We start from the raw sequence: 144,179 nt of genomic DNA on the forward strand, positions 1-144,179 counted from the left end.
GAACGCGGCTGCGCGAGTGATCGTGGGTGCACCTCGGTTCACCCACATAACACCTATCCTCCGCGAGCTGCGCTGGCTACCTGTCGATCTCCGGGTGCGCTTCAAGGTGCTACTAGTCACCCATAAAGCCCTCCATGGTAGTGGATCTGCGTACTTGAGAGACCGCCTTCTGCCAATTACCTCCCTGCGACCAATTAGATCTCATAGATTGGGCCTCCTCCGAATTCCATCTGCCAGCCAGTGCCGGCTGGCAACTACAAGGAGGAGGGCCTTTTCAGTAGTAGCTCCGACCCTTTGGAACGAGCTCCCCGTGGAGATTCGTACTCTCACCACCGTCCAGCCCTTTCGCATAGCCCTTAAGACCTGGCTAGCCCGTCAGGCCTGGGGACAAAGATAGCCGCCCCTCCCGAATGATGAATGAATGTTGCCCATTATTTTTACTTATGTGTGTCTACGTCATTGTTTGTATCCTGATTTTATGTGAGCCGCCCTGAGTCCCCTCAGGGAAAAGGGCGGCCTATAAATGTTAATAAACTCAAACTCAAACTCAAACTTAGGCTATTTAAAAAAAGATTCTATCCAAAATGCAAAATACCAGCTGCAGTTATTCACTTAAGAACTGTGGCAAGAAAGGTGGTATAATGGGCTTAGTGACCAAAGTTACAATGGCATTGAAAAAAGTGACTGATGACCATTTTCACACTTAGTGACCATTTTCACACTTAGCGACCGTTGCAGCATCCTTATGGTCAGGTGATCAAAATTTTGATGTTTGGCAACAGTTACAATTTATATTTGTAAATTGTAGTTATGTTGAAATAAAAAAAAATTACAATACTATTTTTCCGTTATATGAAAATTTTTGTTGCTCCGTATAAAATTTTTAATCAAGCCTCCCCCCCCCGGTCAAAGGTGTCCCTCTTTACCAATCTGAAAATCTGGTCACCTTAAACTTCACAGCTTTAAGACTTGTGGACTTCAACTCCCAGAATTCCTCCTCTCGCTCTTCATCTTGATGATGTGCAGACAGGCGGGGGGAGAGAGCTAGAACTGGTTCTAAACGGCACTGTAGATTTGTGGAACCTCTTCTATAGAAGAGGTTAGAATTGGCAGAAACCCACCCCTGCCTAAGGGGCACATGAAGCCATGTCACCCAGCACGCATGGCCTTGCCTGTTTGTCTTCCAGGTTTCTGGTCCACATGCATGCATGATGATCAGCTGTTCTTCACGTGCGCAGCAGTGCTGAAAACCAGTATGCGAATGCACGCCAGCTAGCTGATTGTCGGGTGCGCATGCACACCGGAATCTGGAAGTTCGGTTTTTCTGGAGTGTGATCCCTTTGTGCGTGTGGCACTGCCAAAACCGGCCTGCACATGCACACCAGCCAGCTGATTGTCAGGTACATATGCGCACTAGAACTAGGAAGTTTGGCCTTTCTAGGACGTGGCCCCGCCGAGCGCATCCATGCACATGCAACATTTCTGTGCAATGTTTTTGGCACTTGGTGACGAAAAGGTTCACCACCACTGCTCTAGGGAAAATGGATAAAAAGGCTTTGGGTCTGTTAATGAGCTTGCAGGAAGTTAAAACCCACCCCACTCCTAGAAAAAAAATGAAATATTTTAGGAAATATTAAAAGGGCAGAATATCTCTCCTAAAAGGGAAGCAGAAACTCAGCCCCCCTACCTTTGTTAATGAGCCATTAAGACCTGGGCCAATCTGTTCTACATAACAAAGATCTACCTCCTTCAGGCAGAGCCATTTAATTGTCCTTCATTGCATCACCCAGCAATATACAATATACAATAGCAGAGTTGGAAGGGACCTTGGAGGTCTTCTAGTCCAACCCCCTGCCTAGGCAGGAAACCTTATACTGTTTCAGACAAATGGCTATCCAACGTCTTCTTAAAGACTTCCAGTGTTGCGGCATTCACAACTTCTGGAGGCAAGCTGTTCCACTGATTAATTGATCTAACTGTCAGGAAATTTCTTCTCAGTTCTAAGTTGCTTCTCTCCTTGATTAGTTTCCACCCATTGCTTCTTGTTCTGCCTTCAGGTGCCTTGGAGAATAGTTTGACTCCCTCTTCTTTGTGGCAACCCCTGAGATATTGGAACAAGGCTATCATGTTTCGCCTAGTCCTTCTTTCTCTTAAACTAGATATACCCAATTCCTGCAACCTTTCTTCATATGTTTTAGTCTCCAGTCCCCCAATCATCTTTGTTGCTCTTCTCTGCACTCTTTCTAGAGTCTCCACATCTTTTCTACATCGTGGCGACCAAAACTGAATGCAGTATTCCAAGTGTGGCCTTACCAAGGCATTATAAAGTGGTATTAACACTTCACCTGATCTTGATTCTATCCCTCCGTTTATGCAGCCTAGAACTGTGTTGGCTTTTTTGGCAGCTGCTGCACACTGTTGGCTCATATTTAAATGGTTGTCCACTAGGACTCCAAGATCCAGCCGCGCGAGCGATCGTGGGTGCACCCAGGTACACCCACGTTACATCTATCCTCCGCGAGCTGCACTGGCTACCCATTAGTCTCCGGACTCGCTTCAAGGTGCTAGTTGTTACTTATAAAGCCCTGCATGGCATCGGACCTGGGTACCTGAGAGACCGCCTCCTGCCAATTACCTCCCATAGACCGATCAGATCGCACAAACTAGGCCTCCTCCAGATCCCATCTCCCAGCCAATGTCGGCTGGTGACTCCCCGGGGGAGAGCCTTCTCTGTTGCAGCTCCAGCCCTCTGGAACAAGCTCCCCGCGGAGATCCGGACCCTTACTACTCTTCCTTACGGCCTTCCGCAAAGCCACTAAGATCTGGCTGCTCCGGCAGGCTGGGGGGCTGTTGAAATAACCAGCCCCACGGTAACTATGAATGTTGTGTATTTTAAATTGTTGTTTTTGTCTATTTGTCTATTTACCCCCTTCCCTTGTTTATTGTAAGCCGCCCGGAGTCCTTCGGGAGTGGGCGGCATACAAGACCAATAAAATACAAATACAAATAAATCCCTCTCACAGTTACTACTATTGAGCAAGGTACCACCTATACTGTACCTGTGCAAGATTCAACCAAGATTCAACCGGTTCCACCACAAAACCGCGGTCGACTAAAGCGCGCTCAATGAAACCGCGTATCTGACGTCATCACAGCGCGACGAAAAAAACACGCTGTGAGCGTTAAAACTAAAATTAACGCGTAAACCTAAACCTAACCCCCCCAAACCTAACCCTAAACCTAACCCTTAACCTAACCCTAAACCTAACCTAAACCTAACCCTTAACCTAACGCTAAATCTAATGCTAACCCTTAACCTAACCCTAAACCTAACCCTAACGCTTAATGTAACCCTAAACCTAACCCTAACCCTTAACCTAATCCTAATCCTAACCCTAAACCTAACCCTTACCTTTACGTGAATCGGCTTGCTTTAAAAGCGCTTTTTAAAGCACCCTTTTTTCTCCGCGGTCGTTTTTGTCACGCTGCTGACGTCAGCGACGCGCTTTAATCGGGCGCGCTTTAGTGGACCGCGGTTTTGTCGTGCCATGGATTCAACCAACGTAGTTTGGTTTCAAGAAATGTTTCCATGTGATGGGAACTGGATTATTTGGTTATTTTATGCAATTGTTAAGGAAACAGCAGCAATGTTACCACACTATTGAGCAAGTCAAATGGTTAAAAATGCTTTCCAGATAAAAGAAGCAATAATGAAAAAAAAAAAAAAACCACCAACACTGTTTCTAAGAATTGCATAATGCAATATTGTTACAAAAAAGGTTTGCAAAACTACAGCTTAAAAACATTACTGAATAATAATGTTAGTAAAGGTTTTCATTAAAATCATCTCAAGTGCTAAAGATTAAATGATAGGAACATGATACACTAGGGAAAAGAGTCTGTCTGCTGCTTCACAGCCCAATCTTTCATACATGCATGATCTTTTTCTGACTTGGGTTGCTTTGGATCTGAGATAACTTTAGCATTTCTCTAGAAAAATCCAAAAACAAAACAAAACCTTTTTTTAAAAAATCAGAGCAAGTCAACTGCATTATAGATCCAACCAATTTTAATTCTAACATTTTCATTAATGTCATACGAAATAAGAAGTTTAATGCTTGGGATGTTGCTAGTGAAAATGCTGGGGCTCTGTTTCTTTTTTTAAGGTTTTGAAATGTTCTCTAACATGTATTATCTAGCACAGGGGTTGGGGAACCATGGCCCTTTTATGACTTGTGGACTCCATCTCCCAGAATTCCTGAGCCAGCTGAGATGAAGTCCACAAGTCATAAAAGAGCTGTAGGAAGTTAGCATCCACCCCTCTCCTAGAAGAATGAAATATCCTAGGAAATATTGAAAAGGCAGAGTATTATATTTCCCTGGATAAGAAATGGAGAAACATGTTTTTAGGCAGGAAACAGACTCACTCTTGATAGCCCCCAACCTTTGTAATGGGCCATTACAATGCCTGAGCCAGTCTATTCTACATAACAAAGATATCCCCTTCAGCCCAGGGTGATGTGATTAAGTCATGATAGTATTAGTCCTTTACCTATCTCACCACAGGGCACCTGGGAAGAAGTAATACTCAACCAAACTTGGACTCAAAACGCAGCCTAGAGAGTTGCCCCTGCCTGGCCCCATGGGAGTCTGACAACCAATCAGAATACATTTCTTACACAGGAACAGGAAACAGAGGGGTGGAGCCAAACTGAGAGTATAAAAAGAAACCCAGGAACTCTCAGCAAGCCCTTCTTCTTTCTTCTTCACTCAACATCTTGAAACATGTGATCATCTTTTTCCCTAGGACCTCAAACCATGCGGTCCTGTCCACCTTTAAAATCATCTTTCCAAGCAGCCTCCATGTTTCCAGTGTCTTTTTCTCCACTTGGAACTGAACCCAGAAGGACATTTCCTCCAACAGGGCCATAGCATCCCATACGTGATCTAGCAGTAATTCGTTTTTGGTTTTCCTTTTGGTTTACAGATATAATTTGTCATACTTAAAAAAATACTAGTAAATTTAGAGTTAAATATTTAAAGACAGAGAGAATTAGAATGTTGTACAAACTTGGCAGATAAGATACTTGTTTTGCAATAAGGAAGGAATTACCATAAATATGGACCCTTGAGAATATGCAATCATACAATATTTGCTTAGTTTCATGCTAAAACAACACAAAGAAAAGATTGAGGAATTATTTACTAATGAGTGTTTGCATATGCTCAAATATTAGTCACATTTGATATCTTCCTGGATACAATGAAATATATATTAGGAAATATTTTTTATTTAATCCTTTTCTGAAGGATTAATTATGTCATACTTTTGTTAAAGACATGCCCGTCACCGTCTACTTTGAAATTTGAACAAACATTTCATTCTTTTGTATTATGTTTCCCTTCAGTATATACATGATGGCAAACCCATTTCTCCTTGCAACATCAGTTCCAATGCAATACATGCATACACCTAAACTGTCACATCCTAGCCCACGCACATTCAGTAGGCTGAAATGCAAGCATGGATACCGATGTATAATGGCAATTTCTTAATCCTAAACATGGAGTGGGGATGTGGTGGCTCAGTGGCTAAAATGCTGAGCTTGTCGATCAGAAAGGTCGACAGTTCAATGGTTCGAATCCCTAGCGCAGTGTAACGGAATGAGCTTCCAGTACTTGTCCCAGCTTCTGCCAACCTAGCAGTTCGAAAACTTGTAAAAATGCAAGTAAAAAAATAGGGACCACCTTTGGTGGGAAAGTAACAGTGTTCCCTGCGCCTTGCCATTTAGTCATGCCAGCCACATGACCCCGGAGGTGTCTTTGGACAGCGCTGGCTCTTCAAATTTGAAATTGAGATGAGCACCGCCCCCTAGAGTTGGGAACAACTAGCACATATGTCTGAGGGGAACCTTTATCTTTTAAACATGGAGTAGCATAAAATGGAATACATTTCTTTGAAAAATATGATGTGTGATTTTAAACATGAGTTTTATTATATACACTAAGTATCTATTACTGCAATTTTTGACATCTCAGAATGTCGGTTGGAAACATTGTATGATGAAAGTTGGCCATCTCTGGCCCATATTATCTTTTATATTCTCTCTCTCCCTCCTTTAGGAATGAGCTAAGACTACAAATGGACAAGGGATTGATGTGAAATTCAGAAATACTTCAATTTAATCCAATTTATTCTAGAAACAATCCAGCTTGACAATTCCTGGTTTCACAGCAAGACATGGAAAACCAGAGTTCCAAAGGCAAAAAGCTTTTATTTTTCACTAAACCTTAATTGAATTTTCAGGCAAGGGATTGAATCATACTGAACTTCGCAGAAATTAAACAAAGATGTTCCATATCAGATTATATAGTTGTTTGGGAACAGAATGTGATTAAAATATGCTTTAAAACATTCAGTTTCTCCACCATCTTAAGAAGTACATTTTTAAAAATTCAAACTCTTATGGTTCCAACGACTCCAGTGACTGTTTTTTGTCCATCCTATCTATTTTCTCCATCCTTTGAGTGCTTGATTACGTTGTAAGATGAATTATTAAGATTTTTTAATGATAGGTGGTAATGAAGTAATGAATCCATGAAAAACATTAATACCAAAGATTTAGCAGGCCAGGCCTAGTTAGTACTTGGACGACCGGACCCGTATTCCTTGCCCTCTCCATTTACAGCCACTTTGCACACCATTGACTTTGGACCTGTGGCCTTGGAAGTTTCTCTGGGACACAGAGGAGGGGAGAAGAGCGGAGCAGCTCACCCTCCATCTGTACATCATTGTCTTACATCGCACTAGCGCAGTGCTCCGCAAATTTTTTAGGAATGTAGTGTGAATGGTATGTTTGGCTGATGTTTGTACCCACCTTTTTAACCTCATATTGTTGTATTTTTTGCGTTTAACTAATACTCATGGGGAATGCATGGGTGAGTGGCTGTGTGTGTATGAGAGGATTGAGAATACAGTATGGTGCCCCTCCACTGAGTGCTATTGCAGAAGTGGTAGGGGGCCCAGGCCTACCTCCCGTCCCAGAATGAGTGATAAGAATAGCCTGCTGGATGGTGCGGAGGCTGTGGGAGGGGTTATGGGGTCTATGGTAGCGGGGGTGGGTCGGAGCATTATGGTCACTATGGGGAGGGGCAGGTATGACGGGAACTTCAGGGCTAGCCATTACCGGGGAAGGAGGGTTCGCTACATCACAGAGATCCCTCCTTCCAGCTCTGCTAGTTCCACTCCAGGGCCAGGTGGCGAGAACTGTCAGGGCCCTGGTCTCAGGCTGTTGTTGCTAAATGCCAGGTCTGTGGTTCACAAAGCTCCCCTTGTCCGGGACCTAATTTTAGACAAGGGGGCAGACCTGGCATGTATTACTGAAACCTGGCTGGGCCCAGAGGGAGGAGTCCCCCTCACTGAAATGTGCCCAGAGGGATTTCAGGTGCTTCATCAGCCGCGACCCCAGAGAAGTGGGGGAGGAGTGGCTGTCATCGCCCGAAGGTCTTTAGTTCCTTGTAGGATCCCTGCTCCGGAGCTTGTCGGGTGTGAGTCTCTGTTGATGAAGTTGGACCTTGGTGGTCAAGTGGGTTTGTTGCTAACGTACCTACCTCCCAACAGCGTTGCAACAGCCCTCCCCTCGCTCCTCGAGTCAGTAGCCGAGTTGGCGGTAGAGTTCCCCAGGCTCATGGTTCTGATGGATTTCAACCTGCCTACACTTGGTGAACGCTCTGATGGGGCACAGGAGTTCATGGCTTCCATGACAGCCATGGACTTGACCCAAGTAATTCGGCGTTTGACTCATTCAGCTGGTCACACACTTGACCTCGTATTTCTTTCGGAGCAGTGGAGATGTGATCTAGAGTTGAAGGGCATTAAAATCTTGCCCTTGTCATGGTCTGATCACTTCCTACTGAGGCTTGACTTTCAGAAGCCAATCCCCCACTGTAGGGAGGGGGAACTGATTAGGTGGTTCCACCCCAGGCGCCTGATGGACCATATGGGATTTCAGACGGCGCTTGGAGAAATACCTGACACTATCATCCACAATCCGGTGGAGTCCTTAGTCGCTGCTTGGAATACAGCGGCGGCGGGGGCTCTAAACCGGATTGCGCCTTTGCGACCTCTCCGAGGCAGCGGATCCAGGAGGGCTCCCTGGTTTACCGAGGAACTCTGGGAGATGAAGCGTCAAAAGAGATGACTAGAGCACCACTGGAGGGCCAGTAAATCTGAGTCAGAACGAGCACTGATGAGAGCCTTTATCGTGGCAATACGGGCGGCGAAATGTTCACATTTTGCCGCCCTCATTGCATCCGCTGAATCGCGCCCAGCCACCTTGTTTAGAATAACCCGCTCCCTCTTGAAAGGAACCCGCTCCCTCTTTACAAGGAAGAGCTGAGGAATTTGTTCAGTATTTAATGGATAAAGCCGCTCGGATTCGGACAGAGCTGGACTCCAATTGCACGATACCAGCAGAGGTACCTGGGGAAGGTCTTGAGCATACTTTATGGATTGAGTTTCAACGTGCTTCTCCTGAGGAAGTGGACAAGGCCATGGGAGCGGTGAGTGCTTCCACCTGTATACTGGACCCATGTCCCTCCTGGCTGGTCTCAACCAGCAGGGAGGTGACACACGGCTGGATCCGGACGATTGTTAACACCTCTCTCCAGGAGGGAATCTTCCCACCCTCCTAAAGGATGCGGTGGTGAGACCCCTCCTGAAGAAACCGTCTCTGGACCCAGCCATTTTGAGCAACTATCTCCCAGTCTCCAACCTTCCCTTTGTTGGGAAGGTTGTTGAGAAAGTGGTGGCCTCTCAACTCCGACGGTCCTTGGATGAAGCCGATTACCTGGACTCCTTTCAGTTGGGTTTCAGGCCTGGCTACAGCATGGAAACTGCTTTGGTCGCGCTGATCGATGATCTCTGGCGGGCCAGGGATAAGGGTCACCCCTCTATCCTTGTGCTCCTTGACCTCTCAGCAGCCTTCGATACCATTGACCATGGTATCCTTCTGCGACGGTTGCGAGAGGTGGGAGTGGGAGGCACCGTTCTTCGGTGGTTCTCCTCCTACCTCTCGGACAGGTCGCAGTCGGTGTTGGTCGGAGGGCAGAGATCGACCCCAAGGCCCCTCAACTACGGGGTGCCGCAGGGTTCGGTCCTGTCCCCCCTCCTATTTAACATCTACATGAAGCCGCTGGGTGAGATCATACGCCGGCACGGGATTAAGTACCACCAATATGCGGACGATACGCAGTTGCCCCATGCCAACTCTGTCTGCCCCATGCCAACTCAGTGAAGCAGTAGAAGTGATGTGCCAGTGCCTGGAGGCTGTTAGAGTCTGGATGGGAGCAAACAAGTTGGCACTCAATCCAGACAAGACCGAGTGGCTTCTGATGTTCCCTCCCAAAGATTGGCCAATTATTCCATCTCTCAGGCTGGGGGGTGAAATTATATGTCCCTCAGAGAGGGTTCGCAATTTGGGAGTCCTCCTGGATCCCCAGCTGACTTTAGAACACCACTTGTCGGCTGTGACCAGGGGGACCTTTGCCCAGGTTCGCCTGGTGCACCAATTGCGACCCTACCTGGATCGGGAGGCCCTTCAGACAGTCACTCACGCCCTTGTGACCTCAAGACTGGATTATTGTAATGCGCTCTACATGGGGCTGCCCTTGAAGAGTGTTCGAAGACTCCAGTTAGTCTAGAATGCAGCCGCGCGAGCGATTGTGGGTGCACCCAGGTACACCCATGTCACATCTATCCTCCGCAAGCTGCACTGGCTACCCATTAGTCTCCGAATCCGCTTCAAGGTGCTGGTTGCTACCTATAAAGCCCTACATGGCATCGGACCTGGGTACCTGAGAGACCGCCTCCTGCCGATTACCTCCCTCAGACCGATTAGATCTCACAGGTTAGGCCTCTCCGGATTCCATCTGCCAGCCAATGTCGGCTGGCGACCCCCCAGGGGAGAGCCTTCTCTGTTGCAGCTCCAGCCCTCTGGAATGATCTCCCTATCGAGATCCGGACCCTTACTACCCTCCCGGCCTTCCGCAAAGCCACCAAGTCCTGGCTGCTCCAGCAGGCTGGGGGGCCTGTGAAACATGCAGCTCCACGGAAATTGTGAATGTTGCGGTTTTGTTTTAAAGTGTTGCCTTTGTCTAGTTTTCCCCCTTCCCTTGTCTATTGTGAGCTGCCCGGAGTCCTTCGGGAGTGGGTGGCATACAAGACAAATAAATACAAATACAAGTACAAATATGAGAGACTATTAGCCCAAAATATTTTGAATAAGACTATGACAGACCGGTTGTTACCAATATGGGCATTTAGTGTTATAAAATGAGAATTTAAATAACTAAGAAAAAGAGCTATTTATTTATCTATTTTTCACATTTTGAACCACTCATCTCCCTCAGAGGGGGAGACCATTGACAATATAATAGGTAGTTGTAGAAAAATTATTCAGGCAGATTATAAAACAAGACAAGATCCAATAGGGAAAAAATACATTGGAAAGTATGGATTTCATGTGCAAAAGTATTGGTATGATCATGTGTTGAAAAAAGGGTCCAGAACACCATGTAAAAAATTAATGGAACATCTAGAATGCAACATGCCAAACATCACAGTATTTAAAAGCACATATAGTATACATGTAGCAATACCAAGTGACAAAGCATCTAAAAAGAAACTGGAAAATTATAATCTCAGGATTTAACAATTGGCAATATAAATTATAGAATATAATCTCCAGTGTCTGGAACATTCAACAAAGTGACAGAGCATTCACTATGAATTAACAATTAAATTAAAAAAGAATGGGACTTTTAGGTTTTATAGAGACCCAATAGCAGAAATTACTGAAAGAAATTGTGTTTCAAGATATCTTTGAGTTGGATGCCATATATAAATGATAGTCGATAGATATCAATCAATCCTTCAACATGAAACTTTGGCAATAACTTTGGTAACAGAATCAAGGTTCATCAGACCATATGTAGCCTAAAGCTATATTTGCAAAACCTGTTAAAATGTTAATTATCAACATTAACTATTTTCTCATCCAGATCTACTATTTATTCCCATAACAGTAAACAAACAAACAAACAAACAAAGAATTGCAAAGGACCACAATCGAAGTCAGGAAAAAGGAAGGCAGTTCAGACATATAATACATTCGGTGAAAACTTTAAGCAATCAAGTGAGAATTCATACTCCCAAACTTCATAGCTTTTCTTCATGCAATTCTTTTTCTTGCAGTATGATTCATGCATTTTAAATTGCAAGCTTCAGGGCAGGAGCGGTATAATTATGGAGGTTTGTATGCTGCTTACAGGAGCCTCTTTGGCAGAAGTACTGGACATGCTTAGAGAAATGTTGGTATATTGCCTTACTTTTAAGTCTTCAAGAAGAAAACACCGGCACATTTGTAATAATAATTAAAAAAGATTTCCAGAACTGCTGTAAATTGACACTAGCTAAAATCAGTTCACAACTTCTTTGTTCCATTTCTCTGTGACATTTTCAGACAACTGTGTGTAAATCAGGCATATTCCCAAATGCAGCCTGATACTTTTGACCTTTGTTGACTGAAGTAAAAAACAGACATATGATATCTTTTTTAAAGCCAAATTGTTCTTGTCTATTTGCCCAAAGTTAGTATTCATGGCTTCTGGAAATAAAATCTGAGTTTCACTTACTTCTGGAAATCAAAGCTGTAGTTTGAAGGGCTCAATATACAATTGTAGCATTGAATATTAGCTGTCATTGCCAATAATGCTCTCTACTTATTTAAGTCAAGATTAGGGTTAATAATTGGTCTAGTGGTTAAGACACCAGACTAAAAACCAGGAGACTGTGAGTTCTAGTAGTGCCTTATGCATGAAAGCCAACTGGCTGCCTTTGGACAGTCACATTCTCTCAGCCCACAATGTCAGGCTTGGGTGAGAAGATTATCAGTAAATTGTTGTAGCAATCAATGGATCAACATTTGGTTAATACAAAACAAGTGGACCCTGCACTTGCCGGAAAAATGCTAGGAAAATATGCATGCATCGCAGAACACAAGAACGCAGTCAGAAAAAAAGAAAAAACTTCCTCCCTTTTCTAGCACCTTAAAGCAACAGGACATGAAATTGATTTTGAAGGAACCAAATTAATCTCCAAAACTGAACACTTCAACAAGAGAATAATTATGGAAGCCATCGAAATAGAAAAACACGCCCACAACATGAATAAACATGACAATACCTCCCACCTACCAGACATCTGGAAACCAGCCCTAGTCAACAAACGAGCCACACCTACCACCTAGGTTGTTACAACAAAAAAGAACAACGGACACACAGCCAGCACCTCAGCCACACAGGATGATACGAAACAGCCGAACAATCTAGAAACATCAACTCCATCTACCAATCAGGATGCAACTACACAGCTAATCAACCCACTTACAGCAACAAAGCCAGCACTCCACACACCCCCACACGAAGATTTATAGAGAGACGGCAGCTCCGACCACTCTTTACTCACACAAGCACGAAACCGAAAACACCAGCCTGAAGATGGCAGAAGGACCTACCAGTGAGCATAAGAGGATAAGATCAGGAATAAACCAAGGATACCAGTGCTAGCTGAAGGAAAATGATTGCACTGAGGAGACTGGAAGTTGGATGAGCTGGTGCAGGGATGGGTTGCTGCCAGCGTTGCTGCCGATTTGCTGCATGCACATGCACAGTTGACCGTAAACTGTTCTGTGCATGTGCAGAACATGAAAAAATAGTAAAAACATGCCAGCAACGGCATCGCTGACTGGGGAACTGTGGTCAGCCTGGATAGCTGGCGGTTTGGGTGACCAAGGCCAAAATATCACTACTGGTTCGCCCGAACCAGTACAAACTGGTAGCAACCCACCTCTGAGCTGGTGGGATATGCTATGCTGACAACTGATAAAAGCTGATATACTCAAGCTTTATCCAAATAAAAATGACTCTGACATTCCTTCAGTTTGCCTCACTCAAACTGATAATGTTTATTTATCATCTCAACGATACTTCATTCCAAAAAAAAACCCCTGTACTTAGACACAATGAGATGGCTACTCCAGGTATTTCCAATTTGTCAACCTTCATGACACTGACTGCTTCATTTGCCCAACTAGCTAGTTTGATCTTAGTAGTTGTATTAAATTATTTGGGTCAAAAATATTGCCTATCCTTTCTGTAAGTGGAAATTCCAGCACTGAATTTATAACTAGTACATTTGCCATTCGAATGGCTGGCTAACTATTTGTCTATTAGTGTCATCTTAGTTCAATAAATCTTAATTAAATACACCACACTATTGGTAGTTTTAAAATCCTATTAATAATTTTACTATTGTCCATATGTTGTAAGTCATACTTGATGCCTTCAGTTTCATATTTGATTTTTAAAAATCCAATGCATGTACTGTAAAAATGACAGAAAATGTATTAGATGCACATTGACTATATCTAACTAGCAAAATAATTATCAGATAAATACGTAAGCTATTGCAATTGTCTGTCCTATATGTATTAATAACAAATTTTGTCCCCTTTTTCCAAGTTCAGGTGAAACTATAATTACTGTAAGAGGATTTGAGAAAAATCAATGACATAATATACCATATTCAGTTTTCAATAGTTATTATGGATGGAATAACTTGGTAGTCTGACAGCTTTGTCCTGTTACAATATTAACTGTAATTAATTCAAATGCATAATATGTTTATGAGAATGGGCTGGACTAGTAAACTGACTATTTCCTTTATGCATGAAGTAGTCACTTGAAACCACTCCAGGATCTATGGTGGTTTGGCTGAGATAGCAGGCAAAATAACTTCTTTGCACCATGTTCAAAACAGCAAGTTCATGCTAAAGAATGACTGTCAGAAACAAGCAATTCAGCTCCACAAGGAACTATCAATTGGTCACTGAATAAACAAGTTATGAACCATTACTTACAAATCACAGAGACTGTGGTGCCAAGCCAAAATTAAGCAAACCATACTAAACCTGGCCAAATATAATGTCGAAGAGTATTGTTGGATAAATAAATTTCTGATAAAATTTGAGATGTTTTCACTATTTAGAGCAATCCTGTTCTTTCCTTTAAACCCCACAATGGCAGAATGCTTGTCTGTCTTGTATGCCGTGGGTTGCCATTCTGGATTGTTCTGATAGTCTATTTCCAGTTTAGAAACTGGGCAAAAATAAATAACACTCCTCTTTTGTTCTACCACTTTTCCCCCATGACTGTTTTCCAGATACATTTGCCTAGGATTAAATAGTTAACCATGTATGAAAAAATATCAGGAAAACTGTCACTTATGAACACCCATAGTTAAGTATAAAAGAATGGAAAAGCACGGCTTTATTTATCTTTTTTTAAACAGCAGATGAAGCAGAAGTTTTGTATTAGAGAGATGTAAATTGTATAAATTCAATCCTGTAATACAGCAAAAACTTGTCCTGTAAGTAGATGACTTCTTGACATCGCTTCTGGAATGTCCCAAGGGTTTCATAAGAACTTGAAGGACTCGATGAAAAATTGAAAGGAAAAGAAACAAAACACCAGAGAAACGCAGCCAATTTTCTATCACTTTGCCTCTTAATTTAAGATTCTGGGAAATTGTTAACTAACTGGTTCCACAGGCTGAAGTTTGAAACCTCGCTGGTTTGGATGACAAAAAACTTTTTTTTACTGAGCATTAACAGAATGAACAATTGTAACTCGAAAGGTTACATGGCTGTTTCACGTCTTTAGCTTTATTCTCCACTTTTACATCCATGACATTTGACACTTGCATGCTTACAGGCCTGATTGTGTTTATCATTTTGAAACTGGGTTGTCCTTACCTTGAACCTGGTCAACAGGTTCAAGTCTTCCATGAAGTCTTAGGTGTATTTATTTTATGGGAGCAACTGAAATCCGCCCAATCCATTTGATAGAAATGGGAGATTAAAAGCATATTGTACTCGTTCCAAACGACGATCCGGTCCTGCTTTGACAAGTTTCTCTAAAGTGACATCTGGGAGGGGCAGATTTTTTGAGGCGGGTCACAAGCTCGGGCATCACTGCCTCCGTCCTCCAGCCTCTCCGCTTCCGAGCGCTCCAGATCTCCGCCGACCGCGCGGCTTCTCCCCCGAACTATCCTCCCTCGCGGGGCGGGGAGTCGGGCTGAGATAATTGCGGGGGCGGATCTTTGTTCGCGGTTCTCCGCCTGAGGCGAGACGGGGAAAAGTGGCTGCCTGGGGTAGCCTAGGTTGAAGAGGCTCGTCCTGCTTGCGCGCTGGAGTCCGGGTAAGGCCGGGAAGATGGCGGGGCAGTTAGGATGTATTTTGGGGGGCGGCGAGCGGGTCTCCGTTTTGCGCGCCAACGGATCATTTGGCTGAGGTGTTTGGGGGGGGAAAGCGCGGAGCAATAGCGGTCCCGAAGACCTTTCTTCAGCTCGAAGGAAGAGAAGGACTCGCGGCGGAGAATCCGCCCCCCCCCCGAAAGGGAGTGACTCGCCTCGTGGATGCCGGCACTTCTCCCCTTCTCTCGCCCGGGCCTGTCAGCCACCGGCTGGAGGGACTTGCCTTCTCAACCTCTTGCTTTTTGCTTCTCCGCCAAAGGCTCCTTCGTCGCATTCCTGTTAAACCTTGACAGGCAGGGGCACCTGGCGTGCTCAACAGGGCACATTTCCAGTTCCACCTCTGGCTCTTCGAAAGAGGATTCGATGCATCTAAACCACATTTTAAAAAGTGTAGAATGACTGTTTTATTTATTTATTTATTTATTTATTTTTTCGTCAAGCATGTATTGGATAACATATATAGGTATAAACATGATTTTGAATGCATGAAATGGATACGAATAAAAGAGAACATTAGGACAGGGACGGTAGACATCTTGGTCCGCTTATGCGCGCCCCTTAAAGACCTCTGAGAATGGGGTGAGGTCGACAGTAGACAGTGTAAGGCAATGGTTCCCGACCATTTTTGGGCCACTCCCCCCCCCTTTACATATAATTCTTACTTTACTCAAAAAGTGAACTCTACTCAAGTGGAGGAAGCCTAAAAGACATTAACTTGGTTTAAACAAGGTTCAAATTGTCACCATTAAAAATAAAACTGCCCCCCCTGCGGGGTGTGGACCCCAAGTTGGGAACCACTAGCCTAAGGTTAAAGTTTTGGGGGTTTGGGGGAAGAAACCACAGTGTCAGGTAGTGCATTCCAGGCATTGACCACTCTGTTGCTGAAGTATTTTTTGAAGCAGTTTACCTTAGGTTTGTATCTATTGTGTGTTTGGGAATTGTTGTGGTTGAAGCTGAAGTAGAATAACTGTTTTACTCTTGGTTGTATTTATTACCGGACCCTGGCCGTTGATGTTATTTTCTTGACTCATTGATTTCTTGATTTCGTGGTTAAAATCTGTTGGCTGCAGCTTTGATTTGGCATGAGTGTAAATGGGGCTTGTTGATTTTGCTTTTACAGAGTACTTCCAGACGGTCAAAGAGTAATTTCTCCCTTACTAAAAGTCACACCCTGACAAATCCTGGGTATTTTCCTTTAATTGTTTCTCTCTGGTCAAAAAGTGGGAAAGGGGAATGCGAGGTTCTGACTAATTCTACCTCATGATACAGAGTCCGTGTAAAGTTGGCCAAGGTATTTGTAGAATCATTTACAGGTTTATTTTTCCAATATGACATGTGGCTTGTGGTTTTATTTATTCTTTGAGTTCAAATTTGCAATCTGGAGTTATATAAAAATGTTGAAATGTTTGGCATGCTGAAAAGGAGAAATTATTTCTCATTTGCCTGGTAAAAGGCAAATGGAGTGAGAAAAAATAACTGAAGATGGAAGAAACTATTCTTAGTTGGAAATGTTGTATCCTAGAAAAGCCAAGGATTGCATTATTAATAGATGATTTTTAGAAATACAGTATTACCAGTATGCCCCATAGAAAGTGAAACTCAAATCTATTATTACAATAGTCCTAGTAAAGCCAATAAATTCCATGTCTCCAGGCTGAGATTATGATAGTTTATTGACTGATATTTAATGTTTATTCTTATGTCAACAATGAAATACTTGACTAATCAAATATATTGATCAATAATTGAAAGGTGTATAGACAACATAATTGGATTTTAATAAGTGGTACCTAATACTACTGGTTTTTAAACCCTTGCCTTGGGAAGGGTTTTTTTTTCCTTTTATTTATTTTTTGTATATGGCTATCATGGTACAATAATCAACATAGGGTAGGTTATTTAAGTTTTTTCTCAGTTTTAAAACTATGTTTATCTTCTTCAAATTCAGCTTCCCATAATATATATTCAGCATATAGATTGAATAAAGATGGGAAAAACATTCAACATTGTCACACTCCTTTGCCAATATAGACCCAATGTGTTTCACTGTATTATGTCTGTACTATAGCTTCCTGAATTTATATAATTTTCTTACAAGCATAATAAATTGTGCTGGGAATTCCATTTTTCTGAAAATATTCCACAACTTGCCATGAGCAACACAATTAAAGTCCTTTCTATAATAATTGTAACATATAGTGACTTTTTTTTAGTATTCATTCGTGTTCTCAATGATGCATCTTATATCAGCAATATTTTATATTCTTTAGTCTTTTCTAAAACCAGTTGGAGCATATTATGTCTCTTTTTCCATGTAGGGCATTAATCTCTGTTGGATTACCTTAAGCACTATTTTGTTAGCATGTATAATTAAGGATATTGCACAATAGTTTGTATACTCTGTTACCTTTCTTTTTATGGTATTGAAATACCATATTTAACTCTTTCAGTTGGTCGGTTGGTTAGAAATTTTATGGATCCTTCTTCTGTTGCTTGCTATATTTCAGTGAGTATTGCATCAACTCCTTAGCCTTTTGACTTTGTAATGACCAGTGTGCTGATCTAACATCTAGTACTAGAAGTTTTTGTAAATAGGGAATAGATTCTAAGATATCTTGGATCTTGACATCTCTGCTGTACAATATCTCCTCCTCCTCCTCTCCAACAGTTCATGATCTGTTCCACAATCAGCACCTAGCCATGCCTCCGGTGCTGCAATTGAGTACCTATACCTTTTTTTTTTAGCAATAATACAGCAAACTCCATCTGGTGATGTTCATGTATAGAGGCATCATTTTGTTTACTTGAAGGAAGTTGACTTAAGATAATGTAAATGTTTAATAAGATTTAATTATTAGTATTTCTCCTAGTTCTGCTTATTTTGCAGAATTCCCCTTCAGCATATTATTAAAGGCCAAGTACATCAGGCCAAGAGAATTTTTGCATTCCAATTTTGAAATTTTAAGGCTATAATTGTACCGTGTGAGTAGACTGCAGCTGCAATATAACAACTCCCCACTGGAATCTTACCTATCACCAATATTTCTTTCTGATTAGAACCCAAGAGTTGCTTTGATAATGTCAGTAAAACATTTTTTACTATAAACCGGCCATATTCACACCAAACACATATCTAAACATTCTCAAACACACTTATTGGCCGTTCTGAGATGTTATATCCAAGGAGTTAATTTTTTAAGATTCAGTTATGCTTCCCTTTCTGCCTAACTTTTGGAGTTATTTATCATCTTGCTTCCATCTGAATGTTTGCATTGTGTTTGTAGTATATTCAGATTATAAAGTTGAAGATAGATTGTAAACAATCATTAAGTTATTTTCCTAGGGGCTACAGTAGTTCACATGGTTGGGACATTGAGTCAGAAGACCATTGAGGGGTTGGCAATTTGGTACTTTGAAAACCATGAATGCAAGCCGCATAACCAAATGAACTCCCATCAGTTTGTCCCAGCTCCTGCCATCCTAGCAGTTCAAAAGCATACAAGTGCAAGTAGATAAATATGTATCACCTTGATGGGGAAAAATAACAAGAACATGAAAGGAACCCCCTCAGGTATCTTCTGGGAAATGGTGATTTCACCAGCTAACCCTTAGAACCCAGAAATGCCTTGGTAAGTGCTTCCGACACAAGTGTAGTAGTAGTTATTTTCTTGTCACTTCTTGTTGAAAAATGCAGTCATTCCGTTAATTGGTCAACAAGACCAGTTATTCAAAGTTAACAAATTTACAATTAATTAATAAGACCAACAATTTACAGAAAATATCCTGATCTTGCCTGAAGAATATCATGTATAGAATTATTGAAAACCGGAAGAGTGACCAGAAAGTACATATACTTAAAACAAATACGGGTTGCTTTTATCTCTGCCTATGCAAATCTTGAGGAATAATATAAACTATTATCTACATATGATCTACAGTGTTTTAGCTTAGTTTGCTGTGCTACCATCATGGTAAGTGTACGTCTTAGTATAAGGTGACCAGATTTTCAGATTGGTAAAGAGGGACACCTTTGACCGGGGGGGGGGGGGGAGGGGTTGATTAAAAATTTTATACGGAGCAACAAAACTTTTCATACAAGGCAAAAATAGTATTGTAATATTTTTTTATTTCAACATAACTACAATTTACAAATATAAATTGTAACTGTTGCCAAACATCAAAATTTTGATCACGTGACCATGAAGATGCTGCAACGGTCGTTAAGTGTGAAAATGGTTGCTAAATGTAAAAAATGGTCATCAGTCACTTTTTTCAATGCCATTGTAACTTTGGTCACTCTACCACCTTTCTTGCCACAGTTCTTAAGTGAATAACTGCAGCTGATAAGTTAGTAACATAAGTGAATCTGGTTTCCCCATTTGACTTTGTCAAAAGGTCACACAAGGCGATTACATAACCCCAGGACACTGAAACCATCATAAATATGAATCTGTTGCCAAACATCAAAATTTTGATCGCGTGACCATGAGGATGCTGCAACGGTCGCTAAGTGTGAAAATGGTCACTAAGTGTGAAAAATGGTCATCAGTCACTTTTTTCAATGCCATTGTAACTTTGGTCACTAAGCCCATTATACCACCTTCTTGCCACAGTTCTTAAGTTAATAACTGCAGCTGGTATTTTGTATTTTGGATAGAATCTTTTTTTAAATAGTCTAAGACAATTTAAAAAAAGAATCCACACAGAATAAGACTATTTAAAAAAATCCTATGTATAATAAATAAAATATTATTTTAAAATACATTAAAAAAATAAAAGAAAAAAACCCAGCTCACTTACCAGCAGGCAGACACTCCAAGTCAATCCAGAATGATGTAGATGTTAATACAAAGAACTGAGCAAATTAAAATGGTCAGGGAAATATTTTTCAAAGAAACTTTGCCACTATTTTTTCCACACGAGCCGACCTCCAACCTCCGTGCCCCTCCCCTCCGGAAAATCCAGGAAGGAACACTCGCGACCTCTCTAGCCAAGTATTTCCTGCAGCTCTATGGTGCTGGGTCATTTTTTCTTATAAAATGAGGTAAAAGGGGCGGGGGAGGGGTCTGTTTTTTTGCTTTAACATTTTAATATCTTCAATGAGACAGAGAGAGAGGTAGTTAGACAGAGTGTCTTTTGTCTTGCCCCGGTTAGGATTTCTTAAGCAAATCCACTGGGCTTTCAACATGAAGCCAGAAAATCAGGACTTTTTAAAAATGCCCCGGGACACGAAAAATTGTTAGAAATCGTGACTGTCCCGCCGAAATCGGGACATCTGGTCACCTTATCTTAGTAGCACATTTTCTGAATTTAGCCTATTGTGATTTAATATCAAAAGTAGGGCTTAAGAGATTTTTGAATGCAACCTAAATTAAATTAAACCTTTGTTTGCTTGCATGCATTGAACAAGGCAAATTTAAATTGATCTTCTTTATACAAATCTACTGTTGTGTGACTCTTTTGTACTGAGTGCTTGTGCGCCTTATTGGCTTTTAATATTATATAATGAGTCATGAGTCAATGTTTTCAAACTCCGAATTTGTAATAGAACACAAAAATGAATAAATAATATATGGTGAACATGAAACAGTTTATTGTATCTTTTAAATCTTCTAGATGAGAATCTACAGAAGGTATTCAGCTTGATGAAAAATTACAAATACAGAATTAATAATGGTAGAAAAAAGAAAACAAATCAACAAACTGTGACTTCTAGTTCTGCCTTAGGCATGGAAGCTGGCTGGGTAACAGTTACTCTCTTCACCCAACTCACTGTATTTATTTATTTATTGGTCTTGTATGCCATTCACTCCCGAAGGACTCCGGGCGGCTTACAATAAACAGAGGAAGGGGATAAATAGACAGAGAGACAAACAACAGTTTAAAATACACAAAATTCATAGATACAGTGGGGCTGGCTATTTCAACAGCCCCCCAGCCTGCCGGAGCAGCCAGATCTTAGTGGCTTTGCGGAAGGCCGGGGGAGTAGTAAGGGTCCGGATCTCCACAAGGAGCTCGTTCCAGAAGGCTGGAGCTGCAACAGAGAAGGCTCTCCCCTGGGGAGTTGCCAGCCGGCATTGGCTGGCAGATGGAATCCGGAGGAGGCCTAGTCTGTGCGATCTGATCGGTCTATGGGAGGTAATTGGCAGGAGGCGGTCTCTCAGGTACCCAGGTCCGATGCCATGTAGGGCTTTATAAGTAACGACTAGCATCTTGAAGCGAGTCCGGAGACTAATGGGTAGCCAGTGCAACTTGCGGAGGATAGGTGTAATGTGGGTGTACTTGGGTGCACCCACGATCAAGAGCCAAGGTGGCGCAGTGGTTAAATGCAGCACTGCAGGCTACTGCTAGATCAGCAGGTCAGCGGTTCAAATCTCACCGGCTCAGGGTTGACTCAGCCTTCCATCCTTCCGAGGTGGGTAAAATGAGGACCCAGATTGTTGGGGGCAATATGCTGACTCTCTGTAAACCGCTTAGAGAGGCCTGAAAGGCCTATGAAGCGGTATATAAGTCTACTGCTATTGCTATTGCTGCATTCTGTACTAGCTGAAGTCTTCGAACACTCTTCAAGGGCAGCCCCATGTAGAGCGCGTTACAGTAATCCAGTCTTGAGGTCACAAGGGCGTGAGTGACTGTCTGAAGGGCCTCCTGATCCAGGTAGGGTCGCAATTGGTGCACCAGGCGAACCTGGGCAAAGGTCCCCCTGGTCACAGTCGACAAATGGTGTTCTAAAGTCAGCTGGGGATCCAGGAGGACTCCCAAATTGCGAACCCTCTCTGAGGGGCGTATAATTTCATCCTCCAGCCTGAGAGATGGAATACTTGGCCAATCTTTGGGAGGGAACATCAGTAGCCACTCGGTCTTGTCTGGATTGAGTGCCAACTTGTTTACTCCCATCCAGACCCTAACAGCCTCCAGGCACTGGCACATCACTTCTACTACTTCGCTGAGTTGGCACGGGGCGGACAGATACAACTCCGTATCGTCCGCATATTGGTGGTACTTAATCCCATGCCGGCGTATGGTCTCACCCAGCGGCTTCATGTAGATGTTAAATAGGAGGGGGGACAGGACCGAACCCTGCAGCACCCCATAATTGAGGGCCTAGGGGTCGACCTCTGCCCTCCGACCAACACCGACTGCGACCTGTCCAAGAGGTAGGAGGAGAACCACCGAAGGACGGTGCCTCCCACTCCCACCTCTCGCAACAGTTACTCTCTTCACCCAACTCACTGTATAGGGATATGAGGAAATAGAAGGAGCTATGCTGCTGCTTTATTTATACAAATAATATAGAGGGGAGGAAAAAAAATCTAAAATACAAACATGGAAAAGAAATAGTTACTATAACTGTACTCATATGCAAGACTCAAATAGTATCATAGTGAAAGAGATTATGAAAGAGAGGAAAATATTTAAAAAGTAGGTAGTAATTATTTTTTAGTTTTATTGTATATAGGAAAACTTTGGAAAAATGAAACACTTCATTAAAAAAGAGAATCAGCATGAACCTTCTGAAACAAATACAATTTGGGCTATTTTCTGGACTTGTTCCTGTATATTTTAGCTGAATTTTTTAATCATTTCATTTTTAAATTATAGATGATTAAAGATTGATCTTCATTTTCAGTTTCTTTACTATAATAAATCTCACATCTAATTTTCTCCAAAGATTTAAGTGCACTGCAGTAATTATTCTTGGTTAGATAATAACTTTTGCACCATACCATAACTACTTACTGTATCTTTGTAGTGACCAACTGTCCTTCTTTTCTGATAACTATGAGGGTAATTAAATTTTTCCATTGTTACAACACTTTCTGATGCCTTCCCAGATTTTTTAATCATTTTGAAATAACCCTTTTGTTTTAGCTAAGGAATTGGATTTCACCGACATTCTTTCACAGAGGAGTGTGTTCCTGTTAATCTATGTCTGTGCCATGTATCCTTTCTTGAATTCTCTATGGATTTTTTTTTTTTTTTGGTAAAAAAAATATTCTGTTATTTTTAAAATATATCGAACCATGTCTAGTATACAAAAATTGACAAATATTAAGTTGTTTTGTAGCAATTCTGTCTTGGACTAAAATGCTGCTGCTTTTGCAGAAGCTCAAGGCAAAACTGAGTATATCTTTTCTCTAACGGTCTTTTCTCTGTTATATTTACATATTTGTGTTTTGCCACCACTGTTGAACAGCTGGTATAATATATCCAATATTTAGTATTAGCATATTTAAAAACGTTCTTTCAATATTCTGGCACCATGTCTAGAGTTCCACATTATTTCTGTGTCTTCTTCCTTTATTTTTTCCTATTACCTCATTACTTTTTTTGTACAGATACTTCAGTTTTTGTTGTTATTTTACACATCTGTTTCTGCTTTCAGTTGTACTTTTATTGACCCTTATTTTAGTATCTTATACATATCTGGAGAGCCTTTCCTCATTAGCTTCTCCCATCTTATAATTCTGCATATTACTATACTGAATTCATTAACACACTTTCTTAAATTCCCAGATAAGCATTCAAACACACAATGTTTTAATTTGTATTTATATTGAAAATTTCAAGGTTACATATTCACTTTCCCCTAATCTTTTCTGAATAAGAAACTTATTATCAAAAAAAGTCAGAAATTTCCTTAAAGGTCTACCTTTACTTTTGCAAATGGCTATTTATCTAGTTTGGTTACATTTTGTTCTTAGTCCTGTAAAGTAGGTTAGGCTATGATATGAAAAGTAGTTATTTTGTTTGAACATTTCCATTACTGGGACACCTTCATTTAGTATAGATACAATCTTTAAAGCCCTAAACACCCTAGGGCCAGCTAACCTGTAGTATTACTTTCTCTTATGAATGTGCAAATAAATCTATGGTACTCTTATTTTGTTGCATGTGCCAAATATGATGCCGTTGTTAATTGGAAGCAATGCTTTTTCAAATATTAAATTGGAAAGTCTCCTTTTTACTAATTTGATAGATAGAAATTGCAGGGAATTGAAGCTATGGACAATTAGTGAGTGATGTAAAACAGATGGAACATGGAATGTAATATTGCATTGACTAAAACCTTCTTGGACTTCTGAGGGATTAGTTTTTTCTTCTGTTTCAAAACTATAATAAACCTATTTTAGGATCTTCACCATAGAGATGAGGGGCTTCCTTTCTCAAAATGATACTAAGCTATCCCACCAAAATTCATTAGTACAATTGTTTATGGAGATTTTCAGTCATTCAGGTCAGTCATGGTTTATTTATTTATTTTATTTATTTTATTTGTTGAATTTATATTGCCGCCTACTCATCCATGGTGACTCCAGGTGGCTTACAGAATATAAAACCAGATTTAAAACAATAAAAACTAACAAAAAGAATTAAATTAATATTTATTACTGCACTCTAACCACTGCGGTGGCACAGTGGTTAGAGTGCAGTACTGGAGGCTACTTCTGCTGATTACTGGCTGCCAGCAGTTTGGCAGATAGAATCTCACCAGGCTTAATATTGACTCATCCCTCCATCCTTCCGAGGTCGGTAAAATAAGGACCCAGATTGTTGGGGGCAATATGCTGACTCTGTAAACCACTTAGAGAGGACTGTACAGCACTATGAAGCGGTAGATAAGTCTAAGTGCTACTGCTATTGCTATAGTATGATATAACAAAATCAAACTTCCAGTTTGAACAAAACGAACTTCCGGTTTGTCCGTCAGGCCGTTATCCTGCTTCCCAGGCTTCAGGAAAGCCTCCGGAGCCTGGGAAGGGTGAGAAACAACCCAATGGCCCAACCATTGCCTGGGGAGGGCAAAAACGGCGTCCCCTGGCCCTCCAGAAGGCCGAAAATCATCTGGCGCGCCGGAGCTAAAGGCTGCCATGCCACCAAATCTGGTTTTGCATGCCACCTGTGGCACACGTGCTCTAGGTTCGCCATCACTGGACTAGGGCATGAGTGACTGTGAGTAGGGATTGTTGGACCAAGAAAGGATGTAACTGGCCCACAACGCACAGTTGCATAAAGGCCCTCCTGACCATGAATGCTACCTCCTCTTCGAGCAGGATAATAGTCCAGGAAATGGACTATTTCCTGAATGAGTCCAGGAAAACCCCTAGATTACGCACAGGGTCACTGGTTGCTCCAGAAGTGCTTTTTCAAAAGGCAACTGGACTTTATTTTTCCTTGAAGATGTTTCACTAGTCATCCAAGAAGCTTCCTCAGTTCATTACTACAGTCAGCAGATTTGAGGGGCTGGGAAAAGCAGAGGCAAGTTTTATATCCTTAGAATTTGTGCTTAACTAATTTCATAACTTTAAATTTCAGATTAGGTTTTTTTTTTTTTTTTGGTATTAAGTTGTGGACTCCAAAGAGTTTTTTATGTTTTATGTTTGGGTATTAATTAAAAGCATTAAACCAATAGCATATAAAATAATAGAATGTTTCTGCCTATATCATTTTCAAGTGATAAAGCAGCATGGCTAGTGGTCATATAGGAGGTGAGCATGTTAGTTACTGATAGAAGAGAATATTTGTAGCTCAGGGATGCAGTGTGGAGTCCTTGATGCTCTCTGAGCTTGGTATATATGATATATACTGCTGCTGTGTTACACTGCTGTGACAGGACAACACAGCCATTCATCAGCTGTTCGCCCATGAGGCTGTGCACACGCTTCCAGCCATGCTTCCCAGGATCTGCACCATGCCGTTGGCCCAGCCATGCTGCTGCGACTAAATGTCCCATCACTGCTTCCGCCTTCCTGTTCTTCACACCGGCCATGCACCTTGTTGCCTGCCGGTGTCGCTTGTGGCCAGACCTGGGCAGGAGAGCAGCCTGCTGATGAGCAGCTGGCTGGCACTGCCCAGACAGGTCCTGCTGCTGCCTCTTGGAGCAGGACTCTGCAAGGCTTGTTGTGCCATTGCACGCATGAACTGCAACACCACCATGAGCTTCATCATACCAGCACAGCTGGCATCCTGCCACACTTTTTGCGGCGGCCATTAGCATGACCGAAGGGGCATGATGGCTAGGGTTGCAGGAGCAGCTGTTAGGTAAGGGCGTATGGGGTACGTGGGGCATGTTCCCCATCCCTTCCCCCCACACCCCGGCCTCGCCTACTCATCTGGTGTTGTTTGTGTGGCAAGCAACCAGAGGAAATGGCAGGGACCAGCTGTGCATGCATTTAAATATTTTGGGGGAGGGCTTATTTTCAGGGAAACAACATGTGTGTGTGTGTGTGTGTGTGTGTGTGTGTGTGTGTGTGTACAGGCACACACACAGAAATAAAATATGTCAACACACATTTAAATGTATTTTCATTTCTTTAGGAGATGTTTTCTGCATTGTGGCTTACTACTTGGATTTATCTCATTCATTCCCATTTCAGCTGTTGTAAGTATACTATATTTCTTTCTGTCTTATAGCACAGTGAGTGTCACATAATAACATTTGAGTTTTTCCCAACAGTTAACTAGACTCCTATATGGCTTGTTTATTTTCACTTGCATATGCACACCCACCATTCATGTCTCATGAAGTGTGGTTCTTCTGGCAATATAGGAAAAGAGTACAATTGAAAATCAGTGCATATGAGAGGAAGTTTAGAGCTCCATGTCTCATTTTGAGTTTCTTCTGTATTTAAAATAAGATGCAGGTTTGTTTTTCCTGTAATAATCCTTCTCACAATTCTGTAATATAAAGTGAACTCATTATTTAAAAAAGTAGAAAAGATTAAGAAGATGATCTTATAGTAATTAATTGTTAAAATACATTTATTCTTTAAATACTTTGAATACATTTTAACCATTTGAATAAGAACTATATTTTTGTTCTTGCTGGTATAATGGCCCATTTTTCATAGGTATTTAATTTATATCCATTTTCTCCAATAATTTCCATTCAAAGGGTAATTAAAATAACAATAAATTAAAAACAAAAACATTTGAATCAGGCAGATAGCATCATGTGTGTAGGCATAACCTAAATAAAAATGTTTTGCCGGTGGTTAAGATGGAAGGGCTAGTTTTATCATCTTCTTGCTTCTTTGGCAGGGAATTCTGACTGAGAGATTCAGATATGCTGATAAAGATGATGGGGCTGAAAGAATGCCCTGCTCTTAAATTTTCATTGTTGTTATGCCATGATAACATACATTTTCAAATGGTCATTGGCATGTAGAATTAAGGAATTGATGGGGATCTTAGAAGTCGTCCAGTCACTGTAGGATGTCTCCTTCTCCAATGAAGGAGAACTTACTGCTTTAATAACCGCCATCTTTTCTGTAAACTATATATAATCACTTCCTATTCTATGTTTTCTGTCAATTATATGATGTTACTTCAACTGCTTCATACTTTAAAATTAGGGAGTTCTTTTGGCTGTGATTAAAGGAAAACCCCAAATGTCATCAAGGAAACATTTCAAAAATTTGGACTAAAGTTAATCAACATTTTCTTCCTCCACAGTCCTGCATCTCAGTAAATCTAAATGTCACCAAGTAGTGATTTGTGGCAGCTGAACTATAAACTGTTCAGATTGATATAATCTCCCTGTTGAGATTGATATACTGTAATCTCTTCAATTTGACTTTTGGTCAATGAATGAAGTAATTTGAACTGATTCAAGGTTGCTGTGGTAGCCATACTGCCAACGAAGTAGCCAGTATGGATGTGCAAAAGGAAATTTCAGTATCATTTAAGATACCTTCCTGATTATTCAGAGATTGAGTTTATTGGGCAGAGGGACAGATAATACATCAAACAAAGCCTGTAGGTTGTCTTGGTGTTTATTATTTCGATTGGAAGGCTGTAAGATAGGTTGCCTACTCTAGAGAATAAGATCATCATAGGCCACTCCTAATTTCTTCTCACTGCCTACATAATCTGCTTTTTCCTGCTGCTTCATGGAAAATGAATGTAGGAAAAGGTTTATGTCTATGGAGATTCTCCAGTGCGCTGCTTGGAGAGTCCAAGTGTGGGTTAACACAGCCTATCTGCCCTTGGACTGAGTAATGTTTTTCTTGACCACGCCTCCCTTTGCCTCCCTATGTTCAGTTTAAAAACTCTGTCTGCCCATTAGGACTGCTTTGGGGGTTCTCCAGTCCAAGGACAGATAGACTGGGGTTCCCAACACCAAATTGACCACTAGTTCTTCTCAAGACCTGTCTACAAGACTCATTTCAAGCGTTTGGTCTGAATCTGCTGAGAGGAATCCCGGGGCAGTTCCTGTCTTCCGCTGGTCGCAAGCGGCACAGGGCGAGTGAGTCGCTTGACCGGCTCCTGCTGGCGGGCGAGGGGGGAAGGGACCGCACCGGTGTCCCGTTCTCGGGGTTCCCAACCGCTACTATCCCAGGGCCTTGCGGGCGTTAGCCGCTGGCTGTGGCTCTATTCTGCCTGGCAACAGCGGCGACCGTTTCTGCCACTTCACACGCGTTTGCTTGAGTGACAGCAAATTTTGCGGGTGGAGGCTGCGCGCTCACCAGCCGCCATTTTGGTCACTCCAAAGAAGCCTGCTGCTGCGTGCGGACGCTCAGGAGCTCCGGAGAACGAGGACCGAAAAAGCAGGCCAGGAACAGCAGATTAAGCTTCCTCTCAGCCGCAGAGTGCCGCCGGGGGTGTGAGGCTAGTCTGGGGCGCCAGCTAGCCTTACACTCCTCAGCTAAGTCTCGGGGATCCGAGGACGGTAGGGGGAAGGAATCCATCCAGCAGGCGGCCCTTTCTTCCAGGAGCATCTGCGGATGCGCTTGAGCCAGCTGGCCAGCGTCGGTGCCCTTTCACTGTGCGATAGTTTCCAGCCAGGCCTTAACTTGTGCCCTGCTGCAGCATGGCTGAGGAATGCAGGGAGGCACAGGAACAGCAGGCAAGGCCTCCAGCAAGCACAGTAGACTGGATTCCTTACCCAAGGGAGGAAAAGGGAGTAGGGGCGCCAGCAGGAAGTCCTCCCCGGGACCTTCAGTGCCTCCAGAAAAGGCCAAAGAGCTCTCGTTCCCATAAGGCGGTGGAGCCTAAAGTCCTTCATCACCACAAGGAATGTTCTCCCTCAGACCATGGGGATCGCTCTCCCATGGGTCCCTCTCTTAGGGGCGAGGAGGCTGAGTCTCCTTCTTTCAGGGGCAGTAGATATCCCTCTGTAGAGGACTATAGGTCCAGAGATCCCTCACCAGAGACTTCCTGGGGCTATCCTGATTCACCCAGTTCCTCTATCAGGGAGGAAAGGGAATCCTTCCAGAGCATCTTGCCCGAACAGGAGGACTCCAGCTCGGGCAAGGCTAGGCGCCATAGGCACACCAGCAAACATCACGTGAGGGAGGGCAAGAGCCCAGCATTGTCAGCTGAAATGAGGGAAGTGATCTCTCTGGCCATCTCCCAGGGCATTGCGGAGGGCATTAAACAGAGAGATTCCTGAAAATCCAGGGCTCCCAAGGCCAAACATCAGACCAAGACCTCCACCTCTAAGGAGCCGAATTCCCCTCCTATGTCATCAGCCTCTGAATCCTCTAGCTCGGAGGAAGAAGGGGCTGAGGGATTCGTGCTTTCAGAGGACAAAGACCTGCCCCCTGAAAAGCTGGCCTTTACTGGCCTTTTTAAGCCATCCTTGTTTACGTCTATACTTCACAAGGCCATGGCGGCAACCGAGCTAGGCTCCATCCCCAAACCAAATCCTGATCAGACTACTGCGTCCTCCAAGGACCATAAACATGGACTGTTCAAGGAAACGGTTCCTACCCAGGAGCTTATCCCTGTACCCGACCTCTTCATGGATGTCGTTCAGCGTCAATGGGTCCAGCCCGGCACCCTGACCAACCCCAGTGGAGGGGATAAGTCCCTTTATTCTGTAGCGGGGAATATGGAAGACATCCTGAAATTTCCTGGAGTAGATGCTCCAGTAGTGTCCTTGACATCCAATTCTAACCTACCTGCTGACCTTCCAGAAGGTCTAAAGGCTGAAGATAAGAGGTCGGAGAAGGCATGCCACAAAACACACATGGCGGCTGCCTGGGCCATTAAGGCGTCCACCTCTGCTTCTTTCTTCACCAGAGCTTCCTTGTTCTGGCTGAGACAACTCAGATCCAAACCTCCTTCCAGAAGGTCTAGGTGGTGCCATGAGCTTACCAAAATTATTATGGCCATTGAATACTCGGCTGATGCTTCGCTGAATGCAGCGAAGTTTGCCTCCAGGGCCCTAGCTTCCAATATTACATCTCGCCGCCTCCTATGGCTCCGGAACTGGCAGGCTGAGATGAAGGCTAAATGGAAGTTGGCTTCCGCTCCCTTCAAGGGAGGGCAGTTGTTCAGGGAGGCCCTGGACAAGTTTGTCATAGAAACCAAGGACAAACGGAAGGTCCTCCCAGCCACTTTGAAAAGGAACGAACATAAGGGCTCCAGTCCCTTTCGTAAGCAGTCCTTTTGAAACCAGGAGGCAACAATCTTCCTTTCGGAAGCCATTTCGGGAGGGACGGGGCTTCTATTCCATCCTGTTCCCGGTCCCGAAGAGCTCAGGGGGGTGGAGGGCCATCTTGGACCTGAAAAGCCTGAATCAGCATCTGGCTTACAAGAGGTTCAAGATGCAGTCCCTCCACTCCTTCCTTGAGGAAAGGGGATCTATTGACATCGATAGATCTGAAAGAGGCCTACCTGCATGTCCCCATCCATATGCTGCCCACAGGAGGTTCCTGAGGTTCTGTTCCGAAGGGAAGCACTACCAGTACAAGGCACTCCCCTTAGGGCTTTCGTCAGCACCCAGAACATTTACCAAGATCCTGGTGGTGGTAATGGCTCATCTCCGCAACCATTCCGTCCGTCTGGAATGTTATTTGGATGACATAATCATTCATTCTGTCACACCAGAGCAGGCTCGACACGATGTCATGCTGACCGTTCGGACATTGCAACAACATGGATTCTCTGTCAACATGGAGAAGAGCCAGTTCTGTCCAGCCACGCACATACAGCATCTGGGCGCCATCATCGATTCCAACTCCTGCCAGGTATTTCTGTCCTCAGACCAGAGGAACAGAGTGAACTACTGCCGTCAATCCAGGTCGGTGCCGATCATCCAGCTGTCCCAGCTTTTGGGGATCACGATCTCCTGTCTGAAGGTGGTCCCCTGGGCCCGACTGCATGCCAGGGAACTGCAATGGTTTCTCCTTCCAATGCAGAGAGCGAAAACCAGCAACTCCCACAGGTGCATGCGCGGAAGGTGACCAGATCCCTGGCCTGGTGGAGGTCCAAGGCGGTCGTGAAGGGCTGTCTGTTCAAGGAGCCAGAAAGGGTCGTTGTGACCACAGATGCCAGCCTTCTGGGGTGGGGCGCCCACTGTCAGAGTCAACTTGCCTAGGGCCAGTGGTCTCAGAGAGAGGCTGCCCACAGCATCAACTGGCTAGAGCTGAGGGCAGCCCGACTCGCGCTATGCCATTTTGCATGCCTGATAAAGGGGAGTCATGTACTGTTAATGACAGACAATGTGGCAACAAAAGCCCACATAAACAGGCAGGGTGGTACCCATTCAAGGGGGCTCATGCTCGAGGCAGAGGCTCTGGGCAGGTGGGCAGAGCGACATCTGGCTTCTCTCAGAGCAGATCACATCTCCGGAACTAGCAACCGGGAGGCAGACTGGCTGAGCCGACAGCGCATCGATCACTCGGATTGGCGCCTGTACCCGGACCTGTTCCAACAAATCGTGAGGAGATTCAGCAAACCACAAGTAGACCTCTTTGCCACACATTCCAACACACAACTGCCACGATTCTTCAGCTGTTACCAATCACCGTTGGCGGAGGGGACGAATGCACTGAGGTGCGAGTGGCCCCAGGAACTCTTATATGCACTCCCTCCCTCCTCTGCCCCTCATTCCTCAGGTGGTGGCCAAACTCCTGACTGAACAGGCAGAAGTTCTTCTGGTGGCACCGTTCTGGCCCAGGAGGTCCTGGTACGCAGACCTTGTCAGTCTCTCCATTCAGAGACCGTGGTGAATTCCTCAGGACCAAGTCTCCCTCAGCCAGGGGGTCATCAGTCATCCAGACCCCCAGTGGCTACAACTAGCCATCTGGCACTTGAAGGGGACCTCCTGAGGAAGCAGAACATCTTTGACAAGGTCATACGAACAATACAAGCGTCCAGGAGACCCTCCACTACCAGAATATACAATGCGACCTGGGCTGCCTTTTCATCGTGGTGCAAGGCTAGAGACATTGTTGACTTTTCTGCCTCAGTCCCTCAGACCCTGGACTTCCTACAGGAGGGTCTGGATAAGGGTCTGGCACCCAGTACGCTCAGGCGTCAGGTTGCAGCGCTATCGACCATCCTGGCCAGGGTTTCATCTCGTTCTCTGAGCCAGCACCCTCAGATTAAGAGCTTTCTGAAGGGCGCAGCAAACATCAGCCCACTGACGGTCCACTGATACCTGTCCTGGGACCTCCCATTAGTCTTAAAGACTCTGATGGGTCCCCCATTTGAGCCTCTGCGTACGTCTAGTCTATGCCACCTAACCATCAAGACTGCCTTTCTGGTGACTATCACTTCTGCACACAGGGTGTCCGAACTGGCGGCTCACTCAGTCAGGGAGGACTTGTGCGTGGTCCACACCGACAGGGCTATATTAAGACTCGATCCTCCAATCAGCGCACTGGAGAAAGACCGTTGGCTTACCTGAACGGTCGTTCTCAGGGCGCTGTGAGGAGAGCCCAAACCCACCCAGGGGATTTTTCTCTTCAAAATATATGACTGTGTATTGACTGTGAATTTGATCATACGACTATTCTTTCGTTTTTAAACTGAAATAGGGAGGCAAAGTGAGGCATGGTCAAGAAAAACATTACTCAGTCCGAGGGCAGATAGGCTGTGTTAACCCATAACTCTCCTCGCAGGGCCCTGAGAACGACCGTTCAGGTAAGCCAACGGTCTTTCTCAGTCATCCAGATCATGGTTGTCTGAAAGGTGCTGTTTCAAGATTCAACTGGACTTTCTGGTTTTTCTTTGAAGATGTTTCACTTCTCATCCAAGAGGCTTCTTCAGCTCTGACTGGATGGTGGGGAATGTAAGGATTTATACTCCTCGCAGACAGCTGGTCATTTGCATTCTTTTAGAGAGTCATTGAGGCCATCTGGGGGTTTATCTGTGTCATCATATATGAGAATCAGCTGTTTTAAAAACCTAGAACACGAGTTCTGACCACTTCCCCTACTGACTCAGTTTGGTACATAATAAATATGTCCACATTGAGCTTTTTTGTATTATTAATATGATTTTATCCATTATTCTACAATATATTTTTATAGCATTATTATAAATTATTTTCCATCTTAATATGTATTATATATTATATCACAGTTACAGTGCTAACTAATCTTTGCAGAACTCTTCTGCTTTAGCCTAAATGCTCATATTATTATACATTGCAGAAATATTTAAAATTATGCAAGAAACAGTAGAAGAGAATGTTGCATAGCAATTCAATGACTGTTCTTTAAAAAGACTTACTTGTTTAATTGTGTAGTTTAATGTTGCTTTGGTAAACAAATTATTCTCTTTGTAACAAAATGAATAACCCAAATCTGGAATATTTGAGAAATATTTGTAGATCTGTAGAAATAATTGTAGATCTGCTTACACATTTCAAATAGATAGATAATCTTTATATATGTGGCAATTATACTATTATAATCACTATTATACAAATACCTATATATATATATTTATTATAATCACTATTATACAAATACCAATGTATATTTATAGTTACACAAATAGTAATATTTATTTATTTATTTATTTATTTATTTATTTATTTATTTATTTATTTATTTATTTATTAGGTGATGGGATTGTTAGCTTTTCCCCTAAAGGAGAGCCAGGAACTGTCTCTTGTCTACAAGGTAGACAATCTAAACATGTGACTTGGTATAGAAATGATATTGAGATGCCTATAACTACAGATAACAGCTCCCGGGTTTATCAGCAGGCAAATTTGCTTTGGTTTTATCCTGCAAAACTAGAAGATTCTGGAATGTATCACTGCATTCAGTAAGTCAGTTTATTTATTCATTATTTATTCATTGCCTTTGCAAGTAGTTCCAACTTACAATAATTAATTTAGTGACCATTCAAAGTTACAATGGCGCTGAAAAAGTAACTTTATGACTATATTTCACACTTTTGACCATTATAGCAGTCCCATGATCATATGTTCAAAATTTGATTGCTTGGCAACCGGCATTATTTATGATGGTTGCAGTGTCCTGGGCCATGGGTTACCTTTTGTGATTTTCTGACAAGCAAAGTCAATGGGGAAGCCAGATTCAATAATTGTGTTACTAACTTAACAATTGAGTGATTCACTGAACAAGAAGGTCATAAAATGGAACCATTGGGCTCAATTGTGGTCATAAGTCAAGGACTACCTGTATATCTCACATTTTCTGTGGGAGATCAAGGATGTACACCATAAGAACAATTCTAAACCAGAGATTGATCCAAGTAAGAAACCGTGACTTTCTTTAAAATTTCCCATGAACTCTACCAACGAGCAGGGACATAACTTGACTGCGCTCCAACATTATAATTACAGTAGTACTTGACATTAGATTTAGCATTTGGAAAATGGAAAGGATAATGAGAAGAAAATATAAAATTAATATATTGATCTTGTTTATTGATACTAATGTTTAGCTTTAATTGTGTAGAATTTGAGTTCAAACAATACTTGGTAGAAGATTAAAATGACCATGCTTCTTTAATAGTTTAACGCTTAGATGAGAGTAAACACTTCTGAATGATTGGAGTCTTATTTCTAGCTAAATTTTTTATAACAACAGAACTTTATTGGTTTTATGTATTCCTGAAACCAGTAAATTAAATATAAGAAATTGAATTGGTACAAAAAGTTGTTAACCTATGCTTTAATGTATCTTGGTCCAAGATCTGCTCGTATTTTTAGAAGTGTATCCAACTCTTAATTGATATAATTGTTTTTTTCCTAAATATTAAATAATTTGATGCCAATCACTCTCATTTTTATTTCAGTAATTCCACGACATTTAACAGATCCCTAATAGTGTTTGAGAATAGTGTTGGACTATGTTTTAATGAAGGAATGGTTTTTGAACAGAGTCTTATATTAGAATACAATGGGAAGCTGACTTGTCCAGATCTTCAAAATTTCAGAAATGATGAAAATGCTCCTTTTGCTTTACAATGGTATAAGGTAAGTCCTTTTCCATAAAGACAGAAGCAAAACAATTAAGCAGTTTACCGTATCTTTTCCATTTTGAACATCATTAACTTGTCATATTCTACAACCTTTGGACTAGCTGTTTACTTGAATTTCCCCTTACTCCATGCATAACCAAATAACCTTTTTTTGTTAACTAGTGTTCACTGCACATCTTGGATCATTCTGAGTTTTAGCTTTCCAAACTCACACACTGATACACATACATTGATTATTCTATGATATTTTTTTCTTTTACTATAAGGCTCTCCTTAAGTTTTTCTAAAGACTTGTCCCTTTTGTTTATCAGTTCTTTTTTCATGTATATATTTATTATGTTTTATCATAATGGGATTAAAATACAAAACAAAAAAAGAAAAAAATATATGCATCCAACAGTAACAATAACAAAAAAAATATGTACAAAAGTGGGTCTGTAAATAGCTATAAAAGTTCTCATCCTTATTTAACAAGAAAAATATATAAACAAATATTTCAGATGAGGAAGTCTCTATCTAATAGTTCCTTGTTTTCATTGGGTGCTTTTCCTTTTTCTTCTCTGATAGTGTGTCTGTGTGTTTGGATGCTTGATTGTTGTCTCATATTTCAGAATTTTTCAACTTCAGAATTTTTTTTACAATTTTTACAATTCAGGATTTCTATCCATAGAATCTTTCCAATGCTTTCCCTCAGCCTATTGGAATAAGTTCTTTTGAACTCAAAACTCAGAAATAGCCTTCCGAAAGGCTATTAAATCCTGGCTATTCCGGCAGGCCTCGGGCTGTTGACCTCATGACTGAGGTCCAGCCCCAATTAGATTGGGTGTTATGTGGTTTTTTTTTAATCTGTGTCTCCTCGTTTTTTAACTTTTTACTTTTTAAAATGTATTTGTTGTAAGCCGCCCGGAGTCCTTCGGGATTGGGCGGCCTATACATTCATTAAATAATAATAATAATAATAATAATAATAATAATAATAATAATAACAACAAAAATGAAGCCTACAAATACTTAGGCATTCTGCAGTTGGATAACATCAAGCATGGAGGAGTAAAAACTATTGTCAGGCGAGAATACACCAACAGAGTTAGGAAAATTTTGAAATCTAAATTGAATGGTGGAAATACAATCAAGGCCATAAATACCTGGGCAATACCAGTTATAAGATAAACAGCTGGTATAGTTAACTGGACACAAGCTGATTTGGACATTTTGGATCGAAAAACCAGGAAACTAATGACAATGCACTACAGTTTACATCCATGTGGTGATACTGATAGACTATATACCTGCCCCGAAAATCAGGTGGCAGAGGATTATTACAAGTGAAGCAAACAGTTGAAGAAGAAAAACATGCACTGGCTGATTATTTAAAAGAAAGTCAAGAACATCTATTAATCGAAGTAAAGAACAAAAATCTACTGAAGGCCCAACAGATGAAACAAGAATACAGAAAAGATGTGATAAAATCAAGAATGGAGAGTTGGCAGAACAAAACACTGCATGGCCAATTTCTGGAAAAAATAAAAGATAAAGTGGACAGTGAACAAACTTGGTTATGGTTAACAACAGGTACATTAAAGAAAGAAACAGAGTCACTAATCCTGGCTGCGCAAGAACAAGCTATCCGCACAAATGCCATTAAGGCCAAAATCGAAAAATCCTCTGATGATGCCAAATGCAGACTTTGCAAAGAAGCTGATGAAACTGTTGATCACATACTCAGCTGCTGTAAAAAAATCGCACAGACTGATTATAAATTGCGGCACAATTCAGTAGCACAAATGATCCATTGGAATTTGTGCAAAAATTATAATATTAAAACAGCAACAAACTGGTGGGAACATCAGCCTGAAAAAGTCACCGAAAATCAGATGGTCAAGATCTTGTGGGATTTTCGCATACAAACAGACAAAATACTGGCACATAATACACCAGACATCACACTGGTTGAGAAAAATAAGGTCACAATCATAGACATCGCAATACCAGGTGATAGCAGGGTAGCTGAGAAGGAACATGAAAAAATTGCAAAATACCAGGACTTAAAAATTGAAATTCAATGACTATGGCACAAACCAGCAGTGATAATTCCAGTGGTAATTGGCACACTGGGTGCTATTCCAAAAGCACTGGAATTACATTTAAAACAGTTAAAAATTGACAAAATCACCATGAGTCAAATGCAAAAAGCCGCACTGCTTGGATCTGCACGCATATTACGAAAATACGTTACGACGTCCTAGGCCCCTGGGTGGGGCCCGACTAGTAACCAATGCCAAATCCGGCGAAACAACTGGCCGCTGTGATACAATTGTATAATAATAATAATAATAATAATAACAACAACAACAACAACAACAACAACAACTGATCTCATTGTCTTCATTTTGCTCTGCTTATGGTATGATAATAGAGTAGGTAAATTCCAAGATCACATGAACATTCTCTCAGAAAAGGTCCTTGCAACTTCCATTTCGGAAATATTTTCCCCCATGAGTAGGTATTAAGTCCACTGTACCAATTACCTAATTTCCTCCTCCACTTTTATATGATGAAGCTGTCTTCAAGTCATGTCAACAATCTGTTGGCCCTCCTGTGGCCTTTTATCATATTGCCACTTCATCTTTGATGTATTTTTTTAGGCAAAATTGTATTGATTGCAGTTCTAAACTTTGTTTCTGTTATAAAATGAGAATCTTTAATATTGTTTAGGAGCCAGATTGTTTCTTTATTGGCTTCATTTAACAGTTTTTGAGAGGAGTTCCAACATGAACCTCAAATATGCTTTCAAGTTTTGCAATGCTGATATAAAGACTTTGATTTTTTTTTTTCATTTTATTCTTTGGCCAAGATTACAAATGTTTCATTTTCTTTAGTTTTCACTTCTTTCCCGGTATCCTTCTTTTTCTTCCATATGTTATCCATATTTCTATAATTAGTTTGTGTCTTCAGGTAAGTAATAGGAGGAGGAAGGTGTGCTGGTTATGTTCACCACCTTGAGTTATTTGTAAAAATAAACTTGGGATATAAATAAATAAATTTAAATCTGTTTTGTTGTGGGGTCCTTGGTGCTCTCTGAGCTTACCTGCTTTCTTTCAGACATTTCATTACACAACGAGGTAACATTGCCAGTGGTATAGTTTTAATGTTTTAGCTGCTGCTATTCCTTTGGAATATTTATTGGGTTGTTATTGCCTTTTGGAACAAATATTTTATCCATTCAACTTCATTTTTAGCTATAAGTTATTATGGTTAACATCATCTCACTGCCTACCTTTCTCAGCTATTGTCTCTCCAGTTTTCAAATTAATAGATATATACCAAAAGCTGGTCTTAACTATTCTCCATGCTACAATCACGGTCTGAGAACAGGCTGGTATGAATTGTAAATATAAATTGTTTCCAACTTTATCTCAAATATGCTACCTGTTACATTCCTCTTTCTCCATCATAATAGAATATAGAACATAGAATCACAGGGCTGGAAATTATAGCCATTAATTAAGGTAACATAATTTACATGTATGAACTTTTTATTACTTGCAGCTCACTAGTCCTGTTGATAAATTATCTTTAGCTTGTAGATCTGGACTGATTTAATTTTTCTTTTTTGGTTATACAGTATGTGTTTCATAAAAAAAGTTTAGCTTGGTATTAACTATTCTTATAATATTTGCTTATTTTTGTTTCAGGAATGTCATTTGCCTTTATATGGAGATTGGAAATTTAGGCCTTTTAGAGAACATCTTACCATTATAAATATAACTAAGGAAGATGAAGGAATTTATATATGCAGAGCTAAACATATATATATGGGAAAAGAATATAATATTTCACGGGCCATCAAACTAATTACTTTTGGTATGTATTTTTCATCTTGGAGTTATTGGCATATCACAGAATAGAATTTATTTTATAAAATAAATTGATTTTTAAAAAATCTATGGAAACTGCAACCTAAATTTGCAATATAGCCTTGTTACATTATTTCCTCTGTCTGAGATACTATAGTGGTGGGATTCAAACAATTTAACAACCAGTTCTCTGTCCTGATGACCAGTTGGGTAAGTGTGGCTGGGTGGTCATGTGATTGGGTGGGCGTGGCAAATTTGACATCATTCATGTTGAGGGGCAATTCGCCTTGCCCGGCTTCTGATGACCATGAGGATGTTGCAACAGTCATAAGTGTGAAAAATGATCATAAGCCACTTTTTTTCAGTGCCATTGTAACTGAATGGCCACTAAATGAACTGTTGTAAGTCGAGGATTACCTGTACAAAAATACAAAAAGCTTCTTTGCTTGAAAAAAGCTACCCTAAATACCAATCATTAGATTAGAAATGGGATAATATACACTGAAGATCAATGATAGCCACAGCCACCATGGAAACCTAAACCATTCTGTCTGAATACCTTCCTTTTCATCAGCAATACCTGCAACCTGAAGTTACAAATCAGGCAGGGTGCTAGAGCACCTTGAGGATTTAAGATAGTTAAAATGCAATGATAACTATCAGCAGCCAACTCTTGCTCATAAGGTGAAGCCTTTTAGGAGAGATGTCATTTAAGCTCTCCAGAAAGTGGGTGGGCACACTTGGGCTACAAAATGCTGAGCTAAAGAGACAAATTAACAAAGTATATAGGGACCCAGGTTCAAGTGTCTGCCCTCCCACGCTTGTGAATCACAACAAAATTAGTACATGCTCCCGATATCTAAATAAACTTCACACCTGGTGCCATGTTACTAAGCCTTATTATCATGAGAGAAAACTAAAACAGATTGAAGGATCCACACCCCTACCTCCCTTTTAAAAAATCTTACTATCAGTGAGCAATCATGTGCCTTGGCCACGCTGAAGCAATGAAAGAGACTCCTGTCCCAAAGGTGCTTTTTCAAGAGGCAACTGGACTTTCTGGAAAACCAAGGAAGCCAGCATCTAGGATTAATTACATTTGTTAAACAAGATTAAAAAATCCAACTCCTTGCTGGCCTTCGAGAGACAAACTAATTAAAATCAAATAACAAAATACACAAAACAAGCTTGTAAATTATAAAATGCTGTAGAACAAACTGTATAAAAATCCCTGCAGTCATCAAACCAATGAATATTTCTTCCAACACTCTTGAAAAAAGCACCTTTGGGACAACCATGACCTGGATCACTGGAAAATCCCCATACGCAAGAGACTCCTGTGCTCAGTGAACTGACAAATCACCCTTTCACACTCAGGAGAAGCAATCCTTAGATCCATTTGCACCACTTAAAAATAGCAGCTGGTCTCATTCACCTCACAAGATATCCTAAGGAAATCATCCAAAGGACTCAGGGTGGCGTACAACATTAAAAAAAACCCACATATTACAAAAGTTAAAAAGGAAATTAAATAAAGTATCCAAAAGCAAACCCAATTAATATTAACAATACAATTTTAAAAATTAGATTAAAATTAACAATTAAATTAATCATTTATTTTATTCTGTTCAGGCCAGGCCGGCTTGCTGGAAAAGCCAACTTTTTAGGGCGCGTTGGAAGGACCGGAGGTCAGGGATTATATGAAGCTCCGGGGGCAGCTCATTCCAGAGGGAAGGTGCTCCCACAGAGAAGGCTCTCCCCCTGGGGATCGCTAGCCGACACTGTCTGGCCGACGGCACCCTGAGGAGGCCAATTCTGTGGGATCGCACTGGGTGGTGGGAAGCTACTGGTGGCAGAAGGTGGTCTCGCAGGTACCCTGGGCCTAAGCCATGGAGCGCTTTAGAGGTCATGAATCGCACCCGGAAAACAACTGGCAACCAGTGCAGGCCACTAAAAGGAGTGTAACATGGGAGCACCTAGGTACCCCCATGATAACCCGCGCAGCCGCATTCTGGACCAGCTGAAGCCTCCGGGTGCTCTTCAAGGGCAGCCCCATGTAGAGTGCATTGCAGTGGTCCAGGCGAGAAAGGACGAGGGCATGAGTGACTGTGCATAGAGCATCCCGATCCAGAAAGGGGTGCAATTGACGTACCAGGCGAACCTGGTAAAAGGCCCCCCTGGTCACGGCTGTCAGATGTTTTTCTAAACTAAGCTGCGTATCCAGGAGGACTCCCAGATTGCGGGCTCTCTCTGAGGGGGCTAAAATTTCTCCCCCTATCATCAAAGATGGAACAAGATGCACAAATTGGGAAGAAGGAAACCACAGCCACTCAGTCTTGGAGGGATTGAGCTTGAGCCTGTTCCTTCCCATCCAGATCCACACAGCCTCCAGGCATCGGGACATCACGTCGAGGGCATTGTTTGGGTGGCTTGGAGTAGAGATGAAAAGTTGGGTATCATCAGCATATTGATGATACCGTACCCCAAAACCACGGATGATCTCGCCCAGTGGTTTCATATATATGTTGAACAGAATTAGCCCCATAAAGTGAAAAGAAAAAAAAAGGCTGTTGCAAGGAGATTTCTTTCAACAACCAGTTCGCCAAACTGCTGGGAAAGTTCATTTCTAAAAATTAAAATAGCATTGCAATAGATTTTATAGTTACTTATTTTCAGTATTTTTTATTGTTTTAGGAATATCAAAGAAAAATATTCCAGATATAATTTATCCAAATAACAACTCAATTGAAGTAAAACCAGGTAATTACTTCATTTGAAAAAGAAACCTTTTTTTAATAATCTTAGGCAAACTCTAAGTTATGGTTATTCACCCACTATAATTATTTATGAATTGTAGGTTCCAGATTTGACCTGGTATGTAATGTCTCAGCAGATCCTCTGGATGAAGAAGTAATTGTAACCTGGATATTCAATAATGAGGTGTTAAATGCAGATGAGAAGGATAAGTATGTACAACATGTCGTTTTTCCAGGGGCTTCCAAATTATTACATTTTCACTCTGTGCTGTGGGGTTAGATATTTACATAAATATGAAACAAGCCTCACTGTGAAATAAATTCATTTATCTGCAATAGCTTGTTGATTTAGTAATAGTGTGCCAATCTACAATACTAATAGGAATTCCTAAAATGTACTTCTTAATGCTTTCCAGACATTTTATAGTAAAATGGAGCTACCTATCTTGAGGGTCTTGGCATTTTTTCCAGCAAATAACAAGAAGTTTTTGTATTTTTAAACTCTGTATCTGGCATGTTCCTTCAATTGAAATCTGAATATGTTCTGTGAATTTCCAGTATTTATCATGTTATTTAGTTTTAGGCAATAGGTGCACTGTTGTCACATGAGTAGATAGTATTAAACAGATATATTTAATAAAAATATTTCACGTTTCTTGTATTACATTATCCTGATATTCTTATGCCACAGTAAATCTTGATAACCAGGTGCTGTATGTAAGTGAAACAAAAACTGAGGCTTTGCTTACTGGGCAAATGACAAGATCTAAATTTCTATTATGAATACATATAACTTAATTTAAATGTGTTCAAATTAAGATGCTGAGCATGACCCAATTTATATAAATCAATATAATTATCATTAATTCTTTTCTTCTTTTGTTTTTCCATTTATATTTTATTTTGGTGTTGTAAGGGTTGTTTCTGGAAAACGAATAATAGACGTAAAGTTAAATATTTCCAAAATGAAAGACAGAGATTATGGGAAATATCTGTGTGAAGTATGGTCTAAACATGAGATGCAAGTAGCATATGTAGTGCTAAACTATCCAGGTAACTTTATGTATAAGTCTATATAGTTATGTATATCTTTTACCTATCTAATATAGAGAAAAGGTGCTTTGCTTGTTTATAAAGACAAACATCCATGAGAATTTTGCTAGTTTTTATGTATTCTGTTATGAAACACATTTTTTTTCCTTTTTGAGGAGGCTGGAATTCTGAAGTTTCACATAATATTAGATCATGTTCTGGGATGGGCGCTGTAGACTTTTACTTATTCTAATCTAGAAACAGTCATTAACCCCAAATGGTAAAAGGGAGTTGCAAACGATAGCCGCATAACCACTTAAAGTAATGAATTATAAGTTATTACATTATTACTACGGAATTGTATATAAATAAAAAAACATTGTTTGGAAAAATATTGCTGAGATATTTTCATCTTGTAAAGCTCTGCTTAGTCCCATAGTCTAATGGGGGGAAAACATCACTATCTCAAAAAGAGAGAGGGGGGGAGAGGGAGAGAGAGAGGGGAGAGAGAGAGAGAGAGAGAGAGAGAGAGAGAGAGAGAGAGAGAGAGAGAGAGAGAGGAGGAGGAGGAGGAGGAGGAGAGAAGAAGAAGAAGAAGAAGAAGAAGAAGAAGAAGAAGAAGAAGAAGAAGAAGAAGAAGAAGAAGAAGAAGAAGAAGAAGAAGAAGAAGCAGCAGCAAGTGTTGACACTTGTTCTATCTAGAAATACTTGGGGTAGATTAGGAAAGCTAGGTAAATCAGAGTTGGATAATGTGGCTAGAGGTTTTTGCTAGAGCTTTCCACCAGTGACATTCTGTTGGCTTTCTCGGCGGACCTTCTCTTCTGTAAGAACATAATGCCCATGAAAATGCCCAGAGGACAGATTAAATGAAGAAGTTGGCTGCGTATGCCTTTTTGAACCACTGCTCCACCCCTGGAAAGCTTTTTGGAGTTTGATGATATCAGGGTTTCCTTCCTATAGAAAGCAATTGATACAACTGCTAATACAAATATTTTTATTTATTAAAAATAAACTGAAAGCTTTATTTTTCTATTGACTTTGAAGTGGTATTATGCTTTTGTTATTTTATTTTTGTATCATTTATAAATCTTTTTGAGACTGAATGACACATTATTTACTAGAATAAATAAACTTCAAAGTTATGATGAAAAGTAATGCCAAGCATCATCAGCTTAATCATCTTCTCTTTGGCAATAAAAGGTGTTAACTTGGATAATTTTCAGACATTAGAAGCCCCTTTTCAAATGAATGAAATATTTTATGAGAATTTGCTTAGAAAAATGAAAGTAAAATAGAAATTGTATAAATCTTATGGCACTTAGTAAGAATGTTCTCTCTTCTCTTCAATTCTCTTCCCTTCTCCTCCCCTCCCTTTCTCTTCTGTTTTCCCTTTTTTTTTGCCAATACAGCTCCAAACGTTCAGATTTATGTGATTGGAGGATTGATTTCACCATTGTTTATTATAGCAGCATCACTGCTTATTTACAAATTTTTCAAAGTTGACATTATCCTTTGGTACCGGGATTCTTGCCAACATCTCAGCAAAGGAAGTAAGTTCGGCTTCAGTGATTTGATGCCCTCTGATAAAGAATAAGGATTTTGATGCTTTCTAAACAGTTTGCAACTTTTCTTTGACTGTTAATCTTACTATTTCTGCTCCAAGAGACGATTACAATGTATTGTTAATAGAAAGAACATACTTTAGTGTTTTGGAATTGCATCAAAGGTGGGTTGCTCCTGGTTCGGCCCGGATCAGGCAAACTGGTAGTAGCGGCAATGGGAGGCTCCTGGACACATTTGGAACTTCAAACTTCCAGAAGGAAAAGATGAAGAAAAGAACCAAGGAAGTCCAGTTGCCTTTTGGAAAAGCATTTTGGGTTAAATTCTTGAGATAAACTACCATACTTTTGAGAATAGTCAGTCAGACAGTAGGGTGCAATATTACTATTTTGACTTATTCTATGAGTTGCAGACAAATACAATAGTTACTGAGAGAGAGAGAAGTCTTTTTGTCATATAAAAAGCCTGTGTTTTTGAATGAATGATAAATTTGTGAACAATGAACCCAATCTTGGAAGATTTTTTATTACAGATTTCTTATTACACATACACACACACACACACACACACATATGTGAGTGTGTATACATACATACATACATACATACATACATACATACATACATAATCTCAAAATTATTCTTCCAAATATTAGTTTGTTTAAAAAAAGGAACTTTTTTTTTTCATTCGTAGTAAAGCTATAGCGTTTTGGTGTAAAATATTTGGGGAAATTAGTAACATCAATAAACAATGGATTAAAATGTTAGGCCTGCTGCATTTATTTACAGGAATTGAACTTAAAAACCAAGGATTTATCTATTTCATTCGTAATTCAATAAAAGCAGTGGGGAAAAAGAAACCAAAGTGAATGACAAAACTGAAATTCTTTGATTGTTTTATCTACTGATTTTGTTTCCAAGTAGAATTTTTGAATTGTAATTTTGAACTTACAAATATTTCTGTGCTTCAAATGACACTAAGTGACATTAGTATTATGTCAGGTATGAAAGGAATGGAAAAATGATTTGAATAGTAATACTTTGCTTAAGGTGTAGTTTGAAAAATTAGATACTGTATTGGATTTTCACTAGTGTCTTGGCTTTCCTGTAAAGAATTTTAGCTCTAACATACATACATGCATACAGCTTTGCTACCTGTATTAGCTTTCTAACAACCCCGTAGACTAACCCAAGATAGTGTTAATACTAGATTATTCAGGAAGCTTTAGTAAGTGTCAAATTTTGAAACGCTGCAGGCCTGATATTTTAATTCTGCTGTTCTAATTGCTAGGTCTTAACCCAAGTCCAACCTAAATTAACTTCCAAAATATATTCAATCATTGATCTAATATTAATCTTCATAAGTTAGATGTTAAGTCATAAAAATGACAGGGAATATTCGGTTAATAAGCTTACATTGTGGCATTTTTTTCACACCATAACATTTAACCTGAAGTTAAATAAGCGCCATCTGTTTAATTAGTGATATTAAAGTATTGTTTGATCTATGCTGATGTCTTTTTATGTCTTAGCTGGATGTATTATTGCCTTAACTAATAATTCAGGGACATGAAATGTTAATTTCTATAATAAATTATTCCTATAAATGTTCTAGTTAACACAGAGTTGGTTTTTCCCCCTTTCCTTCTAGTTTCAGATGAAAAAGTCTATGATGCATATGTATTATATCCTCACAATGTATCAGGCTGTGTATATTTGACAGAAACCTTTGTCTTCAAATTATTACCTGAAATCCTAGAAAAACAGTGTGGCTACAAGCTCTTTATTCTTGGAAGGGATGATGTGCCAGGGCAAGGTATGTATCTTTAATATATGCACTTAGAATTTTTAAACTGTTCCTTAAAAGGCAACTCTTAGGTAAATATTTGAAATGTTGATCTGGTGATAATAACGCTTATAGCATTCCTGAGTGAGGTTTAAAACATGCACTACTTTAAGAACAAATACAGTTGTGTCCCTTGAAGAATATATGGGTAAGGATAAAAGGATTCCTGTTATCACAGCTAGAACTTCATATACATTCAAGGATTAGGGCATAATTATTGGTGGAAAATGACTTCTGTGGAAATGGATAGATTCCCAAGATTGTATTTGACAGAATAGAATTGACTTTAGTGAGACTACCCAGGTCAGTGCAACTTACAAGCTACATTAGGACTTATAGTCTTCCTGTCTTTGAATTAAAAATATTTGGACAATAAGAAGTTAAATTGTTGCACAAAGAATTTCAGCTGTAAAAGTTCAAACTGATACAATTACTTTCAGTAAGGCTGGTATGCTGAATGAGCTCCTACAGGTATAATTTAAAATGAAAAAAATATTAAATTCCAAAATATCTTAGGAGGATGTACAAGATTTGAGCAGCTAGATACAATGGTAAAATATGGAATTTATAATTGAGTCCCCACCATGAACATACATGTATTTGCGGCATATCAGGGACTGATGATATATTGTATAGCCTAGAGAGAGATCATTATGCTGAACCATATATTTATAAGACAAAAAGCTGATTGGAACCCATATCTTAGAACAGCATGTTTTATGTGCAGTTAGAATATAAATGTTACCTGTAAACTGGCCTCCTTATTGAATAAAATAATGCAATTCAGAGAAGTATGTATTATACAGATATGAGTGAGGTAAATTGTAAAGATGATGAGATGACTTCATGTTATCACATTACAAAAAAAATGTGACAAAATTTAACAAAATAATATGACCTTACAGCTAATTAATAAAGTGTTAGTTTATTATATTGTGTAGCATTCATGACATCACCTGGTAAGGCTGGAACAGAAACCATCTCAAACTCTGAAGTTCCAGTGGCATCCCAAATATTGTCCTTAGATGGAACAGGAGACTAAGCTAGAACAGATGTATTTGTTTAAATGTTGAGGGAAACAGTTTAAGATATTGTCTTTTCCTGGATGAAGGTGGAATTGTCTTATTAGTTTCCAGGCCTCACTCTTGGTATTTCATTGCATCTCATCTTCTAAGGATAATTCTGAATAATCTCTCCCTTGGCTTTTTTCTCCTTATGACTTCACTGTTTGGAGTCATGTATGGCTTGAGCATTTATCTGATCACTAAAAAAGTATTTTGTCCTTAGTACTTCCCTTCTGGAATTCACTTCCTTAGGAAAGTCCCTTTCCTTTTATTTACTATTAGCCCCAAGATACAGACCAGACCAAGAAAACAATTTCATATTAAGACTATAAACTTTTATTCAAATTGGCTATAGTAAACAGAAGCTTACAAGTCTCCTTGTGGTTTACCCTCCCCCTCCTATATTACTATGAATTTGGGATATTTCTGTTTGAGATGTTTCAAGTTCCTCCTTCATGGCTTGGATTAAGCAATATTTTCCTTCTTACTACTGTGTTGTTCTTTATTTGCTTCTCTTCACCAAGATCATCACTTCTTTATTCTCCACATTTGTTTTTTACCTTTTGGATTTTCAGTTCTTTATATCCCTTGAATCTAGTGCTGTTTCCGTATCCTGCTGTCATTCTTCTCTTTCTTTTATTGTACTTATTTTTCAATGGCAATATTAGAATCATTTTCCAACAATAAAATGTTTAAAAGTCTATATCTGTTGACTCATTCAAAAATCCTTGCAATATTATTTGGTTGGAATTCTATGAAAATTTGCCAATATGGTTTATCCAGGTGTCTCCCTGATCTCTTCCCTCAAAGTCCTAGTTTGGATTTTGTTTTTCTATATCTTCACCCTGCTTCAGTTCTTACTGCAACCTGCTATGTATAAACTTATTTAACAAACAAAATGGTTAATATTGGAAGTGCTCAATGTATTTTATAGCCATATTGTCACCACCAGAACAGCCTGATTCATCTTGCATTCTTAAAAGGTAGGGTTTGCCCTCATTGAAGCTAGATTATGAGTTTGCTCTCCATAAGTAATGTGGAAGAAGCACCAATGCATAATCAGGACTGTAACATTTCTATTAAAATTCAATGAAATATACAGGAAAGTTAGCAGCTTATGAGTAATGTTTGTTAATCTTGTATTTATCTGCAGTGGTGATTTCCTAGGTAGATTTTCTTTGGACAGAATGACAATTTGCATATATAACCATTTTCAAAACTTTAATTAATCTTGGTTGATTCATACTGGCTAAGCAACCTCCCTATCTTCAATCTCTTGAGAAATTTGCCTAATGCTAGTTAGGAAGGCCTAAAGTTGAAAAAGGAATATTGATTATGAGGCCAACATTGCATTATTTAGAACTTTATATAGTAAAAGACAAAGTGATTAATGATGTGCAAGAGCGTAAAGAATTAAGGAACCACACTGCTCTGGCTGTGTACCTTTCTTTTCCACACTATCGTTTAATTGTTTAAACATGTCTACCTGGAGAAATGTCTCCTAATGTCTCTTGGTAGTTTTGAAAAACTGTCATTAAAATGACTACCTTTTTTCCTTAGAGATATCTGCATTGTCTTTGTATTTGGGTTCTTTGTATGTTCTATCTGCTATGATATTTTGGGCAGAAAAGAGAGGTGTGATGCATAATAATAATAATAATAATAATAACAACAACAACAACAATAATAACAACAACAACAACAACAAATGACAAAATCACCATCAGTCAAATGCAAAAAGCTGCACTGCTTGGATCTGCACGCATATTACGAAAATACATTACGATGTCCAAGGCCCCTGGGTGGGGCCCGACTAGTAACCAATGCCAAATCCGGCGAAACAACTGTGATACAATTGTATAATAATAATAATAATAACAACAACAACAACAACTCCGCCGTTGCTGGTCCCAAGCCCGGATGAGAAAGGAGGAGGGTTGGGGTCAGGTTGGCAACTGGCCCCATAAAAAAAACCCCGCCAACCCATACAATATGGTGAAAGAAACAAATAAAAATTTTATACCACATCGGTCGTCACGCGGGTTAACAAGGGCCGCGGCGGATGTTGAGGTCCCTGGACATCCGTCGACAAGTGGGCTACAAGTGGACCAGCCAACAAAATGACAAAAATATAGTGCAGATGAAAACCGTGCCATAATGGCCTGTTACTACAACTCAGAGCCAGGAAAAAGAGGTTATTTAAAGCGAATGTATGAATTATGGAAACAACAATATCCAGATTCAAATGTTAGTGAACAACGACTAGCAGATCAAAGGCGATTTATTATACGGAATAAAGTGTTTAGTGAAGTTGAATTGTATAATAATAATGATAATAATAATAATAATAATAATATATTATTTTATTAATGTATTATTATTATACAATTGTATCACAGCGGTCAGTTGTTTCGCTGGATTTGGCATTGGTTACTAGTCGGGCCCCACCCTGGGGCCTAGGACGTCATAACGTATTTTCGTAATTTGCGTGCAGATCCAAGCAGTGCGGCTTTTTGCATTTGACTGATGGCGATTTTGTCAATTTTTAACTGTTTTAAATGTAATTCCAGTGCTTTTGGAATAGCACCCAGTGTGCCAATTACCACTGGAATTACCACTGCTGTTTTGTGCCATAGTCGTTGAATTTCGATTTTTAAGTCCTGGTATTTTGCAATTTTCTCATGTTCCTTCTCGGCGACCCTGCTATCACCTGGTATTGCGATGTCTATGATTGTGACCTTATTTTTCTCAACCAGTGTGATGTCTGGTGTATTATGTGCCAGTATTTTGTCGGTTTGTATACAGAAATCCCACAAGATCTTGACCATCTGATTTTCGGTGACTTTTTCAGGCTGATGTTTCCACCAGTTTGTTGCTGTTTTAATATTATAATTTTTGCACAAATTCCAATGGATCATTTGTGCTACTGAATTGTGCCGCAATTTATAATCAGTCTGCGAGATTTTTTTACAGCAGCTGAGTATGTGATCAACAGTTTCATCAGCTTCTTTGCAAAGTCTGCATTTGGCATCATCAGAGGATTTTTCGATTTTGGCCTTAATGGCATTTGTCCGGATAGCTTGTTCTTGCGCAGCCAGGATTACTGACTCTGTTTCTTTCTTTAATGTACCTGTTGTTAACCATAACTAAGTTTGTTCACTGTCCACTTTATCTTTTATTTTTTCCAGAAATTGGCCATGCAGTGCTTTGTTCTGCCAACTCTCCATTCTTGATTTTATCACATCTTTTCTGTATTCTTGTTTCGTCTGTTGGGCTTTCAGTAGATTTTTGTTCTTTACTTCAATTAATAGATGTTCTTGACTTTCTTTTAAATAATCAGCCAGTGCATGTTTTTCTTCTTCAACTGTTTGCTTCACTTGTAATAATCCTCTGCCACCCGATTTTCGGGGCAGATATAGTCTATCAGTATCACCACGTGGATGTAAACTGTAGTGCATTGTGATTAGTTTCCTGGTTTTTCGGTCCAAAATGTCCAAATCAGCTTGTGTCCAGTTAACTATACCAGCTGTGTATCTTATAACTGGTATTGCCCAGGTATTTATGGCCTTGATTGTATTTCCACCATTCAATTTAGATTTCAAAATTTTCCTAACTCTGTTGGTATACTCTCGCCTGACAATAGTTTTTACTTCTCCATGCTTGATGTTATACAACTGCAGAATGCCTAAGTATTTGTAGGCTTCATTTTCATTGCATTTAATTAGTTGGCCATTGGGCATTTCAATTCCCTCACATGCAGTGATTTTGCCCCTTTTTATGGATACAGTGGCGCATTTTTCCATGCCAAACTGCATTGAAATATCGGTGCTGAATACTCGGACTGTGTTTGTCAATGATTGGATTTCTATTTCTGACTTTCCATAGAGTTTCAAATCATCCATATATAGTAAATGCGAAATTTTTTCAGCTTCTTTGGCAGTTTGGTAGCCTAATTTCATTTTTTTAAAGATTACTGATAGTGGGATCATTGCGATGATGAAGAGAAGAGGTGAAAGTGAATCACCCTGGAAAATTCCTCGCTTGATATTAACCATTCCGTAGATCTCATTCCCTACTGCCATTCCCTTCTCCATTGTTTCATCGCCTTTTCAGTAAAGGATGTAATATTTTTGCTAATGCCAGTTGTTTCTAAGCATTTTATGATCCAACTATGTGGCAGTAATCAATCCAGACCATATTCAAGTTCGTTTTTCTGTTCTTACAATTTTCTAATATCATTTTATCAATTAGGAGCTGATCTTTTGTGCCCCTGCTCTTTCTTTTCTTGCCTTTTTGCTCTACTGGTAAGATGTTGTTTGTTTCCAAATAATCCATCATGTTATCTTCAATAATGCCTGTGAGTAATTTGAAGGTTGTTGGCAAGCATGTTATTGGTCTGTAGTTTTCAGGTGTTGTTCCTTTAGTTGCATCTTTCTGAATCAAGTATGTTTTTCCAGTTGTCAACCATTCATCAATTTGGCCCTTTTGTAAAATTTCATTCAGTTGCCTGGCCAATATTGCATGTAAACTGGTCAGATATTTGAGCCAGAAACCATGTAATTGGTCCTTTCCAGGTGATGTCCAAATCTTTACCTTTTTTACTCGATTTTTGACCATCTCAGTTGTTATTTCTAATACTTGCATTTGTTTGTTGCCAATGCATTTCTCAAAGTCATGTATCCACTTTGCCTCCTTATTGTAGTTCTTTGCATTTTCCCACAATTCTTTCCAGAATTCAACTGTGGCCTGCTTTTCTGGTTTTTCACTTTTGGTGTCACCATTCACATTAAGACTTTGATAAAAACGCCGTTGGTCTGATCGAAATTGCTGATATTGTTTATATTGGATGATTTGTGCCTCATAGCTTTCAATTTTTCTAGCTGTTGCTGTTATCTGCTGTTTTACAGTCTCTACAGCTTCATTGATGTTTCTTGTATCCAATCTATATCTTCTGATTAGCCGATCTATGATTTTCTTGTTTTTAAGCCGTTGCTCATGCATGTTCTTTAAGTTACTAGCATCTGCCCTTAATTTTTTGATTTTTTGTTCTAATTGGATTTTCCACTTTGGCTTTGATGCTTTTTCTGTTGTGTGACTAGGTACTTTGATTTTAATGCCTAGTTCATTAGTGACTATTACAGCTGCGCTGTACATTAACTGGTTCGTTTCCAAGATGGATCCTGATTCAATTGTTGAAAACACTGCATTAACCATTTTCATGATAGGGGCCAAATTTTCTTAGGCAGAGTTTTTAGTGATGGTAAACGTTGCCTTTCCTCATTAAGTAGAAAATGCTCCATGATCTTATCCTTCAATTCTTTTTATTTTTGAGTTAGTTCATCAGTTGGTTCAGTGATAACTGGTTCTAGTGGTGGTGATGTTATTTCCTCCCCGAGAGCTTCTTCTGGGAGTTCTACTCTAATGTCTTTAGTTGTGTCTTGAATATCAGTTATTTCCGCTTGTGATATTGTTTTTTTGGTTTTGCAATTTGCCTGAATTTCCTGAAGTTCAACTTCACTAAACACTTTATTCCGTATAATAAATCGCCTTTGATCTGCTAGTCGTTGTTCACTAACATTTGAATCTGGATATTGTTGTTTCCATAATTCATACATTCTCTTTAAATAACCTCTTTTTTCTGGCTCTGAGTTGTAGTAACAGGCCATTATGGCACGGTTTTCATCTGCACTATATTTTTGTCGTTTTGTTGGCTGGTCCACTTGTAGCCCACTTGTCGATGGATGTCCAGGGACCCCAACATCCGCCACGGCCCTTGTTAACCCACGCGATGACCGATGCGGTATAAAATTTTTATTTGTTTCTTTCACCATATTGTATGGGTTGGCGGGGTTTTTTTAAGGGGCCAGTTGCCAACCTGACCCCAACCCTCCTCCTTTCTCATCCGGGCTTGGGACCGGCAACGGCGGAGTTGTTGTTGTTGTTATTATTATTATTATTACTGGTGCATAATACACCAGACATCACACTGGTTTAGAAAAACAAGGTTATGATCATAGACATTGCAATACCAGGTGCTAGCAGGGTAGAGGATTCATTATTATTATTATTATTATTATTAGTAGTAGTAGTAGTAGTAGTATTATTACACAATTGTATCAAAGCGGCCAGTTGTTTCGCCGGATTTGGCATTGGTTACTAGTCGGGCTCCACCCAGGGGCCCAGGATGTCGTAACGTATTTTCGTAATATGCGTGCAGATCCAAGCAGTGCGGCTTTTTGCATTTGACTGATGGTGATTTTGTCAATTTTTAACTGTTTTAAATGTAATTCCAGTGCTTTTGGTATAGCACCCAGTGTGCCAATTACCACTGGAATTATCACTGCTGGTTTGTGCCATAGTTGTTGAATTTCGATTTTTAAGTCCTGGTATCTTGCGATTTTTTCATGTTCTTTCTCGGCGACCCTGCTATCACCTGGTATTGCGATGTCTATGATTGTGACCTTATTTTTCTCAACCAGTGTGATGTCTGGTGTATTATGCGCCAGTATTTTGTCGGTTTGTATACGGAAATCCCACAAGATCTTGACCATCTGATTTTCGGTGACTTTTTCAGGCTGATGTTCCCACCAGTTTGTTGCTGTTTTAATATTATAATTTTTGCACAAATTCCAATGGATCATTTGTGCTACTGAATTGTGCCGCAATTTTTAATCAGTCTGCGCGATTTTTTTACAGCAGCTGAGTATGTGATCAACAGTTTCATCAGCTTCTTTGCAAAGTCTGCATTTGGCATCATCAGAGGATTTTTCGATTTTGGCCTTAATGCCATTTGTGCGGATAGCTTGTTCTTGCGCAGCCAGGATTAGTGACTCTGTTTCTTTCTTTAATGTACCTGTTGTTAACCATAACCAAGTTTGTTCACTGTCCACTTTATCTTTTATTTTTTCCAGAAATTGGCCATGCAGTGTTTTGTTCTGCCAACTCTCCATTCTTGATTCTATCACATCTTTTCTGTATTCTTGTTTCGTCTGTTGGGCCTTCAGTAGATTTTTGTTCTTTACTTCGATTAATAGATGTTCTTGACTTTCTTTTAAATAATCAATTATTATTATTATTATTATTATTATTATTATTATTATTATTATTATTATTATTAAGTACTCATTTGTCTGTGTAACTAGACTAGACAATAGGGGAAATGAAGTTTTTTCAGAAGAAGGCAATTGCAAACCATTTCCCTGTTTTTACTAAGAAAACTAGGGAGAGGTTTCCATGAAGTCATTAGGAATTGAGATTATTCAATTCAATTCAGTTCACTTCTTTAGATTCAAGAAACACTATTCATAATGTCTAAAATTAAGCAATGTTTATAAAAATGTATGCCTTACCTGGCCCATATTGATTCAGGGTTTTTTTTTTTAATTCACAGCTGTCATTACTATTGTGGATAAAATGATCAAGCTAAGCAGAAGAGTGATCATTATTTTAATGCCAGATCTATATTGTGGTGGCATGCAGAGTTTGTTGTCTGAACAGGAACTTGCAATCTACAGTGCTCTTATCCAGGAGGAAACCAAAGTTATACTTATTCAGCTAGACAAAATAAAAGATTTCAATAGTATGCCAGAATCCCTCAGATATCTTAAGCAAAAGCATGGCATACTCACATGGAGGGGAACTTTTACAGAAACCACTGAAATAGCAACTACAAGGTTTTGGAAGAATGTGAGATACCAGATGCCAGCCAGCCCAAGCTCACTTTCCCAAGACTTGCATTTTTTGCCAATAACTTTTCACTTGTCTCAGATATCAGACAGATGATGTCAAAGCAACACTTGCAGTGTTTACTTGAAATCTATTCCAGTGGATCCTTATAGATTCACAAACACGTGCACCTGCTAGTGACTGTTCCAAATCTGGGATCAACAGAAACACAATTCAGAACTGTATTTTCTGAAAGGGTATTCACCCATAGACTGTGAGGTGCATGAGCTACTTGGGCAAGTGGCAAAATAATGTGAATGCTGCACAAGGAAGAAGTCAAAATTATTTTTGCATACTATTATTTTACATGCAAAATAAGTGAGTATATAAGGAGCTATTCTATAAGAAAACTTTATATGAAAAAGAGTTTAAATCTAAACCCTAAGGGTTTGAACAAAATGGTAAATACTGATCTAGCACTGATGTTTATTATAACTATCAGCAAGGATTTAATTCTTGAATTTCAAGCCTTTTAAGGGTGAACTCTAGTCCTTCCTTTAACTGGTATCGTTCCTAGAAATTCTATTGAAAAACAGCCTGTATGGCTTTAAGTTGATAAGATGGGCATATTTCTGTCCTTTGAACAACAGTGTCTATACAATACACCTTTGCTTGTACTGCCTTAATTAAATAGAAGATTCAGGATAGTTGTGAAAAATATGTTGGCATGTACTTACTCTCTGTATAGAGTTACTATATATTCCAAATACACTACATATGGAATCTGGTACAATCCATATACTATGGGTGTTACTATAGTATCTCCAAAGGAGAAAAATAGAAATGACATATTTAAATAAATTGCCTTACCAGGAAGCAAGGGTAAAACGTGGTTTTTAATTTTAGTTTGACTTTTTAATTTTTTTAACTTTTGTTATTAAATGAATTATTTTGAATTGAGTGATTTGTCACTAGTCCAGGAACAATTGTTATATTTCAAATCACTAAATATATGCAATGCAAGCATTTCACCTTATTTTCAGAAATTGTATTTTGTAGTATGGGAGCCCAGATTTAATAATTTGATTATATAGCTAATTTTTGTATAATTAGGGTACAATTGTACAAATTATTCCTGTACTTGTCATGTCCAATTTTCAGACACTGCCTGGATAAGTTCCTGAAGTTTTCTTGCAAGATTTTTGATGTGGGTTATCATTGCCTCAGGTTGAGAGAAAGTGTCTGGCCCAAGATTTGCTTGATTGGCTTTGTGCTTAAGATGAGACTAGAACTCACAATCTCCTGATTTCTAGCCTGATGTCTTAACAAATATACGACACTGGCTCGCATACTATTTTTAATAATAAAAATGATAAAGGGGGTCAAAACATGGTTCTGAGGCCTTGTGTAACCCATACAGCCATGGGGTTGATTGGTGCAATGGGAGCCCTTGCCTTTGTCAACTACTGTACAACAGGGTTTAATTATTCTTGCCTGCTTATTTTTTAAAATAATTTGTAACTTTAACATTTCAATATTTATATACTGTTTTATATTTTGATATGTTATTGTACATTGCTCAGAATCTCTCCTTGCGAGAGATAACTAGTTCAGAAATGTGAAATATAAATATAAACAAACAAATAAATCTTATAAACCACAAAATAAAGCTATTTGTATGAAATCTTTGTGTCTTTGTTATGTAATGTGCTGCAACACTCACCTGAGTTCTGAGAAAGGCACCTGAAGAATGAAATTAAATGGGAAAGATTAAAAAAATTAAAACCACTGTATCAAAGGCTTTAGAAAACCTGAATGGGAAAATACTGACATGAAATGTTCAATAATAATATTTTATGTATCCATCTGAAAAGACCAACAAAATTTTGGACATAACAGACCAGTCAGCTGCAGCCTTTGTCATGATTAATGCTCATCACAATACCTTATTTAAATAAAAGCTACTGCATGCTTTATGTGAACTTGATTCAGAAAATTCTTCGGTTATAAAGAATGTGGGGGAGATAGGACAGTTTTTCCAGTGATATTGTTAAAGCTGTGGAATTGTCTTAGAAAATGAGTAGAAGTGATCTGATATAATCATTTTCAGCCATTTGTATCTTAACCCTCATACATAACTTTGTCCAAAACCCTGAGTCCCTAACACTTAGAGCACTTAGACTTACATGCTTCACATGCTTTACAGCCCTCTCTAGCGGGTGGTTAGAATGCAGTATTGCAGGCTAACTCTGCTGACTGCCAGCAGTTCGATCCTGACCGGCTCAAGGTTAACACAGCTTTCCATCCTTCCGAGGTCGGTAAAATGAGGACCCAGATTGTTGGGGGCAATATGCTAACTCTGTAAACCATTTAAAGAGGGCTGTAAAGCACTGTGAAGTGGTTTATAAGTCTAAGTGCTATATCACAATATTTGGGCAACTGTTTATAATGATTTTACCTTAAGGAGAGAATATCAGAAAAATGTAAAAAGAAAAAAGCAACTGAAACAAATCAACCTTTACTGAAGAATAATCAGGAACTATAAAATTCACAGGAATTATGCTGTGGACATTCTAGCAGCCTCTAGCTAATCCTGGCAGATCTCCAAAAGTTAAGCAGGCTCAACTTGGAAATCTTAAAAATATTTTGGAAAAAGGCAGAAACTGCCCGCATTTATGTAGCTGCCAATAAAATTGAATAGTTAATAGTTTAATAAACGTTAGATTAATTATTCAAATCAAATTGACTGCAAATGTAATTGAAAGCAGAGACAATGTACACAGTGCGTTTGGAAAATTAATTTTTGTAAAACAGCTTGTGACACTTGGAAGATTCAGCCATCCTAAACATCAAGGTAGCTTGGTGAAAACAGTCAGACCAATGCTTAAAGGGATCTTTGATTATTTTGTACTATTTTGTACTAAGCATCAGAGGTGATATTCATCTGGTTCTGACAGGTTCTGCAAAACCAATAGCAGAAATTTTGAGTAGTTCAGAGAACTGTCAAATAGGCTGCCCCCCACCCCAATTGCCTCCCAGCTGATCTTCTTTTGTTGCCCTGAACAAGAGCTGGAAAGCAGATTAGTGGGTGGGAATGGAATGGGGATTTTGCAGTAACCTTCCCCTGCCACGCCCACAAAGCCCCACCCACAAAGTCGCCCACAGAACTGGTAGTAAAATGTTTTGAATTCCACCACTGCTAAGCATATTTCCCATCAGTCAGCAAGCACTGGAGATACTATATCTACAATAACAGTGAATCTGTCTATAGAGCCCAGGAAGGTATTTTGGAATCTTGAGAGCATCACAATATGCTCTCAAAAGCATGGCGTTAATTTTTCTCATTAATTTTTAGGCAATACCTAGGCTTCTGCTCTAGAACTGACTGCATCCTCTACTTCATCAGGACACACAAGCTTGGACCCAAAGCAACAGAATGGAAGCCATCTGGACATAATGTTGGAAAAATCGATTCAATGGCTCCAACAGGGCTCCAGAAATTCCTCAGCAGCCTTGCAGAGGGCTTCATTTTCCAGAAGGCCGAAGCACAAACAAGTGGATCGCTCTCCCGGATCTGACAGCGCAAAGGGGGAAGAAGAGGATCCAATTGAAAGGGAAGGAAGAAAACAGTTCGCAAGCCTGGACAGCTCAGTCAAGCAGGGGATTCAACAGGAACGTTCAGAGTGCAGCATGATTGTGAACTTCTGGCTAGGCTCCATTTTCTTTATCAAGGGAGGTGCGGAATAGCTAGCATGGAACGAAGCAGCTTACAATATTTCGGAATTACTATACGCGATCTTTAAGCGAAATAGTCCGATAACGGTCCTGCGATATTATCGACGGAGGGACTTTCCTCTAAATTCCGCCTGGGGTTCAGTGAAATTTTACCCTCTTTCCCCCTTTTTTGCGCGCGTTGGCGTACTGGGCGCCAACTAACAGTCTTGCCCTGGTTCGCGAGGAAGGCGAGGCTTCCGAGCGGAGTCGATTTGTTTGTTCCCGCCAATGCCGTGACTGGCGGGCCTCCTTTCGTTGCCACTTCTGCAACCGTGCTCTTGGCCGGGCGGAGGCGGAGAAAGGCCCCTGGAAAGAGAAGCCGCGGAAGCTCTTCGACTTTGGAGTGTCCGAGGTTGCAACAGCAATTGCTATATGCGCACTATGACACAATTTCCTACCGAAGAAGTCGGTGCGCCAGAAAAACTTCCTCCGCAACATTAGGTTCTCACGACAATCCTCCCACCCATCCCAAATATTGAGCCAAACGACCTGTTGCTTTCTTACTGCTATTTCTAGGTGCTCTCAAGTGTCCCGGTTCCGGCATTGAAAGCGAGGCTGAGATTCCACTTCATTCCTGCCTTTCACTCCGGCCCGGCCCACTTTCCAGTCCTCCTGGAGTTGGACTGGAGTTAACAGCTTCCAGAGAGAGGGCTGGGGTGGGTGGAAGGTAGCAGGGTTATCTGTTGCGCCAAAAGGTGCTCGTTACATAAAAAACACCCACACAACACGTTTTACGGCTCCCCTCTTGGTGCGTTAGTCGTCTTGCAAGTCTAGCCACTTCCTAGCCAAGCGCTCGCGTTTATAACGCTCGAGGAGCCGCACTCGGCTGGCTGCTCCAAGCCAAGGAGGTCGCAATTACTGTTTGGATGAGAACTCACCCGAAGATCACCCAGTGGAAGTCGAGAAAACACCCCAAAAGGAGGCAATGGCGAACCCCTTCCTTTGTGTTACCTGAAAATCAGCTAAGCTAATCACCTTATCTATTTTTCCATCTTCATGGGGCCTTAAGATTGTTCTTGTTCAGGTCAGATGACTATACTTTGTGTGTCTGAAATACTTGGGGCTGGGAATCGAGGGGTGGTAGGTGGGGTCCTTTAAACCATTGTTTGTTTGTTTAAATTTATACGCGGCTCATCTCACGTTTTGGCACTGATATGGTATTAAACTTCCCATCTGCTGCAAACATATTGAGGGCGACTTCAAGAGATAGATAGAAGAGCCCTAGATCTTCTATCAGATGGATAGATAGACAGACGGGCGGACAATACAGAGATAGAGACATTTTTTAGCGGGAAGCTTTCTTCCTTTTTCCGCAACACTGAATTTGCCCTGTATTCCGCAACATTGAATTTGTCTGTGCACTGAGTTCAGATGGCTTCTTCACCAAGAAGCTGGTGGAACCGGTTTAATAGGCAAAGAAGCAGCTGTTCCGTGATTCCTCGTCTAATTTTTTTTATTTCTTTCCTGACGGATGGTGATGGCTTTGAGAGCTTCCTTCCGGAGGGAGAATTTGCCAGCAGAAACTCTGAGGTTTCTGCGTTGCCGAAAAGCTCTTTTTACAGAGATTATGCAAATCAGTCAAATTTTCCGGCCAAGGTTAAGCGAAAGGCAGTTCACTTCCTTTAAAAGTATTACTTGCCACCTTGAATTTCCAATTGGAAGTTTTACGTCCAGTTATCTTCACAGGAAAAGCATTTCCGGGGAAAAGAAAAGACTACGGGTTTCACCATAAATTGCTACGAAATTTTTAAAACCTATTTAATAGCTTCCTTTTTTCTGAGGTGAGTAGATTTTATTTAATATTATTACAAAACGGTAGCATAATAAGCTACAGTTTTTAGAAAATAGCTATTTTCTAAATAAATCACGTGAACATAATAGGGTTATGTTCACGTGATTTATTTAGAAAATAGCTATTTTATAGAATTATATTATTCTATATAAATCACGTTGAACATAATAGGGTTACTTCTTGAAACATAAATAGATTTTCTTATACAGTAATGGGATTGCCTATTTTGCCAAAATAATTGCATAATTAAATATATTGGTATATTTTAAATTTCATAGGTTTTTTATTTAAACGGACTTTATGCTAATTTTTGTTTTTAATTGCTATCTGAAGATGGACATAATATTCCAGTTTTCTAAATAATTTGCACAATGTTGTAGAAAAGTATCCAATTTATTTTGGGATTATTATACATTTTACCACTAGTAATGTATATTTTAGGAGTACATAAACATTGTTTATGAACTCTCTGTGACTAATAACTTTCAGCAAGTAGACAATATTTCAGTTTTAAATGAAACTAGAAGCTAATAAAGAACACTGATTTGTTATATTACTTGAATATAAAGTAAGTAACATTTTAGTTAATTACCAGAGAGAGTAAATATTTTGAATTGATTTACTTTTGAGCAGATAGTAAAGATATTGGCGTTGGGCAGCTAGTACATTGAAATAAAAAAAAAGCTGTAACTGTCCTTAATCATTAACCAAATTATAACAGTAGTTGAATTAAGATTCCATGTACTTTCATAAGATACAGTTTTGCCTAGGAAGATCTTGATCTTGATGGCTATTTTGGGGACAGATAACTAATGGCTGATTCCAAGATTCTTTCATTTTATTTCTTTTAGATAATGTTTTAGTGTGATGGCTTTTCTTTGGCATGGATTTCATGTTGATAGTTCAACAATAAAGTTATATTTAAATTATTTATATCTTTTACTAATTAATAGTAAGATACTGTTAGAAATAACTTTTGTGTAAACTAATGATTACTAATACACATGCACAGGCATACTCGTACATATTCAATATATTTACTATTGGCAATGTTAATTCTGATTTTTAAATTTGAGGGGGTGTTTTTTTTTCTTCCTATAATTTAGTTCTGTATAATTTTATTTTTCATGTATCGGTCTTTAATTTGCATCTCTTTTTGTTTATCTTTTTTATTTCTCTTTATTTTTTGTAATCTTCAATAAATGAAAAAAAAATACTAAAAAACCTTTGTTGCCTAACAAAGTAAATTATCCAGAGACGTTTTATTTAATTCTCTTTTACTGTACAGTACCATACTGACATTTTTTTTTGGGGGGGGGGGGGTTTGTATGTGTGGGAGGACTGGAGGGAAAAATGAAGAAACAGCAAGGTTTCTTGTAAATGATAATAATTGAAAACGGAAAAGTATCAAATATTTACAGCTTGAATGTATTGAGTCTTTTGCTTCTTTCCTTTTTGTAGAGTAAAACATGAAACCTGCTTTAGCTGATTACTGTATTCTAGTCCTCTCATTTATCTGTGTACTCAAATCAGGTGAGTTCCTTGTAAACAACTTTCTCAAATACTCGGTGAGAGTTTAAAAATGGAGCAATTGTATTTATGCTAATTACACTGGTTATTAGATGTAAACTTTTACTTTTCTTTTAAAATTCAGCAGGCAATTTTTCTGTGCAATATGGACAAAAGTGTTTCATACTGTGGAATGCATGCTGACCTAGGTTGAATTACAGACTCTGGTACAGTAGTATGAAAGAAGTGTAAAGTGAGCTATGCTATTTTTTAAGTGGGTAATTATAATGACAATTTATAATACATAAACTTAACTGCTAAAAGCCAGTGTGATAATTGAATTGTACACATTTTAAAGTTGCCAAGTTTGAGAAACACAGGTCTAGCTAATAGAATCAATTCCAAAGTGGATTTCTGAGATGCTATTTCATGAAAAGAAAGGTAACTTTAGATTTGTATTTAGATCGCTATTGCAGTTAGCTTTGTAATGCTGATTTTATCTCTTCTTTTTGCGCTGTTCTAATTTATACCATGGTTCATAAAGGAGTCATAAAAGTGAATTAAATATTTCAGTGCAGAGGTTCAGTGTGGTTTTGTAGCAGGATTATGATTATGATTATAGGTAGTGCTTGGCTTATGACCTCAATTGAGCTCAACATTTCTGTTAAGTGACATATTTCTTAGGTGAATTTTGATTTCTTTTATGACATTTCTTTCCACAGTTATTAAGTGAATCGTTGCATTTGTTAAGTTAGTAACATGGTTGTTAAGTGAATCTGGCTTCCCCATTGATTTTGCTTTGTCAGAAGGCCGCAAAAGGGGATCACGTGACCCCAGGATACTGCCACGGTCATAAATATGAGTCAGTTGCCAAGCATCTGAATTTTGATTGCATGACTATGAGGATGCCGCAATGGCTATAGATATGAAAAATGCTTCTAAGTCACTTTTTTCCATGCCATTTGAACACTCACTAAATGAACTGCTGTAAATCAAGAACTACCTATGTAAGCACATTCATTGTAGCACTTTTTTCCATATTTGAGATATCGAAGTGCTTATTAAGTTTTTTGAGGTAAATGGAAATGGATCCCAGGCAAATTAAATTGGGGATGTTTCCTTTTGTAAAGGCCCTGATCTTTTCTTCTCTGAAAACCGGATAATCCCTGCTGCTCCAACACCCTAAATGTTGGAGAAGCAAAGGTGACTGTGTAGAGATAAGGGGATAAATAAGAAAGTTTTCCTCATTTCTTAATTTATATTGTAAGCCATAAATGATGGAAACTGCAAGCTGCTGTCATAAACAAAATAAGATGAAGACGACGGTCCTATCAAAAACTGTCTGAGAAAAAGCGCCATTGAATGAACTGAGATTTGCTTTTGAGTAAGGTAAAGGTAAAGGTTCTCCTACACATGTGTGCTAGTTGTTTCCTGCTCTAGGGGCGGTGCTCATCTCCGTTTCTAAGCCGAAGAGCCAGTGCTCTCCGAAGACATCTCAGTGGTCATATGGCCGGCATGACTAAATAGCAAAGGCGCACGAAACGCTGTTACCTTCCCACCAAAGTGGTCCCTATTTTTCTACTTGCATATTTTACCTGCTTTAGAACTGTTAGGTTGGCAGAAGCTTGGACAAATAATGGGAGCTCACGCAGTTATGCGGCGCTAGGGATTCGAACTGCTGAACTGGCGACCTTCTGATTGACAAGCTCAGCATCTTAGCCACTGAGCCACTGCGTTTCTTTGCTATTGGGTAGCCATAGCTAAACTTGCATGTCAATATTTTTCAAAACAGAGTACTACAAAAGCATTCCCCAAAATGTATCTGCAATGTAAATTCTTGGAAAATTAAGTATGAGTTTGTTTAGCTCAAGGGCTGCAACAGTGTTACAAACATGCTTAGGATCTCCCCCCCAAATGATCACAGCCACAATCCAAATTGGGTGGATTTTGATAGAGAGTTTTTTTTAAACAATGGACTTATTGTTGGAATGTATTGTTTAAAACACAATGATTTCCTCCCCTTCATGTAGAGAAATGTTTCCAGAAATATGAAAGGGAGAAGATATTTGAAGAAAACAATCCTTTTAGGCTTGACTGCCCAATTTCACACTATCAACGTACAAACTTTACCCTGAACTGGTACATGAATGGAAATGACACACCTTTGATTACACCGCCTTTTTCAAGAGTATTCCAACAGAATACCAGCCTCTGGTTTATCCCTACAATAGCTCAAGATTCAGGATTGTATCACTGTAGGTAAGGAATTGCATTTATTGATTCTGGGAGTGGAGGGGGTTGTATTTTGATACATCATTGGGAATTTAAATTGTTGTTGGGGTTATCTAAGTTTAGCGAAATCTATACCAAAGTAGATAACTAGGGTTTTTCTGCAAAAGTGCCACATTACATCCTGGGAAGCCTTCCTTGGAGCAAGGGTTGAGAAGTCGGTATCACTTTGCAACATTTATAATTGTGTGGAATTTGAATTTTGTGGGATTGGTTTCATGATTGAAGTCTTCTTGGGCATTATCAGGTGGTTGGAAATGGTGGCAGCTCTATTTTAATTGGTCTGCCTTAGTCTGCAGTGCATGGTTTGAATCAGGCATTTGATTGTGTGGTAGATCATAACTAATTCTATCTATCTGCTGATGGCTCTTTTATTAGAGCGCCAACATTAGGCAAGTAATTGTCTACATAAACAACAGAAAATCCATAGCTTTCCTATAGGTAGAAGCTGTTTTGGTATAGGATTTTTTTCCAGCAGTCCCAGCATTTTCTAGAGGACAATGATGTTTCATATCATTTTGTTGTTAGATATAAAGCCCTCAGGATTGTTGACAGCAGTTTATACAGGGGACAGAAGCCTAGCATTAGCACTCAGACTTATATACTGCTTCATAGTACTTTACAATCCTCTCTTAAGCAGTTTACAGAGTCAGCATATTGCCTCCAACAATCTGGGTCCTCATTTTACTGACCTTGGAAGAATGGAAGGCTGAGTCAACCTTAAGGCTGTCAGGATTTAGCTTCTGGCAGAATTAGCCTGCATTACTGTATTCTAACCACTGCACCACTATGACTGTTAGTTTATTGAGAATATGAAGTACACCTTTGTCAGATGTTTCTTTAGCACTATAGCACTATAATGTCATGCTGAGAAGTTTTTGAGAGATGACATTTGGGATAACAAGGCTACTATCAAACCTACTTTAAAACCACATGACCACACTTCTAAATCTATGCTGACTAAATAAATTTGCATTGCAACTTCTTGGTGGGGGGACCCACAGCATTCTTAGTTCTTTTTAGAGGTTGATGTGTTTTGTGTGTGAGAACTTGAGAAGTGGAAGGAAGTGATCCAGAAATAGCAATCTATTAAACAACTGCAAACAAAGTTATTGACAAAGAGGGAGTAAATCCTTAACTTTCTTCCTACATTCTACTTCCCTCTTGTGGTCTGTAGCTGATGAGATGGGAAGAATCAATTTCTCAACATTCATACTCCCAAGAGTCTTCAGATGTAGTTGAGGTTCTTGAGTAATACTGTTTAATACAGATAGTCCTCAACTTATAACCACAATTGAGCCCAAACTTTCCATTGCTAAAGCAAGACAGTTGTTAAGTCAGTTTGCCCTATTTTATGACCTTTGTTAACCAAATCATTGCAGTTGTTAAATTAATCGTACGGTCATTAAGAAAATCTGACTTTTTCCATTGACTTTGTTTGTTGGAAGCCAACTGGGGAGGTTACAAATGGAGGTCACATGACCATTCAACAGTGCAACTATCATAAATATATGCCAGTTGCCAAGCACCCAAATTTTAGTCATGTGACTATGGGGATGCTGCAATGGTTGTAAGTGTGAAAAACAGTCGTAAGTCACTTTCTGCAGTGCTGTTACAAGTTTGAATGGTCATCAAACAAATGATTGTAAGTTGAAGACCACCTGCATGCCTAAGAGCTACTACTGTAGAAGACATACTAGGAACAAAATGAGCCACACATATAAGCTCTTTCTATTAAGTAGTACAGTGGAGCTGTTAACTTATTTAAATCTCGATAATACAGAGAATACTCTGTCATCACCATTACTGGGTGATTTCTTTCTTTCCTTCCCTTCCTCCCTCCCTCCCTCCCTCCCTCCCTCCTTTCTTTCTTTCTTTCTTTCTTTCTTTCTTTCTTTCTTTCTTTCTTTCTTATCAGATTTGTGTAGCCACTCATCTCACATCATTCTGGGCAGCATTAAATAACTGAACAACAACAAATATAAAAGTGAGAAATATAAAACAAATATCAACTGATTATATAACCATGTCTATGGGGATTTCCAGAATGTCAAAAGGGATGGAGCTAATCTAATTTTTGGGGTGTGTCTGTAGGAAGAGATTTTTCCATAAAATGGGCGTGTACTGGTTGTGCTCTTACTTGATCATAGCCTGTTCCCCAGCAGAATGTAGAACTGCCCCACCCCCAACTTCACTGATGAACTACCTCAGACATTAGTAGCACTGAGGGCAATACCCTGTTTTAACATCCAGGTCTGCTGCTGCAGCCTTCTAATAGCTTTCTAATATTTCGGGGAAGTTAAAATGGTTATCTTGTACTCATCTTGTAAATGAGGAACTTACGGTTAAAGAAAACAGGAAAAGAACTATGCCTCTGTCCCCTGAATCACAAGATCTTCAAACTGCAGATAAGCTTCCATTCTCAGGCAAAAATAAGCAAGCTATACTTAGAGAATGAACTTTAAAGATAATGCAAAATTCAAGCATAGCCCATGCCTATGTTGGGATAGACAGTATGCCAACTCAAATAATGCTTCTTATTAAAAGTATTAGTATGAATCAGGGAAGGTGGTTCATTAAAAAATACACTTTACATAGCCCACCTGCTCTCTGCCTCCATCCATGGTATGTAAGGTAGTGAATTTGGTAGTGATTGGACTTAAAGTAATTTTATTTAAAATTTACATTCTTCCTCAACAATGAGGATTTTCCTCCAACAGCATTTGAGATACCCCTGAATAATGTTTTTATCTATTTGCTTTTATTGTTTGTTATATTTAAAGTCTTCCCAATTCCAGACAAACCTGGTACAGCTTATGTTTTAAAGGACAAAAAATAACAATAAAAAGAAAAAAAGCATGTGTATTTTGCATCTATTTTTATAGATATTGATCTAAATGGTGAATGATTTTAACCTCAGACTTGGACTAAGGGATGATTTACTGATTGCCCAGTTAAATAGTTTTGGACATGGTGGCAATAATGTATAAGAAAATAAAATACAAAGGTTTGGTAAAATATTCAGGCAGAAAATAGAATTGTTCTGTATAAAAAATAATAATTTTAATATTTTAATGTTTAGTTATAGGAATTCAACAGTATGTTATAAGTACAGCATCCAAATTGCAGCTCTCAATAATAGCGCTGGTCTTTGTTTTAATGAAAATTACCACCTTGAGCAAACCTTGTTTCCAAAAGGATCATCCCGGATTGTGTGTCATCAAGTGAATTACTTTGGACAGGAAGTAGATTATTCTTCCATTCAGTGGTATAAGGTACAAATGTTTTAAAATTCCTCCTTCTGTTTTTTTTTTTTTTTAGTGGATATTAAATGAGCCTGTCTCTTGCTTTTCCTTTGTAATATTAGCACAGTAGCAGGGGAGACACTTTGAAGAAGCAGGTGAAATTATAATTCATTGCCCACTGAATTTAGAGACTAATTCCTTGAATTGCCTCCGCTGCAGTGGTGAAATTCATTTTTTTTTACTACCAGTTCTGTGGATGTGGCTTGGTGGGCGTGACAGGGAAGGATACTGCAAAATCTCCATTCTCTCCCCACTCCTGGGGGGAGGATATTGAAAAATCTCCATTCCCACCCCTCTGGGGCCAGCCAGAGGTGGTATTTGCCGGTTCTCCAAAGTATTCAAAATTTCCACTACCGGTTCTCTAGAACATGTCAGTACCTGCTGAATTTCACCCCTGCTCGGCTGTGATCTCTCAAGGTCTGTGGACCACTTATATTCTGTATAATCCAGTTCAAAGCGTTGCTAGGAGGAAAGCTAAAAACAAAAGTTCACACAGAAACACAAACATTGAGAATAATAAAAATAATAAGAAAAGAAAATTACATGCCTCTTTGTTCAAAATCAATGTGTTGATATGTCTATAGAATAAAGACTGACAAGTTGAATTCAGTGGTGACTACATGAAGAATACAACCTTCTCTGAGATATTCTTTCAATTGTCCACAATACCCTAGACCAGGGGTGTCAAACTTGATTTCATTGAGGGCTCCATCAGTGTTGTGTTGACCTTAGGGGGCCAGGGGGACGTGGCCAGGGAGGGTGTGGTCAGCTCGACATCACTCATCAAGGCTTTGTTTTTGGCTGTGATGGCCTCCTGCAGCCCTTCTCCAAAGAAAATGCAGCCTGGCTGGGCTGCATATGGCTTCCCCAAGCTCTGTTTTCATTGGCTGAGGCACTACGGGCTGGTCCTTTGCTGTTTCCACGGCAGCCCCACGGGCCAGATCTAAGCACAGTGCGGGCCCCATCCAGCCTACGGGCCTTGAGTTTGACACCCCTGCCCTAGACACATGCACAAACACACTCACATATACACAGAGCATAAATCAGATTTATAAATGTATGAAAATGTAATAATAATATTTTATGTAATATATTTATTACATAAATAATATATATAATTCTCAGATATATGTTAAAACAAAACACTACAACCTTTAGCAGTCTAAAAAGTCCCAAGTAAACAATTTTAAGCCCTTTCCTAAGCTGTAAAAAAGAATATGCTAGCTTCAACACTGGTGATAATGACATTTCACAGTATGTATGATTCCTATCACAAAGGGGGCCATATTTACTACATATACATATATATATATATATGTGCTGCAGGTAGAATGTTAAATAGGACCAGTAAAATGAGCTTTATTAAAAACCTAAGAGTGTGAAAAGGGCTATAGAGCAATAGGGAGAATGCAGTGGTGGGTTATGACTGGTACGCCCTGGTACGGGCATACCGGTGCCTGCCGGGAGCACCAGGTACTGTTCCGGTATGATGCTCCAGAGGCCCACCCGCGCTCCTTACTGGTATTTGGGGTTTTTGGGGCGCGATGCTCCGCCGAGCAGCTTGTGGTAGATCAAGAACTATGGAGGCGTCACAGTAAGTATGCATGTGCGCGCTGTGCTCGTTCATGTGGTGGACGCTCAGCCCCATTGCATCGTACCAGTTGCAACGGGATCTGGAACCCACCACTGGGAGGATGCCAGGTAATTTGGGCCTATGTCATATATTAGTAACAGATATATGACAAACACACACACACACACACACAAGCTTCTTTTTACTTTGGATGCCCCCATACAGCAAAAAACCTTGCATTATGCTCAGAAAGCAATTAATATTGTTGTTTTAACATAAAGGTCTTCCAATACTACTTATTACTTTTGCTGCTGCATTATTGACCAGCTGCAATTTCTGACTACCTTCTGTGGTTGCCCTACTAATAACATATTTTAGAAAACAAATCCTGAGGTGATTAGCATCTGTGTCACTGAAAGTAAGTTTCCTGCTCTAGGTAGAGACACAATCAGTTAATCATCAAAAGCTAGTGAAAGGTCCCATTTGCCACTGTTATTATCTGGGTGTCCAGTAACCCAAACTATGAACTAATATCTTTTTACAAAAAGCAGTTGAGTATATGTATGTGGAGGTACATATGCACAGAGTAATCAAATTTACATACTGATAAGCATGTGTCATTGGCAGACCCATTGAAGTATGTTACAATTTAAGAAGCATTTTCTTCCCCTTTTTGTCATTGAAATATTTTACTTTGCTATATTTAGGAATGTGAGTCAGTACAAGGAGAACGATTTGCGTTGTTCAGAAACCAACTTATTATAAAAGAATTGAAAAAAGATGATGAGGGAAAATATTTATGCAAAGGAACCTATACTTTTAGGGGAAAGAAATACAATTTTTCAAATAGTATTTTAATGAATTTATTAGGTAAGTAATTGTGTTATCAGCAGTGTGGTAATTTGCTCCTATATTATCTGGGCAATGAATGTTTTCCACTCTTTTTTTCTGTCTGCTTACTTATATTTATTTTACCTATTTAATGCAGTTTTCAAAATGATCATGTTGTATATTAATCTATCTAGCAATTGAGACATGTGCCACTATTATACACATAATGTCAAAACAACATTTAATATTCCAAATGTACTTTTAATCAGTGATACTGTATATAATGCATGCAATTGCAGGGGATAATTCACAATTAAATATGGTTTACAACAGATTAATCCTTTTTTATTCCAGTTAAAAGTATTAGAAGTTCAATTGCCAGGCCAGCATGAAGATTCTTTAAATAAAAACTAGTTGGTTCTTTTTATAATCTTTGAACTAATAATGTATTTAGGTAAGTCAAGCTTTATCATAGGTCCATGATGGCGAACCTATGGCACGTATACCACATGTGGCACGCGGAGCCATTTGTTAGGGCCCTCGAGGCATTGCCCTGTCAGCTCTAGCACACATGCGCGTGCTGGCCAGCTAACTTCAGCCTTCTTTAAGGCCGTTTTTTGCCCTCTGGAAGGCAAAACACCAGCCCTACGGGCAAACCAGAACTTTGGGAAAGCTCCAGAGGGCAAAAAACGGCCCTATGAGCAAACCTGAAGTCACCGTTCCTGAACTTCCAGGTTGCCCATAGGACCATTTTTCGCCCTCTGGAACTTCAGGGAAGCCCCTGTAGCCTCTGGATGGCCTCTGGGGGGGGAGGAGGCTGTTTTCACCCTCCCCAAGCTCCTAGAAAGCCTCTGGACCCTGGGTAGGGGGGGAAAGTGCGCCAAAAGCGTGGGGGCGGGGGGCGGTTGCGCTGGTTGCATGCATGTTCACTGGGGTTGCGCCCATAGCATTATGGGTGTGGGCGTGCCCACGCACAACCCCCCTGCGCTCCCCTGACATAGGCGTCACCTTTCCTGCTGTTGCTGTGGTTGATGATTGGGAATTGACAAAAATTAGGCATTCTGGATTATTGTTTGGTTTTAATTTTTGTATGCCACCAACATCATTTTTTTGAGATGGGTGACCATGTAAATATTTTATCTCCATCTCCAGCTCTATCTTTCTTTCTGTCTGTCTATCTATGGTATGTATGTATGTATGTATGTATGTATGTATGTATGTATGTATGCATGCATGCATGCATGCATGCATGCATGCATCTATCTATCTATCTATCTATCTATCTATCTATCTATCTATCTATCTATCTATCTATCTATCTATATCTATCTATCTAGACACCCCCACCCACCCCCACACACACGTTCCATGTTCCAAACGTATTTCTAATACTAAGGGTTTTTACAAAATCTCCATTTGTTGTAAAACCCATGCTCTTGCACTGAAAAATATGAAAAAGCTGATTTTTAAATGCCTTAGGGATGGTAGCTTAGGGGCCAGCACTGTTATTCATTCAAATATTGAAAATATTAGTGTCCCCTTCATTAGGTCATAGCAGAGGGAAATAAAGTAGCAATGGCTGTTAAACCATCCTGATTAAAAGTCAAAATCCACCATGATATTCATCTCCCTGAATAGTGTCCCAGCTTTTCACATATCAAAATGATTCACAAGAATTGCTTTAGTTATAGGCATCTCTCTTCCTAACCACAGTGACATTAGGGTAGCACAATGCCCTTTTCACCATTTCCTACTTCCCTTGTGCGAATTCAATAGAGAAGAGGCAGAGTTTGCATTGCTATGTTTCTTTTGTTACCTGCTCCATCGTGTTGCCATTGGTTTGGAGTTCACATGAGCACAACATCTTTTTGCTAGTCAATAAAGAATTTCCTCTTCTTAAAAATTTCTTCACAAGAATTGCAGGAAAGTTGCAATACTTAAATTTTTAAAAAAATCAGCTGTATTTTGGAAAATTGGAAAAAGATGGGCTGTTTCAGTAAATGGCAGTGAGGTACAGTACTTGCTCAAATTCCAAGTTGTCTTATGAATCATTTTCAAAGCATTGTACTCCAAGTATTCATCTGAATAGTATTTAAAATTTAGTTCTGGGCCTGAATATATTTTGCCTTTTTTTCCTTTGCTATTTCTTTTGCTATTTTATATATATATATATACTGTATTTTAAAAATACTTAATTTATTTACGTATGAAAGCCATTGGGATTTTTCTTGGAATAAAAATGCTATAGATATTGAATTCATACATACCAAGCTATCAGGAGTTTATGTACATCTAAGATAATCTTTGTAATGTGTTTTGATATTCTGTTTACTTAACAAAATTTTGGCTTAAACAAATGCTTATTATGTGACATATAGAATATAGACATATAGAATAGAATTCTTTATTGACCAAGTGTGATTGGATACACAAGGAATTTGCCTTTGGTGCATATCAGTGGTGGGTGTGGCTTGGTAGGTGTGGCAGGGGAAGGATACTGTAAAATCTCTATTCCCTCCCCACTCCAAGGGAAGGATTCTGCAAAATCCCCATTCCCTGCCAATCAGCTGGGACTCAGGAGGCAGAGAATAGATGGGGCGGGGCCAGTCAGAGGTGATATTTACTGGTTCTCCGAACTATTCAAAATTTCCGCTACCAGTTCTCCAGAACTGGTCAGTACCTGCTGAATACCACCTCTGGTGCATATGCTCTCAGAGTACATAAAAAGAAAAAGAGAGGAAAAAATACATTCATCAAGAATCATAAGTTACAACAGTTAATAATAGTTAATCATAGATTACTAATAAGCAATCAAATCATACTAGGAAACAAACAGAACAATGTAAATCATAAAAATACAAGCAACCTGGTTATAGTCATAAGTGGGAGGAGATAGGTAATAGGAAGGATGAGAAGAATAATAGTATGAATGACTTAAATACTTTTATATGTTTTTGTGTTCTATCAAAAGATTCAGCCAGGAAGAGAACTGAAATTTTGTACCCCCTAAACAATACTATTGAAGCTGATGTTGGTAAGTTCTCTGGTATTATCTCAATTTAAAAAAAGACAATAAAATTTTTATAAACCATTTTCAATTTGCACACATTTTAATCTCAATGATGTAATGACATTCAGGGTGGGCAAGACGAAAAAACGACATGCTTTCATTAAATTACCCAGATATAAATTTATTTATTTATAAATCTATTTATTTAAAAAAATAACTTTCTATTTTCAATTTTTAGGATCCAATGTCTTTACAGAGTGCAATGTATCAAGTTTCAGAGACAGTTTCATTCCTATATCCTGGAAAGTAAATTATACTCAAGTTGACAGTCTATTTAATGGTAGAATCATAGAAGGAAATCAGTAAGTATGATATATATTTTAATACATAAATTAATCAAGCACAATTTGTTTTCATTTTGTAATAGATTTAATGCTCATGCACTAATTAATTATTGTGATTTATGACACAGAGTGAGCGGAGGAAAGGAACAGGGGCAAAGGTTAGAAGCAGATAGACAAAGCAAAAGAAATGGCTGTCTGTAAAGTTTCGCAACGATGCCTGATTAATAATAAGCGACCCGATATTGTAATACAAAAACCAGTGCTTTATTAACAGCTTCATTAGGCATTCTTCATTAGGCAATTCTTATTCGCAGCCATTTCTTTTGCTTTGTCTATCTGCTTCTGAAGTTTGCCCCTGTTCCTTTCCTCCCCTCACTCTGTGTCATAAATCACGTTGCCCAATAAATACACCCATCTCAAACCAGCTACTGTAATGTGAGATCCAGCTCCGCCTACGGTATGTGTGGAATGTCAACATGGGGAGTTGACAGACAAACAAACAACTTGGTGCTGTTGCCAAACAAATGATTAATTATTTCAGAATCTTTTGTATTATATAGACCCCTAAATATTCTGATATATTTATATAATCCCTGTCCCAAAGATGCTTTTTCAAGAGGCGACTGGACTTTCCTGTTTTCCTAAGAAGACATTTCGCTTCTCAGCTAAGAAGCTTCTTCAGCTGTGACTGGGTGGTGGGGAACGGAAGGATTTACATTCCATGCAGGCAGCTGGACATTTGCATTCTTTTAGAGAGTCGTTGAGGCCACTTGACAAAAAGGATCTTTGGTACAACTGTGACCTGGATGAGAATCTCCATAGAGATTTAGTTATGCACCTTGGGATGAACACTCTTGAATGATATGGGAATAGGAACATATTTTGAGAAAAGTTGCAGACTACAGGATCTCTTTCAGCAGTTCCAAAAGGGCTGCATGCCCATTTGCACTACTTGCCAGTAGGTGGCCCCAAAGACACAGACAAATCTCCAAATGGCCTCAACCACTCTCTAAAAGAATGCAAATGTCCAGCTGTCTGCAAGGAATATAAATCCTTCCATTCCCCACCATCCAGTCACAGCTGAAGAAGCTTCTTCAAAGAGAAGCCAAATGTCTTCTAAGAAAAAAAGAAAGTTGAGAAAGTTTTTGAAAAAGAACTTTTGGGACAACCGTGGCCTGGATGACTGAGAATCTCCATAGACATATATAATCCCTGTCTACTGTATCAGTAATGAAATTCAGACACAGCTTCTTTGCAATTAACTACATAAGGCATAAGCAAGTTGAATAGGCACTGTAGGGCATAGTGCTATATGGTATCAATTCTTAGCATATGTGAAACACTGCAAAAGTAGATGATATAGCTAGTCTTTCTGGCATCAAGTGTTAACTTAAGTTGAGATTTTGAACCTGAACCTTTGTGTGAACATGACAGTTCTTTACAGTCTAATTTAAATATAAAATGTATTTATTTAGTTTGTCACTCAGGTACAAAATAACAAGAAGAAGAATAAACATGAATAAGAACACAGGAAATGGGTACAAATAAATGGGGACAGTAGGTCAGGGGCATTAGGCACGCTGGTGCACTTATGCATGCCCCTACTGACTTCTTAGGAATGGGGTGAGGTCAACAGTAATATATCTCTAATATATTGCAATTTTAATATAGAACAAATATTCCAAAGGATGGAGCAGAGATTTTTACGGTGTCTCTGAACATTACAAAGTTGAAAACTGAAGATTATGATCAGCAGTTTACTTGCCATGCAGGTGAAGTTGCAGCATACATCAAAATACAGCGCCCAAGTATGCCATTTTATATTTGATTTCTAAATGTACCTTAGAAAGAATGCAAATCTAGAACAGAAAAAAGGGGGAAAGATACAGATGTAGAAATAATGAAATATTGCTGCAGCATTTCAACCTCTGAAATACTGAATATAGAAGTGAGAAATAGAATGAAATGGAGACATTCTGTGCACGTATTGGAAAGCAAGCCACATAGTTTGTTGTGAAATGTGTTCTGATATGCATAGAATTCCACCCATAGGAAATTCTATGTCTATCAGAATTTAAGTTGTACTTGGATTGCTTGGATTGCACCAAAAGTCTTAAAATATTTTTCATTTTTTTCCCCATTTAGTCTGCTGCAATTTTATCCCATAGAATATAACAAACAACCAAACTGATGCAGGGATAAAAATGGAAAGTTTTCTAAGATATAGGGTTGCAACAGTCTTACGTGTAAAATGTCCCTAAGTGCTGTTGTAACATCACTAAACGAAATGTTAAGACAAGGACAACCTGTAATAAGATCTTAAAGGAGATGTCCTGAACTAATGCCAAACATTGCCACCCAAAGAGTGGTGGAATATGATACCAAAGTCCCCTTGTTCCTTCCATAGATTATATCTTTGGTTTTTTTGTTTTTTTGTTTTTGTTTTTTTGATCCTAATATCTTGTACCATCAAAGGCATTAGCAGAATAGAAGTGAGTGACAATTCCTCTGTGCAAAACTGCTTATTTTGTGTCCAATGTAACTGAAAGCCATATAGCTATTTAATGACTTTAAATTTGTGAAAATTGAATCTGGATTACCCCTTTGATGTAAATATATTTCCTGTTGGCCAGCACCACAATTACTTTTCTCAACATACCACTCATACGATTTTTATCTAAGCTTTGAACTAGAAATCAAGACAAACATACTTGCTGAGGAAAGCCAAATTTGGCTCAGTGATTTCTAAGTGCTGATCATTATTCTAACCATTGCATAGAATACTGTATTTAACATGATTATTTTTTTTTCTGATTTAGCAAAAAACTATGCAGCTTTTGTGATATTGATATTACTACTGATTATTCCTATATTAATCTGCATCTTGTTCAAGATTGAAATTGTCCTTTGGTATCGGAAATCATGTCGCCCTTTTTTTCATAAAAAAGGTAATACTCTGTTTATATTAAAAGGGAAGAATAATAGTATAGTCATAGTATGGTGTGAATGGAATATATGAGCTGCCGGGAAAAAGGGGGGCCATGGGAGAGGGGGTGGGGTCTACGGGGATAAGGGAAGTCAGAGCATCCCAGTCATGACTGGGAGGGGCAGATATGGGGGGAGTTGTAGGGCTAGCCATTATCGGGGAACAAGGATTCGCTACATTACAGCGATTGCTTGTTCCGGCCCCTCAGGCTCAGCTCAAGGATCTGGTGTCAGAGGAGTACAGGGCCCCAGTCTCAGGTTGTTGTTGCTAAATGCCAGGTTGGTTGTGAACAAAGCTCCCCTCGTCCGAGATTTAATATTGGACGAGGAGGCCAACCTGGCATGTATAACCGAAACCTGGCTGGGCCAAGAGGGCGGTGTTCCCATCTCAGAAATGTGCCAAGATGGGTTTCAGGTGCTCCACCAACCACGACATCAGAGAAGGGGTGGGGGAGTAGCAGTCATCGTCTGAATGTCGTTAGTTCCTCGCAGGATCCCTGCCCCAGAGATTATGGGGTGTGAGTCTCTCCTCTTGAAGTTGGATCTAAGGGTTCAATTGGGCTTGCTATTGATGTACCTGCCTCCCAGCTGTGTCACGACAGCCCTGCCTGTGCTACGAGAGGCAGTAGCTGGGTTGGCGGTGGAGTTCCCCAGACTTATGGTATTGAGGGACTTTAATCTGCTGTCTCTCGATGAACGCTCAGATGGGGCACAGGAGTTCATGGCTTCCATGACAACCATGGATCTGACCCAGGTAGTTCAGGGTCTGACTCATAGGGCGGGACACACGCTTGACCTTGTATGTCTCTCGGGGCAGTGGAGACATCTTGATTTAAGGGGAATAGAGACTTTGCCCTTGTCATAGTCAGATCACTCCTTGCTGAGGCTTAACTTCAGGACACTACCCCCCCCCCACTGCAGGGAGATGGAGCCGATTAAATGGTTCCGCCCCAGGTGCCTGATGGACCCTGAGGGGTTTCAGAGGGAGCTTGGAGAGATACCTGACTCCCTTGTCCGCAAACCGGCCGAGTCTTTGGCCGCTGCCTGGAATAATGCGGCGGCTGGAGCATTGGATCGGATTGCGCCTTTGAGGCCTCTCCGCGGCAGCAGCTCCAGGAGGACACCTTGGTTTACCAAGGAACTCCGGGAGATGAAGCACCAAAAGAGACGCCTAGAGCGACGTTGGAGGGCCAGTAACTCTGAGTCTGATCGATCACTACTAAGAGCCTTTATTAGAACTTATCTAGTGGCGATACGGGCGGCAAAATGTGCGCATTTTTCCGCTCTTATTGCATCAGCGGAATCTCGCCCAGCCGCCCTGTCTAGGGTGACGCGCTCCTTCCTGAAAGATGAGGAGGTGGGGGAACCCTTGCAGGGAAGAGCTGAGGAGTTTGTTCAGTTTCTGTCGGATAAAATCACTCAGATTCAGACAGACCTGGACTCCGTTTGGGCAATGTCAGCCGAGAATCCGAGGACTAGTCTTAATCAGATTTTTTGGGATGAGTTTGAATTTGTCACCCCAGAGGAAGTGGACAAAACCATGGGAGCGATGAGTGCCTCCACCTGTTTATTAGACTCGTGCCCCTCCTGGCTGGTTTCGACCAGCAGAGAGGTGACATGAGGCTGGCTCCAGATGATTATCAATGCATCTTTGCAGGTGGGGTTTTTCCCGCAACCATTAAAGGAAGCAGTGGTGAGACCCCTCCTCAAGAAGCCTTCCCTGGACCCAGGTGTTTTGAAAAACTATCATCCCATCTCCAATCCTCCTTTTTTAGGGAAGGTTGTTGAGAAGGTGATGGCGCTTCAACTCCGACGGACCTTGAAAGAAACAGTTTATCTAGACTCCTGTCAATCTGGTTTCAGGCCCGGATACAGCAAGGAAACTGCTTTGATCGCCCTGACCGATGATCTCTGGCGGGCTAGGGATAGAGGACATTCCTCTATCCTGGTGCTTCTTGACCTTTCAGCGGCTTTCGATACCATCGACCATGGTATCCTTCTGTGACGCCTGAGGGAGGTCGGAGTGAGAGGCACCGTATTACGGTGGTTCTCCTCTTACCTCTCTGACAGGTCGCAGTCGGTGTTGGTCGGGAGGCAGAGGTTGACTGCTAGGCCCCTTGAGTGCCTCAGGGTTCGATCCTGTCCCCCCTCCTATTTAACATCTACATGAAGCCGCTGGGCGAGATCATGCGACAGCACGGGGTAAAGTATCATCAATATGCTGATGATACTCAATTATATCTTTCTGCCCCTTGCCAGCTCAGTGAAGCGGTGGACATGATGTGCTGATGTCTGGAGGCGGTTAGGATCTGGATGGGGGCGAACAAACTTGTGTTCAATCCCGATAAGACTGAGTGGCTTTGGATGTTGCCCCCAAAGGACTGTTTGGACAGTCCATCCTTAACCCTGGGGGGAGAAAATTTACGTCCCTCAGAGAGGGCTTGCAATTTGGGAGTTGTCCTGGATTCGCAGCTGAAATTGGAACATTATCTATCGGCTGTGACCAGGGGGGCTTTTGCCCAAGTTTGCCTGGTGCAACAATTGTGGCCCTATTTGGATCAGGATGCGCTTCTAACGGTCACTCATGCCCTTGTCACCTCGAGGCTGGATTATTGTAACACACGCTACATGGGGCTACCCTTGAAAAGCATTTGGAGACTGCAGTTGGTTCAGAATGCGGCCGCGTGGGTGATTGTGGGTGTGCCGAGGTACACCCACGTTACACCTATCCTCCGTGAGCTGCACTGGCTGCCTATTGGTCTCCGGACTCAATTCAACCATTGATGTTGGTTATCACCTATAAAGCCCTACATGGCTTAGGGCCAGGATACCTTCGAGACCACCTGCTGACACCTACCTCCCAGCGACCAGTAAGATCCCATAGATTGGGCCTCCTTCGGGTGCCGTCAGCTATACAATGTCGGCTGGCGGGCCCTTGGAGGAGAGCCTTCTCGGTGGCTGCTCTGACTCTTTGGAACCAGCTCCCCCTAGAAATCTGGACCATACCCACTCTGATGGCCTTCAGGAACGCCGTAAAAACTTGGCTGTTCCGGCAGGCCTGGGACTGTTGACCTCACTATTGAGGTCCGGCCCCGACTAGAATGAATTTATGATGGATGATTGTGGTTTTAAATTGTATTGTTTTTATGTTTTTTATATTCTGTTTGTAAGCCGCCCGGAGTCCTTTGGCAACCCATGATTTAATAAAAGTTTTAAATAAATAAATAAATAAATAAATGGTGGTGATAATATAATCAGTAATTATTGGGCTACTGGGTGTCATGCCAAAAAATCTTGGACAGCACTTAAAAAAACCTCTGTATTGGGAGTATTTCCAACTGTCCTTTACAAAAGGCCACACTTCTTGGCTGCACACCTTGTATTAGGTGATACAATATGACATCCTAGGTTAGGAAGAACTCAGTGCATATGAAGACCAATACCAGCTGAAGAACTGGTAATTGTGATTTAACATTTTGTATATAACAGTTATTTAAAATGTTATATGCTATTCTTTTTAATTCATTTCTATGTTTTTAACAGAACACAAGGTCTGAACATTTTAGATGTCTGTGTGTTTGTGTGTGTTTAAATAAATGTTTATTTTTTAAAGAAAACACAAGGTCTGAACATTTTAGACTAGATAGATAGATAGATAGATGATAGATAGATAGATAGATAGATAGATAGATAGATAGATAGATAGATAGATAGATAGATAGATAGTCTAAAATGTTCAGACCTTGTGTGTCAGCGTTCCAAATATCATGGAGAATTAAATCAGAGTCCAAGGCAAAACTATCTTTAAAGTTCCAATTTAATAAGACAGACATATTGGCAACGAACTGGGAAAAATCCCAATTCTAAAAACTTCCTGGGATTTCACCCAGTTGAAAGTTCATGATCTTATCCCCATACCTATATTTCCATCACATGGTCCAATCTTCTTCAAACACGCTGGCATTTCCATCCATCTAGTTCCGGTCAGATGCAGAGGTGCGGAGACAAAAGATGACCTTGGACTTCTAGAAAAGAATGACAACAACACATTCCACAATTCTACTCCTTTCTATTCCCTCCTCTCAACTTCTACACTAATGAAACAGCACAGTGAAATAAAAGAGAGTGTGGCAGGCCAAAGATCCTAAAAGGGATATAACTGCAGGCCTGACATTGTGTTTTCTTAAAAAAATAAACATTTATTTATCCGTATTTTTGGAGTATAAAACACACCTTTTTCCCTCAAAAAAGAGGCTGAAAATCTGGCTGCGCCTTATACACTGAATACAGCATTTTGTGCCTCCTGAAAACAATCCCCCTTCACCAAAATGGCCGTGCATACCTTGTACCAGGCTTTCAGAGAGCTCCTGGGGGCTGGGGAGGGCAGAAATGAGCAAAAAAAAACCATCCTATTTTTTTGCTCAATTTTGCCCCTCCTAGCCCCCAGGAGCACTCTATAAGCTTCCTAACGTCCTTTTTGTTTGTCAAAAAAAGGGGCCCATTTTTGTGAAAAACAGGCCATTTATTGCTTGCCCCCCTCCCCCCCCCAGCAATGTTCTACAAGCCTCCTAAGGGCTATTCATGCCCTTTTTTTGGAAAAAAATTGGGCCCGTTTTTGCAAAAAACGGGTTGTTTTGGGGAGGTTTGAGGAGTGGAAAACCTTTTTTTTAATTTGCCTCTTCAAAACCAGGTTTTTGTCATCTTTAGTTCTCAATGGGGTTGCATTACCCTGTTCAGATCCACTTCACAACTTAGGGATTCTCCTGGACTCATGACTCCTGCTGAAACAGCAGGCGGCAGATGTGGCTAGCAGAGCCTTTGCACAGTTTCACTTTGTGCACCATCGGTGACCTTTCCTGGATCTGGTGCGTCTTATACTCGGGTGCATCTTATATTCCAAAAAATACGGTATGTGTGTTTGTGTGTGTGTGTATATGTGTGTGTATGTGTGTGTATGTGTATGTATGTATGTATGTATGTGTATATGTGTGTGTGTGTGTGTGTGTGTGTGTATATATATATATATATATATATATATATATATATATATATATAGTGTCACAACCCCTGGTATGCCCTAATTTTGGGAGGAAGCTAACTGCTTCCATTATCTGTCTATCGGCTCATCACAAGAGTCCATCACGACAGAAACCCAATATTTTTACTGTTTCCTTTGTTACATTTGTTGTATTTGTGCTGATAAATAAATAAAGGGAGACTAGTATAGATCTATTTCAAGCTATTTAGCTCTCATCAGCTAGCCATACCCTTACTGAGATTCGAATCTGTGCTGTATTGCATCTTAGGCAGATGTCTTAACCATTAAGTCACAGATCCTCCTCCTTATCAGCTGAAGCCAGGGAGGTAGGTAACTTAAAGTTGCTAAGGTTCAGAAACATTTTGTATAATTTGTATAATTATATTTGTATAATGCTCACATACATGTACACACACACGCGCGTGTGTGCGCGCGCACACACACACACACACACACACACACACACACATATATATATATCTCCCTGTAATCCCTTGTTTGGGGTGCCCTCCCTGACACATATTATGCAGAGTTTGCAGCAGATATTTTCTCTTTGAGCCCTGATTAAGAAACATCTGTTAATGCCTAGTATTGGACTCTGAAAGAAGAGTGGGGTGCAAGCGTCTTCACCTCTAGGTCTCTGCACTACTCACGCTCTGAGCATTATACAAACCTGAGCATTATACAAATATAATTATACAAATTATACAAAGTGTTTCTGAACCTTGGCAACTTTAAGTTATTAGACTTCAACTCCCAGGATTCCTCAGCTTACACTTGAGAGTCCCTGAAGTTGAAGTCCACACGCCTTAAAATTGTCATAGTTGAGAAACACTGATATAGATTCCCATTTGTTACTTTCATCATCATTCAATATAAAACAGACATGGTTTGTTCTGGAATCAATCCTACTTCCAACTGTTTCATGTATTGGGGAGGGAGGTTGTTAATAATTTCTGAAGCAGTTTTGTCTTTTACTGTCAGTTTCAGATGGAAAAATCTATGATGCATATGTGTTATATCCAAAAATCAGCAACCAAGCTGACTTTGTACTGAAAGTACTGCCTGAAGTTCTGGAAAAACAGTGTGGATACAGTCTCTTTATACCTGGAAGGGATGATTTGCCAGGAAAAGGTAAATGTAACCAGTCTGATGTTGCTTATTTACTATTTGTTTTACTTATATATTGAATTTTGAGACTTCCCATCTCACTCAGAGCATCTATACAGATTCACAAGTGGTCTTTCCACAAAATCTGGTACAATAGACATAATTATTTATGCAGTCCAGAATCTTAAAAGTCCTCTTCAATTCATGCAGCATTTTATATCATATGAAAACAAAGGCAGAGTTTTTTTAAAAAAAAAATGGGGTTACTGAGGAGAATGATTAAAGAAGGAAGACTTCTGCTACTAAAAATGGAAATATTTTTAGAAAAGAAAATAACAATAACAATAATATGCCCTGTCTTGATCTCCTTTTATATCTGCAGAATTATCATTTAAATCATTTTAAGTTCTCAAATCAGTGCTCTGTTGAAAGCAATATGAGGAATTTAAAAAGCCGCTCATTATGATTGCACCCAAGGAAATCTGCAGCTGGGATCAAGTCTATAAATGGGCCAAATATGCATGTATGTAAACAATGCAGGATTGCACAGTTTTATAGTGCGGCCCATTTTGAATGCCAGTTAAGTGCAGGGCCTGCATGGAGGCTCGAGGAGGGTAACAAATTGGCCTCCTGGAAGTTCCAGAAGTCCGGAAATGAGCCCATTTCCGGCCTCCGGAAGGCAGAAAAATTGCCATGTTTTCAGGCCGTTTTTCGGGGCCATTTTTTGACCTGAAAAACAGTATCCGGCTTCTCTTCCTCTTGCAGCCAGCTTTCCCAGCCTAGCTGCACACATGCACATGTGCACACACACACAGGTTGGATCTTTCTTTCTTCATGCCCCTCCCCCCACCAGAGACCCCTGTATTCCCTCCCCAATCATGCCTATCCCATACAGGTATCACCCACACAAGTGGCATAGAGTTGGCCATGCCAACTCTGTCACGTGACCCACTCAGCCACGCGCACCCAGCAGAGAACTGGTTGTTAAAAAATTTGGAACCCACCACTGACCCATATACACACATACCTATGTTATGGTGCCTTCTGTTGAATTACACGACAAGGAGTGTGAGATGCATTCATTTTTACAGCACCTATTTTGGCCTTTATGTAGTAACACTTTAAAAGCATTCAGTGATTAATTTCTTGTTCTATTTTTTCAAGAAGTCTATATTTCAAGGCTTGTTAAAAGTATTATTTTCTTGTATATAGAAATAGTCTTGATTCTAGGCATTGTTTTTGGCCCATTATTGTGTCATCCATGTGTATCTAAAACAATATAAGTTTGTGGATATTAACATTTGGTGCAATCTTTATCTGTGGTGATTTATAGCGATAGTCAACGTTGTTGATGACACCATTACGCAAAGCAGGAGGCTGATTATGATTCTAGTAGCTGGGTTGTCCAGCTCAGAAGAGGCTCCTGAGCAGAATATAGCAATGTATCATGCTCTTATACCTGATGGAATGAAAACTATCCTGATCGAAATGGGTAAGATAAAGGATTACAGCAACATGCCAGAGTCCATTAGATACATCAAGCAAAAACAAGGAGCTATCAGATGGAACGGGGACATCACGAAGAAAGGCTCTTGTTCGGCAAATGGTTCCTTTTGGAAAAAGGTCAGATACCGAATGCCACCAGAACGTCAAGGGTCCCAAGGACTAGCTTTGATGCCAATCACCCAGATGATAAAAGAATAGTCTTGAGATCATTTCAGAATCCCTCTGGAGAGACGTTTACATTGAATTTGATGCAACATGTCCTATATTATGGAGATGGATTCCTAAATTTATATGTAATGTTGGAACTGATTTTCTTTTTTATTCATGAGATTAAAGTATGTACAGCATTTTCATTTTTTAAAAAAATGATATGTGAACAGGGATTATTTGATAAGGAATTTTTGCTTATAAAAATGGTGCAAATACCCATGATTTCCTGACTAATTTTATACCATCCTTTTAGTTTCAGATACCAATCCTGCCTCAATGTATGTTTCCAGGTTCTGTGCAGCAGCACTCAAAATTCATCTGATGATGACCTGTGCTATAAACCAGATTTCCTGAGCACTAGTTTACCATGTTATTAAAGTGCTTTGTTACTTGGTAGATCTAGTTTTCTACATATTAACCTTTTATGCTCTCCTGTAATGCTCCTACCCCTTCTTTTAGGCACTCATTTATGTTTTCACTTTGTAGTATATTGTTTATATTTTCTAGATTTTTCTTATAAGTGTGTTTAGCTTTTTATTTTTGATATATCCTTTAAGCTTCTTAAATGACCCTCAGTGTCTCAAATATTTCATTTTGACTTGCTCAATTTTTTAAATACAATTTTTGGAAGATTCTCATTTTCAAGAGAGAACATTTGCATGTGCACACATACAGATTCCTGAGGAATAAGCCCAACGAAGCTCAGACATGGTTGTAGAACTCAATTGAGCCAGAAAACTGGTTTCTGAGATGCCTTGGGTTAATTCCTTGTGGGAGGTTGCATTTCTGCTGGCATCCTATTTTTGAACCTCTGCTCCCCTTAGTAAGAACTAAGTGATGCGTTAGATAAGCCCTTGAATAGGGTCCACTCTTATTTTTACAGACTGTTTTTTGTAGCTATACTAACATAACAGGCTAGGAGGCCTGAAACCTTTTGAATGCCCTGTCATTAATATTCCCTTTTGTTAAGCATTTGAAATAGGCCTTACACCATGTGTGACAATGCAAAGTATTTCTCTTCAAACCTACAGACGAGTCTTTTCGCAAGGTTCACCCTGCTGCTTTGGAAGATTTTTCCAGCTGCCTCTCCTAAGCTTCATGAAGAGACAAAGATAGATAACATCCAGGAGCAACTTCTGAGAACAGTTACACAAGCTGGAAACAGGCATTATTCATTTGAAGAGAGTTGCTTTTCTTACACTCCTGTGCTACATAAAACACCCCTTTGGGCTGCCTTGCACAGCTGTAGTCACTGTCTGATGCGCAAGATGACTGGGTTATTTTGGGCTTATCCTCAACAGCTGCAAAATGCCACATTATTTGGAAGAGGTCATTTTTAAAAAATTTCTTCTTATATAACATATAAACAGTTGACCATAAGCACAGTTGACCTTTATAAGCACTTAGTGTACTTATTTTATATACATTTATTTTTTTAATACAACTGAGAGTCTGTTTTTAGCAGTATATTTACAACACACTCTTTTTTACTTGTAAATATATTCTAGTGTATGTACATTATTTTTATGATGTGAACTGTCCAGAATTGATTAAAACCATGTGGCTGCCAAAGTAGAATTAATTAAATAAATAAATACTGTTTCTCCTTCTAGTCACAAATGTGTGTATGTGCTTACTATAGATTGACACAAATGTGCTTATATTAGGGATAAGCTATACTGCAATCTAATTAATTTGATATTAATGTATCCTTAAAAATGTTTTTTTCCAAATAGCAGTAGCACTTATATACCGCTTTATAGTGCTTTACAGCCTAAGCGGTTTACAGAGTCAGCATATTGCCCAGCAATCTGGGTCCTCATTTTACCGACCTCGGCAGGATGGAAGGCCGAGTCAACTTTGAGCCTGGTGAAATTTGATCTGCCAAATTGCTGGCAGCCGGTGATCAGCAGAAGTAGCCTGCAGTACTGCACTCTAACCACTGTGCCACTACGACTCAAATAAAAATAACAGTAGTGAATTTTTAAAAATTATTTTATTTTAGTGATAGTTAAGATTAGAGATCTATACATTAGGATATAATATGATTTACATTTGCCAATATATTGGAGTGTAAGAAATTATTAGCAAGAATGAAATAATTACATGTATAATGGAAGTAATATTTAAAAATTGTTATTGTTTAAGCTAAAGATGGTTGCAAAAGATTAAAAAGGCTTGATACCCTGGCAAATAAAATTATAACAAAGTATTGCTTAATTGACTACAATATTTATGAAAAGATTCCACAAGTCTGTTTATTATATTCAACAGTGTACGTAATACATTGCTGAATGAGTATATAAGAAATATCTAATGATGCAAACTATTCATAATTATGGGTGGGGTGTCAGAAAGGCAGCTCTGTATTGCACAAGTATTATAGAACTGTCTTTTTTTAATTGCTCAACATTGGATTTCTGTTCTTTGTTCAAGGCAAATGAATCCTTGTCTCCATGCCACTTATTTAACCAAACGCAATTTTTAAAGAAGGGCTGTGCATTTTTTACAAATATCATTGAAGGTTTTTGCTAGAGGCACTGAAATATTGATCTCATACGCTGGAGATTGAGACAAAATAATAAATAGTAACATGTTGGTTAAGCAATTTTTCCTGGGAAATGGTATATAAGGATGATGAGGTATCTGAGTTTGCTCCTATTCTTTTGGCATTTAGTAGCTTGCTTAAATGCAATTAACCCTTAAGGTGTAACTGCAAAGGTTCACTTCTCTCTTACCTTGAAACCAAAAATTAGCCAGGCAGGTCTTGTTTGTCATTGCTTAAAAAAGTGTTACTGGCATCCTTTTATTATAAGCACTATCCTCTTGACAAACTTAATGCATAGCCTCTAAATATAGTAGTATGGGAGTATGGCCAATAGATTAGAATAAGAGCAACCTATATACAGGTGTCTCCTTTAGATTTGCATATCTTAAGCAAATTTGGGCTTTTAATTAGAATGTTGTGCCCAATAGGCTAGGCTTAAAGGTCTACATCCCGGTCTATTTCTCTAGGTGGAGATGGATGTATTGGTTCAACTTTCAATATTAAAAGTATTGTTATTTACATGAAAAAGTATCTTCTAATCCAAAATAACAAAACAACTTTTTTTTCAGGCATTCAGACTGATAACTTGTAGATGGTGCTTCTCCCAGTGGTGGAAAGTGGTACAGAATTTACACATGTCCACAGAAGACCTTTCAGTTTCATATTTAATCTGGTTTTCCGTTCACTCTTTTGGAAGAAATCAAGACTTGATGTAATTTGTATTGAATTGCTGGTCATAAGTTAAAATTTTCTCAGCATGGAGGTTACCTTCTCAGTAGGACTGCATAAAACATATCATTAGATAAAAGAACATATACATCTCTCGGGTCCTTTAATGCCTACATGAAGCCTCTGAATGAGATCATCTGTGACCATGGGTTGAAATATATCAGTATGCTGATAATGCTACAGCTCCATGTCTCCATGCTTGATGACCTGAGCGATGCTGTTACTACCCTCTCACAGTGTTTGGAACCTGTAGGGCTTGGATGGGGGACAATAGGCTTTTATTGAACCCTGGCAAGACTGGGCGCATGGAGCCTCAAGATCCAGGTTTTTGTCATCTTTAGTTCTCAATGGGGTTGCATTACCCCGTTCAGATCCACTTCACAACTTGGGGGTTCTCCTGGACTCATGACTCCTGCTGAAACAGCAGACAGCAGATGTGGCTAGCAGAGCCTTTGCACAGTTTCACTTTGTGCACCATTGGTGACCTTTCCTGGATCCTCTGCACTCAGTCAGTCAAATCCAAGTGATCTCTCACCTGGACTACAACAATGGGGGAAGCCCTGAAATCCATTCAAAAGCTTTGGCTGGTACAAAGTGTGGCAGTGTGAGCAATCTGAGGTCCCTAGAATGCTCCATATTGCACCTCTGCTCCACAAAATGCACAGGATGCTAGTCTGCTTCCAAAGGCAGTTTGAGGTGACTTCTGAAGCCCTTACCCATCCAGGGTACCCGATGAACCATCTCATCCAGGCAGGCTGAGATTCCCCCCCATCCTTCCGCAAGGGTCTGAAGACCTAGCATTGCCAATTGGCCTGGGGACCCAATGGGGGAGTACCAAAGTGCAGACCCCACCTCTCCTGCATTTCCTGCTTTCCCCCACCTATCTTTTAATCTCATATTACTCTATTTTCATTGCTTATTTTATTGTTTCATTATTTTGTTTTTATATTTACATTTCATTTCTCTGTTTTTACTGTTGCAAGATATTTATTGTATTGGTTTGAAATTTAGCAAAATTATAGACTTCGTTATGTAGAATATGAAGGCTTTGTTTGAATACTAGTGCTTTAGGATTGTTGTTATTTTTGCCATTCCTCGGTCCCTTTATATTTCTGTTGTACTTTCAGCTCACAGTTCCCACTTTAAAAAAGATCACACTGGTATCAAATATTCATTGGAATATATCCAGAGGTGGGCTGCTAAGGGTTCACCCTGGTTCAGGAGAACCCGTAGCTAATGTTCTGGACAGTTCGAATAACCTCCAAATCCCACCCCTGGATGGCTCCTCCCCGCCCCTCCCAGGAGTCTCCATGTGCCCCATTTTGGATGCGAGGTGAGTGCAGGGCCCGTGCGGAGTCTTGGGAAAAATGAGTCTCCCAGAAGTTCTGGAAATGGGCCCATTTCTGGCCTCCAGAGGGCCTCCGGAGCCCAGGGGAGGCAGTTTTCACCCTCACCCTCCCAGAGGCTCAAGGAAAGCCTCAAGAGCCTGGGGAATGTGAAAACATCGCCCCCTCCCATGGTGCAGGAGGCCGACTAGGCCACACCCACCATGGCCATGCCCACCCAGCAACCAGAGAACCCATTGCTGAAATTTTTGAAGGCTATCCCTGAATATCTCTGTCTCTTTTTTGGGCTTCAGACTCTGCTATAGCGGATGGATCCTGAGGGCCCATTGTATGTTTAGCCTTGTAGTTGCATAAGACATACCAGGGTATCTGAGCAGCCATCTGGCCCCAACCTCTGGCCCATTGGCTGCAGCAGAAGAGGCCTTCTGGAATTCTAGCTGGCAGAAGCAAGGAGAAGAGCCTTTTCTTCTGTGGCCCTGGCCCTGTAGAATATTCTGTCACCCAAAGTGAGAACTTCTCCCACTCTTCCAGGCTTCCAGAAACGTATCAAAATCCAAACTAGGCTGGGTCTTGAGGGGAGTGTGCACTGCTGGAAGTGGTTGATGGAGTAAGAGGAAATTCTTATCTCCATGCCATCAATCTCGGTTCTAGTTTTCATATGGTGGTGTAATTGTAATTAATTTTTTTTATTATTTTCAGGTTTATCTTTTTATGGTTTGTAAGCTGCCCAGAGTTGACTTATCAGTTAGAGAGACAACCCATGATTTAATAAACAGTTGTGCCTACTAAGCCAACTCTTGAGCTGACTGCACCCTTTAAGTCAGGGGTGTGCAAAGTTGAAGTCCACAAGTCTTAAAGTTCCCAACTTTGGACCCCCCTGCTTTAAGTCCTTGTTACCACATGTTTATCAGCTGTGGTTTAAGGTCTACAATTTCTATGAATAGGGGGAAAGAGCAACGAGTATTTCTAAGAAAGCAGCAGGAAGTTTTACGGAGAATGATGCATTAACTCTTGCATTTTACAATTTGTATATTACATGCGTTTTTATGCTATATGCTGATTGCTTCATTCTAACTTCAGAGTAGCATCTATTCCAGCCATGTCTATGATTGCACTTGCACACTTTTGCCTAATGACAGGCAATGATAGTCTATCAGAATATGTATCAGTAGGCTGATTTTCTTGGTGATCTCAGGTTGATTTTTCTTTCAAATCTCTCACATTTTATTTCTTTCTTGAATTTATATGCTGCCCAGAGTTGCTAAATTGAGAGCATATAATTTTAGTAAACAATAAAAATAAAACGTTTCCAGCATTCAGAACAGTGGTGGGATTCAGCCAGTTCGCACCTATTTGGGAGAACCGGTTGTTAACTTTCTAAACAGTTCAGAGAACTAGTTGTTGGAAGAAATCTCATTTTGTTTTCTTCCACTTTACAGGGCTAATCCTGTAAGGAAGGCAGGAAGGAAACATTCTGGTGTTGTTTCTAGCCTAATTTTTATTGCCCTGTTTACCGAAACTGCCTCTCCCGTTAACCCTTATTACATTGTAACAGCTAAGGTGAAGCGCCCATTGACCTGAGCGACATTGAGTTGGCCATGCCCTCCAAGTCACATGACCACCGAGCCCCGCCTACCCAGCTGGTAATAAGGGCAAAGAACTGGTTGTTAAATTATTTGAATCCCACCACTGGTTCAGAAGTATTTTTATAAGATTTTGCATAACCTCTTGAAATCTGTAATAATAACAATGCAAATTGATAAAATATCAACTACAGAGGACTTCCTGAAAGATTACATATTATATATGTCTGTTTAGGAGTGTATTTGGCCTCCCTACCTGCGCAAGCATCCTGGCTTTATTCAACTATTTTGTGCAAGCTGTGAAATGAATACTGTGCAAAGGTTAAAACATCCACTGCATATATCTATTGAGATTCTCACTCATCCAGGTCCCAAAGGTGCTTTTTCAAAAGGCAACTAGATTTTGTTTTTCCTTGAAGACATTTTGCTTCTCAACCAAGAAGCTTCTTCAGTTCTGACTGAATGGTGGAGAGTTATCTGATCCCTAGGTTTATCTGAGCCACTTGCAGGTTTATCTGAGCCTTAGGGCCTCAGATAGAGTGGCCTCAACAACTCTCAGAAACAGTGTTAACAACCAGATGACTGTAAGGAATATAAATCCTTCCATTCTCCACCGTTTAGTCAGAACTAAAGAAGCTTCTTGGATGGGAAGTAAAATGTCTTCAAGGAAAACAAAATCCAGTTGCCTTTTTAAAAAATGCCTTTGGGACATCCACTGCATAACATAAACCCTTTAAAAAGTGTCAAGAATAAGACCAGCTCATCTAACTTCAGAGATGCGAGTATAAGGAACAATACCTTTTGCATTAAATCTCTTCCAGACACTGCACTGATTTCTCTCCATAAGCCTCCCGAAGCTTCAAATCTGGCTACAGATTTCACTTCTACCCATTTATGATCTTCTGATATATCTGCATGAGTTCCCTGTCATTAGAGTTGAAACAAAAGCAGAAGTTACACACCCTGTCTTCAAGGGAATGTGGGAAGCCACACCCCCTAGAAGAATGAAATATTTTGGGAAATATTAAAAGAGGCAGAATATTATATTTCCCCAAAGGAGAAATGGAGAAAAATCTTAACAAAGGCAGAAAGCAGCCCTAACAGCCTCCAGCAGATGCCTGAAGACTTTAGAGATGGATGTTTTGTGCCCATTAAGAAATCCGAGCCAATCTACCCTATTCATAAACAAAACAGCCTCAGTTCCAGCTAATGGGATCAAGAAGGACAGGACCTTTAGGACATAATAGGATTAACCCACCAACCCCTGTAGCATCTCAAACTGTATAAAAATCCTTCCACTCATCAATATAATTTGTCAGCTGTCCCAAAACTACATGCTGTTGTTGGTTCTGCTCATGTTCTGACCCAGCTCTCCAAACATGACAAACCCTCTGACATGAACTCAAAAGATTCCTTTATTAAGAGTGTTGGCAGCCCCGGCAAAAAGTTTCTATCACAGGCTAACAAGTCTGTTAGCCTGGAAGATGAATAGTTGTCTGTCACTCCTATTCATCTCCGCCCCCTCCCTTTTATTACCAGAGCAGAGGTGGGTTGCTGCCAGTTCAGCCCAGTTAGGCTGAACTGGTAGTGGCAGCAGGGGGAGGCTCTGCCCATCTATCTGGACACTTCTGTGCATGCACAAGCAAACCGATAGTAAACTGGTTAGCAACCCACTGCTGCACCAGAGCTAGGGTGGGGCCTTGCTAGCAGCAGTGGCTCTTCCTTCCCCAGGATTGGCCCAAGGCTTTCCACTGCTCTCCACTTCTTTGCCTTCTGCACAGCCGCGTGTCATGCACTGGACCCAGCAGTTCCTCCTCTTCTTCGTCAACCACCTTCCTGGAGGCTGTTGACTCTCCATTTGTGGGTTGATGGATGATGGCCCAGGCTCCGCCTCTGTCTCTCTCCCTCTGCCAGCTCCATTCCCTCTTCCCCCTAGGAGTTCTCAGATTGCCTTGATGCTGACCTTGACTCCCACACTTCCTCTCCTCCTCCTCTGATTCGACTGCTGGAGAGGCCGGCGGCCAACAGGCCACAACAGCTCATCAATAAAACCTTCTTTCCCATCAGGCTCCATTTTATTTCCAGTGCCTTTCTCATGGCATGGAACAAGACCGTATTTTTCTTCCAAGAGGAGTGAATTGAATCATGTCAATATTTGGGAATAACTTAGAGAAATATTGATTTTCTGAAAGATATTTCCTCTTGTCTGGCCTCAGTTTGGGCATTCATTTTTGGACAAATTTTGATTCTGCCTGGCTGAATGAAGTGGGAGGAGCTGAACTTGGTCACTTGAGATGTATGGGAATGTCTTGCAGCACCATCATTTCTCACAAGATGTCACTCCTAGCTATTGGATTTCCAACTCTGTCTAAGAGATCAGCTTGATTAAATAATGATCCTCAATGCTTCTATCTAATGATAGGCTTGACGAATTGGAAATTACCTGAGGTATCGATTCCCTTGCCTACCACACTTTTAAAATGCCAAAGAGGATCTTGTGTGTTGGAATATTGTAGCATAATCATTTGGGAGATTTAACATTTGTTCAAAACTTTATTATGGACCAATCATTTTTGGCAGCCAGGACTATCATATAATTGTCACATCAAATATTTTATGTCCATTTTTCATGAAAATTCCATTTAGTGTAGTCTGCATATTTGTAAAAACAGTGAAACAAATAAACCTTCAGAAGTGGACTATATTTTTTTAAAGCTAATTTTCAGATGAATTGCTGTAAAGCGGAATTTAAACAAGTTGGGCTCACAAAAGCGAACGTTGCCCTGAAATTGACAATTAGATTAAAACAATATTATAGAAAGGGCAGGAATTGTTTGCTGATGCAAAAGATAATATACCCCATTTTGGACCTGGACGGATCAGTCCTGAGGCTCAAAATAGAGGAATTGATGAGCTATCTGCCTGCAGATATTTCTGTATTTTTTCTTTGCAATCCAGTTTGATTCAACCCATTTTCAAATTGGATGTTCCTTTTGCTATCCTAAGTCTTGCTCACAGGGAAATTCTGGGAGTTGAAGTCCACACCTCTTCAAGTTGCCAAGGTTTGAGAAACACTGTGATAGATGATAAGATTTCATCTAATTTCAAGATGGATATTACAGAATATTTCTTCAACTGTGCTACACTTAGCTGGGTCTGATATATTGGGCCATATAAAGCTTCTGATATTATCAGTCTTTTAATTGATAATATTGATTTCATATTTAAGACTGAACACCTACGGTATAATATCTTTGGAAAATGAGAAAGCAAATTATCTGTAGATTTCCTCTTCCAGTATTGTGTTTGTGTTAGAAAAACAATAAAAAATTAAAAAGTATTCAGAAACTAATCAGAAAAAAAATGAAGCTATCTTAGAAAAATAATTAGGCAGTATAAATTGTTCACTTGAGTCCTTGGTTAAAGATGAAAGTCCTACATTATTATTAATTTTTGTAGCTATAAAAGGTAAAGATTCCCCTGGCACATATGTGCTAGTCGTTCCCAACTCTAGGGGGCAGTGCTCATCTCCATTTCAAGGCCAAAGAGCCAGTGGTGTCTCTGTGGGTCATGTGGCCGGCATGACTAAACGCCGAAGGTGCACGGAACACTGTTATCTTCCCACCAAAGGTGGTTCCTATTTGTCTACTTACATTTTTTTACGTGCTTTCGAACTGCTAGCAGAAGCTGGGACAAGTAATGGGAGCTCATTCTGTTATGTGGCACTAGGGATTCGAACCACCGAGCTGCCGACCTTTCTGATCGCAAAGCTCAGCGTCTTAGCCACTGAGCCACCGTGTCCCTGTTTCGTAACTATACTTCTGTATATTTGACAGCAAATTTTCCTCAAAAAAACCACAACACTACCAAAAATGACTCTACGTGATTAATGAATGTTTAGTGTGATTTAGTTTTTATTGTTACAGTAGCTATTATCTATGATTTGCCTATTTGCAGGCAACCATCCTCTGAATATGAGAAACAGAAGGGACAGCATCTTCTGTTTGAAGAAAGGAAATATGTGTTGGCTGTGAATAGCTGCATAAAAGAAGAATTTTTGCAAGAGACACTTTTGCTTCATTTTCTATGTGAAAGCAAAACTTTTCATCTGTTAGGTAGTATGGAAAAAAGCCTCGTGCTTCGTATTGCATCAGTTTCCTTCTCTACACTTTCATTCAGAAAGGATTTTTCTTTCTTTCTGTCACTTGCTGTAAGGCTGCTGTAGGCTTTAGCTACTTGCAAACCGAAGTAGATTTTTTTTTAATACAAAAAATTTCATTGGAAAAACAGTGTATGGGAAAACCCCGCCCTCCCATGATTGATAGACTTATTGGTAGACTCAGCATTCCTCTCACCCTTTACTGGAAGACAAGCTTCACTGTGCTACTTCTGGCTTTTCAAGCCGTCTGTGGGTTGTGTTCACCTCAAAGTTCATAAACAGGTAACCGCTATTTATCGTGATGACTGAACTGCTACTTGCATAATAAAACTATGAACTCTTTAAAAGCAAGAAAGCTCCCAGTAGTTCTGAGTGGTAACATTATAGGACACAGAATACTTATTTGGATGGGTTTCATTTTAATTCAACAATGCAGATTTAATTTGCTTATTCTTTTCCTATCACATTATCTGCTCCTGTATAGTTATAAATCAACTGCAAAGAAAACTGGAATTTGGCAAAAATAGCCTGTCTATCAAAGAGTTAATCCTCCACATGTCAGGTGTTCTGTAGATAAAGATACCTATATTTTTTTCTCTTTTCATACAGTTGTTTTGTTTTTTTGAAAATATGACCCCCCCCCCCCCCAAAAGCAGGCTTTCCTGCACAGAGTCCCTTTTATTAAATGATAAAGAAGTACTATCTGAATTCATACTTTGTTCTGAGCACCACAGTCCAAAAAGGACAGTGACAAATTGGAACAAGCTTAGTGAAGGGATGTAGGATGGTAAAAGACACAGAAACCAAGCCTCAGGAGAAAGCTTTAAATGAACTGGGTATATTTAGTTTACAAAAAAAGATATAATAGTGGAATATGAAACTGAAAATTGGCATAAGAAATGAAATGGCAAGGTTCTCTATTATCCCAGAGAAAACAACCAGAACTGAGGGGCTAAAATGAAAGGTTAAGACTGGACATCAGGAAAATTCGGAAGGTATAAAGTGGTGAACCCTTATGTTTTTTTTTCCCCTTGTGTCTTTGACTCGGCTTTGACTTCTGACTGCTGCCTGGACTAGCCCCTGAAGTTTCCTTGACTAGATTTTTTGGAAGTGATGTGCTAGCACCTGCTTCCCAGGGTAATGACAGAGTGATTAGTTCAAAGTCACCCAACTGACTTTGTGTTAAATGGGACTAGAATTCACAATCCCCCGGTTTCTAGCCTGGTGCTTCAATCACTATACCAAATTCCATTTCTATAGTAGAGGTCTTCCAACAGAGACTGCAGGGTTATCTGTTAAATATGCTTTAAATGGAATGTTTAACTTTAAGATGTATGAACTACTCCCAGAATTTCCCAGGCAACATGCCTTCTTCTGTCCTACCTCCTGATAAGAGGGGACACCCAATAGGTGTTCCTCATTCACTCTCTAAAATGAAGACAGTCCTGGAGTAAAAAAAAGGGACATCAGATGACCAATGTCAGTGAAACTTTTCCCATTCCCACCTAACCATCCTCAGCAACCTCTTTTCCCCTGTAATATCTTCATGCTTCTGCTGCTTTCATTTAATCACAGCTGCAATCTCAAGCAGCCTTAAGGAATCCTTAGTTCTAAATTCCCCATCATCCAGTCAAAACTTAAATAGTTTCTTGGATGAGAAGCAAAATATTTTCAAGGGGAAAAAAACCAAAAAGGTCCAGTTGCCTTTTGGAAAAGCACTCTTGGGACAACCATGACCTGGATGATTGAGAATCCCCATAGACAATTAGTTGTTCTACTTTTAGAGTGGTATTTCCTTCAGCAGCAGCTTTGCTGTCTTTGGCTATGATCTACTTTGTTCTACCTTTTTTTTCCCTGTCTGCAGCAAAGTCCTGCAAAGAGAACTGAAAAATGTGATTGCACAGTTTCTACTAACAGTTTTGTCTAAGTCTCCAAGCTGATCCACAGGCATTCATCCCTGACCAGGACGGATGGACACTTTCTGCTATTGGCTTCACAGTTTTCTCAACATGTGTTACTTGGGTGGTTTTCAAACATGCATTTAACTGCTCTAAAACAACACTAGATCTGTGTCTAAAGGAGAGGTGGGCTCTCAGAGGCTAACTTTGCTTTGAACATACCCCTTAAACTAGTGGTCTCTAACCTTGGCAACTTTAAGACCTGTGGACTTCAACTCCCAGAGTTCCTCACCAGCTTTGCTTGCTGAGGAACTCTGGGAGTTGAAGTCCACAAGTCTTAAAGTTGCCAAGGTTGGAGACCACTGCCTTAAACCACTTGTGCAAAACTAGAAACTTGTTTTTGCTGTTCTCAAAGCACTCCTCCTTTATAGGTCCAAGCTCTTGCCAGCTATTGGTCAATATTTCCTGCCTCTCAGTAATTTGGGGTGTGGGGAGGTGAGGGTGAGGGAAAAACGGAGGAATCCTTCAATTCTTGCCTGGATGTGTTCTGTACTCCATCAATAAGGACAGTCAAACCATATGATGTGGCAGGGACAACTTGTTTGGGAAAAGAGCGAGAGCAATTTATTCACCCGAGTATTTAAAAAGTTGATTACACCACATCATTTCCTCATTTCCCCATCGGAAACGGTACTACCAGCTCCCATACACTCTGAATCAATACAATACAATAGCAGAGTTGGAAGGGACCTTGGAGGTCTTCTAGTCCAACCCCCTGCCTAGGCAGGAAAGTTTATACTGTTTCAGACTAATGGCTATCCAACATCTTCTTAAAGACTTCCAGTATTGGGGTATTCACAACTTCTGGAGGCAAGCTGTCAAAAGCACCTCCCAAGGATTTCGACACGTCTTTTGCTCGGGTGAGGATGTGTAGACGTTTTCCCCAAATGCTTGCAGCCCTTTCTTGTTTTGAAAGCAATTCTCCCAGAATTACCCCGCTTAATCAAAGGCCAATTTTCCCGGATTTGGGGCACGTCTCGCGCGCGGAACATCTGAATCAGCTCCAGTCTCTCGTGTAAACAATGGGGCGAAGGCAGGAGGGGGACTTTTGCGGTGGTGGGGGGAGGCGGGGCTTCCAGTCAGGGAGGTCCCCCAGGCTCCTCTTTCTCGTCATTCTTCAGTAAGCAACAGCAGGTCAATCCCGGCTGATCGAAAGCATCTTCTGGGCGAAACCGAGCCGAGGGTCCTCTTTTTTTTTGTTTTGCTTCTTTTGCTGCAAGTTCTAGGACAGAAGCATAAAATCCTCTCCTGGGGATCGTCAGAGGAAAAACCTACGCCTCCAAAGCGTCTGCCTCGGCAGCCCATCGCTTAGCCTCATCCCGCTGTCTTTGCACCTGCATCCGGCTTAAGGTAAGAACCAACTTTCCCACAATGCAACTTTTGCAAAAAGTGCTCCAGCTCCCAGAATTCTCGGGCCGCGCGCTTTTTCGGAGAATCGGGAGATACTTAGTTCAGCATCCTGGATTCCCTAGATTTTGGCTGCAAAAATTCGGAGGACCACTAGATGGCAGCAAAAAGAGGCACTGTAGTAGCAAGAGTGGCTGTTTCGGCCCGAATTTGATTTTCTAAATCAGTATTTCCCAGAAAGGGATTATCAAGTAAAGATGCAGATACCGCACAGTTAAATAAATACTTCCTCTCTACCTTTGGTTTTTTTTAAAAAAAACCATTGTGGTTCACTCTTCTTGATTTAATTAGATGATTATAGTTGTGTTTTATACTTTCTCCTCCCTTCTATCTTTGGAGGCATCTTGAAACTAAATATTGCCACAAAAACATCCATCCATTTATCATTTGAGTAATTCTGTGTACCTCATGGTGTACAATAATAACAATTAATTCTACGTAGAAACTTGCTGCTCAATTTTTTCTTCAGTAGACATCTTTATTAAGGGGTATTTGGGTCTTCATCCCTCTGAAATCCCATAAACGTATTTCCTGTTTGTCTGGGATCATGGTGCCCCTTAGGATGGCACACATGAGACTCATAATAATGACAACTGAAACCTGTTCACTTTTGTCATTTTTTCTGAGTTTTACTACTCTACTGCTATAGTAGTGTGTTAATAAGGTGTGGACTACCTGTGCTTTTAGAAGTTTAGGACTTTTGTTTATTAGATTTATGTCTTGCTTTTCTTTCAGCTGTCCAAGAGACAAGAATCTGGCTGAGGAAGAGTGATTGGCCCAAAGTCACCCTGGGAACCCCCAAGGCTAAAGGTAGGCTTGAGCCTGGTTTTCCTTTATCCTAGACTCGGACCATAACTACTACAGTACATTGGCTTTTCCTGCTGTAACTCTTGAAACAGATTCAGCAGTGAACATCTAGGAATCTTCAGCTCTTGCTGGTAAACCATGATATACTAAGTGGACACAAGCTTTTATGCAATGCTACAAGACAGTGATCTTATGATTTTTTGTTTCTGTGATGATTACACGGCCTCAAGTGCTGTGTTAAAAGGATGCAATATTATTTCATGTCAGAAACATCGGTGATTGAATTATAATGAATCATGAATGTTCTCTATCCAGTTGGACAGCATATATATTGGCATTAATAATATATCATATGAATGAAACAAAACGGGAGCTGAATTGTATACAGATATATGTAATAAAAATAAATTGTCTGTGAACTACTTGCAGGGTACGGCTGGTTCAAGAGTAAAATAACCAAAATTACTTGGAAAGAATGACCAGAGAGGTCATTGGCACTTCAATTGGAAGCCAATGCCTTTATTCTAGAAAAGACATCAAGTACTTATGATTGCCAATAATTCTACAATAATTCTAGCCAATTTGTGTAATATGAAAAATAAAATCTATTATAGGCACGGGAATTCATAAAGATGGTTAAAAGAGAAGTTGAGATGGTAGCCTAGATGATGCAATCAAAGCTTTGCCTATTTCTAATATGCCACACAGGAAAATGGGTGAAGCTTTGATTATACTATCATTGCCATCATCTTGACTTTTTTGACTATTGACACGGGTAGCCATGTTTGTAACAATGAGCTTCAGAAGAATGGCCCACAATATCAATTAGACAAATGTTCCCCCCCACTTAAGTCTGATTCCTAGTTCAAATCTTCAGATGTAACTATTATGTATGTGTTATTCATATCACATTAAAGTCTAGTAAATTATACTATTAGAATTACATTTCAATTAGAATGTTTTTAAAATGTGGGGTTTTTTTTGCTCTACAGGAGAAACTAAGGTTAAATAAATTTTAAAATGCATTCTGAAAATCTGGGAGTTTTGCTAACACTGATCCTTAGCTTTATCAGCTCAGGTAAATATAACTCTTTTTCTTTTCTCTCTTGCCATTTTGGGTCGATTGTTTTAAGACTGTCTATGCTATCGGAGGCTGGATATGATATGCAGATGATACATAAACATCAAAATAATGGAAAATTGTTATGGATAACCTTTGAGGAAGTTATGTTGATCGGACAAGATAAGCTGGCAGTTGTGAATTTACATGTTTTTGTTTCATTATAATATATTGTGACTTTCATGTAAAAATGCACCATTGAGCAGGATAATAAATCAAAAGTGATTGGAGGTTCAGCCTCTAAATATTTCCAAGGAATGGAAATGATCTAATACTAATGAAAAATAAATGTCACTAAAGTATCATCAACGTATCATCAATGATGATGATACAATCAAAGTATCATCAAATGAGACTACTTAAGATAAACATCATTTCTCTCCTACTCAAACCACAGTTTCTTATAGCACTGTTCCTTAAATATGTATGTATCTTAGAGAATGTGAATGTGTCTGTGTGTCCCATTGTGACATTACACAGTTTGAAATAGAGCAATTTGTCATTAGCCTCTTTTTGAGCTTACAACTGGATTGTTTCTTAATTAGACTAAGGCAAGAATATATCATGAACCAAAGTTTGCTTGGTATTGTGGCATCCTTATCAATAAGATCTATTTCTCCTCCTTATCAGTGGTCTGCAAGATTTTGTGACACAAATGCTTAAATCTTTTTGAGGTTCAGTATTCTGTTTCAGAATAATGAAATACTGATGAGATTCCTTGAAAAATATCAATTAAATAGTATTAATATGATAGATCTCCTAGATGATTTGGCAGATGGGTAGGGTAATGATATTAAAAAGTTAAAATGGCACCTTAACATGTGGAAAAATGGGACAGACCTTGTATCACTCGGTTACTTCCTGCCCTTTTGGCACCAACTGCCCAAAAATATGTCTGCAGGCTGCCAAAATCGCGTTGACCAATACAACAAACAAACATATGAAATGCAGCTTTGTTAGCTGGGGATTCTGGAATTCTAAATGTTCTACAGCAGTGGTCCCCAACCTTTGGTGGCCCGACTGATGGGGGGAGAGGGAAACCATGCCGCATGAGTTATGGGTGAGCATGCATGTGCGTGCACAGCTCAACTTGCATTAGTGGCTAGCCAGCACGCATGAACATGCGCACACAGCTCGACTTGTGCAAATGAAGCTGCGACACATGCATGTGCACACTGACCCACCACTTGTGCAAGTCAAGCTGTGCATATGCACATGTGCGTTAGACAGAACAGGGGTTGTGGGGAGGACCCCTGTTCTAAGATTCTAAATTTTGTACAAAGTTGTATTAGTGTATAGAAGGCAAAATCAGAAAGTGATTCATGAAATCAGAATCAGAAAGTGATTATATAGTCTCTGTAGCACATATTATTAAAATGTTAAGCTTTTGTCAGCTTCATAACACAAGATGCAATGGAATTGTTAACAGATGCAATTTTTAAATTGGAATTTAAAGTGGGTAGAACAAGAAGTCAAAATGAGGAATGTTGCCATTTTATACTTTTCTTTCTAGCACATATGCAAACAACTTTTTTAACAAAAAAAAACATGCTGCCAAATTATATTATACAGCTGAACTATACTAGGCCAAGTGTTATTGCATTTCTAATAATAACAAATAGTCTTTCTATTTTCTATATGTTTTCATTTTCTGAAGGAAAGCTCTGTGAAAGGCACTCACCTATTAATGTGCTAGAAGAAGAATACTTTTCATTTTGCTGCCCTAAAAAACCACAGCATGAAGGACAAGCTATTCATTGGTTCTATAAAGGAAAAAAAGGAGAAAAAGTGCAAATTCATGGAGATAGCAGAATTGATTTGAATGGGTCTAATTTGCGATTTTGGCCAATTTTACTGAATGATACTGGAATCTATCAATGCGGTATCGGGTAGGTGCACTGTATACATAGATAAAATAATCGTATGTTTAAGAAGAAAGTAATGTCAGTGGTAAAATTCAAAAATTTTTCCTACCGGTTCTGTGGGCATGACTTGGTGGGTGTGGCTTGGTGGTCATGTGACCGGGTGGGCGTGGCTGCACAACTGATTCACACACAATGTAAAAGCAACTGAACTTCACACAAAATGCCTCCTGCAACAAACAGGACCCCACAGAGTCACGGAGAGCTCAAAAACCAACTATCACATTTAACACAAAAATAACACAACTGACTCACACACAATGCAAAAGGAGCTGGACTTCACACAAAATGGCCCCTACAACAAGCAGGAAGCTCACAGACAATCAGGCACAGCTGATTGTCACACAGCTGATCAGTAGTAAAAAATGTTTTAAAAAGTAAAAAAAAAGTCCTAGTGATTGCAGGCACAGCTGATTGTCACATAGCTGATCGTCAGAAGTTAAAAAAAAAACTTTTTAAAGCATTTTTTTTACTACCAGTTTGAGTGAACAGTAGCATTTTTTTACTACCAGTTTGGGCAAACCGGCCCAAACCGGTAGCATTCCACCCCTGAGTTATGTGCATATTTGTCTCTGTTCTCCAAAGTTATGGTCTATCCTCAGTTTCCTAGATGTCACCTGTGTCAATTTGTGGCCAGTTAGCTGAGAAATGGCCACAAGTTTGCCAAGCTAGAGGAGAAGTCTTTAAAATGGCAGCTGGGTGTCCCTGCAGGTCACATGGCTGAGTATCTAGTAGCAGCAGAATAGTGGTGAAGATGTCAGCTGGTGATTAAACTCTGGTGGTGAGAAAAGTAGAAATGAGATTTTCAGCAAGTCAGAGCGTATTCTTTTGACCAACTATTTAAACTTTTCTAAAAACCATTTAAGAATAATTTATTTTATTAATTTGAAAATTACATGGTAAATTCCTTATTACTAGAGAATAAAAAGTTGTGTAATAAAAAGTAGTTAACTGAATATATTTCTATTTTGCATACATTGGCAAACATTTATGTTCCAATTCTTCAAATAACAATTTAAAAACCACAGTTTAAGACTATTTATTAGTTTAAAGTATAGGTTCATATGTTACACCAGAGGTGGGTTGCTCCCAGTGTGGCCCAGTTCGGCCGAACCCGTAGTGATGGTGATGGGAGGCTCCACCCATCTGCCCAGATGCTTTTGCGCACACACAGAAGCGTTGCACACAGGAGCACGAGTGAACCGGTAGTAAACCAGTTAGCAACCCACCATTGCGCTACATAGGTTGTCCAAAAAAGAAAAAGTTGTCTTGTTGTTACCAAGTCTGAGTTCCCTCATAATATTAATTTAGCATTATCAGAAGGATCAAACCTTAGTAATTAAAACAAATGGGAGGAGAACTCCATATGTTCCAAGATAGTTGAACATTAATATTGTGCTATCTAAAGAACTATTCCAATATAGCTAACCTTGTTGTTATCATGTGCTGAAAGGGCTCGTGCACACACAAGGGAGGGAGGGAGAGGGGGAGGGAAGAGAGAAAGAGAGAGAGAAAGACGTTGTGTATTTTAAGAGTGAAATATGTCTCTGAAAGTCCTGAAAGTAGTTTTGCCATTTTGCTCATCAACTCATAGAGGGGAGGGAGGGAGAGAGGGAGGGAGAGAGGGGGGAAGAGAGAGAGGGAGGGAAAGAGAAAGACAGAGGGGAAGAGAGAGAGAGAGAGACAGAGGGACAAAGAGTTATAGGGAGGGAAAGAGAGAGAGAAATAGAGAGAGGGAGGGGGGAAAGAGAGAAAGAGAAAGACAGAGAAAGAGAGGGAGGGAGGGAAAGAGAGAGGGTGAGAGAGAGGTAGAGAGAGAGAAGTGAAGAACATTTTTACAGAACTATAAATACATTGAGGCCTTTGAGGTGAGTGGCAAGTGGAGGCGAGGCTGGGTGTGGCAAGAGGTGGCTGGGAGGGGAGGGTTAGGTAAGGCTGGGCATTGCAAATAATTTAACAACCAGTTCTCTGCCCTAATGAACAGCTGTATAGGTTTGGCTAGGGGAGGGGGTTCATGTGACTGGGTGGGAGTGATTGATGTAGAGTTGGCCATGTCCACCCAGGATTTGTGGCTTCTGGTATTTTCCTTTTCTGTGGGAAACAGGTACAAATTGCTCTTTGAGTGTTTTAAGGTTGCAGACCCCTGTGCTAGTGTATCTCCAGGCATTTAGGCTTTAGATCAAAAGCAATTGTTTGATATGCGTCCAGTTTCCAAATCAGTATCAATTGTCTTTTTTTCAAGATCACTGTAATATGATCTGCAAAAGATATTCCTGTTAGAATCTTAGCTGCTACACTTTATCCCAGTACTGAACTTAGAATATGAAATTAATTTAATTTTTAGATTGCCCTATTCCTAAATGACTCTTGGACAACTTACAACTAAAAAAAAAACAGTGAATAGAAGGTAAAATTGACTTGAGAGGCAAAATGCCAGAGGAAAATCAAAACAAATAAGACCAGAAAACCAAACCAAAACAAAATGGCATCTGTAAAATCAACTGTCACCAAGGCCTGGGAGAGTAACCACCTCTTTAGCAATTTTCTAAGTGACATAAGCTTGGGAACCACAAAAATCTATGGGAGGAAGCTAATTCCAGAGGTCAGGAATTCCAGCATAGCAGTTGCCAAATGACATTCTTTAACTGAAAGGATTTGGGAGACACCCACCCTGCTGGATCAAATTAGATGGCAGGGATGACAGGAAACAAGCAGTACCTCAGATAGCCAGGCCCTATGCCATAAATGACTAAATGTGATAACCAGGACCTTGAATTAGAAATAGCAATAGCACTTAGACTTATATACCACTTTAGAGAGCTTTATAGACCTTTATAGGTTTACAGAGTCAGCAAAGTCCCCCCAACAATTTTGGGTCCTCATTTTACCCACCTCAGAAGGATGGAATGCTGAGTCAGCCTTGAGCCTGATGAGATTTGAACTGCCAAATTGCAGGCAGCGGCAGTCAGCAGAAGTAGCCTGCAGTACTACACTCTAACTACTGCACCATCTCGATGTCCTGACCATTGGAACTTGTGAAACACCAATTTTGGACCTGCTGTAGTTTCCAGATAGTTTTCAAGGTAGCCTCATGTAGAGCACATTACTGTAATCCTATTGAGGTAACTACTGTACAAACAATGATATATAGGATCTCCCAATGCAGGAAGGGGCAGAATTAGTGCACTAGATATATCTGTGGAAAGAATTAATGTCAATTTCATCTTCCATCTGCTCTTTTAGCAGTCACTGAAAGCTCAAGAGGTCCCTTAAGATTATGTCCAAATCTGAATCGAGAAATGATAATGAGGAGTCAAATTTTGTATTTTCAAAAACAACCCCACTTGGAGTGTTCAGATAACGGTAGTATACACAGGAAGTGATTAAAAAATAAATACCTAAAGTCCTACTGTTGTCCCCAATTTGGGTCTGAGCCTGGTGCCGAAGCCAATGATGGATGCCAGATATGAGATTCTTATTGCTTTTTATTGGAGTACTCCAAGGAAAAGGGTTCCTGGTCAAAAGGCCAAGCACCAAGAACAAAGGATTAAGTAAGCTTTATACATTTTCACTAAAGGAGAAGGCAGGACAAGGTGAGATAACAAGAAATATCATCTAATAAACCATCGACCATGGTATCCTTCTGCGACGACTGCGGGAGGTGGGGGTGGGCGGCACTGTTTTACAGTGGTTCTCCTCCTACCTCTCGGACAGGTCGCAGTCGGTGTTGGTGGGGAGGGAGAGATCGTCCCCGAGGCCCCTAACCTGTGGGGTGCCGCAGGGCTCGGTCCTGTCCCCCCTGCTATTTAACATATACATGAAACCGCTGGGCGAGATCATTCGGAGGCACGGGATTAAGTACCACCAATATGCAGACGATACACAGCTGTATCTGTCCGCCCCGTGCCAACTCAATGAAGCGGTGGACGTGATGAACCGGGGCCTTGAGGCTGTTAAAGACTGGATGAGAGCTAACAAACTGGTGCTCAACCCGGAAAAGACTGAGTGGCTGTTGTGTTTTCCTCCCAAAAATTCGGCTAACGTTCCATCAATCAGGCTGGGGGGGCAAAATTTATACCCCTCAGACAGGGTCCACAACTTGGGAGTCCTCCTGGATCCACAGCTGAGTTTTGACCACCATTTGTCGGCTGTGACCAGGGGGGCATTTGCCCAGGTTCGCCTGGTGCGCCAGTTGCGGCCCTACCTGAACCGGGAGGCTCTCACAACAGTCACTCGAGCCCTTGTGATCTCTAGGCTGGAATACTGCAATGTGCTCTACATGGGGCTGCCCTTGAAGAGCATCCGGCGACTTCAGCTAGTTCAGAACGCGGCCGCGCGAGTGATCATGGGCGCACCACGGTTCGCCCATATAACACCGATCCTCTGTGAGCTGCGCTGGCTACCTGTTGATCGTCGGGTGCAGTTCAAGGTCTTACTTACCACCTATAAAGCGCTCCATGGTAGTGGATCTGGCTATCTGAGAGACCGCCTCCTGCCAATTACCTCCCTGCGTCCCATCAGATCGCACAGGGTAGGCCTCCTCCGAATTCCATCCGCCAGTCAGTGCCGACTGGCGACTACGCGGAGGAGAGCCTTCTCAGTTGCAGCTCCGACGCTATGGAACAACCTCCCCGTGGAGATCCGTACCCTCACCACAGTCCAGGCCTTCCGCACAGCCCTCAAGATCTGGCTATCCCGTCAGGCCTGGGGATAGGATTTATTCTCACCCCGCCCGAATGTTGAGTGAATGTTGTGTTTTTATGGTTAATTTTTTTATTCACATTTTTTTTCTTTTAAGTCTTGTCTTGCACTCCCTTCCCCCCATTGTTGTAAGCCGCCCTGAGTCCCCTCAGGGAAAAGGGCGGCATATAAATGCTCATATAAATGCTCATTAAAATCTAAAAAATCTAAATTTTAGTAATAATTCTACAATTCGTTCTATTGGTCTCTAGTTGTCCTTATTCCTAAACTTTGGCTAATGATGCCCCAGGAGTTATCTAATACACATTTCATTTGCTACATGCCATCCCTAACTTTTAGCTGATGCCTGCAAGTTGCCTAACTACCCATAATTGCTACAAACTTTACACATGCATATTTCCTGTTGATAAGCGTTCTTTGTTCTTGCCAGACAGACCCCCAGGATTAGTCTTCCTGATTTACTTTCAAGTATGTGCCATGACCTTGTTTTAGCAGCCAATCCATCTTTCTTCTCCAAAAAATAGAGCAACTTATCTCAGAGAAAGCATTTTGGGAGACTACCATGGTTTCCTAACCTTCCAGGACAAGCCCCTTCACCCAAACTTTTCTCATGACATCCTCTTGGACTGAGGAGAATTAATAGAACTTTTTAATTTGAAATCTCAGTTTATTCCTCCTTTCTCAGTCATTGGCCTATGCCTAAAAATCTGTTTAGAGCTTCCAAAATCTTTCAGAATTTGCTGAAAAAGAAAGATAGTCAAAGTCTTCTGGATTTCATCATCATCTTGGTTTAACCAGTCTTTAAAACTTTAGAGCATTAAATATAATATAAGCTTTGAATATAATATCAGTGAACTCTGTGGCAGAGCACAAATACATAATAACCCTGTTGCTTCAGAAATTGTGGTTTGTTTGTTCCATTTTCTTAGCTCCAAAGGTAATAGCACAGTTCTCAGCCCCAATGTGTGTGTATAACAGGAAGGGTATTGCAAAGTAATTTTTTCTCAGCACGTCTATAACAGGAAGAATGTTACAAAAATTATGAGTAAGTCTATTTGTCACTTAAATGATACAAACATTTACACTGCTATGATTTACATAGATATTTCAGCAATTTTAAAAAAAGGATGATTTCAACCTTTTATTGTTTTAAAGTGAAATTTCCAAATTGATGCCATTTGTAACCTCATTTTGGCTTCCCCACTGACTTTGCTTGTTGGAGACCAGCAGTGAAGGTTACAAATAGTGATCTCATGTCTGTGGGATGCTTCAACCTCATAATTCTGAGCTTGTCACCAAGTTCCTGAACTGTGATTATATGATCATAGGGATGTGTGACAGCTACAAATATGGGGACCAGTCTTAAATTTCATTCAGCAGCATCATAACTTTGAATAGTCACTGAACAAGTGGTCATTAAGCTAGGATTATCCACAACAAAATTTTAAAATGAATAGGTATACATCTTTGTGTGTGTGTGTGTGTGTGTGTGTGTATTTGTCTAGCTCAACTGTGATTATACAGAGTTATAATATAATAGCAGAGTTGGAAGGAACCTTGGAGGTCCTCTAGTCCAACCCCCTGCCTAGGCAGGAAACCCTATACCATTTCAGACAGGTAGCTATCCAACATCTTCTTAAAGACTTGCAGTGTTGGGGCATTCACAACTTCTGGAGGCAAGCAGTTCCACTGATTAATTGTTCTAACTGTCAGGAAATTTCTCCTCAGTTCTAAGTTGCTTCTTTCCTTGATTAGTTTCCACCCTTTGCTTCTTGTTGTACCCTCTGGTGCTTTGGAGAATAGTTTGACTCCCTCTTCTTTGTGGCAACTCCTGAGATATTGGAACATTGCTATAATGTCTCCCCTAGTCCTTCTTTCTCTTAAACTAGACATACCCAGTTCCTGCAACTGTTCTTCATATGTTTTAGTCTCCAGTCCCCTAATCATTGTTGTTGCTCTTCTCTGCACTCTTTCCAGAGTCTCCACATCTTTTCTACATTGTGGCGACCAGAACTGAATGCAATATTCCAAGTGTGGCCTTACCAAGGCATTATAAAGTTGTATTAACACTTCACGTGATCTTGATTCTATCCCTCTATTTATGCAGCCTAGAACTGTGTTGGCTTTTTAAGCTGCTGCTGCTGCACACTGTTGGCTCATATTTAAATAGTTGTCCACTAGGACTCCAAGATCCCTTTCACAGTTTCTACTACTGAGCAAGTTACCACCTATACTGTACCTGTGCATTTCATTTTTGTTGCCTAAATGTAGAACCTTACTCTTTTCACCATTGAATTTCATTTTATTAGATAGTGCCCAATGTTCAAGTTTGTCAAGATCCTTCTGTATCTTGAGCCTATCTTCTGGAGTGTTGGCTATTTCTGCCAACTTGGTGTCATCTGCAAATTTGACGAGTTCCCCATTTATTACCTCATCCAAATCATTGATGAAGATGTTGAAGAGTATTGGGCCTAAAACAGAGCCTTGGGGTACTCTACTGTGTACTTCCCTCCATGTAGATGCAGTTCCATTGAGGACTACACATTGAGTGCGTTTGGTCAGCCAGTTATGAATCCATCTGGTAGTAATGCTGTCTAACCCACATTCTTCTACTATCTAGTAGTAGGTTATGGTCTACCTTATCAAATGCCTTACTGAAGTCCAAGTAAACTATATCGATGGCATTCCTCTGGTCCACTAATTTTGTCACATTATCAAAGAATGCAATAAGATTAGTCTTGCAAGATCTGTTTTTGACAAACCAATGTTGGCTTTTGGTTATTACTTTGTTTGCTTCTAGGTGTTCACTAATTCGTTGCTTGATTATTTTATAAATTACAACAAGAGAATGAAGGAAAAAAGAAGGCATACTTGTATCAATCAACATGGATGCTAATTTGGTCCGACTTTTCTTACCCTAGTTTGTTTTGCTATGCTAAATAGCACTTCTGAGTGAGGTTGACTTGATCCTGATGGTAAACAAGCAAAGTAGTACTGTAGCTATGATTGGCAGTCTAGTTCAGCCATTGAAATAGTTTTATCCAAGTTTTAAGCACGTATTTAAAGTATGGGCCAAACTAAAAAATATGGACATGTTCTTAAACTTTTGACACCTATATCCTTAATTTTTTTCACATGGGTTTCATAAGTTTATTTTTGATAATATGAAGAGGTTGGATGTATATCTCCACCTTGAAACAACTATTCTGCTTTATATGTCACATTTCTTGTCCCCATGCAGAAATGGAACCTGGGAGGGATCCCCTAAGGAATGGTCCTTAAATGTCATCAAGAGAAATAAAAGCAATTGTTTCACGGAAGAGCATTTGCTTACTGGAAGAGATGGAATAATTGGGACAAGCTATCCTTTCACATGCAGTAGTACAAATAGTGCAAATGTTATCAGCATAACCTGGTATAAGGTACTTTTAAAATACTTTCTTGTCTATAGAAGAAATAGTTTATAATCATGAAGATGGAGATAATTTACCGCAATGAAAATTGTCATTCACAGCATTCATAGACTGGAACAACAACAAAAATACAAATGACCCTATAAGTTGTGTTGTATACTGAAAGAAAGTCCTCGCAGTTACGAATGACAGCTCGGTAGCAGCCAGGCGCGTCTTAGCCAATCAGACGCGCCTGTCAGTTGCCGAGCTGCTGGTATATAATAGGCAGGCTCTTCCAACTGTCAACTGATTCTTCAACTGGCAGCCGAACATACCAGTCTACCTGGAACTGCTTCGCTGCTTCTTCTCCACAGACTACCGGTCTAATCTTTGTTACAATTGTTTCTACTGTGCTCACAGCCGGTCTTCCTTATATACTTTGTTAATAGTTACTGTTATATTAAATTGGTTACAGCGTTACTGAACCAGAGCCTCTGTCTTCATTCTTAAGTTACAATAAGTTGCAAACAACATTGTCCTCCTCTTTGTTTAATGGTCCTGGTGGCTATGAGTACAGCATAACAATGTTCAGGAGAGGTCATCACCTATAGAGATAGTATAGAATCTTCCAGACAATACTAAATTCTGCATCATTTGGATAGTAGTTCATGAACCTTTCATTGTAGTGATGCTTTCTCTGATATAAACATTTCCAATCTGCTTGTAGAATTGGTTTACAAAGAGAGGACTTTTGTCAACCACTATCCATTTGAGCAGTTACACACTTATTCAAAAAACTCTGAATGTAGCTAAAGTTCATATCTTTGTTTCCATGAATGGTGGAAATAAATACATCAAGAAGCCTAGCCTGAAGCTGATCAGTGTTTTAAATTTCACTGCCAGTGTCTTCTACGGTTGGGTGGCAACTCCTAGTCAACCTATCTGTTGTTGAAAAATAATTCCTTTTTAAATAAACCTTTCTTTCTTTAAATGTCTCTTGAACATAAATTTGTATAAGGGGAGTATTTTATTAATGTTTACAGATGGTTTAATTTGTTAATTCCATAAATGCTGCTTTAAAATACAAACTTCAGTTGGTAATGCATTGTAGTAATAACTACATATTTCACTAAAAAAAATAATGAATATTAACATAGGAAGGTTGTTTCTGCATTGCACTCATTCTCTTAAAATGTTATTGTATTCTCCTGGAGTGGATTTAAAGAATTGATTTTAAAATAGATTAGGATAGAATAACAGAGTTGGAAAGGACCTTGGAGGTCTTCTAGTCCAGCCTAGGCAGGAAACCCTAGACCACTTCAGACAAATAGTTATCCAACATCTTCTTAAAAACTTCCAGTGTTGGAGCATTCATAACTTCCTTTTTAAAGCAACTAATTCCAATTTAAAGCAACTAAGTCTGTGGATTTAGTTTAAACATCAACATCTATGCATACTAGTTGTCAACTCTGAAGTGAACCTGGCTGGGGCCATTTTGGAGGCTTCAGGATTGCCACAGTGCAAAGAAGGGATAGGGAGGGGGGATCATAGTTAGATGGGGGTTTGTAGCCAAAACAAAATAGTTTCCTGTGGGAACCAAGGACATTTCAACAGGTGGCTGGAGTGAGCAGGAGCATAGTAGACAGGCAACCAGCCAGTGCCTTGATTGGACAATGTGACTGATTGTTTGGGGAAAGGAGAATCTTTCACTTTTTAATCAGGCGGGAAATTTCAGAGTTGGTTTTCACCAGTTTGTGCCAATATGATATCTCCAATAAAATTGTTCTTTGAGGAACTTTTCTGCCTTGGAGTTCTTCTTTCTTTGGAACTATTACTTGGAATCCTGACACTAGCCTCCTTGGGCTTATTCCCAGGTTAAGAACTCTAAGCTGAATAATTTTTGAATAAAACAAATGAATGCTGAATGCAATCATGTTTATCCAAATGATGCATTTTCCCAATAGGATGGAGAGCTTTATCTTACAATATGTCTTCTTTTTTAAAAAAAAAAGGTTTATAATGAGCCATTTTGTAACATCTTCATTGAAACAGGACTGCATAGAGAATATTAATAAGAAAGGTGAAGAAGAATGGCACATTGATCAGTTAACAGAAAAGGATGGTGGAAAATACACATGTGTAAAAACAATTCTTCATGCAGGAAAGAAATACAACAGCACAAGTACCACCAATTTAAATATTAAAGGTGAGGCTGTGTAAAATTATTAAAGGACTTGGGACCAAAATCAGTGGTGTTCTTGCTCTAGTGTGACAGATTTGAATTTTAATATCTTATGAAATAATGGAAAATTCAAGAAAACACAACTCAGAGAAAGACTTTCTGATCCCCTTATCTTTATGGATTACATTTGCTTAAGCTGTCCACATTTATACATATATTGGCTAGTAATGCAAGCTGTGCTGGATAAAATAGAGGCCCAATAGATGACCGTGTCCATAGATAGGGTCTTCTAACCAGTCTTCTGTACAGCCCTTCATTTTTATCTCCTGCCAGCAGCTGTCTATCAGAAATTATCTCTGCTTCCAGTCCTTCATGCTTGTTGGCTGTGTAACTGGGTGAAGTAAGTCTTATTGCTTGATGTACGTAGTCCTTGACTTGTGACCACAATGGAGTCAGCCCATTATGGTCATGTGAATGTCATAAAATGGGTCACCATGTGATTGGTCCGAATGTTACAACCTTCTTTTGCAGCGGTCATTAAGCAAATGCAATAGTTGTAAAATGAACACAGTGATGAACCCAGCATTCACTATAGGCCATTTGTACTGAAAAATTGAAGTAACTACTGTTTTTTTTATCAAACAAAAATCATAAATCATGGTCATGTGACTATGGGATTCTGCAAATGGTCTTAAATTATGGGTGTCCAAGTTCCCGAAATGTGGTCATGAGACATAGGGGATCAGCTATCAGAACCATGGAGCTGGCTCAAAGTGGCTCATAAGTACCTTTTGGGTGGAGTACGTCATAAGTTTGAATGGCTGCTAAGCTCATATGATGAGAACTCTCTGATGTTAGCTTGCTTGGTCCAATATGCCACTAATATTGCTCTTCTATTATATGCAATGTATCATACTTCTATTTTGAATCTATTAGAAGACCATCATACTGAAAATCATTCTGCTGTACTGGATACTCCTCTCCTTAGAGTGGAAAATTCAGCTATGTAATTCTGAGAATTACAATCCAAAATCATCTTTTTAAAATGAAGAATCATCTTTGATTAAATAGCCAATTCACTTTAAAAAAATTAAAGAAAATGTTTTGGACAACATGTTAGCTATTATCATCACGATGGACTTTAGGAAAATTAGTTTAAGTAATTCTCTTTCCTCTTCTTAAGGTACTGAAGAAAAAGTAACTCCAAAGCTAATTGGACCTGGTCATAATATTTTCAAAACTGAAATAGGTACTTCTCTTTATTATTAATCTATGATGATGTTTGGCTATATTATCAACAAGTGTACCGTTTCAAAAGCTGGCTGTATTAATTGCCTTTAAAATATCATAGATTTTTCTGCACTTGAGCTAGAATGATATTGCTATATTTTATTTTATTAAATATAAACCAAGTAATGGTTGGTTCTTGGTTTATATCTAAATCCAGGCTCTATTCCACAAAGTCTGCACTCCTTCTAGAAGAGTAGAATAAGATGGGAGCATTTAGAACAAGGGTGTCAAACTCGCAGCCCACGGGCCGGATGTGTCACATGCCGGTTCTGCCCCCACCTGGTTTAGCAAATGGGGGAAAAGTCCTGATACATCACATGATGCTGCTGTGCCAATGCAAGTTTGACACCCCTGATTTAGAAGCAAGTAGCTGGCAGGCCTTTGAAAGAATTGTAAAGAGAAATGAAGAGTGATATTTTAATTTAAAGAATGAGTTATTTTTCTTGTCAAAGAGCATATCTGTATCCAGTGACCAGTGAAGTCAATGTTTTTTCTAATTTCCAAATTCTTATTTGTTGTTATTTGTAGTTGTTAAATTATATTAAAATATATCACCAAGTCAGAAATTACAGCAGGTAGGAAATATTCATTGAAGCAAAGCGATTAATCAATGATTTGAAATTTAATTCTGAAGAGGATTAAAAAGGAGAATATTTCTGGATTGTGATTTCTCCCTTGTAATTTTTGTGTCTTTGATTAAAATTATTAATTTTAAATAAATATTTCTATTAGGTAAAGAGGAAATCCTAAATTGCACAGCATTTTTAGGTTATTCGAAGAACTTTGTTGAATTCCCCTATGAACTCTATTGGATTGTGCATGATGACCTTATAGAAACATGTCAGAGTAATAGTTCACTGTGTCAAAAGACAGAACATAAATAGTAAGTACTATTCATAATCAAATATTTTGTACACTTGTTTGATAATTAGACATATAGGTAGTCCTTGACTTATGACCAAAAATTGAGCCCACATTTTTGTTGGTAGGACATTTGTTAAGTGAGTTTTCCTCTACTTTATTACCTTTCTTGTCATGGTCATTAAATGAATCACTGCAGTTGTTAAATGAATAACATGCTTGTTAAATGAATCTGGCTTCCCCATCGATCACATGACTCTTTCAGTGCCGCTGTAGCTTCTAACGATCACTACATGAACATAATTTGAGGACTATTTGTATTTTAAATTTCTTTGGTAAGTTTTGCAATGTGAACTACTATGACTGAGATCCAATATAATAAAACAGCATATTTGTACTATCAATAAATAAATAAATAGCCAGTCCTCTTCTTTGGAGAGGGAATTACAACTGTTTCCTGATTTTTGTCAAATGAAAATTCCATAACATAGGAATGGGATTTTATGGATAGATGAAATTGTTCCTATTTTATTCATTCATAAAATATAAACCAGCAATTTTTAAAAGATGGGAATAAGCTAGTTATTTAAACTAATCTTTATATGCTTTATTTCCCTGACATCTTTCTTCAAATACCTTGCAGATACATTGGAAATGCAATTTCTGGAATTCATGCTATGGATGTTGGAACTTTAAGTAGTCAAAATTTTAAGTAGTAAATAGATATGGAACTTTGAGTTGTCAATAGTATAGAATTCAAAGAGAAAAGTTCAGGATAAAGAAAACAATTTAAGGTATATACTTCTAAGATTAACAAAGTGGTCAACAGAAAAATTTCCCTTCACATACTTGAGAGCTTCCAAAATCCTTCCAGATACATCAAAATGCCTGAAGAATAGAGCAGGACTAACCTTTATGACCGAAGAGCAAATTAATTAATTGAATTCAATAAGCTCTCTTCTTCTGTTTATTTAAAAGTAAAATTCATTAAATTCACTGAGCTTTTCTCCAGAGTAAATGCTTATGGCATTGTTATTCTATCAATTTCCCTTTCTTAACAGTGATGAAAATGGAAAAAAATATGTTATGAAACAACTTTGGTTTAAAGGTGTGAAAGAAAAGAACTTCAATTCTTCATACAAATGCGTCTTTTCTGAAAATGGTTTTGAAGAGCAAACATTTATATTGCAAAAAGGTATTGTATAGTTTAATCTAGTATAAAAATTAACTTGTGAAAATACAGGTGTCTCCATATGACCCAGAAGTCTAAACTGATATGGAGGAAAAATAAATTGTAAAGACTAAAAAGAATTCTTAGAAAGTGGGCAGATAATTTTGAATGTAGCTGATAATAGAACTTGGAAATTAGAAAAGGTAAAGATTTCCCGTACACATATGTGCTAGTTGTTCCCGACTCTAGGGGGCAGTGCTCATCTCCATTCCAAAGCTGAAGAGCCAGCGCTGTCCGAAGACGTCTCTGTGTCACGTGGCCAGCATGACTAAACACCAAAGGAGCACAGAACGCTGTTACCTTCCCACTGAAGTGATTCTTATTTTTCTACTCGCATTTTTACGTGCTTTCAAACTGTTAGGTTGGCAGAAGCTGGGACAAGTAACAGGAGCTCACTCTGTTACATGGCGCTAGGGATTCCAACCTCCGAATTGCTGACCTTTCTGATTGACAAGCTCAGCGTCTTAGCCACTGAGCCATGGTGTCCCCCTACTTGAAAATTATACAAGGCTAATTACTAGTTGAATTCTATTTTAATCTAAATTTGAGTTTTTATAGATGTAATTGTTTGTTTCATAGATAGCAACTTAATGCCCATTGATATCCAAACATTTATGGTATCTCTAGATAATAATCTCATACATTCAGATCCCTCTCCTAAAGCAGGGGTGTCAAACTTGCAGGCTGTGGATCACATATGTCACCGCTGGCCACGCCCAACCCTGGTTTAGTGAAGGGGAAAAAAGTTGTGATACGTCACTTGATGACAACATGATGCTGGGAGCTTGATACCACTGTCCTAATGGAACAAAAACACTTTTTAATGCCATAATGTTTTGGAATTGTCATTTAATATCTTATGAAATTTCAGGAAAACAAATTTCTTTGTACGTAGATTGTAGAGATGACACTGAAATATAATTTTATCTTATTTTATTTATCCATGTATTAAATTATTGTATTTTATTCCAATCTCATTTTAAATTGTATTTTATTCCAATGCCATTTTAAATTGTTTTTATCAGATTTTAGTAATAATTTGTGTTTGGAATTCTGCACTTTGATATGGGTCAGGGCCTAATCAATAAAGTAAACAATTTCTTTGTAAAATGTATTAGCTGCTTGTCTTACCAAATGGTAACTCTGGGCAGCTTGCAATATTAAAAGATAAAACAGCATAATATTTTTGATTCTGTTTTTAAGGATTATTTTACATAAATGAGGCTTTGTAGTGTTCTATGAGAAGGATCTTGAGAGACAGAATGAAAAAATGTGGTCAGAGGAGGGGTGGGCTTCAAAAATTTTAGCAAGGGGTTCTCTGCCTGATGGATAGGTGGGCATGGCCATTGTCGGTGTGGCCTAGTCGGCCTCCTGTACCCTGGTGGGGGGCATTTTTGCCCTCCCTGGGCTCCAGAGGCTTTCCTCGAGCCTCTGGGAGGGCAAAAATGGCCTCCCCAGGCTCTGGAGGCTCTCTGGAGTCCAGAAACGGGGCCATTTCTGGCCTTCCCGATTTTACGGTAGGCCCATTTTTCACCTTCCCTGAGCCTCCACGCGTGCCCTGCACTTACTTGCATCCAAAATGGGCAGCGTGGGGACTCTCTGGGAGGGGCAGGGTAGGCAGGGCCAGCCAGGAGTGGGATTTGGGGGTTTTCCAAACTGCACAGAATCTTAGCTAGAGGTTCTTCCGAACCCCTGCAAACCCCCAGGAGCCCACCCCTGGATAAGAGAGGGCATTGTTGACAGTGGGTGGAGAAAGACACTCAGAAGGGACCATCCCTAGATTAAATTAGCTCATCTGGTCATGTTTCCTGTCTGGTCTCCCTGGAGAGGCTGACTGACTTATGGACAATCTGAAGTCCAGCAACATAAAATTGGCTTGATACATTACTGTATAAAAGGATAATTGGGAATGGATAAAGCCTTCTAAGTATCCCCTAAAAGGGCATTGCACCTTTACATGAATTTGACAACATTTAGTTGCTTCTTTAATGTCAGATACTGATCTTAAGTGAAAGCAAATGGATTTTTTAGTTCTGAATTTGTTGCTTCATTTATATAAGATAATATATATAATATAATAGCAGGTTATGTTAAGGTTACCTAATAATAGATAAAATGTTTCATATCTTCATAATATTTTTCTATTTTAAGAGAGAACAACAAAGCAAAATATTACTACACATATTTCTGTCTCAAAGCATACTAGACAGGCATTTGGCTAGAAAATATTTTAACTTCTTGTGATTATTGGAGAAGCTTGCCTTCCTACGCAATAATCTATTCTTTTCTTTTTTCCTTCCTAGAATCTAATCCAGATTTACCAGTTCATGCCTTTACTACTGGAATGATAATGGCCATAATGTTTTCCTTTATTGCTGTCCTGATGGTGATTCTCTGTGTAATATTCAAGATTGAGCTTGTTTTATTGTTCAGAGATATAACGGGAAAGGATGAAACACTGGGAGGTAAAATGATTGATTTGACTTAATAAAGAACAGCGTTGATTTAAACCCATTAAGTATCAAAGGGGGGAAAAAGAAGAAATTGTAACTTCTTCACTTTTCATTACATTCTGAAAGAAAATAGAAAATAGAAATAGAAATTAGAGTTGTTTTTGAAAATACAGATACATAATTGTTCTACAAGTCTCCAAAATGGGAAATTATTGATTCTGTTCACTCTGTTTCTGCCCTCTTTTGGCTCTGCATTCAATATGAAGTAAACAATGTTTATTTGATTGTTTGATAAATGAAATAAATACAAAACAAATAAATGCTACTTAGCCAACCGTACAAAGAAATAGGAGAGTCTGCCTGAATGTCATTCCTATAAGTAATTATGTCAGAGAAGTATGTTGACTCTGAATTATTTATTTATAGATGGAAAGCTTTATGATGCTTTTGTGTCTTACCTGAAAGACTCTACACCAATATGTGGTGAAGAGAGAAAATTTGCTCTGGAGATACTGCCTAAAACATTAGAAGATCATTTTGGATATAAGCTATGCATTTTTGAACGAGATATTTCCCCTGGAGGAGGTAAGTAGGTGAGATAAATGATCATTGAACATATTGGTAAAATATCTTTTTCTTTTGCTTAAATTTAAAATATACCACAGCCATTTAATTTCCTAGAAATAGCATCACTGAGATTTTATTATATACTGTACAATATGTACTGTTTACACACACAGTATGTGTGTGTGTGTGTGTGTGCGCGCACCCGTTTGCTATAATTTTGGAAAAAAGTGTTGAAATTTTTGGGTTGGTCTTTTGCTCATATCAAAAGCATTGGGATGAATTAAGCAATGATTCTAGATGCGGTCTATGGTTTTTTATGAAAATATTGCAGATAATATCTCCGTCCCTCCCTCCCTTCCTTCCTTCATCCATCTTATCTGAATTTCTCCTAAAGCTCTAAAATGTTCAAATTTGGCTGCTACTGACTGATTTTTATATATTATATATTATATTGTTAAACACACATAAACACACACCTATTTATCTCTGTAACATTTTAAATTTGATATCTGTTTTATATTGCTTTATTTATCAATATGTGCCACACAGAGATGGGCCAGTATATAAATTTGATTAATGAATTAAAATAAAAATGTTAATTCATTAATCATTTTTTTTGCATAAAACGTTAACTAAAATGAGTAAAATGTGAATGAGTGAGGTTACATAGAAATAAAATATAATCTCTTCTACTTACAGCTGTTATTGATGACATCCAATCATCCATTGACAGAAGTCGAAGATTAATTATTATTCTGAGCCGAAACTATGTCTCTGATCAAGTCATGTTCGAGCTAGAGGTTGGACTGCATAAAGCCTTAGTTGAGAAAAAGATCAAAGTCATATTAATAGAATACATGCCAAAAAAATATTTTGATTCTTTGCCCAAGTCTTTGGAACTTCTTTCTTCCAGCCAAGTAGTGAAATGGAAAGAAGAAAAATCACTGCCTTTAAATTCTAAATTTTGGAAAAAGCTTTGCTATGCCATGCCTGCCAAGCCAAATATTTCAGCTGCTTGTCAAGGGGTAATGTTGCGGGAAAGAAGAAAAAGGACAAATGCCTTCTGTATCACTTCTGAGCCATCACTTGTCTGCTAGTAGGTCTTCATCACTGTTGCTTTGGAAGTAAAATACAAGTATGTGCTCACAGACACTTGGAAGCTGCAGAATTGAGGCTGGGGGCTTCAGGTTGTCCAAATCTGTGACTTGGTTTCAATGATATCTTTATATATTGTTTTATTCAATATGTACATTCCATATGGTTGTCCATTTTTTTTACATGGTATGTCAAAATGCCGGACTTCTGCCTTACAGATTTATTTGCAAAGTGGGGAGTCCAAGGTCAATATGTCAAAGAACAATCGTGTTTTCTTTGTATCTGATGGTTGTTTCAACCTTAAATGCAGCAGATGCTGACAAAGAATCAGAAGCCCAAGAGAGACAATCAAAACATTGCAACATCAACGAGAATGATGCATAAAATGCAAGCATTTGTTGAAAGAAGGTTGACTTACCATTTACATTGTCCCCAATTAACAAGAACTATATTTGGAATTCAGCTCTGTTTATGTATGTGAGAGAGAGACATTGGAAAGAAAGACATTGAAGGATACTGTACCTAATACATTTGAATTCATTGGGCCTTGTGTTATTTAACTTGAGCAGGAATCATTGACAATTTTAGTGTTCATCTGGGTATTGCATATAAAAAATACATTTAAAAGAACCAGCTGCAGCAGCAATACTATGTTTTTATAGAAATTTCATGCTGACACTACCCTTAAGGGTCTATGACTGTGAACATAGCATCTGTCTATAACGCTTGAAAGTACTGGTGCATTCCCTGAAGTCCTAATGTTGTCAAAGAGTCCTGAGAATGGCTGCTAGTTGGACCCTGTTGCTGCATAAATATCCCATATGTGCTCTGAAGCTTCCTTTTGCTTTCAAACATGGATATGGAGTGCTGTATAGATCTATCCTCAGGGATGCAGTGGCTCAGTGGCTAAGACACTGAGCTTGTCAATCAGAAAGGTCAGCAGTTTGGCGGTTCGAATCCCTAGAGCTGCGTAACAGAGTGAGTTCTGTTACTTCTCCCAGCTTCTGCCAACCCAGCAGTTCGAAAACATGTAAAAATGCAAGTAGAAAAATAGGAACCACTTTTGGTGGGAAGATAACAGCGTTCCAATTTAGTCAAGTCAGCCACATGACCATGGAGACGTCTTTGGACAGTGCTGGCTTTTCGGCTTTGAAATGGAGATGAGCACTGCCCCCTAGAGTCAGGAATGACTAGCACATATGTGCGAGGGGAAACTTTACCTTATAGAACTATCCTTTACAACTAGATTATCAGATCAGGCTGGCATCAGCGTGAGAAAATTCATCTAACATAATGCTGCTGCTTCAAGCTAAAATATATTTATAATATATAATAACATTACCCTGGATTTCCCCAGGATTGTATGTGATAACACATTAAATTTGATGGATTGTGTCTACTGGATGCTCAATAGAGGAATTTCTCTCTACATAAAATATTTCTCTCCAGGACAAAATTCTTCAATAAAAGGGTATGTAACTTCAGATTGCAGGTCCTCTAGAGCAGTGGTTCTCAACCTTCCTAATGCAGCGGCCCTTTAATACAGTTCCTCATGTTGTGGTGACCCCACAACCATAAAATTATTTTTGTTGCTACTATGTAACACGGGGAGCCACAAAACCTGGGTAGGTGTGGCCAACTCAACATCACTCCCATCCAGTCACATGACATTCCCCCCCCCCCACAGACATGCCTACCAAGGTTTCATGGCTCAGTGTTTTCTGTGGGAATAGGGTCTCTCTCTCTCTTCTCTCCCCCTCCCTCACATTTCTGTTTTTCTTTATTTTTCCTCTCTCTTTCTCTTTTTCCTTCCTTCCTTTCTTTCCTTCCCTTTCCCTCTTTCTTTTTCTTTCTTTCTCATTGAATACGATAGCAAATCCAAAATAAAGTTATTAATTGTAGGAAATTGCTTCTCTGTAATCTTTTCATAGTGAACTCTAAGTTGGTAGAAGCTGGCAAGATTGTACTAACAGCAATAGGATATATATTTTGATTTCTTTTGAGTTTGACAATATAATATGTTATACAAAATTATAAATAATCTTATTTTCAGATGCATTTTTTTTGCCATCTCTGTTATTTTCTTTTTAAGAAAATCAGACTTGCTTCCAATTTGTGCCTGCAGTTTTATTGGAAAGAGATCTAGCTTGTCATTGCTTTCGACATAGGTCTGAGAAAGTTAGTTTCTTTCTTTCTTTTCTCTTCCTTTCTTTCCCCCTGATTTGTTTCCCTCTCTTTTCCCTCTCTCTCATTCTCTCCGTTCAGCTCTCTTTCATTTCTTTCTTCCTCTCCCCCTTCTCCCTCTAATTTGTTTCCCTCTATTTTCCCTCTCTCCCATTCTCTCCTTCCAGCTCTTTCATTTTTCTCTCTCTATCGCTCTTTCTCCCCTTTTCTCTTTTATCTCTTCCTTGTGCGTGCAAGCAAAATACCCTCCTGGGCCGGGATCACAGCAGCGGGGACAGCGACTCCTTCTGCTGCCACCACTGAGAAGTGAGTAGCTGGCTGCGCTGCGCAGGAGACTCCTCAGTGCCAGACTCAGGTCGGTCCCCTTCGTGTTGACTCAGGAAAGAGCTGGAGCAGCCGTCTCTGGATGCAAAGAGGGAAGGGTTCCAGAGCCCTGTGCAAGGAGAGCCCTGTGCAGTGCAGAAGAACTGGATCTCTTCCCTCCATGCACCAACCAGCTGTTGTTGCTGCTCCCCATTCTCATCCTTCCTGAGCCAACACAAAGGGGACCATAGCTCACGCTGACCTGAGTCTGACGCTGAGGTGTCTCAGTTACTCACCTCAGTGGCGACAGTGGGAGGAGAGTCATTGTCCCCTCTGCCTTGATCCTGGCTCAGGAGGGTATTTTGCTTGTGCACACGTGCACATGAGATGAGCACAAGAAAAGGGCTGGAGCTCTTCCCGACACTGAGTTGCCTGCGAAGGACGCGGAATCGTAAAAGCAGGCGAGAGGCTCGTGCCTTCTCGGGGCGGAGAGCAGATTGTACAATTGGGTCAGCAGGGATAACATGGGTAACAGTCTTAATAGGGAATCTCAGTGTATGCGTATCCCACGTTCCTTTATTTTTTTTATTTTCCCCACTTGGTTTTATGCTTCAGAAATGGTACCTCTTGGCCAGTGGTGGGATTCAGCCAGTTCGCACCACTTCGGGAGAACTGGTTGTTAACTTTCTAATCAGTTTGGTGAACTGGTTGTTAGAAGAAATCATTAGGTCAGAGAACCCGTTGTTAAATTATTTCAATCCAACCACTGCTCTTGGCTTCTGTAGCTCTGCCTATCTACCTCCATCACTCGGAGTGAGTTGCTTTCCCAGCGTCCTCTGTGCTGCACAGGTCTCTCTTTCTTCTCTCCTTGCTTCCATTCCGGCTCCCCCCCCACTCCTCTCCTTCCGCCATGTGGGGAACCTGAGCCGTTCCTTCCCTTCGGGCCGGCTTCTCGCCAGCCTCTCCGTGGGAGGCTCCTCAGCGACCCCTGTGAAAAGGTCGTTTGACTGCAAAAGGGGTCACAACCCACAGGTTGAGAACCGCTGCTCTAGAGTCTTCAACTCCTTGAAGTTGTTTTTTTCTGTGTCATAAAGAAAATAATGTTAAAGTCATAAACACTGATTTAGATTTAAGTTGGTCCCGGTTTTCCCTACTTCTTTACCTTGAACCCATGTCTTTTTTTGTTATGCAATCTTATGTTCCAGTTTGTGACTTCTCAGCTTACACAAAATTATAATAAAAACCTTTAAGCAGCAGAGAAGCATGGAGACAACCAAGGGAATATAGGCCGGGGTGGAATAAAGGCTACTTTAAGAGTAAATGTGTGCTGGACATTGATTTGCTGTGATTTTCATGTTAGACATTTGTTAAACAAGCTGACTTGTTTTTTGCTGAATTAAAATTTCATTACATCCTGTTGTGGCCCACCAGCAGCCAGCGGAGCTGGCACAGATTCGGACACTGAGGAGGTTGGGGAGGAACATGAGCCAGTCCTGGAATCTGGGGAAGGCTCTGAAAGGGCTCTGTGTTGGAGGCAGAGATGGGGCCAGCGTCGTCTGACAGTTATTGGCTGCCTTTGGAATCAGACATCAGTGAGACAGATGAACAGCTGGACCCTGTTCCCAGTGTGCGCATGTGCAGAGTTGCCAGATGAAGGGAACAGCTAAGGAAGAGGGGTCAACTTGGGAGTAAGGTCACAGGTGGACGGTGAATGGCCCTTTCCATAGGGATTAAAAGAGGAGCAAAAGGGGAGTGGAGTTTGCAGGAGACAATTAGTTCACTTAATTGGTTCATGACTCTCCGAGACTTCTTGCCAAGTTTTGAAGATATTGGCCTGGCAGCTCTCCAAGCCAGATAAGATCTGTGACTGTAAATTCCCCCTTAAAAGACTTTACTGGATGTGAATGAGAGGAAATTACAGTAACATAATGAAAAGGGGTTTTTGTCAGGACAAGGAGTCTGCTTCATGGTTTAGGGAGCCTAGTCAGAACATATCCAAATGCTGAAGTCTAATGACTGAAATGTGTTTAATTGCAGTATGCCTCGATTTTAATATCTACTGACTCTCTTGCAATTTTTATTTTTAAAAAATATAGAAAAAATGTGTTCTTTTCAAAAGTAGTTACATAAATATCTGGTTTTGGTTTGATTCTTTAATAATCAATTAGATATATCCAGGGAATCAAAAGAATATAATGGCTTCAAAATCTAAGGGACTGGTTTGGAGAAAACTCAGCAGCATTTTTTGTGTGGCTGTTGATAAAAATAACATCACCAACATGATCACCAACGTCCGATGACAGATATGGCACAAGAAGAAGAAGAAGAATCAAAAAAAGCAAACCAATAGGACTGAAGTCCAACTCATTTTTTTTTATTGTGTCATCTTGATTTTCCTAACCTCAGTCTCAATGCCTTTAGCCACCTAGACTCTAGGAAAAGTGCAAGAAGAGCAACCAGGATGATTAGGGGACTGGAGACTAAAACATATGAAGAATGGTTACAGGAACTGGGCATGGCTAGTCTTGTGAAGAGAAGGACAAGGGGAGACATGATAGCAGCGTTCCAATATTTGAGGGGTTGCCATAGAGAGGAGGGGGTCAAGATATTTTCCAAAGCACCTAACAGCCAGCCAAGGAATAATGAATGGAAACTGACTAAGAAGAGATTCAACCTAGAAATAAGGAAGGATTTTCTGACAGTGAGAACAATCAACCAATGGAACAGCTTCCCTTCAGAGATGTTGGGGGCTTCATCACTTGAGACTTTCAAGAAGAGATTGGACTGCCATTTATTAGAAATGGTGTAGGGTCTCCTGCTTGGGGGTTGGAGTTGATGATTTACAAGATCCCTTCCAACTCCGTTAATCTGCTATATGTGGACAAATGCTAGTGGTGTCCATGATAGCTTTTCTTGAAGGCAAGATGCTTTTCATCCAGCCTGTAACACAGGGAAGGATAAAACCTTTCTGCAGGCCTGATCATCACTCACTAGCCTTAAAGATGTGCACATAGCACAGTATTATTTGCTTTAAAGAAGGTATAAAATCATATTGTTTACACTGTAGGTAGTTCCATGAAGTCTCGTAGGAAAGATATCTGAAGCATCAGAAACTGAAAAGTAAGACATTAACAGGAAACAGTCCAAGGTAATGGAAACAAATGAGTCAATCAGCTGCGGCAAAACTAACCTGGCTCCAGTTGTATGTTCTGACATATATAGAACTTTTGTTTTGCTCAGGGTGAATGCGTAAGTGTTTTTCTTCTTCTCTGGTGGTAAAAATTCAACTTCAATGTATTAATTGGTAAATATCAATGGTTTTTTTGGTGATGGTTTCAGGATTCTAGCTAACTAGCTAATTAGACATTGAGTTGTAAAAATTTTGACTGCTGTTGTTCAAGGTTCTCATGCTGTTTTACCTCATCATCCTCATCTTCTTAGAAATTATCTAAATCCTGTTTGATCAGATATGATTTGTGAATTTCCTCTTTCTTTTTGGCGACATTGATTTGAGTGCACTTCTGAAGTGAAATGCATGTACAATCCCAGACTGATTTCTAAATGGACTATTCTTGTTCTCATAAAACAATCTTCTCTGCTGTTGCTCCTGCCCTCTGGAACATTTTGCCTCCCCCACCAATGTGAGGTTAGCCCCAAGCCTCCTATTTTTCTGTAAGGGCCTAAAAACATGGTTCAGCTAATCTGCCTGGGGGCCCAGTGGGAGATCAGCCCAAGTAGTTGATTATTAACTGATCCCATCTCCCCACCACTTCATCCCTACTCTCCTCCCCACTCCTCCTCCCTCTCCCCATTGAGTAACAACAGATCCCATCTCCACCCCCTCCCTCCCTAAATCTTGGCAGTAAGGTTTGATTTTAACATTTTATGTTTTAACTAAGTTGTAATTGTAAGCCTAGTGCCGTATAATGAAGTGAGCTCCCATTACTTGTCCCTGCTTCTGCCAACCTAGCAGTTCGAAAGCATGTAAAAATACAAGTAGAAAGGTAGGGACCACTTTTGGTGGGAAGGTAACAGTATTCTGTGTGCCTTTGGCGTTTAGTCATGCTGGCCTCATGACCACAGAGATAGCACTGGCTCTTTGGCTTTGAAATGGAGATGAACACCACCCCCTAGAGTCAGGAACAACTAGCACATATGTGCAAGGGGAACCTTTACCTTTTAATTGTAGGCCTCCCAGAATTAGCCAATAATTTTTATAAATTAGTCAATCAATCATTCAAGCTTTTGACTTCACCATTTGCCAGGGAGAAGTGTATCACCACTCTCTGATGATAAGAACCCAAATAACAACTGCCTTGACTGCTAGGATATATCACTGTATTCCATGATAACAGGGAAGTGATTTATCATTGCCTTTTCCCTGTATTTATCCTCTTTTCCTTATCAGTCCAACTTGGATTATCAGAATTGTTAACCAGGTCTGGGTTTATTTTTTCAAAAATTGTTACTGTTTCAGAGCTAACCCACCTAAGACATTTGAGTTATTAAATTAAATAGGGCAAAAAAAGGAGGGTTAGTCATAACTTTGTTTAAAGACAGTGTGTTCTGCTTGTGGTTTATTGACAGTGTCATGTCACTATGAACACAATTGTGAACTGGATTTAACCAATGTTAGCAATGACTGTGGTTTCCTATTTCAGACCTAGATCTAAAAAATAAATTACTCAAGTGGTCTGCCAGAAAAAGTAAGGAGTACTTTAGAGCAGAGAGAGGAGACACATATAAGGGAAGGAGAATTTATTATCATGGGCAGTACTGAAGTACGTTAGTTTCTATCAGTGAAATTCTGGGTAAGGAATATTTGCCTACTTTTATTGTATAATAAGAAAATACAGGTTCACCTCTTGCTCACAAAATGAAGCCGGAAACATGACTTGCTAAAAGAGGAAGAAATGCTGACATTGAGGTCAAAGAAGCTGATTAAAAGGAAACATGCATACGAAATTCCGTTTAGAAGGGAACACAACACTTAACTTCATCTGATAAGGTTGAAAGGTAAGATTTTTCATTCAGAAAACAATCCCTTTTCAAATTACAATTTCTCAGATTCACAACCTCAAATAATATTTAAGGATTTTAAAAAATATATTACAAATAATATGTACATATTTGTTTCCTTTCCTATGAATGCCTTAATGTAACTATTTGAATTAACTTTTTATTTGAATGCAAGAAGTTGGCTTTAAAAGCCTTTGGATTTGTTTCACTAAATATATCTATACATTCATTATCTCCACTAAGAAAATGTTCTGTGTTAATTAGACTAATGTAGTAGTTTTTATTTTTCAGGTCCCAAATGAAATCATTTCAAATGAAACTTTTATTGTACTCTATATTCTGCCTCACTCATAGAAGCTTCATGGAGTAGCTTCAGGGATATAATCTTACATTCAATTGTAAGTCAACCATATTTTCCATATGTTTCTTTTGAAATTTTCCTTAAACAATTAGTAAAAGAGAATAGATGCATATTATATTATTATTATGGTTGGATTGTCAGTTGTTTAAACTGTATTTGGCATTTTTATAATTTTATATTTATAGCTGTTATAGATATAATCCCTTGTTTTTTCTTAATAAAATTAATGTAATAGTGACAATATAATAGTGACTATGAATCAGTGCAGAAAAGAGCAATAAAGATCATAAGGGGTCTGGAGGCTAAACCATATGATGAACAGCTAAAGGAACTACTTATGTTTAGCCTAACAAAGAGAAGGCTTAGGAAGAATATGATGCATCTTCCAATACTTGAAGGGCTATCACAGGGAAAAGGAATTGATTTGTTCTTCAAAGCACTTGACAGCAAGACAATAAGCAATGGATGCAAGCTCATCAGAGGAAAATCCAACGTTAAATTAACAAGAAATTTTCTGTCAATGAGAACAATTAGGGGAACAGTGTGCCTCTTAAAGTTATGGCTGTTTCATCTTTGGAGGTTTTCAAGAAAACATTGGATAACAATTTGTCAGGGGGCAGGGAATTGCATTAAAAAAAACCTCCAAGGTTCCTTCCAGTCCTATGAGTCAATAGTTTTATGAACCCTACTGGTCCCATGTTTTAAAAAAGTTGTTTTAGAAGAAATCGCTATCCATAAAGTAACTATGAAATATGTCGCAAAGAATCTCTGCTTACCTCTATACACTTTCCATGTAGCTTCTGTCTGGAATAAATTATTTTCAGCTAACTATATTTGATTGTTTCACAGTAATGAAAAGAGTTTCAATGTCTGCCACTGGAACATACTGCCAAAAATTCAACACTGCAGAAACGAAATCTTAGTCAACAATGCTTATTTTTTTCTGGTGCTTTCTATTGTTTGTAGCAAGAGCAGAAGCTGGTGATATTACTGTTACTGGTAAGCTATGTCATTACACTTACTAGAATTCTTCATTGTTTGATGTTTCTTTCTCAGTTTTTATATGAGGGAGAGTACCCCAACTTCTCCAATGAGGGGGCTGAGAGGGAATGGTTCTGTGGGTGTGGCCAGGAAGCATGTGCAGCTCCATTAGTGCTTGTCTGCTGCTCACGCAAAAGGGAATGTCCATGTGCTCCCTCATCACTTCCACCACTGTGTGCTGGTTCCAAACAGCACACAGCCCAGTAGTGGGCTGTGATCTGTGGGTTGGGGACCCCCGTTATAAGGGGTTATGTTTTTAAAGCTATTGTAATGATCTGGAGCTGGGCACAGAAGCAACACAGCAGGAATGAAGGCTTAACTCCCCTTTATTGCTCCAGCTTTCCCCCCAAAATCCCATCGATCACTGCAAGTCCAGGAGCAAAGCTCTAAACATGCACCTCCAATAGTTCCTGGCTTCTATTAGTCCAGAGGAGCAGCACAGTTCTGAGAGAAGCCACGGTTCAGGGAATTTGGTTCCAGGGAGTCCTCGTTACAGGAAGAGTTCACTTGATTGATTGATTGATTGATTGATTGATTGATTGATTGATTGATTTAATAAATTTATAGGCCGCCCAATCCCGAAGGACTCTGGGCGGCTTACAGAAAATAAAATTTTAAAAAGTGAAGAGTTAAAAACAAACAGAGGAAAACAGATTAAAAGAAAACACATCATGCACCCAGTCTAATCAGGGCTGGACCTTGGTCAAGAGGTCAACAGCCCCAGGCCTGCCGGAATAGCCAGGTTTTGATAGCCTTTTGGAAGGCCATGAGAGTGGGTAGGGTCCAGATCTCTGGGGGTAGTTCATTCCATAGGGTCGGAGCGGCTACAGAGAAGGCCCTCCCCTGGGGAGCCGCCAGCCCACATTGTCTGGTTGAACTTGGGCTGCAGCACAACCCGGAGCAGAACTGTGTTGTTGCGAACTTGCACAAAGCCAGACCAGGCAAGTAAGACAAGAGGGGCAAGGAAAACCGGGCAAGACCAGCAGGGCAAGAAAACAAGGCAAGGAGGGCAAGACAAACAGGGCAGGCTTGGTAGGGAGGACCTCATAAGTCACTGGGCATGTATATTTCTCATTAGCTACAAAAGTCCATTGTGTATGTCAATAAACAATAGAAGGCTTTTCAAGAATACATATATTCTTGTCCATTTTTCATCCTGTTCTGAAAGTATCATAAGCTGGTCTTGAATAGCAAACAAGGGTTATCTTCTTCTTAAATGTGTTATCTATACACTTTTTTCAGCTTTTGATGATAAAAAGATTTCAATGCAAAGATTCAATGCAAAGAATACACTTCATCTGAAAAAAGATTCTGAGTTTAATTCCCAACATTTCCTGATCATTCTGTAAGTTCTTGTTAGGAATCCCGGAGAAACATTATCAATCAGTGCAGATCATATTGAGATTGATAAATTCAAAGTGTATTAAAGGGATATTGAAAATCAATATGTCTTTAATGTATGTTGAATCTATGGAATCTTTGAACTGATGCTGAATCAGGTAGAGACTCTGTAATCTTAGCCCTACATCTGTTTTCAGCAGAGGTGGGTTGATCCTGGTTTGGCCTGGTTTGGCTGAACCGGTAGTGGTGGTGAGAGGCCGTGCATGTAATCACGAGTGAACACAACCATGCATGCAAGCACAAGTGAACTGCAGGGTTGGGTTCCGGCAGCCACTACTGTGGGTTCGCTCATTGGTGCGCAGCTATGCTATGCTCTGCATGCATGCACAGTACAATAAAAATTGTTCTGCGCATGCACAGAAGCCAAAAACAAGATGGCGGAGCCTACGGTGCTGCCAGGAGAACCAGTTCAGGGGAGTGGCAGGCCTGGGTCACTGCCACTTCCAGTGACCCAGGCCGCCAAAGCAGTACCAGTTCGGCAGAACCAGTCTGAACTGGTAGGAACCCACCACTTTGCTTTTCCAATAGAGTGAGGGTAAACGGACATTGGGATGTGCAATGTCTCAATTTTTTGATATCAGAGGTCTTTGTGGCTTGTCTTCAAGCTGTTTCAGAGGATCTAAAGAATGCAGCTTGTTATCTTAGTGGTGGCAATGAAATTCATAAAATATAATACACAGGCAAATCTGATGCCTTATTGTTACTAGTTGAGAACCTGATTGCTTCTCAAAAGAAAAGGCCTACATATGTTCCTGAATGCTCATAATGACTAAAATGTCTATAAAAACAGTACTGACTTCTTAAATTCTTTTCAGATTGTCTTAAAAACCCTACTAATGTGAGGTACAGAGCCATCAGCAATCAGAAATTTATTGTAGCATGTGAACTACCATCTGAAGACACTACATCAATTTATAACCATTCTCCTCTTTATGAAAATAATGTGATGTGGTTTCGGCAATCCAGTGAAGGAGGAGCCACTATGATCCTCAGTGATAAAACTGCCAATCCTACTCCTTGGGGGAATTCACTTTGGTTTAACCCAATAAAGCCGGAACATTCTGGAATATACATCTGTATGAAAAGGTTGGTTGTGTGAATGAGCTTCTAGTTTGTTAGTGTTTTACCATCCCAACAATCACTTCTTAATTATTTTGGATGCAATTTGTGGGTGGTGGTAGGGGAAGAAGTGGTTTAGGCAAGAAATTATCTTTTATTTCTAAAACAACTGGGAATTAATGGTAATAATTGGGATAGATCATGTCCTCCAATGCCACCCAGACATGGGTAGCTATATAAATTTGACAAATAAAATAAATGAATGAATGAATAAATAAATAAAGCTATAACCTACCCTTCTTACTCCACCCTTGTGCAGTGTAACAATGTTAAATTATTTAACCATTTAAACTACGCCAATAGTTCAAACTTCAACAATAAATAGCAGTCAGGCCTTTTATTTTAATCTGATATGATCTGCAGCCAATTCTATGTAAAATATGTTTTTTTTAAATTTAAACAACATTTTCATATTAATCATAATTCAGAAAAAGAATGGAAGCTACTAATAGTATACCCAGATGCTGTACAGTATGATCATAGCCACATAACCTCATGAATGAGATGATACTATATAATATAATTCTGGAATGAGATAAATTAAGCCAGGATATAAAATTATCAAATGACAGGATAGTGAACAGGAATTTTTACTCAAGCAACTGGGAGGCTCAAAATTTTCATACAGTTTTGTGCCACATCAAACCTACAAAGCTCTGTGTCAATTTCTTCCATAAATAAAATCCCCTTTACAATCTTAGGATATCCTGGGACATTATTAATATAACTTTTTTTCAAAATTTTAATAATACAGTGGTACCTGGTACTCAACTGCTTTGAAACTCATCAAATTTGGTACTCAATGCATTTGAAACTCATCAAATTTAATGCGAAAATGTTATCGGGTACATATCAATTGTTTGGTACATCACAAGCTAGAACTTTTATTTAGCTAGAAAAATTATTTTGGTACTCATTGCAACTCCTGGAACCAATCAATGATGAGTACTGAGGTACCACGTACATTTCAGGTTCAGCAAAATATTTGATTTGTTTTTTCTCTTCCTGCACAGAATTAGTCTCTGGATAATTTCACCAGAAATTTTTTTTTGTAGGTCACACAGGAATAACATATCACCATGTGTCAATATTTTAATAACTGTTCAAACAAAAACTATGGCTAATTGTTCAGTTAACAACAGAAATGACATTTATCTCTTTGTGGACCAAGGAACATCTATTGGTTGCCCAGGGAAAAACTGTTACTCTAATTTTCCACAATCATCAGTGAAATGGTACAAAGTAAGTTTTTTTTAAAGTAACGCCTCCTTTGAATCCATTCAATTGCTGTGCTTTCCACAACAAATAGCTTTGATTTGTTTGAAAAATTATAGAGAGATTGTTTTTCACTATACTACTGGAATATTTTCTTTGACCTCCCAGTTTAATCTTTTATTCAAATATTTCCTGGTTTCTTGAAAATCTAAGCAAGTTTGGATCTTGTGAGTAGTTGGATGTACATTCAAGATTAGCCAAAGTCAGGTACTATAGGTGCTGCTACTCATTGGGCAAACACAAAGCCATTTAGTTTTAATTTTAATTAAATTTCAAGAGCCATGGTGGTGCAGTGGTTAGAATCAGAGATGGTATTCAGCAGGTTCTGACCAGTTCTGGAGAACCGGTAGCACAAATTTTGAGTGGTTTGGAGAACTGGTAAATACCACCTCTGACTGGCCCCATCCCCATCTATTATCTGCCTGCTGAGTCCCAGCTGATCAGGAAGAAATGGGGATTTTGCAGTAACCTTCCCCTGGAGTGGGGTGGGAATGGAGATTGTACAGTATACTTCCCCTGCCACGCCCACCAAGCGATGCCATGCCCACAAGCCATGCCCACAGAACCAGTAGTAAAAAAAATTGAATTTCACCACTTGTTAGACGGTAGTATTGCAGGCTAATTCTTCCAACTTCCAGCAGTTTGATCCTCACCAGCTCAAGAGTGACCAGTCGTCTATTTTTCTGAGGTCGGTAAAGTGAGAATCCAGTTTATTGGGGGCAATATGCTGACCTGCTTAGAGAGAGCTGTAAAACACTGTGAAATGGTATATACTGTAATTGTTATTGCTAATTGCTGTTGGAAAAGTTGGATGGGGAAGGTCATAGGATCTGGTTTCAAGTAGAATAAGATTTCACAATCTGGTAGTCTTTGGCTATAATGGATCACAATTTGTGCAGTTCCCAGCCTTCATGGTCAAAACTAAATTGGGATTCATATGAACAGGAAAACCACATATCTGGAGTGCACTGGTACAGAGAAAGCTATTGCAGGAAGAAAACCAAATTAAAACTCCTTTTTATTTCACCCAAACTTCTTTAATCATACCCTTCATGAACTATAATCATGATAGTTTTGTAATTCAACTGAGGATCAGAATACCAGTTGCTATGAAGTATCTTGTGGTTAACTGCAGAATTTGTATGTTTCAACTAACATAATATTTGAATTGTTCATCTTTATCTTCTTGTAGAATGGAATACAAGTAGAACTTAAAGAGAAAAGACCTGGCCTACAATTCTATCATGATAAACTAGTGCTGCGTTCTGTGTATGATAAAGATAACGGTACTTATGCATGTGATTACACTTTGATTGACCACGGTATACAATGGAAAATGAGAACAATACTGAATGTGCATGTTATCTGTAAGTCACTATACATAGTTCAGCATAATAAATCATTTCATATAGTGCTTTACATTTTGGCAGTGAAATATGTGTTATGAAATACTATATCAGACTTATTTAGAGTTCCTTAATTTTGTTAAATTAATTATATAGTAATATTCAATTACCATTTCAATTATTTTCTTATCTTTGTCATTCCTAACTGATCTAAGCAGTTGTGACATTTGCTTTGAGCAATTTGATGAGATATAAATGTGTGTTTTCTAACCCTAAAAACAAAAATTAGAAAAAAATGAGATCTATGCGGTAATTAAATAAATAAATCATTGCCCACTAGCAGTTTGAAAGCATGCAAATCTGAGTAGATAAATAGGTATCACTTCAATGGAAAAGCGATAGCTTACAGTATAGTTATGTTGCCCATATGACCACAGAAATGCCTTTGGACAAAGCAGACTCCCTCCACCAAGAATGAAGATGAGCATCACCCCTAGAGTCAGAAATGACTGGACAGGGGAAATCTTTTCCATTACTCTGAAAATCATTAATTTTAATTTATATAAACAAATTGTTTTTCTTTGCTCTCTGATTGATTTCTGTTATCTATCAGTCCTATGGAAATAACTCTCTTCTGCTACTTGGGATGTCAAAAGTAGGGCTATATAACATTGTGTGCCTGGGTGGTCAGTTGGCTGTGTGATAGGATGTTTGTTTGGAGCTACATTTAAACTCTGAGCAGTTGATTGGTTCTCTTGTTGATTGGTCATTCAAATGGTCTAGTTTCTTACATATTCATATAAATCAACAGATATAAATCAATAAGCTTGTTAATTGCTCCTTTGGTAGACTACCAGGCTTCAATAAATTAATGTGTATGGTGGTGTTGGCATGGCCAATGATTTTTGTTCCTTCTCAGTCGAATTGAGAAGGTTTGTTGCAACTTCTATGGCTCCAAATGAACAACCAAACACATGACCAACTGATCACACTGGCACACAAGACATATATAAGCTAAAGAAGAATAGGCTAAGAAAATCCTGCTGATGATGTTACCTAGTCTGATAACTCATGTCTGTGACTAAAAAGCTGTTTGATTATTTTCATCTAATTTCCATGTATTTTAGTGTGCTGAAAACAAATAAAATATTGAAAAAACTCCTAGACATCATGATTTGCCACAACATGCAAAATTGTCTTCAAATTTATCATTTTTTTTAATTTTTGATATTTTTTTATATTATGGTTTTTAACCAAATTTAAAGTCCAAATTACTATTAATTAATTCACATAACTGCATTTAAGATATAAAATGCCAAAAAAACCTTAAAGGGTTTGTCTGAGTTATGTATGTTGGTCAGCAATATATACATAAGCTAAGCAAGTTTTAAGTCTGTGCTTCTAATGGTAGAAGGGGTTAATCTTTCCTGAAGAATCCAGTGGGAGGGAGACACAGGGCAGATAGCAGCATCTCTGGTCAGTGCAGGGGGCGTAGCCAGCACTGTGACATCTTGTGTACAGACACAGAGCTGCTCTCTCTTGCATGCCACACTTGTGCACGAATCATCATCAGGTTCTTGGTTCTAGGCTGTTCACACTTTTTCATCGCAATTCATGTTAGCTCATCATTCTTCAACCGTTATGTTATGGCTCCGCAAAAGTGTATTAATTCACCAGACAGTTTCTGTTTCATCTGTGGTGAATATACAGTGTTGAAGCAACAGCAGAATTAAATGTTCAAAAACTAAATTGAAACAAGCTTGGAGAGCAAACCATTGCCAAAAAGGTTTAACCCAAGCTACAAGTATTTTCTATTATTTCATATTTTTTTAACTTCTAACACACCATTTTTCATGTTTTAGCAAAAGACACTATCCATCCTCCAAAGGTTTTGAATCCCAATGATGGGATGACCCTTGAAGTAGAAATTGGTAAGATAATTAAATTTTCACATTTATTTTGCAACCTATGAGATAATAGGTATCTTACATTGACTGCATTCCACTCTAAGCTAGAGCTTAATTTTAGTGAAAATGGACTAGCTATGGGTACTTTTAAATTAATTATTTTATGATATAAATCACAGATTGTCTATTGTTCTAGCAAATTAGCAGGATTCTATTCTGAAAAGTTGGAGAAAAGTTACAATTTATTCTAACTCCCAGCTGGTTTACCAGTTTATGACTGCAGCTTAATCATATGCATTTGCTAGAACTACTACAGTGTATGGATTCAAGAGTATATTAACAGAATTTCAAGGGCTGGACCAGTGGTGGGTTGCTCCCGATTTGGCCCGGATCGGGTGAACTGGTAGTAGTGGCGGTGGGAGGCTCTGCCCACCCACCCAGACACATGTGTAGAAGTGTAGTGTGCATGCGCAGGAGTGGGCACAGGAGTGCACCTGGGAGCACGCCCGAACTGGTAGTAAAAAAATTGGCAACCCACCACGGGGCTGTGCATTATGTTTTAAAGCTCTAAATGTGTTTGAGCCTTAATTATTATGATCTTTCTGGGGAAAACATTTTTTTTTAGATTTTGAAATGCTAAATATAATAAAGGGGAGATTGGATAAAATGTAAGTTAATACCTTTTCTGCAGCCATTTTAGTTCATAAGGTCCTCATTGAAAGGTCCTATATGCCATCATTCTTCTCACTATCCCTGCACAACATATTTTTGTCTTTAAAAATGACAGATTTTTTTATTTGTGGAGTTGGTCACCCTTCAAGGTGTCTAGGCAAGAACCTGGAGTACTAACTCTATCATTATTATAAGGTTACATAACATAACTTTGCAAGTCTGAAAGTACTTTTCATCTTTACAGTCCATGAAATTAGGGAGGGCTCCTTCTGAGATGTTTGCCATGTTCCTTTACTTCTGTGGGCTGCCTCTTATCTGACCATTACCAACAGTCCTATCTCCCAAAGTGATTCCCACATACCATAACAGGAATGTACAGATTATTATTCTATAGCAATTTGGTCTAATTAATATGTATCCATAGCATTACATTAGAAGATACACATTTATCATATTAAATGCAACACTTTTCAAATATGTCACTGTTAAAACCTAATAGGAGAGAGACAGCTTGGTGCATTGATTAAGGCATCAGGCTACAAACTGGAAAATTGTAAATTCTAGTCTCATTTTAGGCATGAAGCCATTCACACTCTCACAGCCATAGAAAGCAAGAAATGGCAAATCCTTCTGAATAACCTTGCCAAGAAAACTGCAACTGTCCAAGCAGTTGCTAGGAATCAAGACTTACACACACACGCACCCCTCCCCCAATATAGTTATTATCCTATGTGCTTCAGTATGAAAGAGAGATTGGAAGTGGTGTGGGATGAAATCTAATGAAAATAGTAAATAAACTAGTCTTTAAGCTGCAACAAGATTTGTTTTTGTGTAAAAAAAAGTCCATAGCTACATGATTATTTTTTGAAGACCCTTTGTATGCACTACTTAATATTAATAATCTGTGAATTTTCAAGTCATATATAAAGAATCTTATAACCATTTGAAAATTACTCTAAAATATTTTCAGATCGTTGGAAAATATGCTTATTGTTTTTCCCCCACCCCCATCTATTTTTTTAAGATCAACCAATTGATCTTGAATGCAAAGCACAATTTGGTTTTGAAATGAATGTTTCATCCTCACTAGAGTGGTACCAAGAAACCAATAAAAGCAAGCAACTGATACGGCAAGAGAGGTACGGAAATAAAGTATCTTGACTGAAAGAAGAGAGAGAGAGAGAGAGAAGGATGGATGGATGGAGGGAGGGAGGGAGGGAGAGAGAGAGAGAGATTGCCAAAATTTGTAGACCAGTGATTATCTGTCTGAAATTCCAGACAGATGCATTTTCCAATGTTGTCATTGAATTGTATTTTTTAACATTGTATTATTAAATATATCTGAGTAATATGATTAAATGTAATCAGTTACTTTTAATCTCAGTTAGATGAAATCAGTTTAAATTTTTAAAACCCCAATTTTTTTTTAAAGAATTTTAATCCCATCACAGGTTTTTGGGGATGTGACTCCTGACATGTTATTCAAAGACAAAATGTGGTATTCAGTATGGAGATTGTTGTATCACTCAGACATAAAATATATATCTTCTCATGCATTTGCCATTATGAAATTAAAAATATCCAGTGCATTCTCTATTGCCATCTCAATTTCCTTTAACTTATCCTACTCTGTGGATCTTTAATTCTGCTTTTATTTTTGCCGGGGGTTAAAAAGGACTTTGTGTTTTTTGCTTGTTCGTTTTTTATATTTGCAAATAAATATAGCAAGAAGAAAGGTATATGAACATGCAGATATCAGCATGTTTTAGTAGGTAGATTATGAAACTAAAACTTGCAAATTATAGGGTCAGAAGCATAGAAATGTGGCCTAGTATGCATCTCCCTCTCCTCCCCCTCTCCCATCTATCACATTTATATAGCTACCCATATCTCAAAAGGCAACTCTGGGCTGTGTAGAACAATCAAATAACAAACATAAAATGCAACACATATAAAATACAAAATCCACATTAATAAATATCATAAAACCCAAATATTTAAAGTTGATTATCCCTTCGTTCATAACTTGCTATGTGGCTTGTTTGATTTTAGGTCCATGACTTTTCCTAAGGTTAGTCATTTAGCTTAGCAAGTTTGTTTTGGGTTTAATTTGTCATTGGCTTTATTCAATCAGTTGGGTATATTCTATAACGCATGAATTAGCTATAGGAATTGGGGGAATTAATATAAAGTGGGACAGTGCATCGATTGTTAACATTCTTACTGGAAAGATGGGTATAGAAGAAACATATTAGTGGCTTCTGGAAGACCATATTGATCAACCATAAATAGAGCTGTTTCTTGTTAAAAAAACACACCAAGGGTTTCAATATGACTGGTAGATGTGACTGCCATGATTTTTTATTCTTTTTGTGTCTGATATAGTAAGAGTCATCTATATGTATTTAAAATATTTGTTCATTGGTATCATGAAAAGCTGCAAAATGTCTGCACATGGATGGGAGCATGACTGACGATTGATGAGAGCATTATTCTGTTTAGAGTTCATCCACAGGGACTGGATGGAGAAACCTTTACTCTTACCTTCAGACTGATGAAAGTAACTGAAGAAGATCTAAACAGCCAATTCATCTGCTTGGCCCAAAATTCTATTGGGAATGCTACTGGAGTGATCAAACTTAAGAGGCAAACAGGAAAAAGTAAAACTTTCAAACCCACTAAGACAATATCACTGCTCTACTTGACCTCATTAACAATTATTTTCTTGTTTCCTGAGCTGTTATGTTATGGGGTAAACATTTACATGAATTTCATGAACTTTAGTTGTAATTTCCTATTATAAAAACAGTTCCAGTGCCATTCTTTGATAGCTGATGTTTTTCACCAATACAATATTATCTAATGAATCCATATACTCAAGCACAGGGTCTCTAAAAGGGGCTGCCAAATTTCTGGGAAATTAGATTGTGAGTGACATGAAAACAACACATTTCCTTCCTTCCTTCCTTCCTTCCTTCCTCCCTCCCTCCCTCCCTCCCTCCTTCCCCCTCCTCTCTCTTCTGCAATGCACTATGAAGAAATACAGTTAATCCTCATTTAATGACTGCCTTTTTAAGCAACCATTCACATTTAAAATACTGAGGAAAAGTAACTTTGTAACCAATCCTGACATTTACAACCTTCACGGGTATGTGAAATAAAATAAAACCAAAGTAAGATCGTAAGCACACTCTCAATTTTACTTAGTGACTGCTTTGCTTAATGACTAAGTTGTAATTGTGAGGACTACCTATATATGTTTCTTAAATGAAAATTTGACAACTAAATATATTTATCTTGGATAAAATTAAATAATCTTCCTTGAAGGAGGTTAAGACTTTTTGAGAATCTCATGAACAACTGATGCCACAGCATTAACTATACTCCAGATTTTATCTTCAGCACATCAGAAATCTGAGAAACAACTAATTGGTGTTTTAAGGCATCAACAACACCATACTTTAATGGTTTCTAGAGAAATATAGCAACTTGCCCTGATAGAAAAACAAGCTTCTGCACTTCTTGTGTCTTTTCTCAGATGTTGGCATGAGAATTGATGAAATTCAGGCTGTAATAAATTGGCTGGAATCTAATACTGAAGAAATAATGAATTCCAATCCACAAAAGAGGATCTAAGTGGATTTAGATCTTCTAACTGTTTGCCTAAAACAGTCTAGGCCTTCATGGGTACCTCTATAAGTTTAGAGTTTGGGGTGTTTATATGAACGGAAGTACAGTTTGCTCATGCACCTGAATAGAACTACCTTCTGTGTTGTAAACATATCTACCTTCAATCAAACAAAATTTATTGCTCTTTGAAATACATCTATTTATTCAATGAATAAGTTCAGGTCACATCCACCACACCTTTTCCCAACTGTTACATTTCATCTTGAACTTCACCATTAATCATTCATTTCATCATTAAGTTTGCATTATTTTTTATATATTTCTCTTTTCTTTTTAGCAATTCTTTTCTTGCTTACTTTGTGTGGCACTATTATAATACTATTTGGAGTGGTTTCAGGAGGCCTACTGGTTTATAGGCACTGGATTGAACTTGTATTATTCTATCGGAATTACCTAGCCAAGGATGAAACTCTGAGTGGTAAGTACATTTGATTTACAATAGCATTTATTCACCAATTTACTAATTGGAGAAGATTGGTCAATACTACTGCTTCTTATCATCTCTCTCTCTCTCTCTCCTCTCTCTCTCCTCTCTCTCTCTCTCTCTCTCTCTCTCTCTCTCTCTCTCTCTCTCTCTCCCTCCCTCCCTCCCTCCCTCCCTCCCTCCCTCTCTCCCTCCCTCCCTCTCTCTCTCTCTCTCTCCATCTTACCTATATTTGCTTCTACATCACCCATTGTTTCTAGTATCCTAACTTGACATACAGAGATCTCAGCAACCCATTTGCAAATTTTGAATACTAATACAATGTATACAAAATATTCATTTTTATAAGAATCCCTGTTTGTAGTATTAAGCATCTCTCCTGATCCAATATTGGATTGAAACTTAAGAAACCATGTTTCAAATCCTTTTGCCCCCATTCCCAATGCAGAAGTATACTGCAACAATATTCAACGCAGTCTGTAGAATTCAAATAGTAGCATTTAGTCATCATTTGGAAAGAAATGATTATTAATATGCCCTTAGCTATCATCTTATACCACATCAATCAGATATGGTAAAGGAAAATTAGGGAAAGTCAATCTTAGGAAGATGGAATTTTCTATATGAATCAGCCTGTACCAGAAAAAAAACCCAAATGAAAGCACTGCATACACCCACATTTCTTAACGATTACTTGACGTAATCCTTTTAAATACACAGGAAGCAAATCTTTATCAAAGTCATCAGAAAAATCTGATGAACTCGTTCCCCCCCATTTCTTTTATTAAATCCAGTTGATCGAAGCTTCAACTTTCAAACATTTCAGATATTACTGAATGACTTCAATGAACAAAATTATAAACTACAAATAAAATACTGTCATTGAACTTCAATGTTAAAAACAGAGACAATAGAGAAACATTGGGCTGATTTCATAAAAATATTGGAGAAGAGAAAAAAGAACAAGGGAAGAATTGCTACGAATATACCCTAGATGAATGTATAATGACTGTTACAGAATCCTGTTAACTAAGATGTTTTTAATATTAGTTTACCACAGAGGTATTAAATTCAGGAAATGAATGTAGGTCAAAAAATTTCATTTTCTTAAAAAATAGACTTTCATCACCCCTCCACCCTCTTCTAATCCTTTCTTTTAAAAGTTTCTTTCTCATTTTTAAGCTAAAGATAAAACTTTCTATATAGCTGTTTTTATCATTAAAATATATGATCGGTTTTAAAAGTGAGTTGCATAAATAAACTTTAGGATACCTGGAAGGAGCTGGTAGCTAAAAATATTTCTTTTCTTGTGTTCTTGTGAAGTAATTCTGAATTATAATTATTTTTATAAGCTAGCTGTGAATGTAGAACAAATGCTCATCACTGATTTATTGAATTAAAAATGTACAGAATTAAAAAGTGAAAGATAAAAATTATAGTGATAAACATGCACATAATATGCATGCACCCACATGCATAAATACATAGCATTTCTTGGGAAATTCTTGGGAATTTCTTTTGCTTATAACTCACCAGTTTGAAAAGTTCATGCCCTAAATTTCAGAGATAAGCAAGAATTTGAATCAAATATAACTACATAGCATAGGTCAATTAAAATAATACTATGAGGCTCTGATATAGATTTAAATGACTTTTTCCTTTATAATAAGTCTCCATCTGAGTACCGTCTACATATGTTAAAACTTCAGAGGGCTGTGAATTCTGCAAGTTGAAGCCTAACATAATTGGAGAGGACCAGGTTAATTAAGGCTGATTAAACTACTTCCTGAAACTTAGAAAAGTCACCCATAGTCCAAATTGTGTGGTAAAGAAAGAGAATTAAGAAAAGAAATCTTACATTGTAGATGTGTTCTACATGGAATTGCTCATCTGGAAACTGCAGCTGATTCAAAATGCAGCAGTGCAGATGGTAACAGGCCTTTGTTCTTATGCCCATGTATTATTACAGTGATATGAACTATGTTTGCCGCCAGTTGACTTCAGGGTGCAATTCAAAATGCTGGCTGTTTCTTATAAAGCTCTTCGGGGCATAGGTCTATGTTATTTGAGGAATTGCCTGTCTCCAATTGTTCCTGCCTGTGTGATACATTCAGACAGAATGGATGCACTTCACAACTCTCCATTAAATATCATCATCTTGTGGGATCAAGGAAATGTGATTTCTGTGTTGTTGATCCATCTCATTGGAGCTGAATCCCTCCAGAGATAGGATTGGTGCCCAGTCTTCTGGGATTCTGTAAGGATTTTAAGATTTGGCTCTGTGATCAGACCTTGAGTTAGTGTGTCTGTGAAATCCATGTTGTTGTTGTTGTTGTTGTTGTTTTTATTAGTATAAAAGTATATATTTTTAGTCTAGGCTGCCATGTTTATTTCATGCCTTTAACAGTTTTATAATTTTTGTTTGAATAAATTTTGGAGTTGGTATCCATAATAAATTTAATAAATAGCAATCATAATTGTTCAGTAATATCTTATTTGTGCAAAATGCAGTCAATATAAAATGGTTTGATTTTTGTGTGTTACCAATTGCTGTTCATAAATTTTCTGTCTATAATTTCCAAGCACTGGTGCTGTATGCCATTTACACGTTTAGCATGAGGCACTTTAGCCTAGATATGGAAATCACTTCATTTTCTATTAGAAAATGCTCCAAGATCAGAATTGCGACCATTAGTGGATTAAGAATATTGATGCAATAGTTAATTCACTGCTCAGATGGCTTACAGATTTTGTTTTAGAGCAGCCTCTGCTGGTAAAATGAAAAATGGTACAATTCTCCAGTGAGATAGATCAGCATATTTTAAGTCAAAGTATAAGGTGGCATCGTAGAGTGCTTGACTGACATTGCAGAAACTTTGGTTTAGTGCCCTCTTTGTCCAGTAATGCACAATGTTGATGTGGGAAAATTATGACTTTTAGACATTGTTTGCAGGTAGCAGTAGCAATACCACTTCATAATGCTTTTACAGCCCTCTCTCTATGGTTTACAGAGTCAGCATATTGCCCCCAATGATCTGAGTCCTCATTTTACTGACCTTGTAAGAATGAGACTCGAACTGCCAGCAGTCGGCAGAATTAGCCTGCAATACTGCATTCTAACCACTGTACCACCACGACCGATATATAGTTTGTATGAAAGAAGAGGCATGTATATTTGTTTGATAGTTACAAAATTTTCATGTGTTCCTTCAATGTTATTTTTATGAGCAAGATTTTGTAAATAAGGAATTAGAATAAGAAAACAAATTAATTTTGTGTGAGAGGTAGGATTTTTTTATTTTATTTTATTTTCATAACAAGATTTAAGCAAGAGCCTGTTTGAAGATAGTGGAGGCTCTGTATAAAAAGAAGTTAAATCCAGATCTAGTTCAGTGTTCTCATCTCATCAACCCATTAAGTAGAGTTCATCTATATATGTAGGAAGTGGTGAAATTCAATTTT

The 144,179-nt window shown here is 39.3% G+C and overlaps 4 protein-coding genes across 5 annotated transcripts in view; all 4 read left to right on the top strand.

The window, feature by feature from the left end:
* The first annotated feature begins 15,066 nt into the window (after nt 1–15,066).
* LOC116514750 (interleukin-1 receptor type 1-like) lies at nt 15,067–55,676 on the top strand. The gene is made up of 11 exons (XM_032226436.1): nt 15,067–15,318; nt 26,693–26,756; nt 34,177–34,384; nt 35,384–35,564; nt 39,265–39,433; nt 42,121–42,186; nt 42,284–42,392; nt 43,099–43,235; nt 44,624–44,764; nt 46,425–46,589; nt 55,074–55,676. Exons 2-11 carry the CDS (start codon nt 26,696–26,698, stop codon nt 55,463–55,465), a joined length of 1,629 nt encoding a protein of 542 aa, XP_032082327.1. The 5' UTR covers nt 15,067–15,318; nt 26,693–26,695; the 3' UTR covers nt 55,466–55,676.
* A 2,859-nt stretch (nt 55,677–58,535) lies between these two features.
* Nucleotides 58,536–86,236, top strand: LOC116514921 (interleukin-1 receptor-like 2). 2 transcript variants are annotated; one of them, XM_032226763.1, is made up of 12 exons: nt 58,536–60,146; nt 60,809–60,903; nt 62,376–62,447; nt 64,454–64,682; nt 67,795–67,987; nt 70,298–70,460; nt 73,393–73,455; nt 73,670–73,793; nt 75,447–75,583; nt 76,595–76,723; nt 82,783–82,932; nt 84,242–86,236. In XM_032226763.1, exons 3-12 carry the CDS (start codon nt 62,384–62,386, stop codon nt 84,610–84,612), a joined length of 1,623 nt encoding a protein of 540 aa, XP_032082654.1. In that variant the 5' UTR covers nt 58,536–60,146; nt 60,809–60,903; nt 62,376–62,383; the 3' UTR covers nt 84,613–86,236. The 2 variants fall into 2 exon arrangements, with proteins under 2 accessions (XP_032082654.1, XP_032082655.1); XM_032226764.1 differs by lacking the exon at nt 60,809–60,903.
* Nucleotides 86,237–101,919: 15,683 nt separating this feature from the next.
* Nucleotides 101,920–120,908, top strand: IL18R1 (interleukin 18 receptor 1). Its single transcript, XM_032226766.1, has 8 exons — nt 101,920–102,170; nt 110,146–110,326; nt 112,349–112,502; nt 114,501–114,651; nt 115,691–115,824; nt 118,164–118,325; nt 118,740–118,898; nt 119,580–120,908. Exons 1-8 carry the CDS (start codon nt 101,920–101,922, stop codon nt 119,975–119,977), a joined length of 1,590 nt encoding a protein of 529 aa, XP_032082657.1. The 3' UTR covers nt 119,978–120,908.
* Nucleotides 120,909–128,771: 7,863 nt separating this feature from the next.
* IL18RAP (interleukin 18 receptor accessory protein) overlaps nt 128,772–144,179 on the top strand; it is a 17,596-nt gene continuing 2,188 nt past the window's right edge. The window contains exons 1-8 of the mRNA XM_032226244.1: nt 128,772–128,841; nt 131,100–131,370; nt 132,459–132,645; nt 133,871–134,045; nt 135,887–135,955; nt 137,628–137,742; nt 139,106–139,263; nt 140,571–140,711. Of these exons, the coding sequence (XP_032082135.1) occupies nt 128,772–128,841; nt 131,100–131,370; nt 132,459–132,645; nt 133,871–134,045; nt 135,887–135,955; nt 137,628–137,742; nt 139,106–139,263; nt 140,571–140,711 (1,186 nt within the window). The remainder of the gene's footprint in view (nt 128,842–131,099; nt 131,371–132,458; nt 132,646–133,870; nt 134,046–135,886; nt 135,956–137,627; nt 137,743–139,105; nt 139,264–140,570; nt 140,712–144,179) is intronic.

Source organism: Thamnophis elegans, chromosome 11 (assembly GCF_009769535.1).
Source record: "Thamnophis elegans isolate rThaEle1 chromosome 11, rThaEle1.pri, whole genome shotgun sequence".
NCBI lineage: Eukaryota > Metazoa > Chordata > Lepidosauria > Squamata > Colubridae > Thamnophis > Thamnophis elegans.

Excerpts from the sequence above, each read along its gene's own strand:
- LOC116514750 (XM_032226436.1), top strand. The coding sequence starts at position 26,696 with ATGTTTTCTGCATTGTGGCTTACTACTTGGATTTATCTCATTCATTCC. Across the intron at positions 42,393-43,098 it reads AATGCAGATGAGAAGGATAA|GGTTGTTTCTGGAAAACGAA; the intron begins GTATGTACAACA and ends TGGTGTTGTAAG. Across the intron at positions 46,590-55,073 it reads GGATGATGTGCCAGGGCAAG|CTGTCATTACTATTGTGGAT; the intron begins GTATGTATCTTT and ends TTTAATTCACAG.
- LOC116514921 (XM_032226763.1), top strand. The coding sequence starts at position 62,384 with ATGAAACCTGCTTTAGCTGATTACTGTATTCTAGTCCTCTCATTTATC. Across the intron at positions 64,683-67,794 it reads TCAGGATTGTATCACTGTAG|TTATAGGAATTCAACAGTAT; the intron begins GTAAGGAATTGC and ends TTTAATGTTTAG. Across the intron at positions 73,456-73,669 it reads TACTATTGAAGCTGATGTTG|GATCCAATGTCTTTACAGAG; the intron begins GTAAGTTCTCTG and ends TTCAATTTTTAG.
- IL18R1 (XM_032226766.1), top strand. The coding sequence starts at position 101,920 with ATGTTTTCATTTTCTGAAGGAAAGCTCTGTGAAAGGCACTCACCTATT. Across the intron at positions 110,327-112,348 it reads TCAGCATAACCTGGTATAAG|GACTGCATAGAGAATATTAA; the intron begins GTACTTTTAAAA and ends TCATTGAAACAG. Across the intron at positions 112,503-114,500 it reads CACCAATTTAAATATTAAAG|GTAAAGAGGAAATCCTAAAT; the intron begins GTGAGGCTGTGT and ends TATTTCTATTAG.